Source organism: Ascaphus truei, chromosome 6, assembly GCF_040206685.1.
Source record: "Ascaphus truei isolate aAscTru1 chromosome 6, aAscTru1.hap1, whole genome shotgun sequence".
NCBI lineage: Eukaryota > Metazoa > Chordata > Amphibia > Anura > Ascaphidae > Ascaphus > Ascaphus truei.
The window spans coordinates 122,299,107-122,411,955 of record NC_134488.1 but is presented as its reverse complement, the minus strand read 5'-3'; the positions used below and the strand labels follow the sequence as shown (position 1 = coordinate 122,411,955).

The 112,849-nt window shown below is 44.1% G+C and overlaps 1 protein-coding gene across 1 annotated transcript; it reads right to left on the bottom strand.

Moving 5' to 3' along the window:
- Window positions 1-36,545: 36,545 nt before the first annotated feature.
- Window positions 36,546-81,514, bottom strand: LOC142497812 (IgGFc-binding protein-like). Its single transcript, XM_075606162.1, has 20 exons — window positions 81,437-81,514; window positions 59,343-60,572; window positions 58,408-58,748; window positions 57,039-57,612; window positions 55,775-56,373; window positions 54,616-55,183; window positions 53,807-54,402; window positions 52,633-53,212; window positions 47,984-48,183; window positions 47,497-47,638; window positions 46,250-46,578; window positions 45,458-46,031; window positions 44,426-45,024; window positions 43,618-44,185; window positions 41,767-42,362; window positions 40,700-41,270; window positions 39,638-39,837; window positions 38,869-39,240; window positions 38,281-38,567; window positions 36,546-37,410 (listed from the first exon to the last, which is right to left on the bottom strand). The coding sequence occupies exons 1-20, from the start codon at window positions 81,486-81,488 to the stop codon at window positions 37,401-37,403; spliced, it is 8,988 nt and encodes a 2,995-aa protein (XP_075462277.1). The 5' UTR covers window positions 81,489-81,514; the 3' UTR covers window positions 36,546-37,400.
- Window positions 81,515-112,849: the final 31,335 nt, after the last annotated feature.

Sequence of the window (112,849 nt, the reverse complement as noted above, 5' to 3'; positions counted from 1 at the left end):
TTGTATTTTACTTACTCCACATAAATATTTGTATACAGTCTGCACTATGTCCGGTTTTCTTTTGGTTACTTAAGGTACCCGAGTGCATACTTATATTGAGGTTAACATCTACTCTCACCGCAACTGGCAGAATATCACTGAAAGATACCATTACGTGTACTTATTCCACCTCACATTTGTGACTATTCTACTTATAGATTTTAAGAAAACATCTCCACTTTTTATTCCAACAATATTGCAGCATCAGAATATTTTTTCTATTTTCACATGTTTGCGCTTCCCAACGATCAACACTTCATCTACTTCACATGGGATTGAGAGAGCGATCCCACCACCGGGTCACAGCAGCATTCATCATATGTGTTTGTATATTAACTGTTGTTTTTTCACTATTGCACTGATTTTCTGTTGCACATAGATAATTTGAGCGCCAATATTGATAATTTTGCTTTTCACATCCAACTCTGAGACAGTGGAAAAAGAGTCAAGGAAGGCAGAGTTAGGAAGCGGTGTAGGATGGGAGGAGGAAACAGAGGGGATGTTCTGATGTATGGATTCCATCTTTTCCTTAAAATAGTCAGCAAAGTCCAGAGGTGAGATGGAGGAAGAAGAGACAGCTGAGGGTGGTTTGAGTAGATTTTCAAAGACAGAGAAGAGTCGACATGGGTTAGACTTGTGCGTGTTGATTAATGAAAAAAAGTATGTTTATTTAGCTTAAAGCTACAGTTCAGTCTTTTTTTTTTTTTTTTAATTTATTTTTTTACTTCAATAGTTTCATGTGGGCAATCTCTAATTACCTAAAGAACTGCATACTGTAGCTGCCGGTCAATTCATTCTCTGTCTATTGATCGGCAAAGTTTGGCGACATCTTTAAATATGGGGAATGTAAATCGTTGCTATAGGAACAAGCATGCTTGTTAAAATAGAATACAGAAAATTGGTCTTTCAAAGTTGTTGTTTTTTAAACAGAAAATGCTAAAAGTATTTTTTCTTACTACAGAACTGATTTATTAAAAAAAAACACACATGCAGGATATTGCCTGAACTGCAGCTTTAAGAGAGGGCAGAGTTGAAAAAACAGGATAGCATACATTTGTAGTGAAGGAAGTCTGCGAGAGTGTGAGATTTTCTCCAGAGGTGTTCAGAGGAACGAGTGGAGGAACGCAGCCTGCGCGTGTGGGAATTTAGTCAGGGTCTGGGGTTAGAAGGGCGAGGACAGCAGAGAGAAAGCGGGACTTGTAGATCAAGAGAAAAGGATAAGGCAGAGTTGTAGATCCTGACCAGGTTGTCAGGGTCTGTAGGAGAACTGAGAGAGGAGAGGGAGGAGTGTAAAGTGGAATCAAAGGCTGGTAGGTTAATAGAGCGCAGGTGTGAGGATTTGCCGTTCTGGTGCTACTGCTCCCTTAACCTTTACTCGCCTACCTGATCCCCATGGCAATCAAGAGGGGCAACCTAGTGGTGGTACTTACACGCGACGCGCGGGTACTGCGCGGGCCCCATCGGCCTCTTCTGTTCTGGGCGCAGGGCACATTCCCGTTCCTCCGGCCTTGATGCTCGGCACGTGCGTGGTGCGCCATCTCCCCGTTAGTCTGTGGTCTCCGCCCCTTGGTCCCGCCCCCGTCCTGATGTCAGGATTACCCGGCGCGGTTGTGCTCCTCGTTCCGCCTCTGTTCCCGCGGGCCCCACCTCTGGTCTTTGCCCCCATACTGGCACGGGTGTCGTGGCGTGTGATGACGGCGTGCGACCAGGTCGCCTACGTGTTGCGTGGGTTGCGCGTGGCGCACACTCAATGCGGTCGCAATTGGCTGTGCAATAGGACGCACCTGCATGATCCAGCAGTCTATTCAGAACCGCAGCACCACTTCCTGGTTGCCTCCCATTGGTGGGAGGTCCTTGAAATATGCTCTCAGAACTCTCAGTCATTGCCGAGCATAACTCCAGTTTGTGTGATGCTGTTATTCACTACTTGTGCCTGTCTGCCTGTAACTTGCTCCCTGACCCTGCCTGGAGCTTACCTAGAGTTACTCTCCTGCGCTGACCGTTGGCTATGGATATGACTACTCTACTCTTTCCTATACCGACCCTGGCATTGGAATATGACGACGCTGCTCTCTCCTGCACTGACCCTGGCTTTGGCTCTACGACTACTCTACGCTCTCCAATCCTGACTCCAGCTACGCACCCCAACAATCCGCTACTCTATTCTCCTAGACCGGCAAGTACCTCGTTTACGCTGTCTTCTATTTCCCTGATCCGGCCTGCAAGACTATCCTACACTCTAGAATCACCCTTGCGGTTGTGGTCGGCGTTCTGTACCAATCCCTACCTCAGCCCTGCGGTCGCGCCTCGTTTGTGTTGAGCTACGCGTTACAGCAGGTTTCTGTAGAACCGAGGGGTAAATGGAGGTGGAGAAAGGGAGAAGCGAGAGAGAGAAAGAATGAGATGAAGTGATGGTCAGAGAGAGGAAATGGGGAAATAGAGAAATAAGAGAGAGAAAAGTTTTTAGTGAAAACCAGGTCTAGGTAGTGGCCATCCTTGTGGGTGCTGGCTGCAGTCCCCTGTTGAAGGCCAAAAGAAGAGGTTAGACAGAGAAAGCAGGAAGCCCAAGGGAGAAAGGGTACATCAATATGGCAGTTGAAGTCCCCAAGGAGAAGAACAGGGGAGTCTGAGGAGAAAAAGAAAGAGAGCCAGGATTCAAAGTGAGAGAGAAAGGCAGAAGTGGGATGAGTAGCGGTAGGTGGGCAATAGATGACCGCCACATGAACAGGGAGAGGAGAGAAAATTTGGACAGTGTGAGCCTCAAAGGAGGGAAAAGTAAGGGAGGGAGGAATAGGAAGGGTATGGTAACGGCAGAGAGAGGAGAGCAGGAGCCCCAAACTTCCATCCCTGCCATCAGGGCGCAGAGTGTGGGAGAAAGAAAGGCCACCATAGGAGAGGGCAGCTTCCAGAACAGAGTCAGATTGAGTGAGACAGATCTCAGTTATGGCAAATAGGAGCAGAGAGTGAGAGAGAAAGAAGTCATGCACAGAGAGGAACTTGTTAGAAAGGGAGCGAGCATTCCAAAGGGCAAAAGAGAAAGGGAGAGAGGAGGGAGGGTTGGTATGAGGTTGGAGGGGTTGAGACCAGAAGGAGTAGAAGTTGCATTTGGCAGGCGAGGACGAGAGCATGTAGAAATAAGGCAGGGACCAGGATTGGGAGAGATATCTCAAGGAGGAGAAACATGGATAGAAAGAGAATGTGTGAGGCTAATTTGTAGGGGTGTGATTTAGTTCAGGGGGTATAGCTTTGTAGTGACAGAGGGTGCAGGTAAGAAAGGAGTTCATGTGAACTGAGAAGTGGTGAAGGAAGTAGAGATGGAGATATATGAATATAGTTAGAGACCTAATGAGGCTGGTAGAAAGAAGTGCATAATTTAAAAAGAAGTGAGGAAATAGCAAATATAAATAGTAGAGGTGGCATCACAGCAACAGTTTAGTGCTGACACGTGCAGTCTGGGATAGATGATATCCTCCTTTCCAGCATAGATCAAATCCAGGATTCAGTGCCAGTAGGTGTTGTCCACTTGTTCACTCCTTTTGAACCCCCTTTTAAACTCTAGTTTTCTTGCTACTTACAATGTGCTACTTGGGCATGGGCTGCAGACAGCTAGGGCTGCTATGTCTGTGGTTATATGGGCCTAAGAAGTCACCTGACAGTTAAGTTCAGCCTGCTTAATTGCACATGTCAGGCACATTAAAACAGATGGTTTTTCTACATAAGGTGTTCCCTGCTTAGGTGTGATAGCTGAATTAATTTAAGGGGTGAATAAGATAGCAAAGGGTAAATGAGAAAGGATTCAAATATGGGAATTAGCTAGGATTATGTCAGTTGCATATACTAAAATACACATAGCAAAGGGAGAATGACACAGCAAAGGGTGTATGAGACAGGATTCAAATATGGGTATTGCATGTTCTATTAATTTAGATTACTTTCCCATTCGAAGTTCAATCGAACATTACAAAAAACAAAATGGTCAAAGTTGTCGTCTGCTATTTCACCACTTTCAAAAAGCAAAATAGAGAATTGTGACCTATGTGGGCCATTTCGCTAGAACTGTTGGCACCAAAAGTTTAATTTACAATAGATGGCTTTTCAAGCTTCTTGGAAAGTTCGATCGAGAGATCGGTGAATCGAATGTCGGCAGATTTGCACTTCTCATGTCGTTCCCCATTTATTTTTTTATAATAATTAAAACATCTTTATGTACCATCCATCCCCCTGCTCCTTTGCTCCTACAAAACAACCCACCTCTGGACTTTTCACCCGATCCTCCAGCCCATCGCCAGGAGCAGGTGCACAGTCCAGAGGTGGGTTGGAGGCGCAAAGGAGAGGGGGGATGGGAGAAGAGATCTGGAGGAGCAGTTGGAAAGTCTAGAGGTGGGTTGGGTTGGAGGAGCAATGGAGTAGGGGATGGATGGCCCATAAAGTTTTGTTTATTATTGGAAAAAATAGCCCATGGTAGTAATGATCCTCTAAGGACAGGGCACTATCTGGCCCAAGTTGCCCATTTGGGTTAAAGGACTGACGCAAACTCTTCCACCCTGGGCCTTAATGGCAAGCTAATGCCCTTTCCCTCTGGGATTACTTTAATAAAGTTAGGCATTTGAACCAGAGTTGCAACCATGCTTATGTCAATATACACAGAAACCTAGGGTGAGGTTGCAATGTATTACAGATCTGGGTGACACTGAATAGGTAAAGGGTTAAATATACTGTCTGATATTAAAAGATAAATACAGTTCAACCTTCTTATAACACCGTGCTTTGGGTCCAAAGAATCACATTGCGTTATTAGTGGATCGCGTTAGAAATAATGTACAATTGTATGCCTTGAACAATAAAGTATTTAATATACCAATAATCGTGTTGTAAAGTATTCATAAATATGAAAATTGGGAGCCACGCTTGCATCGCGTTATAAGCGGATCCGCGTTGTAATGGATCACGTTTTAACGGGGTTGAGCTGTAGTAATAGTACTCACCACATAGGATCGCCAGTAAGGCCCACAGCTTCAGGAGTGTTACTCTACCCATTGCTGCAGAGAATGGAAAAAGGTACGAAGGATAGAAGAGTGTTACAATTTGCAGCATAGTAAGAAAAAGTAGCGTCATATCTCTCAATATATTGACATCCAGGAGGTTTTTAGAGGGGGATTTCTGTTGGAATCTATGGAGACAAATGTTGGGTGTAACTGGGCTATCTTGTCTTTTAAGAAGGTAATTTAATTGGAGTCTATCAGTGCAACTAATGTAAAAGTGTGAACATAACTTATAAAAGTGATATACTGTTGAGGGTTATGACAGACCTGTTGTGTGTAGGGTGACTACAGTGAGTAAAGACAGTTTGAATCAAGGGACCCTGGTTCAGTTCATGGCATCAGCACTTTGTGATCTTGGATAAGTTACTGTCTCCCTGTGACTTTATCTCCCTGTGATTCAGATTTGGAATTAGGTTATAGAATGCTACCAATGAAGTCTATTGGGAAAACTGATGTATGTAATAGGGATGTACTATCTGTGGGTTAGTTGATGGATGCATGTAAATAGGTGATCCTTAACTTAAAAACGTATGCTACCCAACTATTGCAGTTTCTGAATATTATACTGTTTTTAGAATATGACCCCTTAAATGTTTATGGGGGCAACTAATGTGTGAAGAAAATGTGAAATTATGATTTTAGGCAATTAAGCATAAATAGAATGTGTTATGGGATGTGTCTCTATCACACATATCTCTCAACTCTCTCTATTCTCAGATCCCCAGAGTTCACTTTCACGTGAGGATGCCAGTTTAAAAACAGGTAATAAACAATATGTGCCCTGCTAGTTGTGGCATCTTCCATTCATCAACTTCCCCCTAGAGATTCTCATTTTGCAGATTTGGATCTGTCTCTGATCATTCCTTTGGTCCGTGGATTTTCACAGATCAGTCCCAAAAAAGAAAATCCACAGGTTTGGATTTTTTTCTTTTTTCTTTAGGTGGCAATCAGAAATCTATGGCCGGATTGTTACAAATTCAGACACAGATTAATCAAGGATGGAGGGGGTGGGGGAGGGGAGGGGAAGAAATCTCTCTCTCTCTCTCCCGTGTGTGGATTTTGAACAATCAGGTTACGGATCGTGGAATCTGCGGATCGGATTCTAAAAATCTGTCCGGATCTTATCCAATGGAAAATTTGGATTGTTCCGCACAGATTTGTTAATGCACAATCCGCAGGTGGATTTTAGTGGGGGTGACGAATTTGGTCTAAATAATCCAGGAATGTCCTGGGAACGGATTTGAACTGGTTCATCCATCTCTACTACCCCACTGAGAGTGAATCTTATAACAGAATAAAAACTCCTGATCTCTCTTCTTATAAATTAAATATCTGGGCTCAATTCAGGTGGATTATTTTTGTGTTCTTTCAATAATTAATATGCTCATAGTAGGGTTAAAACTGTGCTCCCTGCTGCAAGTATTTTTTTAATTAATAATCTAAAAGTAGCATTGTCCCTTGTATAAAAAATAACCCTGAACATTACATACTGAATTGTAAAATATATTACACACAATATACACACAACCTTTTAATAAGAGACGAGTTTGTTACTGCTTTCTAGATTAGCGGAGTCCTCTATTTATTAATATTTATATTGTAAGCTTTCAAGAATAGGTATCAGCTGATCCCGTATTGTTCTTTCGAATACAATGCAGTACATGGTAGAAGAACTCTAAAAATGAATGGCAAGTCAGAGAGGTTTATCTCCATGAAAATGGATACTTGGCAAAAATATATAACTAAAACCCCAGTTACAATAAAGTATTATAAATAGTTGAAGATGTACCCGGCTTTATGCTGTATGATACAAGTAATAACAAATGGTAATAATAATGAAATGTCGGCTTTTATTGAATTTGCATGTGTGTGTATCTTTTATTTTTTTGCTCTCATGATTCTAGTTTGGAGGTGAATCATATTGTTTAGGAAAAGGTTCATTTGCCCCAATCTCATATGATATTCTTTGCTAAGACTACCCAGACATTCCTAGCAGTTTAAAAATGGGCTACTTATTTTTTTTCATACATTTTGGTATAGAGGAATAATCATTTTATGATGAATGTTAAGCACCAAAAATGAAAAATTATATGAAATCATCTTCAATTATGACCCTATCTTGTTCCCTCCATTAGTATAAAAATGTATTGCCCTGCATGTCACATACAGCAATTTCATCTTATCTCCTTGCACTTTGCATGTTAAATTCGGTTGGAAGATTTTTAGGGTACGATATCCCAAAGTCTGTACACTATAATTTGAGACTAAACAAATCTGTGTACACTGGCAAAGATTAACTGCAAATTAATTGCGAGTGTTGAATCAGGTAGTATTTTCCAAAGGACTAGACAGTCCATCTGGTTTGGTATACTAAAGTTTTTTAAATAAAATTGTATTACACTATATTTGTGTTTTTACTTCCCTATATGTACATGATATACCTGTGAGACACAGGACAGGCTATTGGAATCCTGGAGCAGCTCTATATGGTTGTTTGGAACAAGAAGCTCTGCGAAGAGTGAGAGATCGTCATCCGATCCAGATCCCAGGGTGGATAAAAAGCCCTTTATAAACTATTATTCTGTGAGTGCATATCTTACCATTTAAGGTGTCAATTACCAGTACATACTACCCTATGTTCTCTTCTCTTTTCTCCCTTTGGGCCTAGGTCATTCTTGTCGTATCTACAATTTAAAGCTACTGTGGAGCTGTGGACCTAAAGGCAGCAGGTTGGAATAGGGACAGGTAGATTGTAAGGGTTATTACCTTCCGATACATTTGGTTAAATTGCAATTATTGAGTTTATATTATAGGATTGTGCAGTGTTTTTTCTGTATTGTATCATATCTCTCTCTCTCTCTCTCTCTCTCTCTCTCTCTCTCTCTCTCTCTCTCTCTCTCTCTCTCTCTCTCTCTCTCTCTCTCTCTCTCTCTCTATATATATATATATATATATATATATATATATATATATATATATATATATATATATATGGAAAAAAGAACAAAAAAGAAACAGGCGCACACCTAGTGCATTACCACAATAAAAATGTATTGGATGAACATAAAATCTAACAAATGGCCACTCACAAGGATACAGCAAATAAAAGCATGTATGAGATAGGCTCTCATGTGCTTTTATTTGCTATCTCATACATGCTTTTATTTGCTGTATCCTTGTGAGTGGCCATTTGTTAGATTTTATGTTCATCCAATACATTTTTATTGTGGTAATGCACTAGGTGTGCGCCTGTTTCTTTTTTGTTCTTTTTTCCAGATATCACTAGGGACTGGTGATCCCTTTGAAACGGGCTGCAAGAAACCAAGGACATTTCCACTGGAACAGGACTTTATGTATTGAAAGTTTTTTTATTACATATTTTTATCTTTTGACAATTTTTTCTATATATTTTTTATTAATAAATACATTTTTTAGATTTTTTATATTTTTTCCTTTAGGGTTTTTTGTCAGGAGATTGCATTGCCATTTGTTTATTTTAAAAGTTTTATCATAGTGTACTAGCCCTATCTAGCTGCCCCTTCAAGCCTATCCAATTAGCTATTGTCTCTCCCACTAGTAATTTATAATTAATATTTATAATTAACTGGTTATTTAGCGGCGCTACTTCATATTGTTTTTTTGTTTTATATATATATATATATATATATATATTAATGTAAATACAACTGTATGCTCATCTGCATGTCTTAGGCAGGTCTGCAACCCCGCCTTTCCCCATTATCACCCAGCACACAGCACTTCCACTGCAGCAAGGGATTCTGGGAAATGACATGCAAATGAGCACACATATATATCTATATATCTATATATAGATATATATATAAATATATAATTGTGTCATCCGTATTATGACAAATATCACCCTCATATACATATTACCCTTGAAGTCTCAAAATTTATCAGCTTCGTCAATAATTATTTGACTTTCAAAAACTTTTCTGCTGTATACCTTTCTAAAAATCCCTTTGTTATATATATTATACTTTTAGGGATTGTAGCAGCTACAAGGATCTTTGATTTTTAAAAAAAAAATTGTGACTGCTTTAAAGCAGCTATACTACATTTCCAACGCTTTTGTGCTTTTCTTTTATTATTTGCATATATAAAGCATGTGGCAATGTATAATTCTACATTCTTACCTAAGCTGGCAATCGTTTGGTGCTCCTGTAATAAATCTGTAACAATCCCGATTGTGTGCCTAAAATAATGGCTGCTTCAGTCATTGTAACTCAGCAGCTACAATGTATACTTATATTACTAAGGTAACATTATCTAGTATTACAGTTTGCAGCTCAAACTGCTGGGAATATTTGCAACAAATTATCCCAAACAGGAAAGTTTTGCAAAGATCTTGCACTGCTGGGGAGGTGGCTAAAACCTGCTATAAAGATCAAATGATGTTTTAAAACTCATTAAAAATTGCATAGAAGTTTTGAATAATAACTTTTGAAAAAATACAGTAAGTATTATAATACTACAGAATTGATAAAAAAAACTATATAAAATCTCACATGTTTTTCTGCTTTAAAAGAACACAAGCCCTTATCAGACGATCACCTCCCAGACCTGTGATGCAGATATGACCTACCTGCTGGCTGCCCCGGGATTGCTTTCAGCAGCATGTTCTGGGCTTTATATATTCTCTACTTGAGAAAAGAGGGGTGTGGTGAAATGAAATAGAGTAGCTTTATCATTACCAAACACCAGCGAATGGCAGCAAATGGCTCACACCTTTTAACTGTCCTTCAGCTGTGCCAAAGGATGTCCTCCTTTGGTGTGATGCAGATGTAGACTGTTGGTCCTGAGATGTTTGGACTGTAACATATGGTTTAGAACGAGGCAGGTCCCAGGCTTGGAAAGCAGGATAGCAGATGTCCTTACTCATTTTCAGTTTGCGACATTCCAGGAGCTGGTTCTAGGAGTGGCCTCGGCACGGAATCCATATCCACTCAGGCTGTGACAGAAAGCAGCACAGGAGTGAGGGAGATGGTGCCGGGGTTCTGTAGCCCGAGTACATGGTCAGCATACACCAGAGCTTGGGAAAAATGGCCGGCCTAGTTGGTGGAGGACTTGGGAGCGAGGGGAGTGGATGCTGTTAAGTTAGAGGTGGTTAGGGTTAGATTGCTGAGAGTTCTTATACGAAAGTTGGGTGTTCAACTCCAATTGTGGAAAAGCTTTTGACAGGGGTCTCCATTTTCTTAAACTTTAAAGGAGAGAGAGATTTTCCGAAGACTTTCATGATTGGCAGGGTGGTGGCAGGTTGGAAGAGAAGTAGCTAGATCCAGGGATGAGTGAACACCCAATTTCAGCAGCCATGCTAGAAAAGATAGTGGGGGCAACAGAGATAGCATGTTTTTCATGGTTTGATGCAAGGATTTTTACCGTGGCATTTTGTTCTGGCATTTTTTGGTGCTATGCAGATTAGCGGAGTACGGTAGTGATTGCATCTAAGAATGGTGTATGGGTTTGCAGAATGAGGATGGAGAATGGGTGGCCGAGTCCGTACAATTTTGGATTAAAAGCTCAAAAACGGACCAGGCGGGAGCAGTTACGTGGTTCTCCTTGCTGAGGTTATAAGGCAGTATGATCTGTCCAGTAATGCAGGTGGGGGAGTTCCAGCTGTGTAGGCGCCGGGGTGGTGCCTCTTCCTTTGTGTACATAAGGATAGTGCTGCTTTGTCCATTTTATGTTTGTAAGAGTTTTGAAGAATTGTTCAGCAATAGCGGGGTTTGAGGACTTGCTTTAGGTCAGTGTTTATAATATGGTCGGAGGTGTCACGTAGGGTGCAGTGGCGAGGAGCCAGCAGTTTCACGACGGTAGAAAGGTCACAAAGTATGGGGAATAATGTGATGTCCGCCTCTTTGATGGCATTAGGAGGGATTCAAGTAAGGCATGTGGACTTGAAGGGTGAGCTTAGAGTCTTGCTCTGGAAGGCTAGGGCTTACCTTTCCAATATTGGGAACGATATCTTGATCTTAACATGGCAGGGCACACTAGAAAAGGTGGAGTGGCTGGTGGTGGCTCACAAGGCCAGTTTAAGGTTGGCTAAATGACTTTGGTGGGGACAAGAGTAGTGTAACACGGGGGGGGACTCAGTCAGTATTTGCTCATAATTGGAAGTTTTGGTAAGGCAGTGAAATTACCGGCTCGCGTGACCGGAATGTGGTGACCATCCATATGGCATGTATTGTGCCATGCAGCCTGGGTGGGCACGAGTTGAGGGTATCCCTTGAGCACTTGGTTAATGGTAACAGAGCAGTCTGTCTGGGTCCCTAATATGGTTAATGGTTATGTGCATCATGTTTTGATTAAAAGTTTGTATTATTAAAGCGGTGACAGTTTTTTCTGTGGTTATTGGGGTCTCGGGGGGAGGGGACCGGCTCGAGGCATGGGTAAGTCATGTATAAACCATGTGGTGCAGGGTAACATGACTTTCCCTGTAACAGACACATACAAAATATATATTATATTGGAGTTTTAACAAAGTAAAAGCACAGCCATGTAACATAATTTGAACAGTCTTAAGATTCCTTTCAAAGTTATATACATATTAGTTGATTTTCAAGTTTAATCCCATAGGTTTTACCATGAAAAGTAAGGCAACAATATTCAAGTAGATGTAGCCATGTCCCCCTCTTACCGCCGGGCTGCGGGAGGGGCACGGCTATCGGGACACCTCCGGTGGGGGCTGCGGGGTGTCGGGAGATGCAGCGGTCGGCGGGAGGGCAGTAGAGGGAGATCCATACTCTGGAGCTCCGCGGCAGGCGCCCAAGCTGGGCACCGCCATTGTAGAGGTCTAGCCCATGCGCAGAGGCTTCACAGTTGCGGCGGCCATTATATACATGCTCTGCAGGGGAACTACAAGCCCCAGAATGCACTGGGGATACAAGTCACGCGGCACAGCACAGCCAATAGGGATGCTAGTATCCTAGGAGAATAGTTTTGCTACAGTTGGCTTCAGTCGGAGCAGGGATGCAGCAAGGGAAGGTAGGGTCTGAGTGTCTGTGGCACTCAGACTAGGCTAGATCACCCCTTTTGGTCCCAGTTAAACCCCTTTCACCCTTAGCTTGTGGTTGCTACAGGGGAAGGCCATTGTCAGGGATCTTTCCCCAGTAGCTGTCAGTAGTGAGGGTAGATATTAGTGAAGGCGCCGCACTGTGATTTGTGGCCTTGTGGTCTGGGACCAGACCCCTATGTTCAGAGACTATCTATGGTGGGACTCTCGTGCTGGAGGCCACCCCACGCTGAGGCGGAAGGCGTCGTTGGAGCAAACTGACCATTGATTCAGCTACACCTGGGTGCGGGAGCCCTGGGCAGGTATACCAACAAGTGCACCAACAGTCCACAGGCTAGCGCTATGCCTCATACTTGGGTGGGATTGACATTGTCGGAAGGACACTAGGGCTTTGGTGCCCCTGCACCCCAAGTACAGTGGGAATACCCTGCGGGGAAATATATATCTACATAGTGTATGCTTTGTATTGTACTGTTGTTATGAAGATCAGGTGTCTAGTAAATACTGTTATACCATAACTTGTGTGTGTAAATACAGGATACATTGTTCCTGTGAGGGGCTATCCTGCCACGCTGGGATCCCTCTCAGGTGGAGGCACTGCACTGAGGAGATCGCATTATCACCCAGGCTCGCAGTGGTAGGCTTCTGCGAGCAACAGGTAACGGCAATACCAGTAGCCCCTTTAGTTATGGAGAACAAGGGTTACATATATATATATACAACAGATTCCAATTCCCCTAATGGGTAACTTATTAAACAATACTGCAACATGTACACTTTTGTAGCATCTGTGTGTAATGACCTGTAAAAAGCATTTGTTAGGATAATCACAATAGATGTCTGTGACAGGGTAAGGTCACCTATCACTATTTCTTATAATCACTATTTAGTACCTGTATATAAATAACCCAGTGTAAACTTGATCTGACTGCTAGGGGTAAATGTAATTAAGATTTCTACCAAAGAAACATTGGACATACTGTAACTCCCGAGTCGCAACAAAGTCATCTGTGCTATGTGGCTGTTTTTTCATTTCTACCAAAGAATCGATGGGACATAACATTAGTCGCCCAAAGGCTTCTCCCTAATAATAATAATAGCATGTTCTTGTATAGCACTGTTAGTTTTATGTAGCGCTTTATAGAGACATTTTGCAGGCACAGGTCCCTGCCCCGTGGAGCTTACAATCTATTTTGTGGTGCCTGAGGCACAGGGAGATAAAGTGATTTGCCCAATGTCACAAGGAGCCAGCACCGGGAATTGAACAAGGTTCCCTTGCTTCAAACACAGTGCTAGTCAGTGTCTTTACTCACTGAGCTGCTCCTTCTCTTTCTCCCTAAGAGAGTCTCCCCAATACACTTTCACTGCCCCTGTCCACTAAGCCAGCATGGATGGGGTTTATAGAGCATGTTGAAAATAGACACTTCAAAGACCACCTGGAGTTCATCCACTCCTCCCCCTGCATGTCTGCTGTGAGGTCCTGTGTGCCATGCTGCTGTGAGGTCCTGTGTGCCATGCTGCTGTGAGGTCCTGTGTGCCATGCTGCTGTGAGGTCCTGTGTGCCATGCTGCTGTGAGGTCCTGTGTGCCATGCTGCTGTGAGGTCCTGTGTGCCATGTCTGCTGTGAGGTCCTGTGTGCCATGCTGCTGTGAGGTCCTGTGTGCCATGCTGCTGTGAGGTCCTGTGTGCCATGCTGCTGTGAGGTCCTGTGTGCCATGCTGCTGTGAGGTCCTGTGTGCCATGCTGCTGTGAGGTCCTGTGTGCCATGCTGCTGTGAGGTCCCATGTGCCATGTTGCTGTGAGGTCCCGTGTGCCATGCTGCTGTGAGGTCCCGTGTGCCATGCTGCTGTGAGGTCCCGTGTGCCATGCTGCTGTGAGGTCCCGTGTGCAATGCTGCTGTGAGGTCCTGTGTGCCATGCTGCTGTGAGGTCCCATGTGCCATGCTGCTGTGAGGTCCTGTGTGCTATGCTGCTGTGAGGTCCTGTGTGCCATGCTGCTGTGAGGTCCCGTGTGCCATGCTGCTGTGAGGTCCCGTGTGCCATGTTGCTGTGAGGTCCCGTGTGCCATGCTGCTGTGAGGTCCCGTGTGCCATGCTGCTGTGAGGTCCTGTGTGCCATGCTGCTGTGAGGTCCCGTGTGCCATGCTGCTGTGAGGTCCTGTGTGCCATGCTGCTGTGAGGTCCTGTGTGCCATGCTGCTGTGAGGTCCCGTGTGCCATGCTGCTGTGAGGTCCTGTGTGCCATGCTGCTGTGAGGTCCTGTGTGCCATGCTGCTGTGAGGTCCTGTGTGCCATGCTGCTGTGAGGTCCTGTGTGCCATGCTGCTGTGAGGTCCTGTGTGCCATGCTGCTGTGAGGTCCCGTGTGCCATGTTGCTGTGAGGTCCCATGTGCCATGCTGCTGTGAGGTCCTGTGTGCCATGCTGCTGTGAGGTCCTGTGTGCCATGCTGCTGTGAGGTCCTGTGTGCCATGCTGCTGTGAGGTCCTGTGTGCCATGCTGCTGTGAGGTCCTGTGTGCCATGCTGCTGTGAGGTCCCGTGTGCCATGCTGCTGTGAGGTCCCGTGTGCCATGCTGCTGTGAGGTCCCGTGTGCCATAATGCTGTGAGGTCCTGTGTGCCATGCTGCTGTGAGGTCCTGTGTGCCATGCTGCTGTGAGGTCCTGTGTGCCATGCTGCTGTGAGGTCCTGTGTGCCATGCTGCTGTGAGGTCCCATGTGCCATGTTGCTGTGAGGTCCTGTGTGCCATGCTGCTGTGAGGTCCTGTGTGCCATGCTGCTGTGAGGTCCTGTGTGCCATGCTGCTGTGAGGTCCCATGTGCCATGTTGCTGTGAGGTCCCGTGTGCCATGCTGCTGTGAGGTCCCGTGTGCCATGCTGCTGTGAGGTCCCGTGTGCCATGCTGCTGTGAGGTCCTGTGTGCCATGCTGCTGTGAGGTCCCGTGTGCCATGCTGCTGTGAGGTCCTGTGTGCCATGCTGCTGTGAGGTCCTGTGTGCCATGCTGCTGTGAGGTCCTGTGTGCCATGCTGCTGTGAGGTCCTGTGTGCCATGCTGCTGTGAGGTCCTGTGTGCCATGCTGCTGTGAGGTCCTGTGTACCATGCTGCTGTGAGGTCCTGTGTGCCATGCTGCTGTGAGGTCCTGTGTGCCATGCTGCTGTGAGGTCCTGTGTGCCATGCTGCTGTGAGGTCCTGTGTGCAATGCTGCTGTGAGGTCCTGTGTGCCATGCTGCTGTGAGGTCCTGTGTGCCATGCTGCTGTGAGGTCCTGTGTGCCATGCTGCTGTGAGGTCCTGTGTGCCATGCTGCTGTGAGTTCCTGTGTGCCATGCTGCTGTGAGGTCCTGTGTGCCATGCTGCTGTGAGGTCCTGTGTGCCATGCTGCTGTGAGGTCCTGTGTGCCATGCTGCTGTGAGGTCCTGTGTGCCATGCTGCTGTGAGGTCCCGTGTGCCATGTTGCTGTGAGGTCCCATGTGCCATGCTGCTGTGAGGTCCTGTGTGCCATGCTGCTGTGAGGTCCTGTGTGCCATGCTGCTGTGAGGTCCTGTGTGCCATGCTGCTGTGAGGTCCTGTGTGCCATGCTGCTGTGAGGTCCTGTGTGCCATGCTGCTGTGAGGTCCTGTGTACCATGCTGCTGTGAGGTCCTGTGTGCCATGTCTGCTGTGAGGTCCTGTGTGCCATGCTGCTGTGAGGTCCTGTGTGCCATGCTGCTGTGAGGTCCCGTGTGCCATGCTGCTGTGAGGTCCTGTGTGCCATGCTGCTGTGAGGTCCTGTGTGCCATGCTGCTGTGAGGTCCCGTGTGCCATGCTGCTGTGAGGTCCTGTGTGCCATGCTGCTGTGAGGTCCCGTGTGCCATGCTGCTGTGAGGTCCTGTGTGCCATGCTGCTGTGAGGTCCTGTGTGCCATGCTGCTGTGAGGTCCTGTGTGCCATGCTGCTGTGAGGTCCTGTGTGCCATGTCTGCTGTGAGGTCCTGTGTGCCATGCTGCTGTGAGGTCCTGTGTGCCATGCTGCTGTGAGGTCCTGTGTGCCATGCTGCTGTGAGGTCCTGTGTGCCATGCTGCTGTGAGGTCCTGTGTGCCATGCTGCTGTGAGGTCCTGTGTGCCATGCTGCTGTGAGGTCCTGTGTGCCATGCTGCTGTGAGGTCCTGTGTGCCATGCTGCTGTGAGGTCCTGTGTGCCATGCTGCTGTGAGGTCCTGTGTGCCATGCTGCTGTGAGGTCCTGTGTGCCATGCTGCTGTGAGGTCCCGTGTGCCATGCTGCTGTGAGGTCCCGTGTGCCATGCTGCTGTGAGGTCCCGTGTGCCATGCTGCTGTGAGGTCCTGTGTGCCATGCTGCTGTGAGGTCCTGTGTGCCATGCTGCTGTGAGGTCCTGTGTGCCATGCTGCTGTGAGGTCCTGTGTGCCATGCTGCTGTGAGGTCCCGTGTGCCATGCTGCTGTGAGGTCCTGTGTACCATGCTGCTGTGAGGTCCTGTGTGCCATGCTGCTGTGAGGTCCTGTGTGCCATGCTGCTGTGAGGTCCTCTGTGCCATGCTGCTGTGAGGTCCTGTGTGCCATGCTGCTGTGAGGTCCTGTGTGCCATGCTGCTGTGAGGTCCCGTGTGCCATGCTGCTGTGAGGTCCCGTGTACCATGCTGCTGTGAGGTCCTGTGTACCATGCTGCTGTGAGGTCCTGTGTGCCATGCTGCTGTGATGTCCTGTGTGCCATGCTGCTGTGAGGTCCTGTGTGCCATGCTGCTGTGAGGTCCCGTGTGCCATGCTGCTGTGAGGTCCTGTGTGCCATGCTGCTGTGAGGTCCCGTGTACCATGCTGCTGTGAGGTCCTGTGTACCATGCTGCTGTGAGGTCCTGTGTGCCATGCTGCTGTGAGGTCCTGTGTGCCATGCTGCTGTGAGGTCCTGTGTGCCATGCTGCTGTGAGGTCCTGTGTGCCATGCTGCTGTGAGGTCCTGTGTGCCATGCTGCTGTGAGGTCCTGTGTGCCATGCTGCTGTGAGGTCCTGTGTGCCATGCTGCTGTGAGGTCCCGTGTGCCATGCTGCTGTGAGGTCCTGTGTGCCATGCTGCTGTGAGGTCCTGTGTGCCATGCTGCTGTGAGGTCCTGTGTGCCATGCTGCTGTGAGGTCCTGTGTGCCATGCTGCTGTGAGGTCCTGTGTGCCATGCTGCTGTGAGGTCCCGTGTGCCATGCTGCTGTGAGGTCCTGTGTGCCATGCTGCTGTGAGGTCCTGTGTGCCATGCTGCTGTGAGGTCCTGTGTGCCATGCTGCTGTGAGGTCCTGTGTGCCATGCTGCTGTGAGGTCCTGTGTGCCATGCTGCTGTGAGGTCCTGTGTGCCATGCTGCTGTGAGGTCCTGTGTGCCATGCTGCTGTGAGGTCCTGTGTGCCATGCTGCTGTGAGGTCCTGTGTGCCATGCTGCTGTGAGGTCCTGTGTACCATGCTGCTGTTTTTTTTTTCATTTCTACCAAAGAATCTTTGGGAGAAAACACCTGAGTTGCCCGAAGGGCAGCCAAATGGTGTCGCTGTTTGCTGCCATACAGCTGCCTAATTTTTTATATTGGGGATCAATACCCAGCCCTCAGCCAATTCTCAACACTGAACTTGTACTACTACCACTTGCATGCCTCATCTGCTATTTATATTTGCACTAACCTAAATTCTTTCCAAACTACACTTTCTTCTACAATACCAGCCTCAGATCTGGGGGGCATTCATGTGAGCATTCAATCCCCTAGACTATGATCAATTATTTTTATCCGTGGACATTATATATGCATAGTCCGAGGCAACTACTAACCTGTTTTTTCTCTTCTAACCCCAGATCCATCCGTCTGAGGTTTTTATGCGCATTTAAGTATAATCACCACGCACATTGGACTTGTTTCATTTACGAATACACATTACGATTACATTTTTATTCTTCATTTTTTATTTATATTTTTCCATACAGTGACTATTCTTCTGCTTAATTTTTTTTTTTATTTTTTATTTTTTTATATTTATATTTTTATATAATTTTTTTCATTCATCCACGCTAAGTTCATCCACTTTTTCACTTTAGTTAAGTGCAATTATGTAACTGCATATTTGAATAGTAAATACACAGGACACAAATATCCACTTTATCTATATACACTATCTATATCATTCACCCCCTTAGATCATTAATGAGTAAGAATGAAATTCGTCTTCAAATACAACTTCCCCTTATTACACATATCTATTATTATGATTAGTAAATTCCAATTCTTACACATCACCTTAATATAAATATTTCCATTAACACTGGATAAGCACCCTCACCAAGAGGTTAATTAACTCACCCCTAATCACATGCACATTATATTCACGTAGATATAATCATTTTATTATGCTTGGACAAACAATAAGCACAATTTTCTAAGTTAAGCAATATTCAAACACAATCTCCATTTATGCACTTTAAAAACAAAAACTGACACAACACCACATTTATTTATGTAATTTTATAGGCTCACATAGACAGGCTTATGACACACAGAAAATCACATGCACTTTAAACACAAATTTTTCTGAGGTGTAACTAACACCCTCCGTGCTACCTCTAGAATACACTCCAGCTTTTTTGGGGTTAAAAACAATACCAGGCTGCAAATGGACATCCATAGAGACACCCACGAGGGTATGCAGTCGCGAGGTAAACAAAAGGCTGCGCGCGCAACCCTCAACATAATCCCCCTTCAAAATCGGAAAATAGGAAAAAAAACTTTATTTCTAAACAAAATGGACATCAACAGAGGCCTCCACGAGGGTATGCAGCTGCGCTATTAGCACAAGGATGCGCACGCAACCCTCAATACAATCGCCCTTCAATTTTTAAAAACTTTATCCTAAAAGGAAATTCACAAATGCGCAACCTAATACAACACGCGATGCGCGCGCAACTCACAAGATGGCGACGTCCCGTCGCAGATGGAAAGCTGGAAGCTATCACAACGCGATTTGGATTGGCTAATCCCTGCATAAAAAAGAAAAAGGCACAGCCGGTCCACATCTATTGAGCCTGAGGAAGTCCAGTTCCGGACGAAACGCGTTGCTCTTTTTTTCAATTGGGATATTTTTTAGCATATCTCAGAGGAGGTAGAGGTGTAGTCGTAGCTCCCCATCTGGACGCGGAAGGAGAGACCCCCTACCACTATACACCACACTACTCGCCTTGCTTTTTATTTCCCCATAGAAGCCTTTGGTTTCTGTTTTTATATTCATGTTTTTATTTAAAATAAAGTTTTTACCCTGTTTACCATAGTGTCATTTAATCTGTGTTCACCCCATCATCAGCTTTAGGGGCACATAAAGACCAGGAACAAAAGTGTAAAGAAACCACTAGGAGTGTGGACTCACACTGGCCCGTGTGAGTATTGTGTTATATCTTATTATTTCCCCCCCTCATCACCACCCACAACCATTTGAAAGTTATCCCTAACGGGCAACAATAAGATACCAAGATAGGAGAAGACTCACATTTGCCCGTGTGAGTGCTTGATCATACCATTACATTTTTTTTTTTTGTAACTTAATTTTATTGGTTTATAATAGTATACAGTACAATACATTACACGATACATTATGTCATGGTGATTCTCCTTGTATCCGGAAATATAACTCTACTAATATCAGTGGAATAGAACTTCAACTTGTGGTCAGACTGGTGAGCCTAAAGGGGTATCAAGACACGGCTTGCAGTCCAGAGTCCATATTACGGTGTCATACCCCCCTTCTAATCGGGGGGGATCAGGTGTATATTCTCTGTCCCCTAGTCAATAACTGCCCAATCGGCTAACCGTCTGACACCCTACTCATCCAGACGACGTATACATAGACAGATAGACAACTACATGGGTAGACAAACAAACGTGGAGACCGACAAACAATCAACCATACAGACGGACAAACCGGTAGACAAACATTGAACCAAGAGGAAAAAAAAAAAGGGGGGGGGGAAGAGGGGGTTGGAAGTATGGGGGTAGGGGTGGGTGTTAGTGATCGTGAGTGTGTCTTAGAGTTGTTACGTGGCCTCTCTAGGTGTGTTGCCTGGCTGGAATGTGGTCATCCGATGCAGAGCATGGGTGTAGTACACCTCTCCCAAGGAGAACGGACCTGAAAACTATCATAGCCAGATTGATGTCCTTTCTATCCCCGGGATGTCTGTCTGTGCCAACCAAGGCGTCCAGACTTTTAGATAATTGTCGCCAGTGTCGTTAACCAGACTCGTTAACTTTTCCATCTGGCAGATAAACCAAATACGATTCCGAATTTTTGGGATGGTTGGTATGTCTGAGCTTTTCCATAGTGCTGCGATCTCACACTGCGTTGCAATTACAAAGTGAGCAATAAGTTTATTGTGAGCTTTAGAGAGACCCGCTAGTGGTCTGTTCAAGAGAAACAGCCACGGGTCTGGGGGAATAGTGAGATCAAACAGTCTCTGTATCCAAAGTCTAATTGTCTCCCAAAATGAGGAGATCCGCGGGCAAGACCACAGCATATGTAGCAGGTCTGCTGATCCTCCACATTGGCGTGGGCACAGCGGGGAGGATCCCGGCACGAACCTTGATAATTTTAGTGGGGTAAGGTACCATCGCATCAGGACCTTATATGCGTTCTCCTTGAGGGTGATACATATGGAACACTTTGCTGTGGCTAGAAAAATAGCACTCCAGTCCTCGTCTTCCAGACATTCCCCGATGTCTGCTTCCCATCGTGATCTAAATGAGGGTATCTCATGGGCTTGTTCACTAGAACTGATCACCTCGCTGTATAGCCGCGAGGTAAGTCCCTTTGTGTCGGTCTCTGCCAGACAGAGCTTTTCAAAGGATGTCAATGGTGGGTACCGGGCAAATTTGTTGTAGAACGCCCTGATCTGGAGGTATCTAAAGAATTCTGAGTGGGGGATCTCTTTTTCTAATCTGACATGATCAAACGTCTTAATTTTTCTGTCATGGCCTTCCAGATCTTTAATCCGATTATAACCTTTCTTTTTCCAAATTGATATATTGCCTACCGATAGGCCTGGCACGAACTCGGAATTGTTCCACAGGGGTGACATCATAGAGCGTGTCGTTGTGAGGGAATGTTTAAATTTTGCGGCCTCCCAGATTGACAATGAGTTGGTCATTGAGGATAGCGGCGTATTAGCGCCTTTTCGCACTGTTTTGGGGAGCCAGATTAGATTACTTAATTCTATAGGTTCACATGCTGCGCTCTCTAATTCGACCCATCTCTTGGATCTCGGGTCCGACTGCCATTGTATAATTTGGCTCAACTGTGCCGCTTTGTAATATGATAACAGGCAGGGTACCGCTAGGCCCCCAGCTAAGACCGGCCTTTTCATATTGATTTTGTTGACTCTTGGTTTTTTACCTCCCCATATAAACTTGGAGATGTCGGATTGAAGTGAGTGCAGGTCCTTCAATCTGAGTGGCACTGAGAGAGTTTGGAAGAGATATAAGATACGGGGGAGTAAGTTCATTTTAACACTATGGATTCTTCCTATCCAGGAAATCCTTTTAGATGTCCACTTTTGTAGGTCTGATTTTAGGGTCCGGATTAGGTTGGGGTAATTTGCGTCGTATATTTGTTTGACGTTTCTGGTGATGTGGACACCCAGATATTTTATAGATTTGTGTTGCCAGTGAAATTTAAAGTTTAGTTTTAATAATTTTTCTATGTGTCTGGGGAGATTGACATTGAGAGCCTCAGATTTGGACTGATTGATTTTGAAGCCGGAAATTTTAGAAAACCGGTTCAGCAGGTCAAATAGGTTCGGTAGTGAGGTGAGGGGTTTAGTGATCATCAAGAGGATGTCATCTGTGTACAGGGCCGCTTTATGGGTTTGGGAGTATGCGTTTAACCCTGAGATGTCAGGGTTTCCTCTGATTTGCGCCGCCAGGGGTTCGATACAGAGGGCGAATAGGAGGGGTGATAATGGGCAACCCTGTCTCGTACCACTCTTAATTTGGAAGGGCCGAGAGGGGTAGCCTTGATGCACAACCCTGGCGGTGGGGTTAGAGTACAGCGATAAAATCGCGTCACTCACCCGATCTCCAAAGCCAAATGCCGCAAGCGTCTCCTTCAGGTAGGGCCAGTCTATCCTATCGAAAGCCTTTTCGGCGTCCAGACTTAACAACATACTTTGAGCAGTGTCATTAGTGGCCAAATCTATCAGATCTATAAATCGACGGGTATTATCTGCGGCTTGTCTGCCCTTGATAAATCCGACCTGATCTGGATGTATAAGTCTGGGTAGGATAAGACATATTCTATTGGCCAGCAACTTAGCATACAGCTTGATATCCGTATTGATTAGTGATATGGGCCTATAACTTTTGCAATCTAGTGGGTCTTTCCCTGGCTTAGGAATGATTGATATAGACGCCTGTAACATCTCTTTGGGGATGGGGGCTCCCGCTAAAATAGCGTTGAATACTTGGAGCAACCGTGGGGCAAGCAACTTGATAAATTTCTTGTAGTATAACCCTGAGAAGCCATCTGGCCCCGGTGCCTTTGAAGGTTTAAGTTCCGTAATGGCCTGTGTCAACTCCTCATGTGTGAAGTCGGCATTTAGGCCGGCTTTGTCTGATTCTGTCAATTTCACCAGATTGGAGCTAGCCAGGAAATCTCTTAGCTTACTGCTCGTGTTAGTATTGTGTGCCACTTTCTCACCATTATAGAGCGTCTCATAGAAGGAGCCAAATTCATCTACTATCTTTTGGGGGTTGGAAGTAGGGGTACCAGATTTTAAGCGTAAAGCTTGGATGTTGTATTTAGATTGCCTGTCTTTCAGCATGCGGGCCAGCATCGTATCCGGCCTGTTTGCTTTTTCGTAAAATTTCCTCTTTGACCAACTCAATGAATTATCAGCCCTGGAGGTCAATATCATGTTTAATTCAATTTTAGTGTCTTTTACCTCTTGTAGGGTTTGCGGATCTAGTTTTAATGGTCTAATACTATACCATCCTTCCCCATATTGTCGCCTCTATATGCATGTTACTTAACCTTACCCTCTTTTTGTTTACATGAGAGGAAATCCCCCTGGAGGGGTACACCAAATGAACGAAGAAAGCTGAATTTACACCAAGAAGAGAAGTCTAAATAGCAGAAGAACATATCACTCCAAGGCGACGGGAAACCCAAAGAAACCTTGATGTGACTGAACTTACACAAGGCCGTGTAAGTTATATATTCTTTTATCCTTCCACCCACACATACACATTAATGTATGTATACCTTTTGAATTTGGTATCCACCCCGTGAACCATCACTTTAATAGATGTGTTAACTACTCTATCCGTATCGATCACTAGAGATTTTACACTGCCCGTTTCCTATAACTGTGCTCCCCCATTCTTTTTTGTATACAATACCAGCCTCGTTATGTCTCTAACTCCATTTCTATTTCTACATCTCTACTTCATTCTCCGCTTCTAAGTTCACATGAACTTCTTTCCTATCTGCGCCCTTTAACACTACACAACAATACCCGCTGCACTCAAACTTTCTGTCCTCCAAGTCCCACGCTGTCCTTTTAAAAAACCCTCTAAACCCTTCCCCTTGCCCCTGGGTCACTGGGGATGAGTGAGGAGGAAGTGGGCTGCCTTCAGCCCCCCGCCCCCCCTTTTCTAGCCATCGCAGCTCATTAAGACCGTTATTGAGCCGATGGACATATACTGGCACCTCTAGCTCACCTTAAAGGCTTAATGCTCCGATCCTCCTTTGCAATAAGGACCCCAACGCTATAATAAATGAGACAACACATTTGGTTGGAAGAAAATGATCAGAGCTTAATTTTAACCACATATTAAAAAGCCCCAAACTGCCTGTCAGCCCTAATGTGTTACGTCCATTGCCTCAACGTGGCGAAACAGGGCGAGGCTCTTCCCCCACCCCTCCTATAGTGTTGGGGGAAATCCTTGCCTGCCGCCTTTTGGCTGCACTCCCTCCCCCGCCGACTGGTTGCACAGGTTGATCGCCTCACCATTCTCCCTTGTGGCAGCATAGACCCAACCATACGGCTGGCATCCTGCTTTCCCATGCTTTGATTTGGCAAAGCTCCAGATCAGAACCAATGCTAATACTACCCTAACTCCTGTTACTAGTTTTAAATACTTGGGCATATAGTTTGACTCTCATTTAACATTTGGGATGCACATTGATACCCTGACATCCAAAACTTATGCCAAACTAGGTGTACTATCGTAACAGAGTGCTCACCAAAAACAAGATCCGTTACCGCGGGGCCGAGGTGGGGATTGATATAGACACCAACCTCCAGCCGCTTGGATATGTCTGAAGTGTAGAATAGTCGAGGTAGCCAGGTCGGGATTGGAGAGGTAAGGATAGTCAGAGGTTCTTGCCAAGGTCAAGGTTGGAGAGGTACAGATCGTAGAAGGTACTTAGCCGTGGTCGTGATTGGAGAGATGCGGATCGTCTTTGGTAGCCAGGGTCAAGAGTTTAGAAGAGCAGAGTCCAGAGACTGTGTGGGCGCAGACTGGAGGTAGGACAAGAGAGGAGCTTATTTACATCTGCGCGGGATGCGCGTGTGTCCCTAGTATGGCGGCTGGTACCGGGAGGAGGGAGAGAAGCGCCACGGATGGAGGAAGGAGAGGGGGGCCCGATCACGGGATGGGGTAAGTACCGGTGTAACGAAATTGTGGGTAATCAGCACATCAATAAAGGCAGTGTGCTCTGCTGGTTACCCCTATTTCGCATTGGGGATGCACTGTACATGTATGGTTTTTCCCTCTGTCCCTTGTTGTCCCCATTTTGCAGGATTGTATGTGCTTGCAGTGGTGTATACAATGGTAAACTGACATTCTTGGTTTTGGACACAAGATGCCGCTGCAAGTGCTAAACCATGAGTTAATTGAATACGCGTGGCGCGGTCTCCTTGTTCCATTGCCAAGTATAGGTATCCATTACTGTCGACTAATATTGTGTTTCTTTTATTCCAGCATGTTTTTAATTATTTATGCTAGGTTTTGTCTATATGTAAGTTTATATTAAATAGGTATTGTTTTTTTTTTTTTTTTTTTCGTTTTTCTGTTAATAAAGTTGTTGTTTTAAAAGCAAACTACACATCTTCCCTATCACGCAGACCATTACCTATTATAGATGATTGGTCTATCCCTAATTGGTTGACCAATAAGGTATCTATGTGAGGTATTTAAGACCTCTGGGTAATGGCCTAATTATTCCCTGAAGAAGTAGTTAATTCTACGAAACTAGTTGGATGTAACATTCTATTGCCTTATATCTGCTTACATTGGCCTTTGTCTATGTATTGGCCTGTCCTGTTTTTATTTCATCCTGTGTGCTGTTTTGGACACTTGTGAGAGACTTTGTAAGACTGTTCAAACTTCCCTATTGAATCCACCACTGCTGCATCGTGGCACGCTGAGGGCACCCCAGCAAGCTGCGTTTTAACCTCTGTGCAGAGGATACACCTGCCGAGGTACAGGAGCAGCTTCATATCGGCCAGGAAGCAGGAGCGATTTCACCGAGCCCCAGTACCAGCTGCTGAACCTGGCTGCATGAAGGGAAATCCCCTTGGGAGTGAAAAGACTGACATCCTGCCCCAGAATCAACTGAGCTGCAGCAGCAGAGGGAAGCAAGCACCTGAATCTACAGCTAACAGCTGCCGAGTGGTAAACAGTGTGATACACACTACATGCCTTTTACCAACTTTTTTCATGTACGCAGATATATTACCCCCTTTTTAATTCTATAATATATTGTTGAATTTGCTTCACTATTTGGCGTTGTGCGCTGTTTTCTTTTGTTTCCATCCATTACTGAGACTGGAAGCCGTATCCGCAGACTCAATTGAATCAAAGGTCTGCGGTTTCCCATCTCAAGTGGTGTCGGATACAATGTATCTTCGTCCCGGTTAGAAAGCGTAGCTTCAATGGCGGCTGCTCTATTGGCGTGGGAACTAGGTCAATTGATGTGAGAACTCGTTCAATGGATGTGAGAACCCCGTAACCGCAAGTCAATTGACGAAGGAAGCCCATAGACCAGCATTGCCAGTCAAGGAGAAGCTATAACTCGGGAACGTAAAGGGTTACAAACCTGAAATTTGGTGTGCAGTCCCAGAGTAACACCCCAAGCACATACATATCAAAATTATAATTGTGGGATAAGGGGAACACATATTTTTAATAAAGTGTTTTTTTGTGGCAGATTTAAAAGGACAGCCAGGATGCATTTTTTCTGTCTTTGAAATGCAGCTAGCCACCAAATGTTTTTACATACATGAGCTGGGGGATCTTTCTACTCAAACTTCACAGACCCCCCCCCATTGAAGCGACCCCTCTGGGTCTGGGGAAGATTTTCAGTTGAAAGACCCCAGAGCCGCCAAGTGTGAAATAGCCAGGATGGTTGCTCAATGAGAGATCCAGGGCTAGTTCACACATTGGGGGACAAACCCTAGCCTGGAAGACGCCAGGTAAAGAGGGGAGTGCACCTATGCTATGTAGCCAAGGTGGCATTGTCGCACAGACGCTGTGCGAAAAGGAAATCCCAGATTGCCCACTTTGCAAACTGTGGAAAATTCTGGGATTGTTGAATGGGAGAATTCCCACGAGAGGGTTTGGGTGGGTATGTTGGAGATAGGCTCTCAAACCCTACATACATCCCCCCCAGGCTATCCCCGGTGTCTTACATTTTTTATTTAACCATGTGAGTGGACTTCCATCACGCTTCTAATAGCGGATAAGTGCAGCACCAGCGAATTCAGAACGCAATGAAATCTTTCCATCGGAACCAAGTACAGAACTCTGCTTCAGGATTTCGTTAGTGCTGGGGGTTATCTAACAAACCGCAACGGACCAGAACGAACTTTGCCATTTTCACGGAGATATTGAATTTACAGCATGCGCCCCTCGCAACAGGACTGCATGTTAAAGAGACAATATTGCAGGGCTTTGTATTATTTCTGGACATTCTATCCCGTTCTCTGTTCAGTAAGTGTTTTTATTAAGTGTATTCTAAGGCTGTCGTGTGTCTGTCTTTCAAGGAAATAAATGACAATTTATTTTGCTCAACTTGTATGCTTAATCTAAACCCAAAATATAAATGTGTTGATAATAGTTGTGTCCATCGTGACAACTGGGTGCGCCGAGCATGTCGTGGATCACGGATCCTGACAGTACCCACCCCTCAGGTGTGACCTCCGGGCGCTTCAAGGAGGGCTTATGTGGGTATTTGGCATGGGAGAGACGGACAAGCCTGGGGACATGAAGACGATGACGAGGAACCTAGGACTGCAGGAGAGATTGGTGAAACCCATAATTAACGAAGAAGGGTCACTCCAAGGGTGACTCCATGGTGGAATCACTGCGCAGATTGTTGTGCGTGAACACGGCCAAGGGAAGAAGGTCAGTCCAGTCATTCTTGGTATCTGAGACTAAACAACGACTATATTGCTCCAGTTTAGTTGGTTCGCTATGTCTGACTGTTGGTTTGGGGGTGGTAATCCGAGGAAAAATGTAGAGATATACCTAATTGTTGTGGAAAGGAACGCCAAAACTTTGATATAAACTGTAACCCTCGATCAGAAACGATGACTTGCGGTACCCCATGGAGGCAGAAAATGTCCTTGACAAAGACGTCTGCCAGTTTGGGAGAGTTGGGAAGACCTTTCAACGGAATAAAGTGGGCCTGCTTGGAAATGCGGTCTACCACTACTAAGATGGTGTTCATCCCTTTAGACACGGGTAATTCTACTATCATGTCCATGGAAAGGTGTGTCCATGGACAGTCTGGGATGGGAAGGAGTCCTGGTGGTTTGTTTCGGGAGTCTTATTACGAGCATATGTCGAGCACGCAGTAACGAATTCATTCATGTCCTTCTGCATACCGGGCCACCAAAAAATTCTGCTCCACAAGATCGTGGTTCTCCTAGTACCTGGATGTCCTGATGATTTAGGAGAATGACCCCATTCAAGAACTTTCCTCCGATAAGGTGGTGAGGTAAAAAATCGCCACCTCTGGAACTTCGAGACCTTCTGAGATGTGGGACTGGTCTTGTACAACCTCTTTCAAGGCATCAAAGGTGTTATCGGAAAGTATTTAGAAGGGAGTATAGTTTCTTGAAGATCCTTAGTCTTGTCGTCCACCAGAAACTGACAGGAGAGGGCATCGGCCTTGACATTCAAGCCCGGTAGGAAAGAAACAATAAAATTGAAACGGGAAAAGAAAAGTGACCACCGGGCTTGTCGAGCCCCTAAGCATCCATCGCCTTCGATGTAGAGTAAGTTCTTGTCGTTGATCAGGATGGTAATAGGATTCTCCGTGCCCTCTAAAAGGTGTCTCCATTCTTCTAGAGCTAGCTTGATGGCTAGAAGTTCCCGGTTACCTACGTCATAATTTTGTTCAGCTGGAGACATTGTTTTTGAGAGAAAGGCACATGGATGGAGTCTGGCTTGAGGAGTCCTTCTCTGTGATAGAATATCTCTGGCCCCGACGTAAGATGCATCCACTTCCAAGGTGAACGGTAGTTTGGGGTCCGGATGTATGATGATGGGTGCAGAAACCAAGGCGGTTGTCATGTGACCGAAGACTTGGCTAGCCACTGGCGACCATGAAGTAGGATCTGCACCTTTTTTTGTTAAAGCTGTAATGGTGGCTACCGCAGCCGAGAAATTTTGAATGAATCTGAGGTAGTAATTAGCGAAGCCCACAAAGCGTTGTACGGCCTTAAGAGTAGTGGGACGAGGCCAATCCAGGACCGTCGTCACCTTAGCTAGATCCATGGTGAGATCAGTGTTAGAAATGATGTATCCCAGAAATGCTGTGGAGGAACTGACACTTTTCCAGCTTGGCAAACAAATGGTTTTCATGTAGGCGTAGAAGTACCTGTTTGACATGGCCAATATGTTCCTGTGAAGACTTAGAAAAAATCATTATGTCATCCAAATAGACGATTGAAGTGGCAGAATCTATGATCTTGCTTTCTCAAAAACATCACAAAAATCGGTGTAAACCTCGTGCAAAGTTATCCTCTATTCTTTAGGAGCAGCAACCCTGCATATACTTTTGACGGGCACGGCATAGTTCTTGGAACATGAAGCGCTCCAGAGGACACGTTCCTTGTCAGTCCAATGTATATTTGGGTTGTGAAGCTCGAGCCACGGAAGGCCAAGAATCACGTAGATCGATGGGGTGTGGATGGCATCCAGATAGATCTCTTCAGTATGGTCCTCACCCGTACGTAAATGAAAAAAAAGTGGTCATTAACGAGATGAATTCTGGTTGCATTGGTCGACCATCAATTTCTTCCAAACCTAGAGGGCATTTCTTGTGGATGAGGGGGATGTTATTCCTCTCCGCGAAGCCTTGGTCAATGAAATTGCCTCCCGACCCGGAATCCACAAAGGCTAGAGCAGTGGTGTGGAAGTTCACGCTATTCAGCGTAACAGGTACAAGAATCCTGGTTGGCATTGTTTTCACCATGGTAGGGGAGGTGGAAAGTGTTCCCAATGTGATTCCCCTGGACCTCACTGGGAGCTGATGTTTCCTGACTTGTGGGGGCAATTGAGTATCTGATGTCCGGGATTGCCACAGTACAGGCAGAGGCCGGCGTTGCGTCAGCACTGTTTCTCACTGGAAGATAACTTATTGCCACCAAGTTGCATGGGCTCTTGGACTTCTGGCAGAAGAGGTTCAGCTGTGCCAGCATGGAGAGAAAGGAATCTCAGAGTGAGCTGCCGGTGACGGGATCTTTCGGACCTCCTTTTCTGCAGTCATTGATCAACACGGATACATATGGTGATGATTTCTTCGAGATTGGAAGCGCGTCGATGTGCAGCGAGCTCATCCTTTAAAATCTCAGAGAGACCTTGCCAGAAAGCGGCTGACAACGCCTCGTTATTCCATCCGGTCTCGGCGGCGATAGTGCGAAACTCCAGAGCGTATCTAGCCACAGATCGATTTTCCTGGGAAATGTGGAAAAGAGAAGAAGCAGCAGTTACCTTCCGACAAGGCTTATGTGGAATTCCCGGGTGAATTGTCTGATATCCTCAGTGAGGTCTGTTCTTCGTTCCCAGATGAGAAAAGCACAGGCCTGGGCATCATCGGCGAGTAGTGAGATAATGTACGCCACGTTGGCGAAATAAATCAAGATGGCATTAGTTTGAACATGGATGAAACATTGATTCAAAAAGCCCCGGCACCCATGGGGGGTCGCCACTATAATGGTTGGGTGTAGGAGGTTGGGGTTCTGAAGTCGAGGTCATGGGCATAGAAGCTAGATTTACAGCAGAGGGCCATGTATTCTTGCTGGCATCGGAAGACATGGACCTGCAGTATGCTGACGAGGACACCCTTCATGATGGCAGGAGTAAGTAGAAAGGTTTATTTACTTTATTTATGCTGGCTCGATAATGTTTTATTTAATAATGGGCAAATATCAGGATAATAGTTATTGTGCCCATTACAATACTATATGTGTTGGGGGGGTGAAGGGGGGGTATTTATATAAATGTATTGGGAAAAAAATGTTGGAAACAGAATTGGTACAGCAGGCCAGCGGGGACCCGAAGAGACCACCTGAGGGCCCCCAGACACACGCGGGAGCCACCTGAGGACCCCCAGACACCTGTGGAGACCACCTGAGGGCCCCCAGACACCCACAGGGACCACCTGAGGACCCCCAGACAACCCAGACACCACACATGGGCTCCCAGACACCCACAGGGACCACTTGAGGGCCCCCACAGACCCACGGGGACCCCCTGACTGCCCACAGACACCCACGGGACCACCAAAGGACACCTAGACTCCAGCGGGGACCACCAAAAGCCCCCAGACACCTGTGGGGACCACCTAAGGCCCTCCAGACAACTGCAAGGACCACCTAAGCCCCCCAGACACCTGTAAGCACCACCTGAGGACCCCGGAACATAACCCATGGGCCCAAAGACACCTGCTGGGACCACCTGAGGACCCACAGACACACACGGCCTCTGGTATCAATTGTGGGGGTAGAGGAGGTGGGTATTAATTTTTTTGTGGGTGAAGGGGGTATTGTGCCCTTGGTGGGTAGCGGGAGTGGTTATCCCCTTCATTGCATAAACGATTAGCCGCTAAGGTAATGAAGTTGCCTGTAAATGCATTTTTATTGAAGGGGGTTCATGCCGGGGGTATCAGCGCCGGAGAATCCCAGCATCAATCTGATGCAGAAAAAGGCATTTCTTTTTCTAAGTCCTGTCTCGCCGCCTCTCAGCAGGTTCTCTCCACCTTCACGCCAACTTTTCCTGACATTTTGTGCGAAACTCTCAATTCTAGAGCGGCGAAAGTCCTCGATAAGCTAATCACGGCTACTAAAATTGCACGAGTTTCGGAACCTGCCGATAAGTGGCTTATTGCTGCTTTTCAGTCTTTTATCGCCCATTTATCGATGCTTGCAGAATTGTAGTAGGCATTTTGTCCGATAAGTGGCTTATTAACGCTTATTGCCTAGGCCCCTAAGTTTGAAGCAGGGAATCCTTTTGACCTTGGGCAAGTCACCTTGTCTCTCTGTGCCTCAAGCATCAAAAACAGACTGTAAGCTCACTGCGTTCCATGCACTTTAGTGTAATTGTGACGTGCTTTGGGTACCGTTGGGAGAGAAGCTCTATATGCAGGGACTGCATTAGGCAGTGAGGCATTCAAAGTGAGGTTTTTAAGTGATAAATACAGTTAGACTACAGTTAATATACTCACTTTCTTCATGCAATGACCAATAACCTCAGCTGATATGACATGGATCTAATTGCATTCTCTTCACAGGTATGTTCCTGATGCTGTGCAAACCCTGTGTAAAAGACTGAATCTGGCCTTGTAGAATTGATATAAGTTAGTATGTTTGAATGTAAAAAGTGTGGTTTTTTTTTTTGTTTTTTTTTCCTCTTAACTCTGTGCTGTTAATTGACCAAATGGAACAAGCTGACTGATTGGGGAGGGTCATGTGACTGTTTTTTCTGTATAATACCAACACCTTTGCTGCATTGGGCAGGGACTGCATTAGGCAGTGAGGCATTTAAAGTGAGGTTTTTAAGTGATAAATACAGTTAGACTACGGTTTGACTAGAGGTGACTGTGGACTGCTTCTTTCTGCAAACTCTTTAACTCAAGACAACAAACGGTAAGCTATTCAGTTCACACTATGATCCCATGCTTGCTAACCTGCCTATTTCAACCCCCCACCCCTGTACAACTTATTCACTGCAGTCTCTCCCATAACTGACTGCACAATACACTGAAACCCTGAACTGACTCTAGCATTGCAATACAGCTAAACATTTGACAAGGAACAGGCACACACCTGCTGTTAGTCTGCTCACACTCACTCTGCTCACAACAGCTCCTTGCAGCACTGCCTACCTCTGGCATCATGAACCTGCTATGTATTTTAACTTTTTTCTTTCTCCTGGCCTCATGGAGATGTTACTCCCTCTATCCACTACAAACTCCTCCATCCTGGCCCACACCCAACATCACCATACACCCTGGACTACTCAAAAGCCTTGCACTATCTACTTAATGTTGGTGGAGAACTCTAAAAACCAGCACACCAACCACTGCTCACTCTAATGGCAACCACCACAAATCTACATCTTGCAAACAACTAACCAAATTTCTACTCATACTATTACTCTCTCTAGGAGGTGATATTGAACCTAACCCAGGTCCTCCCATTTCAGCTCTGTCCCATGCCCCTGAGAATTCCACCTTTAAATTCCAAAAAGGGCTATCTGTCGCCCATATAAACATCCGGAGCCTGCTGCCCAAACTGGATGAACTAAGGGCATGGTGCCTTATGCATAAACCTAAAGCCATCGTTCTTACAGAAACATGGCTATCCCCTAAAACCCCTGATGCACATATTGCCATTCAGGGATACTCCATTTTTAGGAGAGATAGGTCAAAGAGAGGAGGAGGGGTGTTATTGTATATTGCAGACACCTTACCATTTACACTGTTAAATTGCCCACCAAGCCCACCCTCTTTTGAAACTCTAGTTGGCAAAATCTGCCTTCCCTTTTCTAAGCCCATCTTGCTCGCTGGCATCTACCGCCCCCCTAAAGCCCCTCTACAATCCCTGACTGACATCACCCAATTTCTTGGCTCCATTTCCTCTCTGAATGAGAAGAGTGAGCTGCTAGTTCTAGGGGATTTCAACTTCAATTGGTTTGACCCTAAAAACCACAAAATCCAGATACAACTCAAGTCACTTAACCTATCACAACTCATTTCCCAACCCACACGGATAAACCTGAAATCGCATAACCATTCCTTGCTAGACTGGATTCTCTCCTCAAACCCCAGCAGAATCCAATCCTCTGGCATCCTTCCTGACATTTTCAGTGACCATGCAATAGTGTACTGTGTAAGGAAAATTAAACCGCCCCAATCAAGCCCTAAAGTTCTCCTCACTAGAACATTTAAAAACTTTAACCCACAACAGTTTCTGGATGACCTTACCAACTGCCCATGGCACAGAATCGATTTAATTCCCGACCCCGATTCTGCGCTCGACTATTTCCAATCCGAGTTCTTAAAACTCTGCGATACCCATGCTCCACTACGCAAAATAAGGGTACGGGGGGCCCACCTTCCATGGGTTACAACTGACCTTATAGCACTCTACCAGTTCAGGGATGCCTTGTGGAAAAGCTACAAAGTAACTGGCACTACCAAGGATCTCAATCACTACAGATGCATGCGGAACATGTGCACAAGGCAAACAAGGCATGCAAAAGCACAATATTACTCTGACAATCTCCACCAAAATACATCAAACCCAGCTAACTTCTGGAAGGTTATCAACAATATATTCCAGCCTCCTAACCATCAACAACCAAGTAATATCACTAAGGGCGATATTACTCTGACAAACCCCACTGACATTGCAAATGCATTCAATGATTACTTTGTGGGGTGTGCCACTAACTTATTAGCGAAACGCAGCACAAACCCCAAATATGAATCTCATCCTGGGAGTATCTCTACAGTTCCACCCCCTCCCAACACTGCCCACAATTTTCAATTTAGCCCAGTATCTGAAGAGGAGATTACACAAGCGCTCCTCAAACTAAAACTAAGCAGCCAATGTGGACCCGACTTACTACAATCTAGGTTCCTACGACTTGGTGCCCCAGCCATTGCCAAACCAATTGCGTCCATAGTCAACTCTATACAGGCATACCCCGCTTTAAGTACACTCACTTTAAGTACACTCGCGAGTAAGTACATATCGCCCAATAGGCAAACGGCAGCTCACGCATGCGCCTGTCATCACGTCCTGAACAGCAATACCGGCTCCCTACCTGTACCGAAGCTGTGCGCAAGCGGGGAGACTATAGAGCCTGTTACACATGCGTTATTTACATCAGTATGCACGTATATGACGATTGCAGTACAGTACATGCATCGATAAGTGGAAAAAAGGTAGTGCTTCACTTTAAGTACATTTTCACTTTACATACATGCTCCGGTCCCATTGCGTACGTTAATGCGGGGTATGTCTGTACTGTCTGCAGGCCATATCCCTAAGACCTGGAAAACTGCCAGAGTTGTCCCAATCTTCAAAAGTGGGGACAAAAACACTGTCTCAAACTACAGGCCAATCTCACTTCTCCCAATTCTATCCAAAGTTATGGGAAAATGTGTCCACTCCCAATTAAGCGATTTCTACACCAAGACACATTTCCCTAGCCAATTCCAGTCTGGGTTTCGTCCCAAACACTCCACCGTAACTACCCTGCTAAAAGTTTGCAATGAAATCCAGTTTGGAATGGAACGGGGACAACTCACTGGCGCAGTATTCCTAGATTTTGCAAAGGCTTTTGACACAGTTGATCATGTTATCCTGCTTAACAAACTCCAGAGCTCTGGAATAGGGAAACATGCTTTAAACTGGTTTCAGTCCTACCTATCAGGAAGATCCCAACATGTGTCCATCTCAGGCTCTAACTCCAACCCCCTGGATATCACCTGTGGTGTCCCCCAAGGCTCTGTTCTGGGGCCCCTACTCTTCTCAGTGTTCATTAATGATCTTCCCACAGCTTGTAAGGAAGCCTCAATACACATGTATGCAGATGACACAATCCTATATGCACACAGCCATAGCCTCTCTGACCTTCAACACATACTTCAGACTGACTTTTTGAGACTCGAAAAACTGGATTTCCCAAAACAAACTGTTTTTAAACACTGACAAGACTGTAACAATGGTATTTGGGACCAAGACTAAATTTGTAAAGCTTCCAGTGACTGAGCTCCTGATTAGAACCAACGCTAACACCACCCTAACACCTGTCACTAGTTTTAAATACCTGGGCTTATGGTTTGACTCCCACTTAACATTCGGGATGCACATTGATACCCTGACAACCAAGACCTATGCCAAACTAGGGGTACTTTACAGGAACAAATCCTCCCTAAGTCTCCTGGTCAGAAAGCGTATTGCACAGCAGATGCTAATGCCAATTATTGACTATGGAGACATAATATATGGCACGGCACCTCAAACCCACCTTGGCAAAGTTGACACCCTCTACAATTCAATTTGTCATTTTGTTCTCCAATGCAACTACAACACACATCACTGCGAAATGCTCAAAGAACCAGATTGGTCATCACTAGAGTCTAGGCGCAAAGTTCACCTTTCCTGTCTTGCCTTTAAATTCTTTATGGGCAAGCTACCCAGCTATCTGAACAAGCTCCTCACCCCTACCACATGCAGCACCTATCACCTGAGATCAGACTCCAAAAGACTGTTCATGGTCCCAAGGCTCAACAAAGTATCCGGATGTTCCTCCTTCTCTTACCGTGCACCCCAAAACTGGAACAACCTACCAGAGACTCTCACATCCACCACCAGCTTAAGTTCTTTCAAATCTAAGGCTGTCTCACATTTTAATCTGGTCTGTAACTGTTTCATACGCTCATAATATACATTTTCTTTAACTGTGCACGCAATGTCTTGTATATAATGTATACCCTGTTCATTTATGTAACTGTACTTGTAACCATGTATTATTTGTTTTACTCTGTGCCCAGGACATACTTGAAAACGAGAGGTAACTCTCAATGTATTACTTCCTGGTAAAATATTTTATAAAATAAAATAAATAAATATGAAATAAAGTTATTATTATATGGATAGTCACATGACATAGTAGTAATATATAGCTTGCCAACCTGGGGACACTTAAATTCTACACCACCCTAAATATATATTCATTAACACCCAATGTCCCTTTGGTAACATCTAATGAGCAGTTGCTTCAAAATATACAGTAGCTACAGCGTATTTTAACCATTTTTAGGGGACTGAAAAACATAATCATTAACTAAAGTGTACCTTTGTCAGATGAGATTCTAAATACCATCTACCAAGACCCTAAAAAAAACAATACACATCTTTTTTTTATTGTGTTTTTTATTGCTTTAAAGATTGTTTCTTTCAATGGTAGCTATGAAGCTATGTCGCCAATGTGGAGTTTATTCACATTCTCCTAAAAGAAAGCCAAACACAATTCACTTTTAAAAAGAAACCCTATACCATAACCTTTTTATCCCCAAGATTTACTAAAGCCCGACGTGAGCTACACAGAAGAAAGGAAAGACAAAGGCACAGAGAACACGTTGTATTCATACAATCTTGAATCATTGTATCTTTGCAATTTTTTTTAAGCAGCTTACTTATTTCAGACTAGCAGATTTGCATTAAAGAAAATGTAGGAGTAGTGTTCCTTCAACATAGTGCTATATAACAAAAAGGTACTCATAGTGCTGTAATCTAATGGTTATAACACTTTAGCATCTTTAATACATGACTAGATTAACGACGTGTTAGGGGGTATTATTTCAGTGTTAGACTAGCATTAGGGTAACGTGATTTAAACAATGGGAAAATTAAAGGTATTGTACTGTATGTACCAAAGACAGTGAATGTGTCACAGTTGAGAGAGAGCACGGCAGGAAAGCATTATTTGGTTTAGAATTATGAGCATTATATCATTGTATGGCCCATAAAATCCTGTAATGCGCCTAGTTTAACAATTCAGAGACCTAAGTGGTTTAACAATTCAGAGGCCTAAGTGGTCTTTGTATCTTGGTGTAATTCTTTAGTTCATCTTATCTTTGTGCCCAGACAAGAGGTACATTCTAGTTAGCCTGTCGGTGATGGGTGGATGCAGTTTGGTTTGGGTTCATATCTTGCAGATGAGAAAGGACCATTGTAGGGTTGGGTTCTTTGGTATAGATATCTTCATAAAATTTTTCAGACATTACTGCAAGGGGAAAAACACTGCGTTAGAGTATACTGTAGCATAAGCGGGTTTAAAGGGTGATAGAAGGTATGTGAGCAAAGAATTTTATGACTGACATGCTTCATTTTAAGCAGCAGGAGCAAAAAAAGAGAATGCTGAACAGATAACAATGTATTATAAATGTGAATGTAATAAAGATATATGATTGTGCCGTATTGCCGCAATGTGGCAATGGGATGCTACCTATGTACTAAAGAGAATGGTAGGAAAGAAGAAGAAAATGACGTGACAAGACACAGATCTTCATAAGGAAATACATTTATGGTGCACACCCTGGGAGCGTAAAAATGAACGTTTAATTCTGTTATTAAAATGAATAGTCACAACAAATGATGAGGATTAATGGTGAGAATGTAAAGGCATATATAATATATACAAATAAAACACAAGAACTGTGGCTTGAGAGTAGATTGTGTGTTAAAGAGAACATTGATTGATACTGATATGTCTGAGGGGCAGATTTATTAAACCGTGGGGTTGATACAATGAGTCTAATGATATGGGTATTAATGTTACAATATCCAATTGAAAGGCAACAGTAATATTGAGGTGCCCAAATTGGCTGCTGTATGCTGTAATGAATTCTATAGGTGGTTGCAATAATAATAAATTGTACTCAGCACTTGATGAGCTTGAATATCATGCTTTGAATAGCAAAGACTAGCCCTCATATAGTTTGAAATCAGTATGTAAAGGGACCCGAATGCAAGTGAATATCAGCAATTCTGATTAGTTAATAACCAACTTACCCATATGAAGCGTATAGAGAACTATAAGGCATTCGTGTCTCACACCTGTGAGAGTGGATATTTGGGAAAAGGAGTCACTCACCAGCTGCTGAAGTCAAGAGCTCTCCAGGATGCAACAAGCCCCAAAAAGTCAGAAGCTGTTTTTCCTCCAGGAACCTGAAGGTCATCTGAACTCTGGCCATTAAAGTTTCCACATGCCCCACACAGAGAGTTGGACAATCCCTGTGCCACACGCAGTGTCAGCTCTCCACTCTCACTTAGCACTATTCTCAAGTCTGAGCCAATCTGAACCAAAACAATAGCCTCCCTAATGCTGGCTGACAGCAAACCAGACACCTGAGCCGGGAGGCTTACTGAGCGTCCATTCACCTAGAAAAACAGAGATGCAAGATTACCTTCAGATGAGCCTAGAACAAGCAATACAAATTCTTGCACCCAGTACTATAATTCCATAACCGGCACAACAAACTGTCTCTTTAAACTGTTCCATAGCCATCATTCTGCAGTCCAAATACAATACAATTATTCTTTGGATAGTGGTGGTCTGTCTCTATTGCACTCACGTTAGAGATAAAGCAGCTTAGTACTAGGCCTCGGTCTGTATTCTAAAACTTAATAGGAGCTGGGGTTTTTTCTAAAAAAAAATAATAGGAGTCGTATGATGACTTACCCAGGCCTCTTTCTCCTTAGATATGGTCACCAGAGCATTACGAAGGAAAATATGGAGCCTTGCAACAGATGGCTCCCCTTTGCCACATTGTTGAATGTCTGCTATGACTCTAAACCAAGAAGCTGAATTAGTGTCACATAGAGAGGCCACTTCATAAGGACCAGGCCCCAGTGGTCCACCAGACAAGCGATCAAAAGTGCTTAACATCTTTGTGTTGACTGAACATTCGCCTTCTGTCACATAGCAGCCCCGCAACCCATCCTTGAGTTCGCATTGCTGATTGGATCTGCAGGATAGTGCCTCGCAGATAACACCTCCGGCCTGACACTTGCACTGCTGGCTGCAATCAACAGTTACAAAGGAATCACCATCCTGTAGGGGGATTAAAGTACAAGTCTCAAAACATCACATTCTTAAGAATAGTTTACAGCCAAAGGAAGGAAGTGAAGGCAAAAGGAACATAAATAATGGTTTTATGATACCTATAAAAACAACCTGCGGCTTTTAGAAACTACCACCTTACATGTAGTTTGAGCAAGGTCTCTGTCTTCAGACATTCCCAAGAGGCCCATCAGGCAAATTGGACTAACTGAGCAATAATGGTAAAAAATATATATCAAGCTACATTGTCAAGCACATGCCAGGGAATGGAAAATTTGCCCACCGTCTATTTCTTTTTCCAAGTCAAGGTAAATATCTTTAAAATGGGATTTAACAGTAACAACCAGTATTAACTTCTTTGCTATCAAATGAGAAAAATGGTCCTTACACTCAAGTATCTTCCATTGAAGACACAGCCACACTTGTCCAGAGTCACACATTTGTCTCCATCAAACACGTAGCCGGAGTCACACTCGCAGCCTTCAAAGCATCTCTCTGTACATGAGGTTGGTGCTGTGATACCAGAGCAGGTATTGCCACAGGTGCTGGTGCAAAGCTCATAATGACTATTGGCAGAACAGGATAGAGCTGGAAAGAAAAATAAATCATTACGTTTAGATACCAACTTTATAGGCAATGTGGCACCCCCCAGGTCCTTTCAGGCCTTTAATGGGACATAACAAAATCGATGAGAGCAAAGGAGCACTGCTGGTAAGAGAATCCACAAGAAAAAATCTTATAAAAAAAATAAAGGGCACAACTCCACGACTAAAACTGAAGGTAGTTTATTCCATGAATACACATGATTACACAGGGACAGAGACACAGCCCATGCACCAACGCGTTTCGTCCCGTGGGACTTTATCAAGGTGTAACATGTATACATACCTCCTAACATTTATAAGCCCCATTTCGCGCCAAAAAGTGTATTCATGTGTATTCATGAATAAACTACCCTCAGTTTTAGTCGTGGAGTTGTGCTATTTATTTTTTCTATAAGATTTTTTCTTGTGGATTCTCTTACCAGCAGTGCTCCTTTGCTCTCATCGATTTTGTCATATACCCTACCAGGATTGCACGCAAGTGGAACTTACATACAGATGATCTCTGGACTTCAAAGTACCCCTGTGGTCAGGTAATGGGCAATAGCCCTTATATTTTTACCTTGGAGCCTACAGTATATGGGGAAGTGTGTTTATTAAGGGGGTGTGCGGTCGGATCATATCTGCGGCAGTCTGGCTGACTGACCGCTTGGTCCTTTATTTTTGCCCCCCCTTTAAATCTTTATTACATACATGAGGATATGGATTTATGATAAGTTCTCGTCTACCTTTATGTCTACAGTATTTCTGTGAGTCTAAACACTTATATTGAGCGTCAGTCAATATACTTTAATGGGACATACAGAATATTCTTATTAAATGTAGAAATATTTTTATGATTAACTTACGACAGAAGGAGGGGGTTCTCCAGGAGGCAATGGTGACACCAGCTGTATGACAAGCAGCTACGTAGGCCTGCAGGTTTTTACACAGGATATCATCCTTCCCTTCCACAGCACACGAGTCATAGGTGCAGTGGTTGAAGTATTCATCTGGGTTGATCTTGGAGTGACATGCTTTAAAGGGCCCAGCTGGGTTGGTGATCATGCCACAGGATGATGTTCCTTTGTATAGCTGGATTTTGGTGGCATCACACACAGGACACTGGTCTCCACAACCATCACTGCACTTGGCTCCAGCAATGCTCACTTTCCAGGCTGCCCCAAATTCATTCACATTTTTGACGACCTGGCTGCTGGGAAGCTTGAATTCATCATTACGATCTCCATTGAAGTTGCCGCACAGGCCTCCCATTTTGCCACTATATGAACTGGGGAGACTCAGGATTACATGGAAAACTGTGTCATATAGAACCTTCAAGCCAAAGTTGGTCTGTAAGACAATATTCTTCCCTTCTTGATTTATTGAGATATCTCCATCTCTAAGGATCAATGGCAATTTGTTGAGCTCTCCATCAACCTGTGGGTACAAGTAGTAAAAGTAATCAATACTAATGCCTACTTCATTGCATTGCCTCATTCTACCTGTGTGCTGACACTGGGATTATTTGCTCACAATGCCAAGCATTTAATAGTCTGCTTGGATGTAATTTTTTTAGCATTTAAAAGTGGAGCAACGGTTAATGCATTATCTCTGCCGTGAGATATTTCCCTTCTGAATTTGTTGGAGATAAGACAGACATGTTGGTATTGTCAAGTGAGTAAAGAGAAAATGAAAGCAAACTGGGCACAAAGTGGAGAAACAGAGATGTGTTATTGTAGTTTGACAAGAAGGGAATGAAAGGACAGTGTTACAGGAGAAGTAACAGAAATTGTATTTGGGACTATTTCTTGGTATCTGTTTAGCTGCCAGGCAGGAAATTTGGAATTACCCATGTTTTACTAACTAATTTGTAAGTTCTCTATGATTTAACATTACACAATGGCTCATGCACATATGCATGGCTGTTACTAACCTTCACTTTCCACGCCATGTCTCTCTCAATGGCCACTGTGTAACCATACACAGAAACTACCACCAGCCTTGTCACCGCCACTTTTCCATTGCCATAGCTCTCATTCTCCACAACCACAGAAAATTTCACTAGCCGAGGATCATCTTTCACCACCTTTGCCAATGTGTAGGTGCAGGTGCCTTGGAAGTCAAATGTGAGCCCATCAAAGGAAATATAGTGTGGATCTCCAGAAGCCACACATTTGCCATAACTCGTTGGCTGGCACCCACGGACTCCATTCACCACTTTGCATTCCTCGTTGGGCCCGCACGTTTCTGCCCGGCATTTGACGACTCCATTGTCTCCACACTGGCACTTCTCATTGCACAGCCCTTGTGGGAAGAAAGCTTCACCCTTCTGGTAATACCTCTCCTGGTAGACACATCCACACTGGGCGATGGGGGTACACTTATCGCCACTCAGGATGAAACCATTATCACAGTGACAAGCTTCTTTGCAGGGGGAGTCACAGCCAGCAGGTGAGGAAATACCAAGGCAGGTAACAGGACACCCGTTTCCACACAATTCATAGTGACTGTTTATAGAGCAAGATGCAGCTAGAAGTAGGCAGGAAATAGATAGGAAAGATCTGTGTTAAAATACCGTTTTAGTAAATGGATCACTAATTCTCTGACCCCCACCACATACTTTATAAAATAATGACAAAGACTGAAGTATTCATGATACAATATAACACAGATAGCGGTGTTTGACATTGCGATTTAGAGGCTACATATCAACCACAGTAAAACAAAGGAGGAAGGTGTTAATGACCTTTGCTATAGCAGTAAGCCTGGGAAGTGTACTGTATATATATTTTTCTAGCACTTTTTTTTTTTTTTAGATTTATCTATACTATAATTCTAAGTTGGATTCTGTTTTCCGTTCGTTTGTATGTCAGAAGCATCGGAATCTCACAAACGGCACCACGTCGAACCACGAAACTTTCGTCTGCTGCGAATTTGTAGGTCAACGCAACTATTTTGAGCTTCCAATGTCACTCACCCCCCAAGTTATGGACATTCTAGGTTTCCCTCTGCTGGGCAGCAGTAAAAGCAGGGGGCGGGGGGCGTGGCTACTAAGGGAGGGGGAGTGTCCTTGCCTGGATGGGGCTGTGTCAGTCATTCTCACTCCGCGGAGCAGTCCCAGGGGTTCCGCCTGGCCGCCCGCCTTGCTCTCCCCCCTCTTCCTCCTTCCCTCCCTCCCCTCTCCTAGGAGTGCGCTGCAGTCCTCGCTGCCTCAAGGACACAGTATACAGTAACATTGGTAATGGACGATGTGTTGAAAGGGTCACCTTGTCGCGGTTGCAGATTGATATGTTTTGAACAAAATATTGAACTAAATGACCCATAATTGTGAGAAGTGAAAACATATTGAAATTAACAAAATAATTTGTCATATTGGACATGCATCGGGGCTTCTTTGTAAAAATAAATAAATGTGTTATTCTATTTTATTACATATCACCCAAACCAATAACCTAAATATGTTTATGTCACTTCATCAGACATGGCAGATAAATTGATGGCTAATGGTGGAAAAATTGAACATCTCATTGTAGTATTTGTCATAATTCCACTAAAACTGCTTTTATTGCTACATACAGTATAACCACTCCACAAGCAAGCAACCACGTAAGCAAGGCCACATACAGTACAGTGTAGTTGGCATATATCTTCATAATCCCACTCTTGCAGGTGTGTTCACAATACCTTCAATGTCATGTAAATGCAATGACAAAGGGCACATTTTATGAAGAGCCTGCACAGTGTTTTTGGTAAATACTGTATATCTAAACAAAGCAAAACTTACGGCAGAAAGAGGCTGATCTCCATTCTTGGATTTTGATCCCAGCAGCTTGGCAAGCAGCCACATAGATGGTGATAGCATTACAGAATGCTGACGGATGACCACGGTATTGGCATGAATCAAAAACACAATCATCGAAGTATGGTGCTGGGTCAATGGTAGAGATGCATTGACTAAATGGCCCATTGGACTTGGTGATGATTCCACAGTACTTGTCACCCTTGTAGTCTTGTTTCTTAGCCTCGGAGCATTGAGGACAATTTCCTGTGCACTCCCGGGAGCAACCAGGGACCTCACCTACTTTCCAGCTGTCACCAAACTGTGCAGAATTTGATGCTGCATTTCCATTCTTCATGTTAAGATCATCATTGGGGTTTTTGTTGTTGTTGCCACACAAGCCAGCCACAGCATTGGAATAGGTGCTTGGCAATGTCACTGTCACATAGCTGTTCCAGTCATAAGTAACAGTGACATCAAAGTCTGTTTTTATAATGCCACGATTGCCACTGATATACGCCGTGATTTTGTTAGTTTGGTAGTATATTGGTAGTGAGCTGACAACTCCATCAATCTGAGAAAGATGACAAGAAAATGGACATTTAATGATCAATATAAATACAGCAATACAGAAATACAAAATCTAGCATGCACAACATGACACTAAGATAGATACAACCTGTGTTCCTTTTTATTGTTAGTGATGTAACAAAGTAAAATTCAACTGAGTCTGTTCTTTTTCAACGTACTGTACATAGTGAATAATAGACAAAACATAATTATTAACAAGCTGCCTGTCTTGCTTTATACGTACCAAGATACGACGTGGGTAGTCAATGCTGAGGGTTAACGTCATATTATAGGCTTCTAAAGTGACGACTTTGGTGTAGGATACAGCTTTGTCGCCGCGGTTGTTGTTCTGAACCTTAACAGTAAAGCGGGTGAGAGATGCATCACTAGATGTCACTCCAACTAATTGGTAAATGCAGGTGCCCATGAAGTCAAATCTCTTGCCATCAAAAGTGCTGTAATGAGGGTCACCTGAAGCTGAGCATGTAGAGAAGCTTATTGGATTGCATCCACGGACTCCATTGACTACCATGCATCTCTCACTTGCTTTGCAGCTGGTCGGCTTACAAACCACCATGCCCAAGGTTGGGTCACATTTGCAGAGCATGCTGCAGGTGTCATCAGACCAAAATTCCTGGTTCGCTTGATAATAGAAACCGTTGTAGTTGCAGCCGCAGCTTGCAACAGAAACACATTTGTCAGCGCTGAGAACAAAGCCATCGTTGCACTGGCAGGTCTCCACACAGGCGTCCTTGCATAGTGCTGGGGCAGTTTGGTCAAAGCAACTGGCTGGACAGGCATTTCCACAGGCCTCATAGTGGCTGTTTGCAGGACAAGGTAGAACTTAAAATAAAAGAAACAATCAATTTAAATGTGTAACGAGTATTTCAAAATATATCAGCTATCCAAATGGGCTCCCAAAACGTTCATGATCATTTCCTTTAGTCTCTTAGTACCTACACTTCCCCACAGAACAATCCTCTGTGCCCCACTCTAATATGTAGCATGTCATAACAATCATAACTACAGTGTTTTAAGGAATTAAATATTGGAAAATCAATGTTGTATGTTTGCACCTTCTTACCACCTCCTTCCCCTTTCTCTTTCACTCCATCCACTATCTCACCCTGCCATTGTTATAGAGAGATAATGGAGTCACTGGGAAATCAGTATGGGTAACTAGGACTAGACTCCACAAATGTGAAAGTATGAACAGTTGGGATATGCAACAATGAGAAGATATATTTTTTGTCTCTCATGTAAGTTTCATATTTACCACATCCAGACGGTGTTCTCCAGTCATATATTTTTACTCCTTGCTTCCTGCAAGTGCTGGCATAAGCACTAAGAGCCTGGCACAGTAACGCTTTAGCACCACCATTTATACAGACGTCAAAGATACAGCTGTCAAAGAAATTATTTGGGCTAACTTTGGGGTGACACTCTCTGAAGGGTCCGTCTGCGGCTTTGCTGATGATACCACAATACTGATCTCCTCCATACAAGCCCTTCTTGCTGTCATCACATGTTGGACAGTTTCCACGGCAGAAGTCCCAGCAGAAGGGGTCTCTGTCATTGACTTTCCAGCTCTTGGCCCAATCTAAGACTGCGGTGACTGGTTTATTGTCTATGGAAATCTTGTCATCTTTGGGATCTTGGTTAAAGTTACCACAGAGGCCACCAGTAGCACCATAATAGCTGCTGGGAAGGGTGACCACCACATGCCAGTTATATTCGTAAAATACTTGAAGACCAAAATCTGTACGCACTACAACATAATGACCACTAATGCTTGCAGAGATCTTTCCATCTAGTAATGTTACAGGCAGATTAGTAACAACATCATTTATCTATAAGGGGAGACAGTGGAAAAAGAGATAAGAATACCAGTCATCTTAATGCTTTGTGGCATGCAGTATAGCAATATAATAACCTACAGTACCCATGTATACAATCTATTCTGATTTAAACATTTTAGATTATGTACCTCCCATTTGTTAGATTTGATGCTGGTAGTTTTTAACTTCATATCCATATATAAAACAAAACAAATGTTTGGGAAACTTACCCTAACTTTGCCAAACTCGCCCTTCAGAATGGAGATCTTATATTCATACACGTAGATATTGACAAGCCTGACCATGGACACTGCCTGATTCCCTCTGTTGTCATTCTTTTCATCAACTGTAAAGGGCACCAACGTGGCATCATCGCCAATGTATTTAGATAGAATGTATGAACATGTGCCCTGAAAGTCAAAGCTGTAACCATCAAAGGTGCTGTAGTGAGGGTCCCCCCATCCCCAACAGGTGCCTGTGTAATCAGGGACACAGACTGGAATTCCATCTTGAATCTTGCAGGTCTCCTTGGTCCTACATTTCATGGATTTGCATGGATCTGGAAAGAAATAATGTATTATTTGTGATAAATACAGTAATGTCTACATTTGTAATGCAGAATAGTAAATCTATTAGGAAAGAGAAGGAAAATTAAAAACTTCCAATTCAAAGAACAAAACTTTTTTGAAGGCGTGGAAGAAAACTACCCTAATATTTAAAATACTAATAATGTGTCAATAAATCCTCTATTCCTTCATTTCCACCTCTTGTTTTTTTGGGACATGGAATGGGAATTCACCAATTTAAACAAATTACTTGTTTGTCTGAGATGGGTGAAGGAATCAGACCCAATGCTGCTTTTAAATCATCTGGACAAGGTAGGACTACTGTGGAGTTTATTCACAAAAGTCTGATATCCAATATTCATCGTTAACAGACATGCAGTTTAATGTCCATTCATGATAAATATTAACTTTTTCACTTTAAAACTTAAACAAAGGGAACAAATAACTATACATATTACAGGGAAAGCTCTACTGAACAATGGCCCAAGCTGTTTACAAAAAAAACCCTGTTATTATTACTACCGCACATAGAGCACACATGAGATCTGCTAAGGTATCTGACCTTATTTCCCCCTGTAGATACTAGAATACAATACAGTACAAGTGGCTCTGAAGATTCTCACTGACAAGTTACCACATTCTGTGTATAACAAAGCTCTTCAAATGTTTTACACAAAGGCTCTGATCTGTAATTCCTATTTTACAGTTTTCTTTTTTCAACTACTTTATCATAGTAATATATTATATGCAGATACTGGGCTTACAGTACGTAATAAAGTAATGCATTTTAATGACTGACCCCCTACTACTTATTACTTTGTTAGTCCTTCCAGCAGTGCCAGAGTAAATACCAACCTACCTAACACTGCGCTGTATTTTAACATGCTTTTAACATGGAGACTTGGCTTTACCTATATTGATACATCCAACAACGCTATCCTTAATCTGACAATTTTCATCACTGGCACAACCAGTGTCCTTGCATTCAAGAGCACCCGCTGGGCTACAGGTGCAGACTTCTTTGCAGTCACTGGATAAGACCTTCTCCATCGGCTGTGAAAATACAGTAGAATATCCTCAGCATTTATACATTTAGCAGAATAGGGTGGATAAGAATTAATATAATGGAGAAACTATACATAAAAAGCAAGCAAGATGCGACAGAGGGGAAAATTAGTCAAATAAGGCATGATACATGTAGAATGAAATACAACATTAAAAACACTTACGTGCAGTGTAAAGAGATAACTTTTGAGAAAAGGAAACAATAAATAAAATGAAACTAGGTGAATCTGTATATACATAAATGATAAAGGCTCGCTTTTCCCATATTTTACTAATGTCAAAAGCAAGAACTATCCCACCCAGTAGTATGAACACGATGCACAAGATACTCACCCGGTAGTATTTGCCATTTTGGAAGCAGCCACAGTTGTCCATTGATACACAGCCCTGTCCATCAAAGTAGAATCTATCATCACACTCACAGCCCTCAGAACAGTAGGTGGGACATTTGACAGGGCTTGTGATGCCAGCGCACGTTGCGGAGCAAACATCTGCACAAACCTTGTATTTGCTATTGGCTGGGCAGCTCAGAGCTAATTTGGAGATAGAAAGGAAATGTTTGTGGCACTTTGAAATGAAGAAAATAATTCTTTGTTCTTAAATATCATGACTATTGTACACAGTGCTGAGCATAGAAAAATAACAGAGACACTGTCCCTGTCCTAAAGAACATGCTACTGTATGTGTAGTACCCAAGACATATGAAGATAATCTGACTTTCTACTGTTCACAGGCAGGAAGTATAAGTAACCGAGGCTGGACTCAAACCCACAAGCGCTGCATATTCAAACCCAGCAACTTCAAGCAGCAATATTGCACCCCCACCCCTATTTTTCTTCTTTTTTTCTTATTTGTCTATTTAAAGCATGTGACAATGTATAATTCTACATTCTTGCCTTAGCAGACTAGCGTTTGGTGCTTTTATTATAAATCTGTAAAAATCCTGATGGTGTGCCTAACTAAATGGCCGCCTTTCAGTTCCAATCAATCCTACAGTCAGTGTACAGTACCTCAACAGCTACAATGTATATATTATAAATATATATATATATATATACACATATACATATATAATAATTCTATATATACATATATATATATATATCTAATATAACATTATCTATTGTTACAGTTTACAGCTCAAACTGCTGTGAACATCGGCAACAAATTGTCATAAATAGGAAAGTGTTGGAAATATTTAGCACTGCTTGGGAGGTGGACTAAAAGGTGCTATAAAGATCAAAAGGTGCTTTAAAATCCATTAAAATGTTATTAAGAGAGGAATATGAAAAAATGCATATAATGCCACAGAACTTATCTCTTAAAAATAAAATAAGATTATACATGCTTTGCTGCTTTAACCATGCTACCTTCCTAAATACACACACACACACACACACACACACACACACACACACACACACACACACACACACACACACACACACACACACACACACACACACACTTAATATATATTTCAGTAACCATTTTATATTTCAGTAACCATTTTGTCTTCTATTATTCAGGTTTTTACTTTTAATGTATGTACTGCATTAAAACTTGATCAGGTGCTCTGGCAAGACTTCTAGAACTTTCAGCCTTGGAGATAAGGGAAGAATGTAAGCTTGTTAGCTTTCTATAAACAAAGCCTTACTCCCACATCCCCCCTTCTCTTACTCCCCTCACTCCCTAGAAATAAATGGAAGGCACAAATGTAAGCAACATTTAATCTATGTAGCAATAAATTAGGTAGAGAACGTCAGCAAATATCTCTAAGACGCTTCAGCAAAATACCTCTAGGACCCTTTTTGTCTATATAACTCTACTTGTTATCTGTAATAGACAGTCTAGTGATTTGATACAGATACATTTCAGACACGAAAGTTAACTGAAGCTACGTAGGTACAAATTAGGTTTAACTGTAGTTTAGGATATGATAATAAAAAAAAAGGGACATTTTTATTAATATAGTTTGCAGGCAGGATCAAACAGTTCTGCATTGCCTCGTCTTGGTAATTTTTGTTTGTATTATTATTGTATTATTATTTTTGTGTGTAACCAGTAACTATAAACTGTTTAAAGTATATGTTAAGCCTATAATTTTCTGTTTAACAAAAATCCAGTTTTCATTTCTGAATAACCGTCATTATTTATCCTGTATCGGGCCGTGTAAGGTGCTTCATTTTTAAGCTGTTTCAAATTGTATTGCACTGCATGTTAAAACTCCAGTAATTAATCATTTTTATTATCTGTCTTGTTCCAAGGTTTTGGCAGGATGCCCAGAAAGTTATCTCAAGTTTGTTGCAATCCTGGAGAAGAAGAAAAAAAAAGTTTGTAAACCTGTGTCTATAATTTCTTATGTTACAGGTTGTTCTCAGCAAACCAGATGTTATTTTGTGTTTTTCAGGTGTCTGTCAGAAAACAATAGCAGATTATATTTATATTCAGTAGTGTTTTGAGGTTTTAATGTAAATTTTATACCCAAAGGTTTCAGGTTAGTTTTGCTACAGATCAAGCAACTATATTTAGTTATGTTTTAAATGCTGTTATCCTTTGTGTAATGTTGTTCACATATAATAGATGTGAACAGAGGAGGGGTATTATTGCTGTTTATTATATAGCTGTCTATGCCCAGAAGTTAGATGGCTTAATCGGAAATTATTTTTAAGAATAATGCTGAGTGTCTTTTAAAGTTGGCAGTGTGCTCGGCACTTTTCAAAGAAATTATATTACGAGTAATTAGTTTGGAGTTCTATACAAAATCATTTTAACCATTTTCTTTTGGTTTGGCAACAAAGTTTTATGAATTTAAACTGTACCAAAGTCAAGACCACAAAGACTGCTTAGTAAAACAATTAGTAAGTATTGTATGCAACTAATATATTTTTGAGTCTCTCTAGGCACAGGTCAAAGTTGAAAGTGCACCTACTCGAGACGGGTTAATGGTCATGCATTCCATACGCAAGAACGTTTTTCATCACAGATGAAAAGACCCTACTACTACTACTATTACAGCAATTAAAGTGGCAGAGGTCTCTTCCTGGATCCACGTTACGCACGTGCAACTTATCCCAGCACCACCCACAGTTGCTTCAAGTTAAATTATAGCCAAGGTGGAAAAGCCAAAAGACACAGCTGCTACAGAATACAAAATTTAAACAACGAAGGAAAAAGACACAGGCAAAGGTCCGGGCCTCAACACATGAACTTTGAACTTTTTAATAATCTTTTTTCTTTGCAGGTTTTATTATTTTAATTATAATGTATATTTTATTAGGTTTGTGTAAGTAGTGTACACACAAAGATGATCGGGTAGCAACAGTTATATTTTATTTAGTAATTTTTATTTAGTTGTTATTGTCTGTGTATAGTATATATGCATACTCTTTCGTCATATAATGGAATCCTGGTAAACAAAGCCCATATCTTATGTGCAATGTAACCCAATGTACTATCTATACCCAATAGGTTGCACCCCAAGAACACGAGTTACATTTAACCCCTTGGGAAAAGGGCAATATGTTATAAGACACTTGTAGAACCATATATAAGATTTTTTTTATGAAGGTTGTAGAAATATGAGTTTGCCCTAGGGAAGTTATTGATTTTGTGTTAGAAGGATAGATAGAGGACCCTGCAACCAGACCAGGTTATGTTATTTAGGAAGAGTGGTTTCAGTGTTTAAACGACGGTGGTTGGATTTGTTCTCTGGAAGCAAAGCTGGCGGATGTTTTTGTATGTGTGTCTGTCCTACTCATTGCTCTCTATGTATGTGTTAATTACAGCAAAACTTTTGTCCAGAAGTATGCTGCAATCCTCCACCAACGCTATGTCTCTTTTCGGTGATGAAGATGTTGGCAGTCCCCCAGAAGAAGAGACCGAAGAAGAAATCAACTGGGCCGATATGATGGCCGGAAAGGAATAAAATCATGCACAATTGGATAACTGCTTGGTCCAGCAGGACAATTAAATGGTTAATTGTTCTTTAAATCGACTGTCTCTAAAGGATATGGGTGGACTGAGAAGATCGGATATAAGGATGTGAGGAATGTGGGAGGTCACCCAGGGGCCTGAATCAACCACAAGGACAATCATCCATTTTGACCATAGCAGCTCTTTTGCTGTTTTGCCATTCTGAGTAAATGCAGTATGAAAGATGTGTGTGAGGAGGATGTTTGTGCAGTCGCTTATAGGAGATATTAACCCCCACCAACACCCATTTATTCTCAGAAATGGAAATTGTGAAGAATGAGAGTAGCTACAATGCGTTAGTTATAGAGGAGCAGTGTAACTAGTCATTTTAACAAGTGTTTGTCATTTTATGACAAAAGGAGGGAACTGTTAATATATATTTCAGTAACCATTTTATATTTCAGTAACCATTTTGTCTTCTGTTATCCTAGTTTTTACTTTTAATGTATGTACTGCTTTAAAACTTGATCAGGTGCTCTGGCAAAACATCTAGAACTTTCAGCCTTGGAGATAAGGGAAGAATGTGAGCTTGTTAGCTTTCTATAAACAAAGCCTTACTCCCACATCCTCCTTTCTCTTACTCCCCTCACTCCCTAGAAATAAGTGGAAGGCACAAATGTAAGCAACACATAATCTATGTAGCAATAAATTAGGTAGAGAACGTCAGCAAATATGTCTAAGGCGATTCAGCAAAATACCTCTAGGACCCTTTTTGTCTATATAACTCTACTTGTTATCTGTAATAAACAGTCTAGTGATTTGATATAGAGCCGCACGTGTCTCATTCTTTTGTTTGACTCCGGGCCCGCTGTTCTCTGCTCACATTGAATATTTACAAGGTGTCTCTCTCGAGAGAGAGCTTTCGGCATCTGTGGAGAGGAACGCTTGCTGCGGGGCAGACAAGCATCAAAGAATTACATATTTACACACATATACTGCACTGTAGAAGCAATCAGATAGAGCTCCTAAATCAAAATTAGAGTATATTAAAACAAGACTTTACTCACGGCAGAATGCTGAAGTTCTCCATGTTTGGATGGTGACACCAGCTGCTTGGCAGGCAGCAACATAACTCTGAATATTTTGACATTGGATTTTGCCATCTCCAAGACCAGCACACAGGTCAAACATACAGTTGTTGAAATAGGCATCAGGATTAACAGTGGCATAACAAGCACTCAGTGGACCATCACTTTTCTTCAGGAACCCACAGTAGTTATCTGATTTGAAGATTTCTTTTTTCTTGTCATCACAGGCTGGGCAAGCATTGCCACTTCCACCGCATCCATCATCACAGGTCACACCAGGAATCTGAACCTTCCAGGATGCCCCAAAGGCAGTGGCATCTGGGGCCAAATTCTTGTTGGGGAGTTGGAACTCATCATTTTTATTTTCATTGTAATTGCCACACAGGCCCCCCAATTGGCCTTTGTAGTTTCCTGGAACAGTGACCACGACATGATAAACCAGATCATAGTTGACTACAACTCCAAAGTCTGTGTCAATAAGGGCTCTCATGCCATGCTGATAGGCTCGAATCTTGCCGCTTTTCAACGTTAATGGTAGGTTGTTGAACACTCCATTGACCTAAGAGAGAAACAAACAGCAGATCTTGTAATCTACAGTAAGTACAATATTCTCTGGTCCACCTACAATATTAATCAGTTTTAGCAATGTCAGCTAGCTGCACAAACGAAACTTTTCTAAATCGGATAGCAGCCACAGCTGCTATTTCCAACTAGAACATTTTGATTTCCAGCCATAAATTACCCCATAGAAATAATTTCCACCTTTCACTACTTCCACGTCTAAATTCTGTCTCTTTTATGAAGATTTCCCTTTGTTTCCATCTGCCTAAATAATAATTGATTTATATGTCTGTTGCCGTTAGGCAGTTAAACATTATTCTCATAAGTCTTCGTCATCCTTATTCATATGTGCATAAAGCTTTTATTTTTGGGTAGTTCAATGTATGACAGAGGGAACTTCTGGACATATCAGGTTTAAGGAATAAACAATTGACTTGCATTATGTGCACATATGCTTTATTTTATATATGGATTGTTGCCTTACAAACCTGGTCACAGGAAAGTTAAAGAACCACGGATATACGTATGGTATTCTAGAAGAGTTATTATATTTGTAGTGTCTGATTTCTAGAACACTCCAATCTTGACTTACCTTGATTACACCTTTGCTGTTATATTGAAGAATAAGGGTGTAACCATAGACTTCAAGAGACACCAGCTTGGTGACAGCAACCTGTCCATTACCCAATTTTTCATTTTTAACATTGATGGCAAAGGGTACCAAATTGGCATTGTTTGTGATGCTCTTTGTGAGGGTGTAGGTGCAGGTGCCTTGGAAGTCGAAGGAAAGACCATCAAAAGACAAGTAGTGAGGGTCACCAGCTGCCATACATTTGGCAGAACCAATAGCTTGGCATTTCATGAGTCCATCAATCACTTTGCATTCTTCATTTGGACCACAAGAGAAAGCCTTGCACGTGACCGCTCCACTGTTAGTACATGAGCATTGCTGGCTGCACATCCCATTGGGGAAAAAGGTTTCACCAGACTTGTAGTATTGTCCATTGTAATTGCAGCCACACTGGGATATGGGGACACAATCTCCACCACTAAGGATGAAACCATCATCACAGACACAGCCCTCTGAGCATGCAGCGTTGCATCCCAATGGAGGAGAAAGAGTTAGGCAAGTTGGAGCACATCCAGGAGCACACACATCATAGTGGCTGTTTTTACCACAGTATGGACCTGCAATTGAAATTAAAACATGTTACTCAAATGTAAACAAGATGGAGGATGCACATTCTTCATATAAATTAATTTAGAGACATTGATTTAGTGGTACATTTATGGAAGCACATCCACCTCAAACAAATGTAGCACTTTAAACAAAGTTATGTTTTGCATATATAAATCAAAGTTAAAATAAACCCTAGTTACAAATTCAGACACAAAACTTACTGCAGAATTTGGCAGATCTCCAGGGCTTTACTGTGACACCAGCATCTTGACAAGAGGTTGCATAGCTAGCGATCACCTTGCACAGAACATCTTGCCGCCCAACGTAGAAGCAAGCGTCATACACACAATCCTTGAAGCTGCCTTTTGGGTCAATCTTGGCATGGCAATCATTGAAAGGTCCACTTGTGTCCACTAGGATGCCACAACCCTCTCGGTTAGAGCGTTGACGCACTTCTAGTTCTGCTAGATTGGTGCAGTCTCCCTTATCATCCTCTGTACACCCAGGTACATTTTGTACCTTCCAGCTTTTACCAAATATTGTTGGGTTGAGTGCGACTTTGGTGTTGTTCATCTTAAATTCATTGCTCTTGTCACCATCAAAGTCACCACAAAGACCACACACAGCGCCTGCATATGTACTGGGAACTGTGACAGCAACATGGCTTTCCCAGTTGAATTTGACTTGCAAACCAAAGTTTGTCTGGAGGATGGCATTAAAGCCCTGTTTGTAGATAGAAAGCTTGCCTTTGTCAACAATGAAGGGGAGGTTGGTCAAAACTCCATCCAACTGGGAGGACAAACAGAGTGAAAATAACATGATAGATCAGTATTGTGACATACAAAATACATCACTTTGCTTTGTTGCTGATGCTAAATGGTAATATCCTTTTTAGTAAAAATAGAACCTTTGGGCTTCATTCAAGAAAACCCCAATGCTAACTACATCCCTTTATAAAGACAAATTATTGCATTTGTGTTAGATAGAATACATAAAAGCAAATATTGTACAGTAATAGGGCCCATATCTAATATGCGGAGCAAAGTCATAAGGCAACTTAAAGCCTAAGCACTTGATTTGCTGTAAGGTGTGCTATGGCTTAGCACTGCTTAGCAAATATAGGCCTAATTATTTACATATCGATCCTGTGGAGATAATGGTAAAATGAATGTATTTGTTTTGGATGATTTCAGGATTCTACAAAAAGTCACACTCCAAATTATACAATGGAGCAGATTTTTTTTCCTTTATAGTAATTCTGCATAACTTATAACTTGTAAAAGACATGGTGTGTTTTTAGTTTAAAAGTCTAAACTGTAAATAAACAAAGGTCTAATCATAACATGAATTTATTGGGTTGCAGTTCCATCAAGCACTTACCACAATCATGTCTGGGTATTGCTTGCTGATGACAATGTCGAAATTGCTGATCTTCACCTGCACTGACGTGACATAAGATACGTCTTTGTGACCTCGGTTCTCATTCTGCACATTGACCTGGAAGTCCACCAAACCTTCAATCTTCTTGCACAGCCGTGCAAACTGATAAATGCATGTACCCATGAAATCATACTTCACCCCGTCAAAGGTGATATAGTGGGGATCTCCAGAGGCCGAGCAAGTGCCGTAGGTCAGAGGGTAACAGTCTTGGATGCCGTTGGCCACTGAACACCTCTCATTAGACTTACACTTAGTGGCTTTGCATTCAACCTTCCTGTTGGTGGGATTGCAAGTGCATTGCTTCTCACACTTATTGTCAGCCCAGAACTTCTCATTGGCAATATACAGTCTACCCTCATAGATGCAGCCACAGCTGGCCTTGGAAATGCATTTGCCTTCCTCCAGTACATATCCATCCTTACACTCGCAGGTCTCCACACAAGACTCAGAGCAAGTGGAGGGGGTAGCATCATCATTGCAGGTGGAGGGGCAAGCATTGCCACAAAGCTTGTACTGGCTGTTTTCAGGGCATGGCATTGCTGGAAAAGACAAAATTAGGTGTAAGCCATTAGTGTACTTGCGAGATCTTCCTATTTGTAACAGTTTGCTGAAAAATCTATATCGTTTTCTGTGATTAAGGTTCTCTGTTCACAATGCATACCAAGAGGTGATTAAGATATCACTTTTTTCCATTCAAGATCTCCTTGATAAGGTTCTTTATGCAGTATGTTCACAGGTATAATTCAATGTACACCAAAGTTGCTCTACCCACTGAAATAGAGAAGGGTTTCCATGGGAGTGTCTAACAACACATGCATTGTCATGTTCATTGGCTAATTGTCAGGATTCCTTTTCAAACTCGCCATCTTGTTGCAAAAAGTAACGTAACTGAATTAATAACTGAGTTAGTTTTGTATTTTTTATTTTTTTTAATATTGTGTTTAAATATACATACTGTATATATGAATTACTTCCTACACAGAACCATTCACTAGAGAAGTGCTGAATCGTGTATGTAAAATTATGCAATTGTGTTTTAAGCCTATCTTTATTCGGTGTGGTGTTTTGATAAAGTTAGATACTGACATGAGACAGGTAACCCAGTCTTTAGCCAATGGATATCACACAAGCTCACATCCTTCACAAAAATAAGAAACTGAAGAGTGAATAGACATGCAATCTAAGATCTCCATCTTGTACTTACGGCATCCAGTGAGCTGTCTCCAGTCTGCAATCTGGATCTTACTTCTCTGACAGGCATCAGCATAAGTTTTCAAGCTCTGGCACAGGATTTGCTTGGAGCCATCATTCATACACAAATCATAGACACAATTGTCCAGGTAGATTTTAGGGTCAATAGTTGAATAGCACTGACTAAAGGGGCCATCCACTTCCTTGGAAATAAGCCCACAACTCTGCTCACTCTCATACTTCCGCTGGAGCTCCATTGAGCATGTCTTGCACTCCCCATTGCAATTGTGCCAGCAGAACCTGTCTCCATCATCCACTTTCCAGCTCTTTCCAAAGTCTGCTAAGTTAGGGGCCTGAGTGCCAGTAGGTGTAGCCATGTCATCAGCAGGATTGCCATTGTAATTGCCACACATGCCACAAACACTTTCAAAGAAGCTGCTGGAGAGGGTGATCTTGAGGATGGAGTTCCAGTCATAGTACACCTTCAGGGTGAAGTCTGATTCAATGATGAGAAAGGCACCAGATTGATATAGTCGGACTTGCCCATTGTTCAGATTTATGGGGAGGCGTTGACGTTGATTATCCACCTTGAGAGAGGCAAAGAGTGAAAAGAATAGTGAAGAACCAAATGATTAAACTTTATGAATGTGACTATGTTTATAGCTTCCTAATGAGAAGCAACATAGCAAAAACAAGTCTTCCTTACACAAGGCTAATTCTATATGTGCTGAAGTGGCTGCTTGTGCCATTTTCAGGTGAAATTCCCCACTGACCTTCATGGCTTCCATTGACTTCTATGATGACTTGAACGGCTAATATAGAATCAGACCCATTATGTGTATTTGTTTAAGAATCAAAAAGGCATATCATATACCAGCTTATAGTTACATTTTAAGTAGAATATAAACCTAGTGAATTCAATTGTGTAACTGGTGTCTAAATAGCATTTAGTTGGGCATGAGCCTTATGTCTGAGAATGAAGTACAGTCATGATAGCACAGTGAGCAGATACTGTAAGATAATACAACTGGTAAGTGGATAACATAATCATATCATAACATATAAAGATGCAAGGCAAGTTGTAAATAGTAAAAATATGTAACACTAAGAACAAAGTATATTATAGTTGCAGAGTTTGCATATTAAATGCTTCCAGTTGGTATTTACATGTTGTCCAGTCTGTCCATTAAATAGAGCACAATGTTCCCAATAGGACTGAACAATATAGTAAATAATGTATGGGCCCTTAGTCATGAACTGTGCTGATTTAAATCCTTTAGATACCAGTGTAGATATTTTAAAAGAGAAGACATAGTGTAGCACAAGCCCAAAAGAGGAAACTCCAACCCCCTACAGAATGATCTTCACAATTAGTTACTCACCCTCACAAATCCATTTTCAAATCTCACTAAGGAGATACTGAAGTTATACACCTGTACTCGGACAAAGCTGACATAGGAAACACGGGTGTTGCCACGATTCTCATTCTTGGCCTCCACACTGAAAAAAGGGAGGGTGCTGTCAGTACCACATGTCTTGGCAACAGTGTAGGTACAGGTGCCTTGGAAGTCATAGTTGCGACCATCGAAGGTGCCGTAGTGAGGGTCCCCAACTGTCCAGCAAATAGATTCAGACTCGGGTACACAAGTGGGTTTCCCATTTGCGATCTTGCACTTCTCCTTCGATCTGCATTTTACAGCACTGCAGGACGGACCTGAATTAGCTGAGCAGAGGAGATATAGGTCAGCAGCAAATCACAATAAAGATCTTTGATTTAACCCCACTCCCAGCAAAAGAGATACAGAGACAAAGGAGCCCACTGATAACTGATAGAGTAATGCAGACCTAGAATGGATCCATGAATTTCGACTGCAGAAATGTCTACAATTATCTATTTACATTTTGCAATTAATCCCACATTCATTAATGAATTTGTTTGTAATTTATACTGTAAGAAAATTCTAGCAATGATCTGATTAGTTAGCTATTTATTTAGTATGTGTTTACATGCAAGCTACTATACTCTTCAAAATTACGCCGGCTGTTGTCACTACTGTATATTAACATGGACAAAAGAAACAGTACTACATTCTGTTTATGAACCTACAGTAGTGTGATGAGGAAAAGTAATGGTTAAGTATAACTGCTGTTTGTTTCTACCCATTCTTAAAATGCAATCACATACAAATACATCTGTGAGTCAAAAATAATCTCCAATTTTTCCATGTGTGAGAATACATAATCAAAATTACTATAGTAGTGAACATTTAATAACATTCTCCTTTTCACACAGAAATACATTAACGGCCAAACTTACTGTTGATGCACATAGCTGGGGACCCATAGCTGTTCGATGTGGTAAGTCCATAAGACAGTAGCAAGAAGGGTGAAGCTGGATTTGCCATAAGATGGAAACTGAATCCTCTGCCTGTGCGGTGGTTTGTCCAGGAGTAATCTGTACCAGGGATATCATTCCACCACAGGTTTGGAAGAGTACGTGAGTCGTAGGTGACTTTAGAAGTGTCTGAAGTTTTTGCTACCAGGATACCGTAGTTATTAAAATTGTGTTGACCATATATGTAGTAGGCTGAACAATAACTATTAATTGAAGGGATGGTCATCAGAAGGGGGTCATATTCGGTTCCAAATCTATCTTTCCAACCGGTACAGTAGTAGATAACTTGGATTCCGGCACTGGCTGTGATATAAATAGGGGTGTTGGATTGGACTTCTAACTTAATTACTTGTCCTGCAACTAAGTTATTGGATTCTTCTTTGGAGCTGTACTGGTATTCGATCTTTGTTTTCTGGGATGCCACCACAAAGACGATGTCTGAATTGGTCTGGAATATTATGGGGGGTACGATAAAAGCGGTATCCCAGCTGGAGACTGGCATGAGTTGTTCGTAGACATGTTTGCAATTGGTGTTCTTCCATGTGCATGTGTGGCCACTCAAAACAGCCACAGGTTTCTGGGATACCACTCTGCTTCCAGAGAGATCATCGCTGCTCAGGAGTTGAATGGCACTGTAGGCTTCCAGCAGGACAGTGAGCTTGCTTCCAGCTGGATATAGCATCCCTTGGAAGGTTACTGCTCCTTTGAGGTAGATGTCAACATTGGTGGATTCTGCGCAACTCACCACTGAGAACTCTTTGAAGCCATCATTAGGACCATCCATAGGAGTCACTACATAGTAATCTGTGCCCAGGTCTTGAACTGGATACACTATGCTAGTATCAGCACTTTGCCACTTTGAATTCAGGGAAAGGACTGAGATGTCCTTATCAGACTGGATTATGACTACCTTGCTGGACTTGGAGATTCCTGGTAACTCTGCGCTTGGAGGAATCTGCATGGAGATTGTCTGGCGTTCGTTCACAGACATGACCTCCTTGAAACTGGATTTGTTCACCGTTACAGTTACAGAAGTAGGGGAGGAAAAACCGGACATAATTAACTGGAGGTTTGCAGTGCTATAACTTAGCTTATAGTTTTGCATAAAGACGGTAACAAACTCCTTGCCCAGTGGACCTGCTGAGCAGATTCCTGAAATGAGAGCCCAAGACAGGTTATTTATAATTTTATCTGTTAAAAATATCCTGTGTTGTTCATTGAGGCTAGACAAACATGGAAGCTTATTGTATGTACATAATGGACATAATGATAAGTAAACAGAACCATTTTATACATAGTGTCTGGTTGTGGAGTGAGTCTCTGAGCTAAAGTGAGTAGAAGTGCAATGTTGCATAAACCATTCATTATTGTTTCACTCTATACAATACAGTAACTAAAATATGAACATTTGAACTTGATTTGTTTGGTTTTGGATTTTTACCAAATTATACAACAAAAAACAGAAATGCCCAAAGCTGCTTCCAATGTGACAAAAATACACAGTGCAATACCTATATATTACTTGTAAAAATGGTCATTTAGTTTAACCCTTTGGCCAAAGCCTCTTAAGCCTGCTGCCACTTACAAGGCATGACCGTAGTAGCCCCTGATTTCCTCTCAAAATCGTCCCGCCAGGAAAAGTTGTCAGGAAGGTGGTGAGAAGCTGTTGAGAAGTGGCAAGAAAAAAAATGCATTTTCCCTGCATCGGATTGATGCCAGGAATCTCCGGAGATGAAATCCATTAATATCAGCAACGGAGGCCCCCGGCATGAATCCCATGCATTAAAAATGCATTTACAGGCAACTTAATTTCCTTAGCAGCTAACCGCTAAGGCAATGAAGGGGTTAAGGAAAAACAGCAGCTTTATTGGGGGAAGAGGGGGTGAGTGAATGGGGTACTTTACACTTCACTCACCCCCTCTGCCCCCAAAAAACATTACAATACTGCACCGACACACTTTATTCGAGCAAATACCCAGTATGTACCTGGCAGATACCTGGAATGCGCCGCTCCTCACCTCTGACAAGCCCCGTTGCATTTGCCTTCCCAGCCTGGGTTCATGCCTGGCTGATGGGCGGCTGATCTGTTAAATGATAATGATTAGGATTTAATAGGCTGCAATGCTTCGCGTGTCTACCAGATGGCATAAATTCATGAATTGTAATGCAGTATATATATATATACTGTGCAGTATTGCAGCCAGCGGGAATAAAATGCTTCAATCCCTGCCTGGAAAATACCTCAATGCACTCGGGCAGAAAACAGTCACAAACCTCAATACACCCGGGTATACCCGAATTCGTGGGACTAGCCGAGCTCGAATAAAGTGTGTCGCCAGTGTATGTACTAACCACCAATACACAATACACCCAACCCCTGTGCCCCACATAAAACCATTTTTATTTTATTATACACAGGATTAATACCAGATCTGGCAGGGGTCCCCATGTGGTCCCTGCGAGTGCCTGTGGGCCTCCAGGTGGTCCCCTGGTAACTATTATCCACATATGGGTAATAGCTTATTTACCCATTATAAAATAAAATAAAACATTAGCCAGCCAGCACAAATAACGTAAATAAACCTTTCTACTTACTCCTGCCATCATGAAGGGTGGGTTAATCAGCATACTCCAGGTCAATGTCTTCCGATGCCAGAAAGAATACATGAACAAATACAATCTAATGGCCCCTAACCCATAATCACCTTAGTGGTTAATAACGGCTAGAGTAAATAAGGGCTTAAACCCTGTTCCATGCTACCCAGCCGGGAGGACTAAGCACCAACCCAAGACCCACTATACCCACCCTCTACCCATTGATTGGCACAGTGGTATATCCAGGGCCGCCAACAGTGGGGGACAAAGGGCACTGGCGTCCCGGGCCCCCCAAAATGATGTGACATCGCTGTAAGGGATGGCGTCACATCCTTTTGAACTAATGTAACCTATCACATGGTACAGTAACCAATGGGATTGTCTTCAATCCCATTGGCTGTAATACCATGTGATCTAGCCATGTGGTTTGAAGGATGTGACGTACCTCCCTTGGAGAGGATGTCACATCCTTAACAAAAATAAAAAAGAGGCGAGCACATGATACAGCGTCAAATCAGATTGGAGCTGTACCATCTGACCTGAAAATGTGACGTCACAGGCCATATATATGGCCATGAGGTCTCATTTTACGTCAAGAAGCCGACGAGACAACATCGTGTTGTGGATTTACCATGGGGCTATGGATTGACAGATGAAGATAGAAGATTAAAGAAAAGATAGAAACAATTACAGAAGAAGAAAGAAGAAGGTGATAGAAGATAAAAGAAAGAATAATTTTGATACCTGTTCCGGATCTTCAAGGTGGGTGGCGTCGGATTGACTTTGATGATGTCGCTTCCTGAATCGCCGGGATTCGAAGGGCCAACGCTTCAAAAGATCTAATAAAATTTGAATGTATGGAAATGTCTTTTTTTCAGGTTTTTTTATTGTATTTTTTCGTTAGATTTTTCATTGCTCATTGACTGATAATATATTAATGTGTGGCCGTTTAGGGTACAGATAAATACAGTGATTGTCAATGCATTTTTAGGCAAAAGCGTTTTTTCTATTGATTGTTGTATTTTTATTTTTGTATTTATTGTTTGGTTTAAATTGTTTGTAATATGATGGCTTGTTTTAATTTCATTTTCTGATTGTTTAGCATTTTCATTGAATAATTTCTTTTGTTGGCTACTGGTTTTAATTGATGTGTTGCCTAGTGGTTTTATTAATTAATTGATGTGTTGACTAGTGGTTTAAATTCATTAATTGATTGGTTGCCTAGTGCTTTTATTTATTGCGTTGGTTGAATAGTGCTTTTATTTATTGAACTGTTTGGCTAGTGCTTTTATTTATTTAATAGTGGTGTTTAGGAGCTTGTGAATGTTTTAATATTGTGTATTATTAGCCTTCATGCTTTTTGATTAGGGTGACCATTGGTTGCTATAGTGGCTTATCATGCCCATATTATATGGGTATGATGTACCACTATGCTAATCAATGGGTAGAGGTAAGGTTAGACCTCCTGGGTGGGTAGGTGGGGAAAGTTGGGTTAACCCCTTAATTACTATAGCGGTTATTTACCGCTACGGTGATTAAGGGTTTAGGGGCCATTAGATTGTATTTTTTCTTGTATTCTTTCTGCCATCTGAGGACATGGACCTGCAGTATGCTGACCAGAACGCCCTTCATGATGGCAGGGGTAACTAGAAAGGTTTATTTACTTTATTTATGCTGACTGGGTAATGTTTTATTTAATAATGGGCAAATGATCTATTATCCATATCTGGATAATAGTTATTTTGCCCATTACTATACTGTATGTATTGGTGGGGGGAGGGGGGTGTGGAGGTTTATTTATTGCAATGTGTTCAACATTTGTTTTTTCCAACAGGATTGGTACTGCAGGCCAGCGGTGACCCACGTGGATCACCTGAGGGCCCCCAAATACCAACAGGGACCACCCAAGGACCCCCAGACACCAGCAGGGACCAACCGGGGACCATTGCGGGACCAACCGGGGACCACGTGGAGGCCCACGGACACCTGCAGGGATCACCTGGAGGCCCACAGACACTCACGGGGACCCACGCTGGCCTCTATCTTGTGCAGAATTTTTTAAAAATGTTTTTATGTGGAGGCACAGGGGGTGGGTGAGTTGTTTATTGGGGGTTAGTACATATTGTAATGTTTATTAGTGGCAGAGGGGGTGAGTGAAGGGCCAAGTACCCACTTCTCTCACCCCATCTGCCCTCAATAAACCTGCTATTGTGCCTTAACCCCTTCATTGCCTTAGCGGCTATCTGCTAAGGTAATGAAGCTGTTTTAATGTCATTTTTATTTATAGTGTGCGGGAGCAGGGGGTCTTCTGAGCTGAACCGCTTTGGTGTCTGCCTCAGGGATCCCCTGCTTCCCGAATTACAGGCCCCCGTATGGGCCATCGGTTGCCGGTACATCCGCCATTTTTAAATCTTCCGCGTCTTATGACCGTGGGATTTAAATACTGGAGGAGATACCGGCACCCCATAACAGGGCCTGTAACTCGGTAAGCAGGCAGTCCCCGAGGCTGAAATCAATGTGGTTCTTCTCAGGAGACCCCCTGCTCCCGCACACTATTAATACAAATTACATTAAAGAAGCTTCATTACCATAGCAGATAGCCGCTGGGGTAACAAATTCCCCACGCAGACGCGCACTTCCGACGTCCCCAGACGCCTCAAGGGTAACCTCCACCTTCGGATCATGTGGCGCGTCATCAGCGCGCGGCGCACGCTCGACACTCGAGTTCCGTGGCAACAGAGTCCAACCAGCTACATCACCCATACCTACCTCCTGCTCTTACCCTATCACAGCTTACACAGAGGCCGCTCCTCTGCTCTACCCCTCCATGGGATTGGGCAGTCCTGCCTACAGGCCCGACACAGTTTATTTGAGCATTTGCCCGTTTTGTGCCCCTTATGAACGGGGCTTATTCCGGCTGGCGCCAAAACTGAGCCGCGAGCGAGCCGGAATAAGCCCCGTCCCGCGCATTTAATTTAAATGCCCCCCTCCCCTTCCCCGAACCCCTGGCTGGCTCCCCTGGCTTGCGCAAAGCTCCTGGCTTGCGCAAAGCTGCGTGCAGCGTCCCCCTTACCTCTGCTGCCTCTGCAGCCTTCGGGGATGCTGGGGAACCCTGGGCCGTGTGACCGGCGCCAGAGTGACGCGCCGCACGCACCAGGGAAAGCCCCAAACGAGCCGCCGGCTTGCCGTCGGTTTCCCCACACCGCGGCTACGGCCGTGCTCAAATAAACAGTGTCGCCACTGTATATATGCTCAGCTGTGCCACTGGCACTTTGGCTGAGCATAGATTCTTGTAACTCTGTGTTAACCTCTGTAACACCTGTATGCCCGCAGACCTGGCCAGTCCCCAGTACTGAGGTGGGAAGGGTTTTACCACGCACCCACAGCAGTAAGGGCGTGTCCGGAGTGTGGTATGGCGTTGCCGGGCCTGTAGAAAGATGGTTAGTTATACTTGCAACGCCTTGGGTTTCAGAGTAAGGATGGTGATGTCCGTGTGCCAGAGTCCAGGGGTTATAGAGAGCAGAATCGTAGTGTCCGTAAGCCAGAGACCAGAGATAACAGAAGTCAGCAAGGTCGTATCCGTAAGCAGGGTTCAAGGGCAGGAGAGAGCAGGGTAATCCAGTACAAGCAGAGTTCAAGCCAGGGAGATCCAGGGGTAAGCAGGAGCAGGAACAGAAGCTGGAAAACACAGGAGAGCCAAGCATAGGACTGCACACATAGAGGTTACAAGAAGCTATGCAGAGCAATGAGAGAAAGGACAGACAGGGGTTAATCTCCTATGCATTTAAATGTCCCACGTCACGTGACTGTGGGAATAAAATGCATAGGAGATACTAGCACCCCATAATGGGGCCTGTATCTTGGGAAGCAGGGGGTCCCCAGACATCAAATCAATGAGGTTCTGCTCCGGAGACCCCCTGCTACAATACACTAGTATTACATTTTATATTAAAAATGTTTGATCTCTGGCAAGATTTGCGCATGGAGAGGCTCCTCTCTCTCTCTGCAGCAGAAATAAATCGCCAGATGAGCCCTTTTCAAAGGGGCGAGCATTACGTCGCCGGCTACTCACCAGTTTGGCAAATGTTGCTATCGCAGGTATTCTGTGCTTTCTGCACCGTGATAGCAATGCTGTCCAAACTGGCGATTTAAACAGCCCGGCAATTTTTCCCCCGGCGCTTAGTGCATAGGCCCCTGTACCTGATAATGCCCTTCTCTAGTTACTTATATTTTATCCATATTGTTAAACTATGACACTGAAAATGTCAGACTTATACTCCATCCCTGGGTTACAACCAACTGACGCTATATCATGTGATAAAAGGAACGTTTTTGATATTTACTGAACTGAATAAGAGTTTAATGCCTCCGAGCCACTGATTGAGCCACCTGTGCTGAAGCAGGGATATCCTGAAAACCTGACCCTGTGTTGGCCCTTGAGGACTGGAGTTGGCCATCCCTGATCTAGGGCATGACATGTAGGTCCAGCTTTTTCTCAATATTATAAAAACACATGTTTTCATAGATAGCACTGGAGATATAAATTTCCAGGCACCATTATTCCTGGCCCCGGAAACCATACAATCTTATTTCCATGTCTGTGGCACAAGGAGATAAAGTGACTTCCCCATGGTCACAAGGAGAACTGACACTGGGATTGGAACTTGATTCAGAAGCAGTGACACTACTACTTCTATATACAGTGCAGTGTGTAGTGGAGTTACTACTAGAACAGCAGAGGTGATTAGCAATATAGAAGTGCAGTGCCAGAGCCCAGTGGACAAGCAGACATTAGTGAAGGGCAGAAAATAATTTGAGTATGTATATTATTATTTATATAGTGCTATTAATGTACATAGTGCTTGACAGCAGTAATATACATGACTTAATATAAATAATAAATAATAATAACTCTGCATTACAACGTTGCCACTGTGAGACATTAACTTTTAACATCTGTGATTTATTTGTACACTTTTATCCTCCAGTACCTTGGAACTCTCTCCTCCTGCATCTCACTATGCCCTCTCTATTTCTTTTTCTGTTTACCGTTTCCTCACTCCTTTGTGAGCATTTCTGTTCTCTACAACATCCCCACTCCCCACTGCACCATTATTTATACACCTCTCTCCCAACAACTTCTTTACCCGTCAATAAAAAACACCCACCACAAATCCTCAGATCACACACCCTCTATCTACTCCTTCCTGCTGCTGGGGGTCTTCCCTAAGCCTGAACCCAGACATACACACCTGATCTCACTCATGCCTCCCTGCCATCTCTTCCCCTGTAAATGGTGTTAACCTTTTCATTTAACACTGACGTTCCTTAAATTTTACCCCACAAATCAAGCATCCCAATAGCCTGCCCTCATGGCTAATGTCCCACACTCAGTCACTCCTACCACCATTGTGACCAAGCACTGCCATCTACAGCACTTACTCCCTCACCTGCTGTCTCTATAAGTTTCCCATTAAACCTCTTAGATTGTAAGCTCTTTGGGGCAGGGATTTCCTTTCCTATTGTCTGATTTTGCTGCACTTATTGTATAATTATAATTCCCTATACTGTATTCTTTGTGAAGCACAGAGTACATTTTTGGCGCTATATAAATAAAGACATACAATACAATACAATAATGCAAATAACACATAATGGGAATAAGCGCTTCAGACATACTGATGCAGCGGCCGTTATTCGAACACATCACGGCGCCGATTTTGAGTTCTCTGCTGTTCCCCACGCAGCATGAGCGCGGCCAATCGCCGCAGGCACCTGCGCTTATCGCGGATGTTTTGTTTGAATTTCATGGATTCTGTTTCTTCGTTTGCAATCAAATGGATGAATTGTAATGTGTACAGTACTGTGCTACTGTGTTACTACCCTATTTCCTCGATTGTAAGACGCCATCAATTCTAAGACGCACCCTTGATTTAATAAAAAGAATTGGGGAAAAAAAAAATCTCGCTGTATTAAATGTGCAGAATTTTTTTGTTTATTTTTTTTAACTAGCAGGGTCACATGACACTTCAATAACAACTAATGGGGAGAGAGAGGCAGACACAGAATGGGGAGCGACAGGCAGAATGGGGGGAGAGAATGGGGGGGAGAGAATGGGGGGGGGAGAGAATGGGGGGGGGAGAGAATGGGGGGGGGGAGAGAATGGGGGGGAGAGAATGGAGGGGGGAGAATGGGGGGGAAGAGAATGGGGGGGGGAGAGAATGGGGGGGGGAAGAGAATGGGGGGGGAGAGAATGGAGGGGGGAGAATGGGGGGGGAGAGAATGGGGGGGGGGAGAGAATGGGGGGGGGGAGAGAATGGGGGGGGGGAGAATGGGGGGGGGGAGAGAATGGGGGGGTGGAGGAGAACACACAGACCAGAGAGAAAGAGACAGATATGGCAGGGGCAGTGGCAGTGTGGGGGGGATTTTAGCTATTTACATTTAGTGGCCCCTTTTTATCATGTTACCAATCTCCCTTTTTTACTGTACTCATTGCTTTCCTTAAAGTAAAAAGAACATGTTCTAACAATCTCCTCTCTTGCTTTTGATAGCAGAGACACAGACAGAGACACACACACACACACAGAGACACATACACACACTCAGACAGAGAGAGACACAGAGAGAGACACAGAGAGTGACACACAGACAGAGACACACACACACACAGAGACATAGAGTGACAAACAAACACACACACACACACACACACACACACACACACACACACACACACACACACACATATCCACATATCCACATATCCAGAGACCCACAGAGAGACACATCTACCTCTGCACTTCCTGCCTTTCACACAGGGATTCAGGAGGGGGGGGGGATTCAGGAGGGGGTGGGCTTCTGGGCAATGTTGATGTGCCCTGGCAGGCATTTCCGATCCCTGTGCACCTCATGGGAAGGGAAGGGGAGGGGCGGGGTGATCGCAGCCATGTGCTTTTCATGCACATTGTGAATATCCGGCCGGCATCTGCAGCAGCGCCCCCTAGCTGATTTTTTTTTTAATACATCGATTCTAAAACGCAGACCTATTTTAGCAATGTGAAAATAGGAAAAAAAGTGCATCCTAGAATCGAGGAAATACGGTATGTCAATTTCATGTTTTTAATAGCCAGAACACTAAAATTCGTTTTTCTGCACTCGCCGCGCTCGCATCTTAGTACGGGAAGGCTGGAATTCATCCCGCGGTTTCAAATCGGGATTCCGATGTACATGACGCGTGAAGTGTTCGAATAACGGCCGCTGCATCAGTAAAAGTAACAATAGGAAAAGGAGTCCCTGCCCCAAAGAGCTTACAATCTAATTGGTAAGTAGGATGAACGTACAGAGACAGTAGGAGGGCGTTCTGGTAAGTGCGTCTGCAAGGGGCCAAGGTCAATGTATGAAGTGTATAGCATCAGCCACGGAGCTACTCATATGCTTCGTTAAAGAGGTGAGGAAAGGTCCTAAAGGTGGATAGAGAGGGTGGCAGTCAGATATTGAGGGGAAGGACATTTCAGAGGTGTGGGGCAGTGAGTGAGAAAGGTTTAAGGTGGGAGGGGACTTTAGGAACAAAAGGGGTAGAGAGAATAGAGTAGAATAGGGTAGAGTTGGGATGTTGTATAGCGAGAAATTAGGGCAGAGATGTAAGGAGGGGCAGAAGAGTGTAAAGCTTTAAAAGTGAGGAGGAGAATTGAGTGTGAGATGCGGGATTTGATCGGAAGCTAGGAGAAGGATTTCAGCAGGGGAGACGCCGAGACAGATTTAGGAGAGAGTAAAGTGATTCTGTCAGCAATATTTAGGATAGATTGTAAGGGAGACCGGGTAAATGCTGGATGGCAGGTTACAATCCGGGCCGCCGACAGGGGGGAGAGCCTAGCCGGCATTGAAAGTTGGGCCTAACCTCTGGCCGGGCTCAACTTATTTGCCCGGCTTCCTGCCTTCTCGCTGCTGCCGGGCAGCCGGCTCCCCCTAGCTGCAGGCCTCCCTCACTGACACTATCCTGCGCCGAGTCTCTGATGTCGGCGTGCGCCAGAAGCTGGGCCTTGGTTACGGCGTGCACCAGCATGACAAAGAGGCCCGGCGTCAGAAGCTTGGCTTGGGACAGTGACAGTGAGGGAGGTGCGCTGCTCGGGAGATCCGGGGCCCTGTGGCAACGAAAGGAACTGGCAGCTGGGCAAAGAAGGGCCCAACTGCTTTGTCTGGCCATGGGCCCTGGCTCTCCCCAGTTGTGGGCCTCCCTCAATGTCCCACGCAGGGCCTCTCTCTGATGTTGGCGTGCACACTTGCATGAGACAGAGGCCTGGCACGGGAAAGTGAGGGAGGCACGCACAGGATGGGAGAGAGGGAAGCCCGGCAAGAGGCCAGCAGCAGCAGGTGGGGGAGAGCTGGGGCAGACCATCCCCAAGGTAGGTAAGTCTGTATTTTGTATTTATTTGGTGGGTGTTTAAAAAAAAATATTTTGAGGGAGGGTTTTTTTTTGATCTGTATTTGGGGGTGGGGCCTTTTGTAAATATTTGGGGGGTGAGGGGTTTCTTTTGTATTTATTTGTAGGGTGGGGGTGTATTTTTAATGTGTTTGGGGATTGTATGTATGTGGGGTTAGGTTTTTTGTATCTATTTGGGGGGTGGGGGGTTGTATGTATTTGGGGTAAAGTTTTTTGTATGTATTTGGGGTGTATGTGTGTGTGGGGGGGTTGTATGTATTTGGGCAGTGGGGGGGGGTGTATGTATCTGGGGGCTGAGGGGGTTGTATGTATTTGGGGGGTGGATGGGTTATATGTATTTGGGGGTGTTTTTGTAATGTATTTGGGGGGGTTGTATGTATTTGTGGGTGGGGGTTTCTTTTGTATGTATTTGTGAGGTGGGATGGTATTTTGTAATGTATTTGGGGGGGTTGTATGTATTTGTGGGTGGGGGTTTCTTTTGTATGTATTTGTGAGGTGGGGGTTTCTTTTGTATGTATTTGTGAGGTGGGGGTTTCTTTTGTATGTATTTGTGAGGTGGGGGTTTCTTTTGTATGTATTTGTGAGGTGGGGGTTTCTTTTGTATGTATTTGTGAGGTGGGATGGTATTTTGTAATGTATTTGGGGGGGTTGTATGTATTTGTGGGTGGAGGTTTCTTTTGTATGTATTTGTGGGTGGGGGTTTCTTTTGTATATATTTGTGGGTGGGGGTTTCTTTTGTATGTATTTGTGAGGTGGGATGGTATTTTGTATGTATTTGAGGGATGGGGGAGTTTGATGTATTTGGGGGGTGGGGAGGATTTTGTATTTTTGTGGGGTGAGGGTTTTTTTCGTATGTTTTGGGGGGTTAGGGTTTTTTGTATGTATTTAGGAGATGGAGGTTTCCTTTGTATGTATTTGGTGGGGCGGCGGTATGCGGCAGCGGGCTTCAAGTATTAGCCAATAGTAGAATCACTTGAGTGAGAGTCAGAGCAGGACTGCAGGGGAGGTGCGTCATATAGCAGCCTGACCCGGAACTTCCTGTCTGCTGCTACCTCACCGCTCCTCACCTCCTGCTCTGATTCAAGAGAGTCTACTACCGGCAAATTCTTTCAGCCGGTTGAGCCCTCCTTGTGCTTGTGTCCACCCAGGTAGGCATGAAGGGGGAGGGAGGACTGTCAGAGATGTGAGGGGGGCAGGGAGAGATGTGAGGAAGAGATGTGAGGGGGGCTAGGAGAGATGTGAAGGTGGCTGGGAGAGATGTGTGGGGGACTGGGAGAGATATGTGAGGGGGGCTGGGAGAGATATGTGAGGGGGGCTGGGAGAGATATGTGAGGGGGGCTGGGAGAGATATGTGAGGGGGGCTGGGAGAGATATGTGAGAGGGGCTGGGAGAGATGTGAGGGGGGCTGGGAGAGATATGTGAGAGGGGCTGGGAGAGATATGTGAGAGGGGCTGGGAGATATGTGAAGGGGGCTGGGAGAGATATGTAAGGGGCTGGGAGAGATGTGAGGCGGGCTGGGAGAGATGTGAGGGGGGCTGGGAGAGATATGTGAGGGGGGCTGGGAGAGATATGTAAGGGGCTGGGAGAGATGTGAGGCGGGCTGGGAGAGATGTGAGGGGGGCTGGGAGAGATGTGAGGGGGTTGGGAGAGGGGCTGGGAGAGATGTGAGGGGGTTGGGAGAGGGGATGGGAGAGATGTGAGATGTGAGGGGGGCTGGGAGAGATGTGAGATGTAAGGGGGGCTGGGAGAGATGTGAGATGTGAGGGGGGCTGGGAGAGATGTGAGATGTGAGGGGGGCTGGGAGAGATGTGAGATGTGAGGGGGGCTGGGAGAGATATGTAAGGGGCTGGGAGAGATGTGAGGCGGGCTGGGAGGGATGTGAGATGTGAGGGAGGCTGGGAGAGATGTGAGGGGGGCTGGGAGAGATGTGAGGGGGGCTGGGAGAGATGTGAGGGGGTTGGGAGAGGGGCTGGGAGAGATGTGAGGGGGTTGGGAGAGGGGATGGGAGAGATGTGAGATGTGAGGGGGGCTGGGAGAGATGTGAGATGTAAGGGGGGCTGGGAGAGATGTGAGATGTGAGGGGGGCTGGGAGAGATGTGAGATGTGAGGGGGGCTGGGAGAGATATGTAAGGGGCTGGGAGAGATGTGAGGCGGGCTGGGAGGGATGTGAGATGTGAGGGAGGCTGGGAGAGATGTGAGGGGGGCTGGGAGAGATGTGAGGGGGTTGGGAGAGGGGCTGGGAGAGATGTGAGGGGGTTGGGAGAGGGGATGGGAGAGATGTGAGATGTGAGGGGGGCTGGGAGAGATGTGAGATGTAAGGGGGGCTGGGAGAGATGTGAGATGTGAGGGGGGCTGGGAGAGATGTGAGATGTGAGGGGGGCTGGGAGAGATGTGAGATGTGAGGGGGGCTGGGAGAGATGTGAGATGTGAGGGGGGCTGGGAGAGATGTGAGATGTGAGGGGGCTGAGAGAGATGTGAGATGTGAGCGGGGCTGGGAGAGATGTGAGATGTGAGGGGGGCTGGGAGATATGTGAGATGTGAGGGGGGCTGGGAGAGATGTGAGATGTGAGGGGGGCTGGGAGAGATGTGAGATGTGAGGGGGCTGGGAGAGATGTGAGGGGGGGCTGGGAGAGAGGGGCTGGGAGAGATGTGAGGGGGGCTGGGAGAGATGTGAGGGGGGCTGGGAGAGATGTGAGGGGGGCTGGGAGAGATGTGAGGGGCTGGGAGAGATGTGAGGGGCTGGGAGAGATATGTGAGGGGGGCTGGGAGAGATGTGAGATGTGAGGGGGCTGGGAGAGATGTGAGATGTAAGGGGGGCTGGGAGAGATGTGAGATGTGAGGGGGGCTGGGAGAGATGTGAGAGGGGCTGGGAGAGATGTGAGATGTGAGGGGGGCTGGGAGAGATGTGAGATGTGAGGGGGGCTGGGAGAGATGTGAGATGTGAGGGGGGCTGGGAGAGATGTGAGATGTGAGGGGGGCTGTGAGAGATGTGAGATGTGAGGGGGGCTGGGAGAGATGTGAGATGTGAGGGGGGCTGGGAGAGATGTGAGATGTGAGAGGGGCTGGGAGAGATGTGAGATGTGAGGGGGGCTGGGAGAGATGTGAGATGTGAGAGGGGCTGGGAGAGATGTGAGATGTGAGGGGGGCTGGGAGAGATGTGAGATGTGAGGGGAACTGGGAGAGATGTGAGATGTGAGGGGGGCTGGGAGAGATGTGAGATGTGAGGGGAGCTGGGAGAGATGTGAGATGTGAGGGGGGCTGGGAGAGATGTGATATGTGAGGGGGGCTGGGAGAGATGTGAGATGTGAGGGGGGCTGGGAGAGATGTGAGATGTGAGGGGGGCTGGGAGAGAGGGGCTGGGAGAGATGTGAGGGGGGCTGGGAGAGATGTGAGATGTGAGGGGGGCTAGGAGAGTTGTGAGATGTGAGGGGGGCTGGGAGAGATGTGAGGGGGTCTGGGGAGATGTGAGGGGGGCTGTGGAGATGTGCAGGGGCTGGGAGAGATGTGAAGTGGGCTCTGGTCTCTCTCCCCACCCCCCCCCCCCCCTGCAGTCCTGTTCAACTGAATAAAACATTAAAAGAAAACATAAATAGAAAACAAACACAAAACTCTCTCCCCCCCCCCAGCTGACTCCCCCCCCCCCCCTCCTCCTCCCAGCTCTCTCTCTTCCCCCCTCCAGGTGCAAACAAACAGCACTAATTTTTGGTCCTTGATAAATGTAGCGCTGTTTTTGTTTTGTTTTTGCAGAGAGAGAGGGGGAGAAGGGAGAGAGAGAGGGGGGGGGAGAAGGGAGAGGGGGAGAAGGGAGAGAGAGAGGGGGGAGAAGGGAGAGAGGGGGGAAGAAGGGAGAGAGGGGGGGAGAAGGGAGAGAGAGGGGGGGAGAAGGGAGAGAGAGAGTGGGGAGAAGGGAGAGAGATGAGGGTGAGAGAGAGGGGAGAGAAAGCAAGGGGGGAGAGAAAGCAAGGGGGAAGAGAGGGGGGATGGCCGGAAGAGCGCAGGGGGTGGGGGGCGGTAGAGAGCGCAATGGGGTGGAGAGAGAGAGAGAGAGAGAGAGAGAGAGAGAGAGAGAGCAATGGGGGGAGAGAGAGGCAATGGGGGAGAAGGGAGGGAGAGAGAGGGGGGAGTGAAGGGAGAGAGAGGGGGGAGAAGGGAGGGAGAGAGAGAGGGAGAAGGGAGAGAGAGAGGGGGGGAGAAGGGAGGGAGGGAGAGAGAGAGGGGGGAGAAGGGAGAGAAGGGGGGGGAGAAGGGAGAGAGAGAGAGGGGAGGTGAAGGGAGAGAGAGAGGGGGGAGAAGGGAGAGAGGAGGGGAAGGTGAGAGAGAGGGGAGAGAAAGCAAGGGGAGGGAGAGAAAGCAAGGAGGGAGAGAGGGGGGATGGCCGGGAGAGCGCAGGGGGGGCGGGAGAGAGCACAATGGGGTGGAGAGAGAGAGCAATGGGGGAGAGAGAGAGCAATGGGGGGAGAGAGAGAGAGCAATGGCGGGGAGAGAGCACGATGGGGGGAGAGAGATGAGGGAAGGGGGGAGATATATATATATATATATAAGAGAGAGAGAGAGATATATGAGAGAGAGAGAGAGAGAGAGAGAAAGATATGTAGGGGTGTTCTGGTTTCCCCTCTGTTCCTCCGCTGCAGGGCGCAATCACAGGGGGTGCTGTGAGGGAGCGTCCGGAGGTTCCGCAGCGGCCCGATAGCACAGGGCGCCGCCATGTTGTAATGGGCATTGCGCAATACTCATGCGCGACCGGAGGCACGGAGAGAGTTCGCGCATGCGCAGTGTAAGCGCGCGAACGGCTGGCCAATAACCAGGAGGCTCCGAAGTAAAACTACAATTCCCATGAGCCTCAGCAGAGCCACATGACACCAGGGAACGAATAGGAGTGAAGGGATTGCTGGCAGGCAGGAAAGGGAAGTGTGGGGGAGAGACCACGCTAGCAGAGGGTGCCGGAGGAGCAAGGGGAAAGGTTGTGTTTGTGCAGGGGGTCAGTGACCCACCTGCGTAGGCCAGATTCCCCCTCAGGCCCAGTGCAGACCCTGAGTCACCATTAGCTTGTGGTGCTGCAGGGAAAGCCCTAGAGAGAGAGACATTCTATTCCCTTACTGTATTAGCAGACAGGGACACAGTGTTCTTCCTGAGCGGCAGTGTGCGATCAGTGGTTTGGGCTCAAGCTGCTGGACATTTCCAAACTCGTGAGAGACTACGCTGGATTGGCGGATCCTTTTCGATGTCTGTTACCGGCTGCTGGAGTAGCCGGAAGGTATTTAATAAGTGCACCAACACCGGTACCTTCAGGCGCTGATCCCGCCTTGGGGGAGGGTTCTTTGGGGACACTGGGTTGAGTGACCAAGGGACTGAGTCTATACATTGGACACGGTGTGGGGTGCATGCGGTGGTGGGAAGGGACATTACTCAATGTGGAGAGTGGCCAGGCCACTGGTGTCTATTTACTGAATATCAGCTATTCATGTACTGTGACTATATGTGTTTTATCCCTAATAGCTGTGTACGCTAAGGTTTTGCGATTACTTATTAGTAAAAGGTTACAACGTTGAGTCTTGTTATCATTATTCTTACCTAGGGGAATCTTACTTATTGGGGATCCTGGGTAAGTGGAGGCGCTGCCAAGAATATATTGTTACCCCAGCCTCCCAGATAGTGGAGGCCCAGATCTCGCTGAGCCAGCAGGTACATACAGCACTAGTAGTCTCTCTATATCAGCAGGAAAGAGGGCTATATATACAGGCATACCCCGCATTAACGTACACAATGGGACCAGAGCATGTATGTAAAGTGAAAATGTACTTAAAGTGAAGCACTACCTTTTCCCCACTTACCGATGCATGTACTGTACAGCAATCGTTATATACGTGCATAACTGATGTAAATAACGCATGTGTAACAGGCTCTATAGTCTCCCCGCTTGCGCACAGCTTCGGTACAGGTAGGGAGACGGTATTGCTGTTCAGGACGTGCTGACAGGCGCATGCGTGAGCTGTCGTTTGCCTATTGGGCGATATGTACTTACTCGCGAGTGTACTTAAAGTGAGTGTCCTTAAAGCGGGGTATGCCTGTATATATATATATATATATACACACACAGAAAGAGAGAGAGAGACAGAGAGAGAGAGAGAGATACACAGAAACACAGACAGCCTGTATACAGCCAATTACACACCCTTCTGTAATAGCCACGCCCCCCCTCCCCTCCCCTCCCCCCCTCCCCTCCCCTCCCCCCCCACTCCCCCCCACCCCCCACCCCCCACTCCTGCTCTAAAAATGTTGCAGGACAGCGATCGCTCATGCTTGAGAGCTGGTGACATCACAGCTCTCCAAGCATGAGTGAGCTCAGCAGTAGCGGAGCCGCAGCCTATCTCTGCATAATTCTAACAGGCGATAACGCTGTTTTTATTTTATATAGAAATGAAGCAGGGGTCTCGGGAGCTGTATGTGGTTGTATCAGAATTATACCAACAGAATATGGCAAATGCAATCACAGTGCATGATCAGAGATATGTGTGTGGCGTAGCTAACGGGGAGAGGCAGCACATAGAGCTGGATAAAAGTGCAATGTTTAAACTCTGGAGTCACTTTATGTACAACAATATTGACACAAAGCAAGCCAGAAGTCTGCTCACTAAACTACTTTATGTCTCTTGTTGTAGATACAGGATATGCCCTCAAACCACCTTCCAAATAACTTAAGGAGATGTGCTGAGGTACCGTGGGAGATATGATAATGTATATGCTGTTAGAAGATAGTGATGCATAGGTAGCCATCAGCTGCTTTAGTTCACCCTGCTAGAGCTGCTGCCAAGAAAAGCAGTGGTTGTGGGTACTTGTTCTTTTGGGTCTGACACCAGTACACCTTTCCAGTCAATAGGTGTTTAGGCTTCCCAACTCAATATAGTTCTTATGGATATTCTTCTATTAAGAGTGAGATGTGATGCATTTAAATATACAGTACGTTGCATAGTCATTAGAATATTTCCCAGAGTACCTCAGGTGTTCTCCTTTTTCGGCACAGGCATTTCTCCCCAAATTATTCAGAGGGCAGTTTGAGGGGATGCACGCAAGCAACCGCGCTACTAAAATCAAACTCCTTCTCTATCCTTGATTTCAAGATGGAATCTGAGCAGATTAGATTCAATAACAGATTCAAATGAATTAATTCAGATTTATTTAGTACCTAATCCACAGGCGGATTTTGGTTTGTGAAATGGGTTTAGGTAAAACAATCCGCACTTTTCCACGGATTGGATTCAGACAGGTTTGCCCATCTCTATTCAGCACCCGCAAGAACTACAGTACTTTTTGTGTTATCATTTCTGATGTGCAGATACATCCCGTTCCAAGCTGAAGCTATTGGAAAGAGAAGAGCATTATGCAGTGTCAGATCTGTAACAGAGCTGTGTGTGCAAGAGGATCAGGGCTGTAACGTCAAAGGGTAATAATACTGGGAAACATACAAGTGCAGTATTAAAACTGCCTGTGTGCATGGTACAGACTGTACTGGAATAGTAGCATTGTAATTACATTATCAGAAGAGCAAACAAAATACAATGCTTACACTTATTTGTAGGAATGTGCAAACTTTGCGTTTCTCTGTTCAACAAATATTTACACAGTTTTTTTTAACATTTTAACTTTTCCAATTTTGTAAAAAAGGCACAAAATTTAGTTTTTTTTCACATTTGGTGAAAATGTCAATCTTTTGAAATGTTCACAAACGTTTACGTTAATAGAATAAATAACAAGGTCACATGACTAGTATGACCTGCATTGGTCATGTGACTCACATGACTAGTATGACCTGCATTGGTCATGTGACTCCCCCTCCCCCCAGCCACATTTATAATCCAACATTATGAAAAACAAAATGGTCAATGTTGTGCGGCTGCTATTTTATCACTTTCAAAAAGCAAAATAGAGAATTGTGAACTACAGTAGTTGGGCCATTTCACTAGAACTGTTGGCACCAAAAGTTTAATTCACATTTTGATGGGTGTCTCAAGCTTCTTCGAAAGTTTGATCGAAAGAATCGTCAACATCTTAATATATAAAATTTAAATTTGTGGTGTTGTTGCTAGATGTGGTGAATCTGATTGGTCCGTGGGTCGGTCACTCAGCCTCTGGCCACTCTCTTCTCCTCCTCACCCGCCCACAACCACCTGGCCACTAACACTAACAGCCGCTGCGGTGCAGGCCTCACCTCTCCCCCACCACAAACCCCCCTCCCTCCCGGTCACAACACTAACAGCAGCTGCGGCGCAGGCCTCACCTCTCCCCCACCACAAACCCCCCTCCCTCCCGGTCACAACACTAACAGCAGCTGCGGCGCAGGCCTCACCTCTCCCCCACCACAAACCCCCCTCCCTCCCGGTCACAACACTAACAGCAGCTGCGGCGCAGGCCTCACCTCTCCCCCACCACAAACCCCCCTCCCCCCGGTCACAGCACTAACAGCCGCTCCGGCGCAGGCCTCACCTCTCCCCCACCACAAACCCCCCTCCCCCCGGTCACAACACTAACAGCCGCTCCGGCGCAGGCCTCACCTCTCCCCCACCACAAACCCCCTTCCCCCCGGTCACAACACTAACAGCCGCTCCTACCGAGCACACTCTCCCCCTGGCTTCCCCGCTTGCAGCCAGCGGTGTGAGGGGCGGGAGGTGACGCCACGCGGGAGACCAACTGGAGTCCCGGCCCTCTCTCGCTCCTGCCCGGCCACTGATCGCTCCATGCTGCACTACGGCCGCAGATGGAGGACGGGGCCGGCCACACCACACCACAGAGTCCCTCTCCTCCCTGAATCCCTCACCTTACATTTCGAGGAGAGGGACATCTGAAACCGCTGCTAGCGAGGACCGGGGGGGTCATGCATGGGGACGACGACAATGATGTGCGGTTCAGGGGGGGGGGGATAATGTGAGGTGCAGGGGGGGGAGAGACAGATGTGGGGTGCAGGGGGGGAGAGACAGATGTGGGGTGCAGGGGAGTGACGAGTGAAGTGGGATGCCTGGGGGTGGTGAGTGATGTGGGGCGCAGGGGGATGGACAGTGATGTGGGGTGCAAGGGGTGGACAGTGATGAGGGGTGCAGGGGGGTGGAGAGTGAGGTGGGGTGCAGGGGGGGAGAGTGATGTGGGGTGCAGGGGGGGCAGTTTTGTGGAGTGCAGGGGGGTGGACAGTCATGTGGAGTGCAGGGAGGGGAGACCGCAGCTGTGAAGGAGGGGGGGGGACCCATCTGGGAAGGGGGGTAAATTCCGGGCAACGCCGGGTATATCAGCTAGTTTCTCATATCATGCACAGAACGAGTGTGCTAAGGGTTAATGTCTGTGTTTTCTACTGCTATGTATTTCATCAGCCCCACTCACTGGAAAGTTAATGACCCAGGAGGACAAAGGACTCTGATACCACAGCTGCATTCATACTGAACCCCTTGAGTCTATATCTGGGTCGCCACTAATTCGGACAACCTTTGACGGCAGCTGAAGGGCAGCCAAAGGGTTTGAGCCATTTGCTGCTGTCCGCTGATGTTTGGTAATGTTACAGCTGCTCTATTACAATATGAAACTCACCAGCCCTCTCATCCCCTGTACCCACAGTTTCAAGATACCCGGCTTTATAGATTGTAAGCTCCTTGAGGCAGGGCTTCTTCTAACAACACATTGCAGGCCTATCCTACCTTTCCCAATACAATGTGAATCCTGTCTGTAAATATTACATATGCCCTTAAAAATATCTCTAACTGGCCATGAAATGTCTCTAAATTGAATGTATAGCATCTGTTCATTTAATGTAACCATGTACAGTATTGTCATCATAACTCTGTGCCCAGGACATACTTCAAAACTAGAGTTAACTCCCAGTGCATTACTTCCTAGTAAAATATTTGATAAATAAATAAATGTTCCCCATTATTTTTGTGCATCAATAATTCAGAATAAACATATAATAGAGAAGGACTGAGTTTGAGAAGCTTGCGCAAGTAAACTAGAATACCACTTTTCTTACATTCGATGAAGGTGCTACAGTATGGAAACATTTTTCACTCATCACATTAATAGAACCAGATCCGATGTCAGTGTCCAACACCTTATTTCTGGCCACCAAAAGAACAGACATTACTGAATGATGTTACTCATGTCTTGCTGTACTACTCAGTATTTTAAAAACATTTTGTAGGCAGCAGCACCAGCCTCACCATACGAAGATAGTCATTGTGGAAGATTATAGGTTAAACGTTTAAAAATTCTGGGCATTGTTGAAATCCCTGCTCTCTGATTGGTCAAAATTCCTGGCATTAATAGACTGTTGAATGACAGAATGCCAATCATTCTTGGCATCTTGCCAAATTAGAGATCGGGGATTTCTTGGATTACCTTGCTGGTTTGGCTGAAAGGTCCATCTGTGAGAGGGAGCTAAATATTATCCAGGGGGGTGGGAGGAGAGATCTTGAGGTGACCTCCCATCCCCCCTGCTCCTTTGCTCCTCCAGACCACCTAAAGGAGTGGGTGTGAAGTCCAGAGGTGGGTTAGTTTGGAGGAGCAACAAAGAGTGGCGATGGGAGAAGAAATCTGGAGGAGCAGTTGGAAAGTCTAGAGGTGGGTTGGGTAGGAGGAGCAATGGAGCAGGGGGATGGATGGCCCAAAAAGATTTTTTTATTATAATAAAAAAAAGAAAAGAATAGCCTATGATAGTAAGAATCCTATCAGGACAGGGCACTATCTGGCCATGATTGCCCATTTGGATTAAAGGGCCGAGGTGAACTGTTCCACCCTGGACCTTATAGGAAAGGTAATGTCCTTTCCCTCTGGGATTACTTTAATAAAGTTAGGCGTTTGAAACAGAGTTACAACCATGCTTATGTCAATATACACAGAAACCTACTGTGGAGGTTGCAATGTATTACAGATCTGGGTGACACTGAATAGGTGAAGGGTTAAATATACTGTCTGATATTAAAAGATAAATAGTAATAGTACTCACCACATAGGAACGCCAGTAAGGCCCACAGCTGCAGGAGTGTTACTCTACCCATGGCTGCAGAGAAAGGAAAAAGTAGGAAGGATAGAAGAGTGTTACAATTTGCAGCATAGTAAGAAAAAGTTGTGTCATATCTCTCAATATATTGACAACCATACAGTTGTTACATTTTTAGAGATGGTTTCTGTTGCAATTTATGAAGACAAATGTTGGGTGTAACTTGGCTATCTTGTCTTTTAAGAAGGTAATCAGTGCAACTAATGTAAAAGTGTGAACCTAGCTTATCAAAGTGAGGTACGGTTGAGGGTTATGACAGACCTGCTGTGTGTAGGACGAGCCTACATGATATAATGAGTGGCTCAGTGAGGAAAGACACCAAATCTGTAAACACTGACAGTTTGAATCATGATCCTGATTCAACTCCCGGTGTCAGCTCCTTGTGACATTGGGCAAGTCACTTTATCCCCCTCAAGCACCAAAAACATAGATTGTAAGATCATGATGCTGTGTACTGCACAGTGCACTTTAATTGGGAAGTGCTTTGAGTCCCAAATAAGATATATGAAATAAAGTTATTATCTGATTCAGATTGGGAATTAGGTTATGGAACCAGTGAAGCCTATTGGGAAAACTGATTTATGTAATAGTAGTAGGGATTACTATCTGCATGTAAACAGGTGATCCTTAGCTCGCCTAACTACAGTATGGCATTTTTTAAATATTATCCTGTCTTAAGAATGTGACACCACAAATGTTTATTGCAATGTAAGTGGGTGTGCAAAATATGTGAAATGATGGGCAATATTCATTTTGCGGATTTGGATCGTCCGGTTCCTTTGGTTCGTGCATTTCAACGAATCAGTCTCGAAAAAGCAAATCTGCAGTTTCGGATTTTTATTCTATTTTATTCTGTTTTTATCCATGGCTGGATCTTTGCAAATCCAGACGCGGGTTAATCGGGAAGGGAGGTGGAAGGGGGGGAGGGGGAATATCTCTATCTCTCCTCGCGGATGAATCTGTGTGTGGATTTTGAACAATCCGACCACAGATCGTGGAATCAATGGATCGTTTTTTTAAAAATCTGTTTGTATTTTATCCAATGGCTTTCTCACTGACTGACCCGCACCCCTGGAATGCCCTTCCCCTCAATACCCGACTAGCACCCTCTCTATCACCTTTAAGACCCACCTTAAGACACACTTGCTTAAAGAAGCATATGAGTAGCACCGTGACTAATACTATACACATGATACATAAAGCTTGGCCCCCTGCAGACGCACTTACCAGAACGCCCTCCTACTGTCTCTGTACGTTCTTCCTACCTACCAATTAGATTGTAAGCTCTTCGGAGCAGGGATTCCTCTTCCACAATGTTACATTTATGTCTAAAGCACTTCTTCCCATGATCTATTATTTGTATTATTTGTTATTTATATGAGTGTCTCGTGTATTACTGCTGTGAAGCGCTAAGTATATTAATGGCGCTATATAAATAAAGACATATACATACAATGGTGAATTTGTATTAATCCGCACAGACTTGTTAGTGCCCGATCCGCAGGTGGATTTTAGTGGGGGTGACGGATTTGGTCTAAATAATCCAAAAATATCCTGGAAACGGATTCACCCATCTCTACTACCCCACTGACAATGTATCTTATAACAGAATAAAAGCTCCTGATCTCTCTTCTTATAAATTAAATATCTGGGCTCAATTCAGATGGATTATTTTAGTTTTCTTTCAAAAATGAATATGCTCTTAGTAGGGTTAAAACGGTGCTCACTGCTGCAAGTATTTTTTTTTATTAATAATTGTAAAAGTAGCATTGTCCCTTGTATAAAAAAAAACCCTGAACCTTATATACTGAATTGTAAAATATTTTACCCACAACTTTTAATAAGAGAGAGGTTTGTTGCTGCTTTCTATATCAGCTGAGACCTCTATTTACTAATATCTACATTGTAAGCTGTTAAGAAAAGGGATTCACCTTTCCTGTATTGTTCTCTCGAATACAATGCAGTGCATGGTCGCAGAACTCTCTAAAAATGAACTATTATACAATAATAATAACACAGATGCAATTTATCTACCACTTCATATATATCTACGACCAGACCCAAAATAATGATATCTATATATATAGATATATATTAGTGAAATCATTATTTTGATATCCCAAAGCTGGCAATCGTTTGGTTCTTCTGCTATGATTTTGTAACAATCCTGATTATTCACCTAACATAATGGCTGCTTCAGTCATTGTCACTCATTGTCACTCAGCAACTACAATGTATCCTTATATTACTACTGTAACAGTATCTATTGTTACAGTTTACAGCTCAAACTGCTGGGAACATTGGCAACACATTTTCCCAAACAGGAAATTGCTGCAAAAATCTTCCACTGCTTGGGAAGCGGGCTACAACTTACTATAGAGATCAAATGATGCTTTAAAGCTCATTAAAATAGCATTAAGGGTTGAATAATTTTAGAAAAAATACAGTAAGTATTATCTAATACTACAGAATTGATTAAGGAAAAAAAAACTATATAGGATTTCACATGTTTTCCTGCGTTAAAAGAAAAAACGCCCTTCTCAGACGATCTCCTCCCAGATCAGTGATGAAGATATAACCTACCTGCTGGCTGCCCCAGGATATCTTTCAGCAGCATGTTCTGGGCTTTATATATTCTCTACTCGAGGCTCAGTAGCCAATGAAGAAGGATACACCTACCAAGGAAACAGGTGTAGCAATATGTACACGCAGTGCAAGTGTGAGTTACACAGAGGAGGGAGGTGTGGTGAAGTTATATAACAGTGAAAAGAGGAAGACTGGAAAAAAGGAGCAAGTAAAAGCAAAAAGATAAAATAAAAAGAAGGAAATAGGAAAAAAGTGCAAATATAATAAATAAATAATAATAATTTGAGGAACGTGAAAAAAGGCAAAAAATTAAGTGAAAAAGAAAGAGACGGGCGTGAGAAAAGAAGAGTGGCATTGGTATGGTGGGCTTGGGACATACAATATTCTGTCAAACCCAGTGTGAGTACTGTACACAGAACTGACTGGGCTTTGGTTCTGTAAACTTGTTCTTGACATAGTAACAATTTATATGAATGGTTTAGTCTCAAAGGTTATTTTAAGGGTAAATTCCCCTGCTTGTCCTGTCCCCTGTGCCTTGCTGGCCATGACCAATTGTCCAAATCCGACCAGAGATGCCAGACATTAAAAGCCTATCTATACTATACTAGGCATTAAAAGGCTCCAAAAGATCTACAGTGGGCTGTGGAGTGACCTACTGCAGTGGTACTGCTAACATCATATATCATATTAACTTATTAAAATGTAATTGTAAACTACAGGGAATTTAATAATTGCACCTTTACTTTAACTATGGGGACAGCTGCCCATATACATTGACAATGCAACATGCAGGACATATACAGTAATGTATCCTTAGTAACAGTCTCTATGTCAATCTGAAGATCCCATCCATGAGCTGTATGACTTTTCCCTCAACAAATCCACCCATTGTGTTGCAATCACATGTACCTGTGCAATCCAGTTATGCTGTCAACATAATCTTTAATGTGTAATAATTGAGTCATCTGACAAAATAATAATTCCTTTTGAAGTCAAAAGACACAACTGACTAGATTCCAGCATATTGCACATCCCCACTATCTCCACAGTCTGATAATGATCCAGGACGCACTGTTGTCAGATCTTACTCTATTGTACGGAATTTGCTAATGCCTCGTCCATAGTGCAAGATACGGAGCGAGCTACATAGCTCGCGCTACAAACAAACGTGTGTATTCCAAAGCGCATGGCCATAGTGAGCGCGAGCTTGTACGTGAGATACAACGGTATTAAAAGCAGAGGAGACAAACTTGTTTGCTATTGCAGCGAGACAGCCTGGTGATGTGAGTGGCTTTCAGCCAATGAAAATGTAGTAAGCTATTCTGCATGGATACTGTTCAAATGACTTTTTGCCAGTGGAGTTGTGCTTGCGTTGAGAATATGGACAACTCAACTATTGAAAATTTGATTTCTGAGGTTTACAAACATGAACCTATAATTCATACAATGACAGAAATATCAATAATAATTTATGGAGAGAAATTTCTGATGTATTGTCCATTACTTGTATTTAATTGTTACATTTTTTTTTGATTTTTTTTGCAGTGTACAATGCTTATTTCAATGCATCACATTTTATAATTTTTTTAACAAGGCATGTTTTCATGCATGTGTATATATATATATATATATATATTTCTGCAAACTCCTTCTGTTATTGCATGGCATTATGCATTTTATTATTTCTTAAAGGCGTGTTCTCATGCATGACACTTCCTTGACACGCCCCCCCACATCATGTCCGCACACACCCCCGCTCACTGACCAAAAACCTACAGTCCACGCATCGTCAGAGAGGAAAGCTCGCGCGAGGCATGTAGCACTGTAGCACTGTAGCACTGTAGCACTGTAGCACTGTAGCACTGTAGCACTGTAGCACTGTAGCACTGTAGCACTGTAGCACTGTAGCGCTCGCTTTCACTATGGACAAAGCCTAACAGTAACAGAGCAGCATATGGGAATAGGAAAACAGGACTGGATCATTACCACATACATTAGTTGAGCTGACTCCTAAAATTAGAAAGCTAAGTCTGTAGGGAAATGTTTGACATCTTCCAGCTCCATAACTGGTCAAAAATGCAAAAGATTTATCAATGACAAAACTCATCTTTTTATTTTAGTACTCATTTTTTATGCATTATCTGAGACAAGGTGGAAGTAGGTGTGTGAGAGTGGCACTATGCTGCGTATAAAGAATAAATTAACAATATTTTCTCCTGATGCTCACCCTCTGTTGACCCCGGCGTCTCAAAGCTGGATCCACGTATAGTACACACGTATGTCTGAAGAAAGGACAGGATTGTCCAGAAACGTCGCTGTTTGGTTACCTGCTCTGATGTACTAATACAACAGAAGTTTTTTTGAACTCTATCCAAGGCTCCTGTGTGCTTCCTCCATTCCTAGTACTTATCTATATTATCTGTGACTAGGAGACTTTGATCCATGATCACTCCCTGATTATTTAACTGAATCACTGAGATACCTTCAATGTCTCTGCCCCCTGTGATACCAGCTTTGTCCTCCCTGGCAGGAGTAATATTTGCTAGTGATAACGCTACTATCCTTATGGATGTCTGACGAATTGAATGTAGGCTTGTGATCTCTGCAGCTATGGAACTCAGGACCAGCAGATATATTATTGATAATGGTGAACTATCCCCAAACTGAATAGCCCCAAAGAGGAGTGACCCATGGTACACTAACCATTACAATTAATCTCACAAAATAATTGAGCCCCAGCCTGGCAAGTCAACGCCACCAAATTGTGACAAATTACAAACAGCTTTAAGAAAATTACACATATTATTATTTTCAAATTCTCACTTGTTTAAAAAATAATAATAATACTTATACTCGTACAAATGTATATAGTTATGTGCAGAAGAGTAACAATAGGTAACAAAAAATAGGGATGGGCGTGAGAGGGAGGGACTTTGTCACTGGAAGGCCTCTAGATAGGAGATCTTCCCCATGTGACAACTCCCCTGTAAGCAGGACCGCCGACAGGGGTGAAGAGCCGGTACAGGGGGCCCTGCACAGAAGGTTGTGCCGCCTGGCCGACTGTGGCAGTCAGATTCAAGATCTAGTCGGCTGGCCACACCCCATCCATTGCTGTGCTCCCCGTCCCAGATGAAATGGGCTCCATGCTCTTCCCCATCCTCTTCCCCCATCCCTGCGCAACAAACACTGCTCCGCTCCCTCTCTTACCCGTGGGCCCTGGTAAAGATGTCAGTCCATGCCTTCGGAGACCTTATGGGCGGTCTTCCTATACGGTGTTGCCTGAGTATCTCGGCTGTATCTCGGAGCCTTCCACTATGGACAGATTGATTTGATAAGCGATCATCAGGTTCACGGAAATTCTCACTACTTCTGTTGAGTGTGTACAGTATATTAGTACAGTATATACAAATAAATATAAAAATATATTTAAAAAATTACCCTACTGTGTCTTAACAGCTATTATCAAACTAGGAAAATGACAAATTTCAGATAAATTTGCTAATAATTTTACCGGGGATTTTTTTTTTTTTATTTAACTCTCTGTGCTGCAAAAACAGCCTCAGATTTATAACAGAAAAACAAGGTTGTATTGTGCTCTAAAACAAAAAAGCTGCTAGTGTTGAAATAACAGCTATAGTCTTCGGTGGAGTACCCCTCCAAGAAGAAGAATAAATGAGGCTAGGATATAATACTCCCACAGGCACTTGTAGATGTGTAGCTGGAAATATGGTCCCACAGACACTGAAGTAAGGACACCTGCCGGTGTCCAGCATCAGAACAACATCATGGCAATAACATGGGTATATAAACAATAATCCTTACAGCCACTTGATGGAAAGGAAAGTGGAATGGAATGAAATGCTGGAACTCACGTATTGAGGAGCCCCAGTGTCCACTTATCCAGGGGTATATTGTGCCTCCGTTCATGTAGATCAGCAAGGAGAGAGAAAAAAACGAAGCACTAATTCCACTGCTAGCTTGAAAAAAACACAGAGGTGCGTTCCCATAATAAACAAGTTTATTGGATCAAAAAAACAAAACAAACAGAACACCTACGCGTTTCGGGCGTGTGGCCCTTTATCAAGGTGAAGCTGTACACAATATTAGTGCTGAAAAGAATTAGCTCTCAAGGGGTAATTAATTAAAATTGAATTGCGGGGAAAGTCTGATTTAAGTCAATGGGAGTTTCCATTTTTTTTTGTCGTCACTTTTTGCATGCTGCAGTCGTATGAAATGAATCGGCACAATCGGCACTATGAATGTTGAATGACTAACCCCCTTATTTGGAGAAATGATTCAATTATGAAATAGCTGCTTTCAACACTTTTGTGTTTGGACCCAAAGCTGTTAAGCATGTCAAACAATTGCAACTATGCAGGACATTATTCCTTTGCTCAAAGTTTAGCTCATTAAAGTTGGTAACATTTTCTTACAAAGTCATCTCTCAAAATCACTTCTCAGATACAGCTCTTGTCTCATTTGTATCTACAACCATCTAACTCTGTAATAATTTTTAGTTGTCATGGAAATAAGGAAAAGCAGAGATTTAGTCATCGTTATGTGAGATTCCATGCATAGGCTAAATGTTATAGTGTGCAAAAAGACTGTCATTCTTTGGCATGGGGTGATCAGTGTCGAAGTATATTTTGCATACATACAGTACTGCAACATTCAAGTAAAACACAATGGGGCTGGTTGGGAGGATGTTACATGAGTACTTGCACTTTATCGAAATGATACTTTTTCAGATGGATGCCACCTAAAGGCCCTTCATGAATGTGCAGAGATGACACTTTTCCATGCTGGAGAAGATATTAGTCCCATTGATTGAATAAAGACCTAAGACCCAATGAAACTCTGCTGACACTGACGGCTCTATTTGTCATATAATCTTGTTTGTTTTTATATCTTGTGATAAGATTGTCACTATATTTTGGCATGTGTCTACTTGTTTTCCAATATGCCAATTCAACGTATAGTCTCCCCCTCGCCCCATCAAGTTCAACAGCTAGGCATAAAATACAGAAAGCACACTAGTGTTGCCAGGTCCCCTCCGGTCCCCCCGCTCTTGATCGCGGTGTCACTAGTGTTGCCAGGTCCCCTCCGGTCCCCCCGCTCTTGATCGCTGTGTCACTGATGACCAGAATGGAAGAATAGACAGTTCTCCCCTTCCTATCTCCTGCAAGCCAGATCACATTACGCGCTCCATAGAAGCACAGAACGGGACATCACCCTTGAAAATCCAGTTTAGAAACCATGACATAGCCACTAGGTCATAGGGACCCTGGAGTGCCGGACCACATGACCTCGTGGCTACATCATAAGACACTGAAAGGGTTAATCACTGGATGGTTTAATCACCTTGCTGGAATTTTTTTGTAATTTTTTGCATGCTGCAGTCGTATGAAATGAATCAATTAATCAATTAGCCATCCATACACCGAAATTCCCTGTAGGCACAAAAGGGTTAACTGCAGTGCTATATTGTTTTGTTTGATCTTTCTTTTTAATCTTTCAATGTACAGTAAGAACAAATACTTACATTCTTAGAACAGGACTCCCCCCCCCCCCGCCCCCTGAAATCTCTTCCACGTCCAAAACCACACTTCAGACACAGAAGTACAGCACAGCACAGGACTTGACAGTGTGTTGATTCTGTACGTCCTGCTATTTGCTTATTAATATGAGAGAAAATAAGCAAATAGTGGTTTAAAATTAAAAATAATTTAGTCGGTCAAGACATTTGTCTCACTTTGTAGTGTGGGCTATCATTACTTTGGATGCATAGTTACATAGTAGATGAGGTTGAAAAAAGATGTACGTCCATCAAGTTCAACCTGTGCTAAATTTAGACAACAGATACTTTATCCTATATCTATTCTTACTTATTGATCCAGAGGAAGGCAAACAAAAAACCCCAGAGTCATATTATCCAATGATATCTCATAAGGGGAAAAATAAATTCCTTCCTGACTCCAAGAATTGGCAATCGGATTAATCCCGGGATCAACATCTTTCCCATGTATACTTATTTGGTATATCCCTGTATACCTTTCCTATCTAAAAAGATGCTCAACCTTTTTTTGAACAAATCTATTGTATCTGCCATCACAGTCTCCATGGGTAATGAATTGCACATTTTAACTGCCCTTACTGTAAAGAACCCTTTCCTTTGTTGCTGGGGAAATCTCCTTTCCTCCAACCTTAAGGGATGGCCCCGAGTCCTTAGTACTGCCGTGGGATGAATAGTTATTTTGAAAGCTCCTTGTTTTGTCTCCGAATATATTTGTATATAGTATCATATCCCCTCTTAGACACCTTTTCTAATGTAAATAAATCTAATTTAGCTAGCCTCTCCTCATAAGTTAGATTGTCCATTCCCTTTATTAATTTTGTGGCTCTTCTCTGCACTCGCTCTAGTTCCACCATGTCTTTTCTTAAGATTGGTGCCCAAAATTATACTCCATATTCAAGGTTTGGTCTTACTAATGCTTTGTAAAAGGGCATAATTATGTTTACTTCCCTTCTATCCATTGCCGGTTTGATGCAAGATAAGATCTTGTTTGCCTTTGTAGCTACTGCATGATTTTGGGCACGTTTGCTAAGCCTGCTGTCTACAATCACTCCTAAATCATTCTCCATCAAGGATTCCCCCAATGTATCCCCATTTAATTTGTAATTCGCCATTTTATTCTTGCATCCCAAATGCATAACCTTACATTTATCTGTATTAAACCTCATCTGCCATTTACCTGCCCACGTTTCCAGTCTCTCCAAGTCCTTCTGAAGAGAAATTACATCCTGCTCTGATTCTATTACCTTACACAATTTAGCATCATCAGAAAAGATGGAGACTTTGCTCTCGATCTCAAGATCATTAATAAACAAGTTAAAAATCAGGGGTCCAAGTACCAATCCCTGAGGTACTCCAGTCACCACTTTAGCCCAACCTGAAAAAGTTCCATTTATGACAACCCTCTGTTGTCTGTCCTTTAATCAGTTTTCAATCCAGGTGCATATGTTATTACTGAGTCCAATTTTCTTTATTTTGTACACCAACCTCTTGTGTGCAACCGTATCAAAAGCCTTTGCAAAATCTAAGTAGACCACATCATCTGCATTACCCTGGTCTAAATTCCTACTTACCTCCTCAAAGAAACAAATAAGGTTAGTTTGGCAAGATCTATCCTTCATAAATCCGTGCTGACTATTACTAATAATTTTGTTTTCCATTAGGTATTCCTGAATATTATACCGTATTAAACCTTCAAGTAGTTTCCCCACCATTGAAGTCAGGCTTACAGGTCTGTAATTCCCCGGTTGTGATCTAGCTCCCTTTTTAAATATAGGCACCACATCTGCTTTACCGGATATGACGTCACAGATGAAAAAAATGGAGATTGCTTCCGAGGTTCACAGCACCTTCACTCAGCCAGTTGTATGAATATAAAAAAGTTTATTAGTAACCAGCAATGTACAACAGCATGAACACTCTTACGCGTTTCGTCCAAGCCAGGACTTTTTCAAAGAGTGCTGTTCATGCACAATGTCCCAGTTCATATAGGGAGAGAGCTAGATCAACAGCCAATCATTCCTAAAGTCAGATAAATTATCACTGCTGAAATCAATTAGGTGATTCGCTATACTATAGGACTGTTTAGTACTGTATGTGTTAGGGAGGAGGGCGGGAGGGGGGTCGTGTATTGATGTTTGTTAATTCTTTTTTAAATATACATTTTAATTATAGTGTAGATGTGCAGGGGGTCTCCGGAGCTGACCCGCGTTGGTTTCAGGTCCGAGGACCCCCTACTTCAGGAGATACAGGCCCCTTTATGGGGTGCCGGTATCCCCTGCACTTTCAAGCGTCCGCGTCATGTGACCGGGACATTGAAATTCTGCAGGGGATACCGGCACCCCATAACGGGGCCTGTATCTCCTGAAGTAGGGGGTCCTCGGACCTGAACCCCCAATGCGGTTCAGCTCGGGAGACCCCCTGCTCATGTACACTGTAATTAAAATATATTTATTTATTGTACGATCGCCTGTAACAGCCTTGCATGGAGATGGCAAATCTCCATGCAAATGTTACAAGCGGCTTTTTTTTTTTCAATCAGCTAGCGCACGGGAACTTTAAGTGCGATAGCAGGGGGGAAATACATTGCACGCACGATAAGCCAGTTTTGGGCACGTCCGATAAAAAATGGGCTGCGGGCCTTAGTGAATCGCGCCGCCGGCTTCATTTTTTTATTGGACGTGCTAATTTTTTTCATGCCAGCGCGAAAGCTCGGAGCTTAGTGCATAGCCCCCTATGTCTGGATAATTAAAATCCCCCATTATGCAAACATGACCCAGTTTTGATGCCTTCTCCATTTGCAAAAGTATTTTAGCTTCCTCAATCTCACAGATATTTGGTGGTTTATAGCATATTCCCACAAACATTTTCTTTATGCTTTTACCTCCACTGCTAATTTCTATCCACAAGGTCTCTACATTTTCATCATTCCCTTCATAAACATCATCCCTTATAATAGGTTTTAGATCCGGTTTAACTTATAAACATTCTCCACCTCCCCTCCTATTTGTTCGATCCTTCCGAAAAAGGGAATAACCCTCTAAATTAACTGTCCAGTCATGAGTTTCATCCCACCATGTTTCAGTAATGCCTATGATATCATACTTCTCCCTTGCAGCTATTAATTCAAGCTCCCCCATTTTATCTGTCAGGCTTCTTGCAATGCGTGTGTCAATATGATGTGATAGAACAGGTTGTACAGGTAACACCTAACATGGTGTAACTGGTAGGAACTAGGAATACAATGAGGCCTATTCTAGTAGCTTCGATAACTTTGCTGCCATCTCGGACGGTTTGGCATGTTCCCACCGGAGAGTTTCACAAGTCACAAACCGTGAGGTAGGAAAATGCCAATACCGCTCAGGACAGCAGCGATGTGATCTCAGCCTCTCTCAAAGTTCTCCCCCATATGCTCTTGCCGCAGTCTGTAAGCGCTGCATGGCGAGAGCAGCAAAGAGAGAACCAAAGCATCCTGCACAACTCTCACAGGCGATCGCTGTGTTTTTATTTAAATTTTAATACTAGTGTACGGGAGCAGGGGGTCTCCGGAGCTGAACTGCATTCATTTCAGGTCCGGGGACCCCCTGCTTCCCGAGTTACAGGCCTCGGTATGGAGTGCCGGTATCTCCTATGCGTTTAAATGCCCGGTCACGTGATGCAGGAGATTTAAACTTTGTAGGGGGATACCGGCACCCCATACTGGGGCCTGTAACTTGGGAAGCAGGGGGTCCCCGAGGCTGAAGTCAATGCAGTTCAGCTCTGGAGACCCCCTGCCCCTATACACTAGTATTAAAATGTAAATAAAAACAGTTTCATTACCTTAGCGGCTAGATGCTAACACAATGAAGGGGCTAAACCTGAGTACACTGTTTGTTAAGGGTACAGGGTTGGATAAATGGGGTAGTAGCCCCAAGGTGGGTGGTTAGGCCTGACGGGAAGGTTCGGGAGGAGTTAACCCCTTCACTACCATAGCGATGAATAGTTGAATGACACCTCCTTTATTTGGAGAAATTATTCAATTATGAAATAGCTGCTTTCAACACTTTTGTGTTTGGACCCAAAGCTGTGAAGCATGTCAAACAATTGCAACTATGCAGGACATTGTTCCTTTGCTCAAAGTTTAGCTCATGAAAGTTGGTAACATTTTCTTACAAAGTCATCTCTCAAAATCACTTCTCAGATACAGGTCTTGTCTGATTTGTATCTACAACAATCTAACGCTAATATTTTTGAGTAGTCATGGAAATAAGGAAAAGCAGAGATTTAGTCATCGTTATGTGAGCTTCCATGCATAGGCTAAATGTTATAGTGTGCAAAAAGACTGTCATTCTTTGGCATGGGGGGATCAGTGTCGAAGTATATTTTGCATACATACAGTACTGCAACATTCAAGTAAAACTCAATGGGGCTGGTTGGGAGGATGTTACATGAGTACTTGCACTTTATCAAAACGATACTTTTTCAGATGGATGCCACCTAAAGGCCCTTCATGAATGTGCAGAGATGACACTTTTCCATGCTGGAGAAGATATTTGTCCCATTGATTGAATAAAGACCTAAGACCCAATAAAACTCTGCTGACACTGAGGGCTCTATTTGTCATATAATCTTGTTTGTTTTTATATCTTGTGATAAGATGTCACAATATTTTGGCATGTGTTTACTTTTTTTCCCATATGCCAATTCAACGTATACTGTAGTCTCTCCCTCGCCCCATCAAGTTCAACAGCTAGGCATAAAATACAGAAAGCACACTAGTGTTGCCAGGTCCCCTCGGGTCCCCCCGCTCTTGATCGCGGTGTCACTGATGACCCGAATGGAAGAATAGACAGTTCTCCCCTTCCTATCTCCTGCAAGCCAGATCACATTACGTGCTCCATAGGAGCACAGAACGGGACATCACCCTTGAAAATCCAGTTTAGAAACCATGATGTAGCCACTAGGTCATAGGGACCCTGGAGTGCCGGACCACATGACCTGGTGGCTAAATCATAAGACACTGAAAGGGTTAATCACTGGATGGTTTTATCACCTTGCTGGAATTTTGTTGTCATTTTTTGCATGCTGCAGTCGTATGAAATGAATCAATGAATCAATTAGCCATCCATATACCGAAATTCCCTGTAGGCACAAAAGGGTTAACTGCAGTGCTATATTGTTTTGTTTGATCTTTCTTTTTAATCTTTCAATGTACAGTAAGAACAAAAACCTACATTCTTAGAACAGGACTCCCCCCCCCCCTGAAATCTCTTCCACGTCCAAAACCACACTTCAGACACAGAAGTACAGCACAGCACAGGACTTGACAGTGTGTTGATTCTGTACGTCCTGCTATTTGCTTATTAATATGAGAGAAAATAAGCAAATAGTGGTTTAAAATTAAAAATAATTTAGTCGGTCAAGACATTTGTCTCACTTTGTAGTGTGGGCTTTCTGTACTTTGCATGCATAGTTACATAGTAGATGAGGTTGAAAAAAGATGTACGTCCATCAAGTTCAACCTGTGCTAAATTTAGACAACAGATACTTGATCCTATATCTATACTTACTTATTGATCTAGAGGAAGGCAAACAAAAAACCCCAGAGTCATATCATCCAATGATATCTCATAAGGGGGAAAATAAATTCCTTCCTGACTCCAAGAATTGGCAATCGGATTAATCCCTGGATCAACATCCTTCCCATGTATACTTATTTGGTATATACCTGAATACATTTCCTGTCTAAAAATATGCTCAACCTTTTTTTTGAACAAATCTATTATATCTGCCATCACAGTCTCCATGGGTAATGAATTGCACATTTTAACTGCCCTTACTGTAAAGAACCCTTTCCTTTGTTGCTGGTGAAATGTCCTTTCCTCCAACCTTAAGGGATGGCCCAGAGTCCTTAGTACTGCCCGTGGGATGAATAGTTCTTTTGAAAGCTCCTTGTATTATCCCCGAATATATTTGTATATAGTTATTATATCCCCTCTTAGACACCTCTTTTCTAATGTACATAAATCTAATTTAGCTAGCCTCTCCTCATAAGTTAGATTGTCCATCTCCTTTATTAATTTGGTGGCTCTTCTCTGCACTCGCTCTAGTTCCATCATGTCTTTTCTTAGGATTGGTGCCCAAAATTATACTCCATATTCAAGGTTTGGTCTTACTAATGCTTTGTAAAGGGGCATAATTATGTTTACTTCCCTTCCATCCATTGCCCATTTGATGCAAGATAAGATCTTGTTTGCCTTTGTAGCTACTGCATGACTTTGGGCACTATTGCTAAGCCTGCTGTCTACAAGCACTTCTGCAGTAAATCCTTCTCCATCAAGGATTCCCCCAATTTATCCCCTTTTAAGTTGTAATTCGCCATTTTATTCTTGCATCCCAAATGCATAACCTTACATTTATCTGTATTAAACCTCATCTGCCATTTACCTGCCCATGTTTCCAGTCTCTCCAAGTCCTTCTGAAGAGAAATTACATCCTGCTCTGATTCTATTACCTTACACAATTTAGCATCATCAGAAAAGATGGAGACTTTGCTCTCGATCTCAAGATCATTAATAAATAAATTAAAAATCAGGGGTCCCAGTACCGATCCCTGAGGTACTCCACTCACGACTTTAGCCCAACCTGAAAAAGTTCAATTTATGACAACCCTCTGTTGTCTGTCCTTTAACCAGTTTTCAATCCAGGTGCATATATTATTACTGAGTCCAATTTTCTTTATTTTGTACACCAACCTCTTGTGTGAAACCGTATCAAAAGCCTTTGCAAAATCTAAGTAGACCACATCAAATGCATTACCCTGGTCTAAATTCCTACTTACCACCTCAAAGAAACAAATAAGGTTAGTTTGGCATGATCTATCCTTCATAAATCCGTGCTGACTATTACGAATAATTTTGTTTTCCATTAGGTATTCCTGAATATTATCCCGTATTAAACCTTCAAGTAGTTTCCCTACTATTGAAGTCAGGCTTACAGGTCTGTAATTCCCGGTTGTGGTCTAGCTCCCTTTTTAAATATAGGCACCACATTTGCTTTACTCCAATCTTGTGGTACTAAGCCTGTGGAAATGGAGTCCTTGAATATTAAATATAATGGTTTGGCTATTACTGAGCTTAACTCCTTGAGAACTCTTGGATGTATGCCATTGGGGCCAGGTGCCTTATTTACTTTAATTTTTTCAAGTCGCTTATGAACTTCTTCCTCAGTTAACCAATTGTTCATTAATATGGAGGTTGTAGCTTTGTCCTGCGACACTACTATTGAATTTCATTCTTCCCTGGTAAACACAGAGGCAAATAATTTGTTTAATACCTTTGCTTTTCCTTATCTCCAATAATCTGCCTACCCATCTCACACTGAAAGAGCCCTATATTTTCTTTTCTCATATTTTTTTTGTTATTAAGGTACTTAAAGATTATTTTTTGGTTGACCTTACTTTCTATTGCAAACCCTTTTTCATTATCCATTTTTGCTAATTTGATTGTCCTTTTGCAATTTTTGTTACATTCCTTATAATTCTGATATGATGTCTTTGTCCCTTCTGACTTAAAGAATCTAAACGCCTTCCTATTCTTGTCCATTTCTTCCCCTACCTGTTTATTTAGCCACATTGGTTTTGACTTAATTCTTTTATACTTATTACCCAAGCGTATACACTGATAAGATTAGACCTCAGTTTATTAAAATCTGCCTTTCTAAAATTTAAGGTCTTTGTTGAACCCAAGTAATCTGTTTTTGGATAATTTATTTCAAATTAGACCATGTTATGATCACTGTTACCCAAATGTTCCAGGACTTGAATATTTGTTATTACTTCTACATTGTTTGATATGACCAAATCCAGTACTGCCCCTCTCCTGGTTTGTTCCTCGATAATTTGGGTCATATTATTGTCTTTAAGCACCCCCAAAAACCTGTTTCCTTTGGTTGTAATGCTAATATCATTGCCCCAGTCTATGTTTGGATAATTACAATCCCCCATTATGCAAACATGACCCAGTTTTGATGCCTTCTCCATTTGCAAAAGTATTTTAGCTTTCTCAATCTCACAGATATTTGGTGGTTTATAGCATATTCCCACAAACATTTTCTTTATGCTTTTACCTCCACTGCTAATTTATATCCACATGGTCTCTACATTTTCATCATTCCCTTCATAGACATCATCCCTTATAATAGGTTTTAGATCTGGTTTAACATATAGACATACTCCACCTCCCCTTCTATTTGTTCGATCCTTCCGAAAAAGGGAATAACCCTCTAAATTAACTGTCCAGTCATGAGTTTCATCCCACCATTTTGCAGTAATGCCTATGATATCATACTGCTCACTTGCAGCTATTAATTCAAGCTGCCCCATTTTATCTGTCAGGCTTCTTGCAATGCTTGTGTAGCCAGGTCCCCTGTCAGTGTGCAGAGCCCCCCCTCTGGTTACTCACGGAGCCGCTCGGGGTAAAGTGCGGGGGCGTGCGCTAGCATAGTCCGCCTCTCCTATGGATGCGGCCGGTTGCTGGGGACACGTGCGGCCCGTTGCTAGGGCCGCGGTCGCGTTGCTGAGGTCCCGGCGGCTCGCGGTGCAGGGTGCCGCCATTGCAAGGTGCGTTGCGCATGCGCAAGGGGTTAGGAGCGCCGGGAGGTCTACAGACAGGTCGCGCATGCGCAGTGAAGAGCAGTCAGCCCCCAGGGTGCACAGGGGCAGAGCCACATGACCCCAGGGAGCCAATAGTGCTACAGTATCTCCCTGCTCAGGGATAGATACATTTCGCGGGCTTGGAGCACGCTAGTTAGTTGGCGACCGGAGCAGCTAAGGGAAGGAGGTAGGGTGCAGGAGTCAGTGACTCCCTGCACTAGGCCAGCATCCCCCTAGGCCCCAGATAGCCCTGAGTCACCAGTAGCTGAGTGCTATAGGGACAGGCCCTAGGTTAGGGACCCTGCCCCATTAGCCGTTTGCTAGTTAGGGACACAGCGGACGCTGCGTTTCCTGCTGAGAGATTTGGGCTCAAGTCTCCGCCATTAAAGAGAGCTGGACTATCTTCAGGGTGGGATCGCCCGTGACAGATTACCACGCGGGTGGATCCTGGATGTCGTGTAGGAGCTCATCGGATCCTTTGTGAAGCCAGTTGCAGGCCCAGGCACCGGAGTGCCCGGCAGGTAATCTACAAGTGCACCAACGAGTCTTATAACATTTCACCAGGGACACAGTGGCTGCGCAGTCACACATATACATCTCACTTGAGGGTGGGGTAATACTGTGTGGGGTTACTGGACACTGGGTGGGCTCATCCGGTGGAGGTGGAGGTGAAGGTAGCGTCCTGCGCGACGCCGAGTAGTGTCTCTAGGGAGGGACACCTGTTGGTATATGTGCATATGCTTATGGTTGCTGCCAGTTAAGTCATTGGTTGGTTTACGTGCTGTGTATGTGTAGTGATATATATAGATATTGTCCTGCGAGGAACCACTCCCCCTCAGGTGGGAGCCATCGCAGGTGGAGGCGCTGCACCGAGTACGCTGTTACTCGTAGTATTATACATGCCCCAGGTTCCCCGTGGCGGAAGCTCAGCCCTCCTGTGAGCCTAACAGGTAAAGCACCACACCTGGTAACAATAAGTTCCCCGCACACACATTATATGCGTTTGTATGGGGGAATACCCATTACACTTGTGTCAATATGATGTGATAGAACAGGCAGTACAGGTAACACCTAACATGGTGTAACTGGTAGGAACGAGGAATACAATGAGGCCTATTCTAGTAGCTTCGATAACTTTGCTGCCATCTCGAATGGTTTGGCATATTCCCACCGGAGAGTCTCACAAGTCACAAACCGTGAGGTAGGAAAATGCCAATACCGCTCGGGACAGCAGCGATGTGATCTCAGCCTCTCTTAAAGTTCTCCCCCGTACGCTCTTGCCGCAGTCTGTAAGCGTTGCACAGCGAGAGCAGCAAAGAGAGAACCACATATCCCTGCACAGCTCTCACAGGCGATCGCTGTGTTTTTATTGAATTTTTAATTCTAGTGTACGGGAGCAGGGGGTCTCCGGAGCTGAACCACATTAATTTCAAGTCCAGGGATACCCCTGCTTCCCAAGTTACAGGCCTCGGTATGGAGTGCCGGTATCTCCTATGCGTTTAAATGACCGGTCACGTGATGCAGGAGATTTAAACTTTGTAGGGGGATACTGACACCCCATACTGGGGTCTGTAACTTGGGAAGCAGGTGGTCCCCGAGGCTGAAATCAATGTAGTACAGCTCCGAATACCCCCTGCCCCTGTACACTAGTATTAAAATGTAAATAAAAACAGTTTCATTACCTTAGCGGCTAGATGCTAATACAATGAAGGGATTAAACCTGAGTACACTGTTTGTTAAGGGTACGGGGTTTGATGAAGGGGGTAGTAGCCCCAAGGTGGGTGGTTAGGCCTGACGGGAAGGTTCGGGAGGAGTTAACCCCTTCACTACCATAGCGATGAATAGTTGAATGACTTACCCCCCTTATTTGGAGAAATTATTCAATTATGAAATAGCTGCTTTCAACACTTTGTGTTTGGACCCAAAGCTGTGAAGCATGTCAAACAATTGCAACTATGCAGGACATTGTTCCTTTGCTCAAAGTTTAGCTCATGAAAGTTGGTAACATTTTCTTACAAAGTCATCTCTCAAAATCACTTCTCAGATACAGCTCTTGTCTGATTTGTGTCTACAACCATCTAACGCTAATATTTTTGAGTTGTCATGGAAATAAGGAAAAGCAGAGATTTAGTCATCGTTATGTGAGCTTCCATGCAAAGGCTAAATGTTATAGTGTGCAAAAAGACTGTCATTCTTTGGCATGGGGTGATCCGTGTCGAAGTATATTTTGCATACATACAGTACTGCAACATTCAAGTAAAACTCAATGGGGATGGTTGGGAGGATGTTACATGAGTTCTTGCACTTTATTGAAACGATACTTTTTCAGATGGATGCCACCTAAAGGCCCTTCATGAATGTGCAGAGATACCACTTTTCCATGGTGGAGAAGATATTAGTCCCATTGATTGAATAAAGACCTAAGACCCAATAAAACTCTGCTGACACTGACAGCTCTATTTGTCATATAATCTTGTTTGTTTTTATATCTTGTGATAAGATGTCACAATATTTTGGCATGTGTTTACTTTTTTTCCCATATGCCAATTCAACGTATAGTCAACCCCTCGCCCCATCAAGTTCAACAGCTAGGCATAAAATACAGAAAGCACACTAGTGTTGCCAGGTCCCCTCGGGTCCCCCCGTACTTAATCGCGGTGTCACTGATGACCCGAATGGAAGAATAGACAGTTCTCCCCTTCCTATCTCCTGCAAGCCAGATCACATTACGTGCTCCATAGGAGCACAGAACGGGACATCACCCTTGAAAATCCAGTTTAGAAACCATGACATAGCCACTAGATCATAGGGACCCTGGAGTGCCAGAGCACATGACCTGGTGGCTACATCATAAGACACTAAATGGGTTAATCACTGGATGGTTTAATCACCTTGCTGGAATTTTGTTGTCATTTTTTGCATGCTGCAGTCGTATCAAATGCATCAAAGAATCAATTAGCCATCCATACAACGAAATTCCCTGTAGGCACAAAAGGGTTAACTGCGGTGCTATATTGTTTTGTTTAATCTTTCTTTTCAATCTATCAATGTACAGTAAGAACAAATACTTACATTCTTAGAACAGGACTCCCCCCCCCCCCCCCCGCCCCCTGAAATCTCTTCCACGTCCAAAACCACACTTCAGACACAGAAGTACAGCACAGCACAGGACTTGACTGTGTGTTGATTCTGTACGTCCTGCTATTTGCTTATTAATATGTGAGAAAATAAGCAAATAGTGGTTTAAAATTAAAAATAATTTAGTCGGTCATAAGTCATTTGTCTCACTTTGTAGTGTGGGCTATCTGTACTTTGCATGCATAGTTACGTACAGGCATACCCCGCTTTAAGTACACTCGCGAGTAAGTACATATCGCCCAATAGGCAAACGGCAGCTCACGCATGCGCCTGTCAGCACGTCCTGAACAGCAATACCTGCTCCCTACCTGTTCCGAAGCTGTGCGCAAGCGGGGAGACTATAGAGCCTGTTACAAATGCGTTATTTACATCAGTTATGCACATATATGACGATTGCAGTACAGTACATGCATCGATAAGTGGGAAAAAGGTTGTGCTTCACTTTAAGTACATTTTCGCTTTACATACATGCTCCGGTCCCATTGTGTACGTTAATGCGGGGTATGCCTGTAGTTACATAGTAGATGAGGTTGAAAAAAGATGGACGTCCATCAAGTTCAACCTATGCTAAATTTAAACAACAGATACTTTATCCTATATCTATACTTACTTATTGATCCAGAGGAAGGCAAACAAAAAACCCCAGAGTCATATCATCCAATGATATCTCATAAGGGAAAAAATAAATTCCTTCCTGACTCCAAGAATTGGCAATCGGATTAATCCCTGGATCAACATCCTTCCCATGTATACTTATTTTGTATATCCCTGTATACCTTTCCTATCTAAAAAGATGCCCAACCTTTTTTTGAACAAATCTATTATATCTGCCATCACAGTCTCCATGGGTAATGAATTCCACATTTTAACGGCCCTTACTGTAAAGAACCCTTTCCTTTGTTGCTGGTGAAATCTCCTTTCCTCCAACCTTAAGGGATGGCCCTGAGTCCTTTGTGCTACCCGTGGAATGAATAGTTCTTTTGAAAGCTCCTTGATTTGTCCCGAATATATTTGTATATAGTTATCATATCACCTCTTAGACACCTTTTCTAATGTAAATAAATCTAATTTAGCTACCCTCTCCTCATAAGTGAGATTGTCCATCCCCTTTATTAATTTGGTGGCTCTTCTCTGCACTCGCTCTAGTTCCATAATGTCTTTTCTTAGGATTGGTGACCAAAATTGTACTCCATATTCAAGGTTTGGTCTTACTAATGCTTTGTAAAGGGGCATAATTATGTTTACTTCCCTTCCATCCATTGCCCGTTTGATGCAAGTGTAACGGTGTTTTCCCTGGGCCCTTCTGATCCTGACCCATATGTGAGAAAATCCCCCCTATTACATGTCTGTGTTGTGTGGTGCACCTGCTGGCTCACAGGACTCCTGAGTCTCCTGCTGGATGGTAGAGGGGATTTCACCATGACAGGCGTCTGAGGTAGTGTGCTTAGTCCTACTCACATTTGGTACAGCGCCTCCACCCCATCCAGATCCCTACAGCGGCAGGGAGGAGTTCTGACGGGGAACTCCTTGGTGCACCTTCTCCCTGAGTAACTCCACTCACAGGCAAGAAGGGTCTTTTCATGGGCATCTTTATTAACATGTCTCTTGGCAGACTGCCCATCACAGCGACCGACACTTAGCCGCACATCTTGTAGAGGCCCTCCATTCAGAAGGTTCCTCCTGTCTCCTACTCAGCTTGATTATTCCACCTCTCCCCTAAGGGAGACCACCATCTGTGCCAGGTCCCTGGACACAATGTGTAATCAGCTTGTCACTTTCCACTCTGACAGACAGACTTGAACTGCTGCTGTAGATATCCTTAGACTGAGCTTGGACTCACTTGGACTGACTAACTTTAGGCAGTTCTGTGCAATATATAACCTCCATAAAGACCCACCTCTGTGTCACTAACAGTGGACACAAAGCATGCTGTCACTTCCTTTGCTACATATGACACATCACAGGGGTCTGAGGGCAAACCTCCATGATAATTACTGGCAACCCTGCCTTCTTACTAGGATTAATGCCAGCAAGATAGAGAGATCTGTACACCAATTTTACACATGGCTACACAAGATAAGATCTTGTTTGCCTTTGTAGCTACTGCATGACTTTGGGCACTATTGCTAAGCCTACTGTCTACAAGCACTCCTGCAGTAAATCCTTCTCCATCAAGGATTCCCCCAATTTATCCCCATTTAATTAATAATTCGCCATTTTATTCTTGCATCCCAAATGCATAACCTTACATTTATCTGTATTAAACCTCATCTGCCATTTACCTGCCCACGTTTCCAGTCTCTCCAAGTCCTTCTGAAGAGAAATTACATCCTGCTCTGATTCTATTACCTTACACAATTTAGTATCATCAGAAAAGATGGAGACTTTGCTCTCGATCCCAACCTCAAGATCATTAATAAACAAGTTAAAAAACAGGGGTCCCAGTACCGATCCCTGAGGTACTCCACTCACGACTTTAGCCCAACCTGAAAAAGTTCAATTTATGACAACCCTCTGTTGTCTGTCCTTTAACCAGTTTTCAATCCAGGTGCATATATTATTACTGAGTCCAATTTTCTTTATTTTGTACACTAACCTTGTGTGAAACCGTATCAAAAGCCTTTGCAAAATCTAAGTAGACCACATCAACTGCATTACCCTGGTCTAAATTCCTACTTACCTCCTCAAAGAAACAAATAAGGTTAGTTTGGCATGATCTATCCTTCATAAATCCGTGTTGACTATTACTAATAATTTTGTTTTCCATTAGGTATTCCTGAATATTATCCCGTATTAAACCTTCAAGTAGTTTCCCCACCATTGAAGTCAGGCTTACAGGTCTGTAATTCCACGGTTGTGATCTAGCTCCCTTTTTAAATATAGGCACCACATCTGCTTTACGCCAATCTTGTGGTACTGAGCCTGTGGAAATGGAGTCCTTGAATATTAAATATAACGGTTTGGCTACTACTGAGCTTAACTCCTTAAGGACTCTTGGATATATGCCATTGGGGCCAGGTGCCTTATTTACTTTATTTTTTTCAAGTCGCTTATGAACTTCTTCCTCAGTTAACCAATTGTTCATTAATATGGATGTTGTAGCTTCCTCCTGCGGCACTACTATTGAACTTGATTCTTCCCTGGTAAACACAGAGGCAAATAATTTGTTTAATACCTCTGCTTTTTCCTTATCTCCAATAATCTGCCTGCCCATCCCACACTGAAAGGGTCCTATATTTTCTTTTCTCATTTTTTTTGTTATTAAGGTACTTAAAGATTATTTTTTGGTTGACCTTACTTTCTATTGCAATCCTTTTTTCATTATCCTTTTTTGCTAATTTGATTGCCCTTTTGCAATTTTTGTTACATTCCTTATAATTCTGATACAATGTCTCCGTCCCTTCTGATTTAAAGAATCTAAACGCCTTCCTCTTCTTGTCCATTTCCTCCCCTACCTGTTTATTTAGCCACCTTGGTTTTGACATTTCTTTTATACTTATTACCCAGGGGCATAAACTGATAAGTGTGCTTTTCTAACAATGTTTTAAAGACTGCCCATTTATCTTCTACATTTTTCCCTGCAAAAACATCATCCCAATGTATTACTTGTAGATTAGACCTCTGCCTTTCTAAAGTTTAAGGTCTTTGTTGAACCCAAGTAATCTGTTTTTGGATAATTTATTTCAAATGAGACCATGTTATGATCACTGTTACCCAAATGTTCCAGGACTTGAATATTTGTTATTAGTTCTACATTGTTTGATATGACCAAATCCAGTACTGCCCCTCTCCTGGTTGGTTCCTCAATAATTTGGGCCATATAATTGTCTTTAAGCACCCCCCAAAACCTGTTTCCTTTTGTTGTAATGCTAATCTGATTGCCCCAGTCTGTCTGGACAAATCCCCCATTATGCAAACATGACCCAGTTTTGATGCCTTCTCCATTTGCAAAAGTATTTTAGCTTTCTCAATCTCACAGATATTTGGTGGTTTATAGCATATTCCCACAAACATTTTCTTTATGCTTTAACCTCCACTGCTAATTTTTATCCACAAAGTCTCTACATTTTCATAATTCCCTTCATAAACATTATCCCTTATAATAGGTTTTAGATCCGGTTTAACTTAGAAACATACTCCACCTCCGCTCCTATTTGTTCGAACCTTCCGAAAAAGGGAATAACCCTCTAAATTAACTGTCCAGTCATGAGTTTCATCCCACCATGTTTCAGTAATGCCTATGATATCATACTTCTCCCCTGCAGCTATTAATTCAAGCTCCCCCATTTTATCTGTCAGGCTTCTTGCAATGCGTGTGTCAATATGATGTGATAGAACAGGCTGTACAGGTAACACCTAACATGGCGTAACTGGTAGGAACGAGGAATACAATGAGGCCTATTCTAGAAGCTTCGATAACTTTGCTGCCATCTCAAATGGTTTGGCATATTCCCACCGGAGAGTTTCACAAGTCACAAACCGTGAGGTAGGAAAATGCCAATACCGCTCGGGACAGCAGCGATGTGATCTCAGCCTCTCTCAAAGTTCTTACCCGTACGCTCTTGCCGCAGTCTGTAAACGCTGTACGGCGAGAGCTGCAAAGAGAGAACCACATATCCCTGCACAGCTCTCACAGGCGATCGCTGTGTTTTAATTGAATTTTTAATTCTAGTGTACGGGAGCAGGGGGTCTCCGGAGCGGAACCACATTAATTTCAGGTCTGGGGACCCCCTGCTTCCCGAGTTACAGGCCTCTGTATGGAGTGCCGGTATCTCCTATGCGTTTAAATGCCCGGTCACGTGATGCAGGAGATTTAAACATTGTAGGGGGATACCGGCACCCCATACTGGGGCCTGTAATTTGGGAAGCAGGTGGTCCCCTAGGCTGAAATCAATGCAGTTCGGCTCCGGATACCCCCTGCCCCTATACACTAGTATTAAAATGTAAATAAAAACAGTTTCATTACCTTAGCGGCTAGATGCTAAAGCAATGAAGGGGTTAAACCTGAGTACACTGTTTGTTAAGGGTACGGGGGGTGGATGAAGGGGGTAGTAGCCCCAAGGTGGGTGGTTAGGCCTGACAGGAAGGTAAGGGAAGAGTTAACCCCTTCACTACCGTAGCGATGAATAGTTGAATGACTAACCCCCTTTTTTGGAGAAATTATTTAATTATGAAATAACTGCTTTAAACACTTTTGTGTTTGGACCCAAAGCTGTGAAGCATGTCAAACAATTGCAACTATGCAGGACATTGTTCCTTTGCTCAAAGTTTAGCTCATGAAAGTTGGTAACATTTTCTTACCAAGTCATCTCTCAAAATTACTTGTCAGATGCAGGTCTTGTCTGATTTTTGTCTACAACAATCTAACGCTAATATTTTTGAGTTGTCATGGAAATAAGGAAAAGCAGAGATTTAGTCCTCGTTATGTGAGCTTCCATGCATAGGCTAAATGTTACAGGGGGTCATGCACTAAGCAGTGATAAGTGGGTTTTCTGGGTGCTATGCACAAAGCAGTGATAAGTGCTTTTAAGTGAGATACATGCCTTTATAGCGTGATACTGCCTGTTGTGAGATTCACAAAGCAGTGATAACACTGCAGTATTGTGCTATAATGGCATTTTTTCCCACTTAAAAGCACTGATCACTGCTTTGTGAATCTCATAGCAGATAGTATCACGCTATAAAGGCATTTATCTCACTTTAAAGACTTATCACTGTTTTGTGAATCTCACAGCAGGCAATATCACGCTATAATGGCTTTTTATCTCACTTAAAAGCACTTATCACTGCTTAGTGCATGACCCCCATAGTGAGCAAAAAGACTGTCATTCTTTGGCATGGGGGATCAGTGTCGAAGTATATTTTGCATACATACAGTACTGCAACATTCAAGTACAGGCATACCCCGCATTAACGTACACAATGGGACCGGAGCATGTATGTAAAGCGAAAATGTACTTAAAGTGAAGCACTACCTTTTTTCCACTTATTGATGCATTTACTGTACTGCAATCGTCATATACGTGCTTAACTGCTGTAAATAACCCATTTGTAACAGGCTCTGTAGTCTCCCCGCTTGTGCACAGCTTCTGTACATGTAGGGAGCCGGTATTGCTGTTCAGGACGTGCTGACAGGCGCATGCACGAGCTGCCATTTGCCTATTGGGCGATATGTCCTTACTTGCGAGTGTACTTAAAGTGAGTGTCCTTAAACCGGGGTATGCCTGTAAAATTCAATAAGCAGGTTGGGAGGATGTTACATGAGTTCTTGGACTTTATCTAAACTATACTTTTTCAGATGGATACCACCTAAAGGCCCTTCATGAATGTGCAAGGATGCCACTTTTCCATGCTGGAGTAGATATTGGTCCCATTGATTGAAGAAACACCTAAGACCCAATGAAACTCTGCTGACACTGAGGGCTCTATTTGTCATATAATCTTGTTTGTTTTTATATCTTGTGATAAGATTGTCACAATATTTTGGCATGTGCTTGTTTTCCCATATGCCAATTCAACGTACAGTATTGTCTCCCCCTCGCCCCATCAAGTTCAACAGCTAGGCATAAAACACAGAAATCCCACTAGTAAAGTGTAGGGTAAAATAGACAGAGTTTATAGGATTCTCGCCCTGCCAAGTCATTCCAATAATGTTGGCAGTTTACTATTTGCAGTTCTTTACTAGATGCTTTCTTTATATTTCTTTATATTTTCTTTGTTTTATGCTTCCTTTCTGTTATCTCCATCTTCACACATGTATGTTCTCTGTGTATATTTGTATTTATATAGCGCTACCAATGTACGCAGGAAGGGCCTGTGCACCTCTGGCATTTACACTACCGCTCCTTGGAGTGGTCATTTGATCGCGGTGTCACTGATGACCCGAATGGAAGAATAGACAGTTCTCCCCTTCCTATCTCCTGCAAGCCAGATCACATTACGTGTTCCATAGGAGCACAGAACGGGACATCACCCTTGAAAATCCAGTTTAGAAACCATGACATAGCCACTAGGTCATAGGGACCCTGGAGTGCCGGACCACATGACCTCGTGGCTACATCATAAGACACTGAAAGGGATAATCACTGGATGGTTTAATCACCTTGCTGGAATTTTCTTTGTAATTTTTTGCATGCTGCAGTCGTATGAAATGAATCAATTAATCAATTAGCCATCCATACACCGAAATTCCCTGTAGGTACAAAAGGGTTACCTGCAGTGCTACTCTAGTGCCGACGAGTATTCTAAAACAAATCTGGGGCAATCACCAACAAGACCCAGGTACATACTGGGTACATACTGGGTACATGCTGCAACATTTCAGAGACATTTCTGCAGACAGACTAATAGCCCATCGGATAAACAGCGGGTGTCCCTGGCAGTCCCATTCAAACTGAATGGGACTGCTAGGGACCCCTGCTGTGTTAATCCTGTTGGTGATAGACCCAGATTTTCCAAGGCAAGTTTAAGGCAAGTTTTAGAATACTCGTCGGCGCACCTGTATATTGTTTTATTTGATCTTTCTTTTTAATCTTTCATTATAACAACAAATACTTACATTCTTAGAACAGGACTCCCCCCCCCCCCCTAAAATCTCTTCCAATGCCAAAACCACACTTCAGACACAGAAGTACAGCACAGCACAGGACTTGACAGTGTGTTGATTCTGTACGTCCTGCTATTTGCTTATTAATATGAGAGAAAATAAACAAATAGTGATTTAAAATTAAAACTAATTTAGTCGGTCATAAGTCTTTTGTCTCACTTTGTAACATGGGCTATCAGTACTTTGCATACGTGTGTCAATATGACGTGATAGAACAGGCCGTACAGGTAACACCTAACATGGTGTAACTGGTAGGAACTACGAATACAATGAGGCCTATTCTAGTAGCTTCGATAACTTTGCTGCCAGCTCGGACGGTTTGGCATGTTCCCACCGGAGAGTTTCGCATTTGTGTTATCACGGTATTCAGACAGAATCTGAAACCATTTCCACAAGTCACAAACCGTGAGGAAGGAAAATGCCAATACCGCTCAGCACAGCAACGATGTGATCTCAGCCTCTCTCAAAGTTCTCCCCCGTACGCTCTTGCCGCAGTCTGTAAGCGCTGCACAGCGAGAGCAGCAAAGAGAGAACCAGAGCAACCTGCACAGCTCTCACAGGATCGCTGTGTTTTATTGAATTTTTAATACTACTGTACGGGGGCGGGGGGTCTCCGGAGCTGAATTGCATTCATTTCAGGTCTGAGAAGCTGAACAACATTAATTTCATGTCGGGGGACACCCTGCTTCCCGAGTTACAGGCCGTGGTATGGAGTGCCGGTATCTCCTATGCGTTTAAATGCCCGGTCACGGGGTGCAGGAGATTTAAACATTGTAGGGGGATACCGGCACCCCATACTGGGGCCTGTTACTTGGGAAGCAGGTGGTCCCCGAGGCTGAAATCAATGCAGTTCAGCTCCGTGACCCCCTGCTCCCATACACCAGTATTAAAATGTAAATAAAAACAGTTTCATTACCTTAGCGGCTAGATGCTAAAGCAATGAAGGAGTTAAACCCGAGTACACTGTTAAGGGTACGGGGGGGTGGATGAAGGGGATAGTAGCCCCAAGGTGGGTGGTTAGGCCTGACGGGAAGGTAAGGGAAGAGTTAACCCCTTCACTACCATAGCGATGGTAACCGCTATGGTAATGAAGGGGTTAACCGCTCCCACTACAGACCTGAGAGGCCTAAACACCCACCAGTGGGGCAACTACCCCCTTCACCCAACCCCTCTACCCCCAAGAAACATTTAAATACAACAACCCTACTACCCACCTCCTCTACCCCCAACAACCCACTTCAACACATACAGTACGGATATGGATAATAGCTCATTTGCCCATTAAAAATAAAACATTATTCAGCCAGCATAAAATAAATTCAAGTTGCACTTACCCCTGCCAAGATGAAGGCCGTCCAAGTCTTCCTCTTCCTCTTCCTCCCCGTCCTCCGTGGCACCAACATAACAATAAAAAACAAACTAATGACCACTAACCCCTTAATCACCTTAATGGAAAGTAGCCCAAAAGGAGCATAGATAAACATATTGGCAGTCAATGGGCAGCCTAAAAAAAATACGCAGTTAAAAAAAATACAATTAATGTTTTTCTTACTTTTGAAATATTAACAATCCGATTCCGACTCCAGCAGCAACAGCAGGAACCTTTTGACAATGCCCCACAACAGGCGGTAAATTCTTATTCTTCTTTCTCTTTATCTCTATATTGTAATCCAATGGTGTGGATGTTGTCTCGTCAGCTTCTAAAACTCAAAGGGGTCGTGGCAGGCCTTATATAAGGCCTGTGACGTCACATTTGTATGTCAAGTGGTACACCTCCAATCCGATTGGCTGCTGTACCATGTGATAAGGTTCTTTTTTTCTTCTTCTTTTTTTAAGGATGTGACTTTATCTTAAAGGGAGGTACGTCATATCCTAAAAAAAATGGCTGCCATCACATGGTACTAAAACCAATAGGATTGTGAGATATACCATGTGAAGCATCACATGGCACCCCCCCAATCCAATTGGTTGAAGTACCATGTGACAGCTTCCATTTTTTTAAAGGATGTGGCATTATCTTAAAGGGATGATGTCACATCCTTTAAAAAAAGCTGTGTGTGCTGTGCACGCGCATAGTAAGTGAAACTTCTTTGACTTTTGTCACAGAAATTGACTTATAACGCGCGTGCTCGGCACACATGTGTCAGTCAGTGAGTATGTATGTGTGTGCCAGTCAGTGTGTGCATGTGTGTCAGTCAGTGTGTGCATGTGTGTCAGTCAGTGTGTGTATGTGTGTCAGTCAGTGTGTGCATGTGTGTCAGTCAGTGTGTGCATGTGTGTCAGTCAGTGTGTGCATGTGTGGCCGTGCAGTGTGTGCATGTGTGTCAGTCAGTGTGTGTGCATGTGTGTCAGTCAGTGTGTGTGCATGTGTGTCAGTCAGTGTGTGTGCAATTGTGTCAGTCAGTGTGTGTGTGCATGTGTCAGTCAGCGTGTGTGCGTGTGTGTCAGTCAGCGTGTGTGCATGTGTGTCAGTCAGCGTGTGTGCCAGTCAGCGTGTGTGCCAGTCAGCGTGTGTGCGTGTGTCAGTCCGCGTGTGTGCGTGTGTGCGTGTGTGCGTGTGTGCGTGTGTGCGTGTGTCAGTCAGCGTGTGTGCGTGTGTGTGTCAGTCAGCGTGTGTGCGTGTGTCAGTCAGCGTGTGTGCGTGTGTGTCAGTCAGCGTGTGTGCCAGTCAGCGTGTGTGCGTGTGTCAGTCAGCGTGTGTGCGTGTGTGTGTCAGTCAGCGTGTGTGTGTGTTAGTCAGCGTGTGTGCGTGTATGTCAGTCAACGTGTGTGCGTGTGTGTGTCAGTCAGCGTGTGTGCGTGTGTCAGACAGTATGTGAGTGTGAGTCAGTCAGCGTGTGTGCGTGTGTGTCAGTCAGCGTGTGTGCCAGTCAGCGTGTGTGTGCGTGTGTCAGTCAGCGTGTGTGCGTGTGTCAAACAGTATGTGAGTGTGAGTCAGACAGTGTGTGCGTGTGTGCCAGTCAGCATGTGTGCGTGTGCCAGTCAGCGTGTGTGCGTGTGTGTGTCAGTCAGCGTGTGTGCGTGTGTCAGTATGTGAGTGTGAGTCACTGTGTGAATGTGAGTCAATGAGTGTGAGTCAGTCAGTGTGAGTGTGAGTCAGTCGGTGTGAGTGTGAGTCAGTCAGTGTGTGAGTGTGAGTCAGTCAGTGTGTGAGTGTGAGTCAGTCAGTGTGTGAGTCTGTGTGTGTGTCAAGTCAGTGTATGTCTCTCTCTCTCTGTGTTGTGTGAATGTCTCTGTGCTGTCCCCCCCCCTCCTTCCACTTCCCCCGGCGGAGCTGCGTACACAGCTGTGTGTCCTACTGCCAGCCCCCCCGGCAACACGGTGGTCCCGTTACCCCCCTCCTCCCGACTCCCACTACCCCCGGCGGAGCTGCGGACACGGCTGTGTGTCCTGCTGCAGCAAGCCCCCCCCACCCCGGCGACACGGTGGTCCCACTACCCACTCCTCCCACTACCCCGCTCCTCCTACTACCCCCGGCGGAGCAGGAAAGGGGGGGAGGAGGGGGGTGTCCCGGTCGTGCGGTCTCTGCTGTCCCAGCCGCACCGGCAGCTGCGGGTCGCTGTTTGTGGGTGACGGGGTGCAGTGCGGCATGGCAGCGTGCGTGTGGGGGAGGGGGGACAGCGCCGCTGCCCACCGCTTCTGCGCATGTGTGGCGTCTGTCAGCGGCGCCATCACAACTGCGCATGCGCGGCATGGCAGCGGGCACGGGCAGCGAAAGGGGAACGGCAGCCGTTAGGAGCGGCGGCTATCGCCGCCGCATATGTCAGCAACCGGGTGTGGGGTGTGTGGGAGGGTGAGGGGTGCGGCGGCGCCGCCGCCACATGT

What these genes read in the sequence shown, in the direction of transcription:
- LOC142497812 (XM_075606162.1), bottom strand. Translation starts at nt 81,488, where the DNA reads ATGGGTAGAGTAACACTCCTGCAGCTGTGGGCCTTACTGGCGTTCCTA. An exon ending in CTTACTGGCGTTCCTATGTG is followed by an intron (nt 60,573 to 81,436) that starts GTGAGTACTATT and finishes CTCTCATTTCAG; the next exon opens with GAATCTGCTCAGCAGGTCCA. An exon ending in ACATGGCGTGGAAAGTGAAG is followed by an intron (nt 41,271 to 41,766) that starts GTTAGTAACAGC and finishes TTGTACCCACAG; the next exon opens with GTTGATGGAGAGCTCAACAA.